General features: G+C 45.0%; 4 protein-coding genes and 1 long non-coding RNA gene across 9 annotated transcripts; 3 read left to right on the forward strand and 2 right to left on the reverse strand.

Annotated features, from left to right (window-relative positions):
- Positions 1-39,279: 39,279 nt before the first annotated feature.
- Positions 39,280-46,659, reverse strand: SETD4 (SET domain containing 4). Of its 3 annotated transcripts, XM_058859854.1 has the most exons (11): positions 46,600-46,659; positions 45,649-45,748; positions 45,110-45,205; positions 44,302-44,339; positions 43,988-44,076; positions 42,908-43,337; positions 41,871-42,045; positions 41,308-41,389; positions 40,975-41,055; positions 39,877-40,000; positions 39,280-39,609 (listed from the first exon to the last, which is right to left on the reverse strand). In XM_058859854.1, the coding sequence occupies exons 2-11, from the start codon at positions 45,716-45,718 to the stop codon at positions 39,475-39,477; spliced, it is 1,320 nt and encodes a 439-aa protein (XP_058715837.1). In that variant the 5' UTR covers positions 45,719-45,748; positions 46,600-46,659; the 3' UTR covers positions 39,280-39,474. The 3 variants fall into 3 exon arrangements, with proteins under 3 accessions (XP_058715837.1, XP_058715847.1, XP_058715857.1); XM_058859864.1 differs by lacking the exon at positions 46,600-46,659 and having other exon boundaries at positions 45,598-45,737; XM_058859874.1 differs by lacking the exons at positions 39,280-39,609; positions 39,877-40,000; positions 40,975-41,055 and adding an exon at positions 41,069-41,195.
- Positions 46,660-46,664: 5 nt separating this feature from the next.
- CBR1 (carbonyl reductase 1) lies at positions 46,665-51,961 on the forward strand. Its single transcript, XM_058859924.1, has 4 exons — positions 46,665-46,815; positions 47,891-48,210; positions 50,074-50,181; positions 50,988-51,961. Exons 2-4 carry the CDS (start codon positions 47,925-47,927, stop codon positions 51,422-51,424), a joined length of 831 nt encoding a protein of 276 aa, XP_058715907.1. The 5' UTR covers positions 46,665-46,815; positions 47,891-47,924; the 3' UTR covers positions 51,425-51,961.
- A 4,209-nt stretch (positions 51,962-56,170) lies between these two features.
- Positions 56,171-97,323, forward strand: DOP1B (DOP1 leucine zipper like protein B). 2 transcript variants are annotated; one of them, XM_058859747.1, is made up of 37 exons: positions 56,171-56,630; positions 58,956-59,130; positions 65,236-65,417; positions 65,583-65,753; positions 67,836-68,025; positions 68,554-68,652; positions 69,649-69,772; positions 70,279-70,379; positions 70,813-70,927; positions 72,748-72,868; positions 73,307-73,426; positions 73,971-74,076; positions 74,156-74,347; positions 75,437-76,121; positions 77,196-77,464; positions 77,647-77,799; positions 78,401-78,501; positions 79,943-80,133; positions 82,871-84,467; positions 84,847-84,958; positions 85,288-85,476; positions 85,654-85,779; positions 86,262-86,396; positions 86,810-86,865; positions 87,183-87,287; positions 87,369-87,435; positions 88,124-88,265; positions 88,477-88,559; positions 88,733-88,842; positions 89,521-89,667; positions 89,962-90,023; positions 90,639-90,767; positions 92,457-92,593; positions 92,884-92,939; positions 93,754-93,903; positions 94,204-94,333; positions 94,621-97,323. In XM_058859747.1, exons 2-37 carry the CDS (start codon positions 58,993-58,995, stop codon positions 94,876-94,878), a joined length of 6,849 nt encoding a protein of 2,282 aa, XP_058715730.1. In that variant the 5' UTR covers positions 56,171-56,630; positions 58,956-58,992; the 3' UTR covers positions 94,879-97,323. The 2 variants fall into 2 exon arrangements, with proteins under 2 accessions (XP_058715730.1, XP_058715732.1); XM_058859749.1 differs by having other exon boundaries at positions 58,964-59,130.
- Positions 80,052-82,006, reverse strand: LOC131590116 (uncharacterized). The gene is made up of 3 exons (XR_009279979.1): positions 80,468-82,006; positions 80,216-80,404; positions 80,052-80,170 (listed from the first exon to the last, which is right to left on the reverse strand). It is a non-coding gene; the product is annotated as an uncharacterized LOC131590116 (long non-coding RNA).
- A 3,753-nt stretch (positions 97,324-101,076) lies between the features above and the next one.
- MORC3 (MORC family CW-type zinc finger 3) lies at positions 101,077-121,378 on the forward strand. 2 transcript variants are annotated; one of them, XM_058859780.1, is made up of 17 exons: positions 101,077-101,170; positions 106,479-106,551; positions 107,796-107,928; positions 109,124-109,336; positions 109,620-109,769; positions 110,042-110,189; positions 110,277-110,408; positions 110,686-110,805; positions 111,211-111,308; positions 113,327-113,431; positions 113,539-113,661; positions 113,773-113,847; positions 114,371-114,413; positions 115,341-115,525; positions 116,001-116,835; positions 116,965-117,128; positions 119,712-121,378. In XM_058859780.1, exons 1-17 carry the CDS (start codon positions 101,132-101,134, stop codon positions 119,863-119,865), a joined length of 2,790 nt encoding a protein of 929 aa, XP_058715763.1. In that variant the 5' UTR covers positions 101,077-101,131; the 3' UTR covers positions 119,866-121,378. The 2 variants fall into 2 exon arrangements, with proteins under 2 accessions (XP_058715763.1, XP_058715764.1); XM_058859781.1 differs by lacking the exon at positions 101,077-101,170 and adding an exon at positions 101,243-101,462.
- The last annotated feature ends 1,799 nt before the right edge of the window (positions 121,379-123,177 follow it).

Below are 123,177 nucleotides of genomic sequence, written 5' to 3' on the forward strand. Positions count from 1 at the left end.
TTCCTGCTTTTATCAGCCTCCACTTTTTGGTGTTGGACAAAAAATCCTGGATTTGCTGAAATCAAAAATCACCCCCTTGTCTTTGGTGAATCTGTTGCTCTGTTTCAGGCCTTAAATTTATATTTATTTTCATTTTAAATCTGTCAGTCTGGAAGAGGAAAGTTAGTGGGAATTATGAATCCTGAGTGTTTCCTGCCTCTCCACGTGGGTGACAAAGGATGAGGGAAAAACCAATTCTGTGAAGAACTGATAGGAAAGAACTTCATGAATCCTTTCAAACCCTCTTCCAAAACTGTATAATTGGCATAAATAAGTGGAATAAATGGGATATTTTGCTCCTGAGCCTTCCCTCTTCAATACCCAGGAGGACATGGACCTTGGAAACCTTGGAAAAACCCTCTCAGTGCAACCCAATCCACCCTTCCACACACGGGAAAAGCCTTTCCCTGACAGAAAACAGTGGAAAAAGGTATTTAAAAAGTGATATTTGAGTGGGGGGAAGCAACTCTCACTTGGTAGAGAATGAGCCAGATTGCAAAAATATTCAGCTTTTACTCAGGCAATAAAATAAGAGGCCAGGACATCAGTGATGGGTAATATTAATGTGCTGTGTGAAGAAATGTTCTGGGAGACAAAAACCTTCAATTTAATGTTTTATTAAATGGTGTTGGGTTCAGAAGAGTCCTGCAAACCTGAACATTATTTCTATCTTTGAATGGAAACTGGATTTTTTTTCCAGACTCTCCTGGGATTGTGAGATCTACGTAAGGAAGAGTTTTATAGAGAGGCACGGCCTTCCTTGCACTTTGGGTAGCACAGAACACACTGCAGGAGCCCTGAAGACAGAAAACTCAATTGAAATAATAGAAATAATAGACCAAAAAAAAAAAGAGATTTGGGGTGTTTTCATGCAAAACAAGACCACAGGATGCTGCAAAATGAGTGGCAGAAAAGAAAAATAAAAGAAAGAGACCATCATCTGCATTTAATTTTATTTATTTATTTTTTTTATTGAGGAGGAAAAGTCAAAACACTTGAAAAACTGAAGGATTCCAGGCAATTTACCACAAAAACCTTTAATATGGAATCATCTATATCCAGCAAGAGAGGGTTGGGAGGTGAAATATCTTTTAAAGAAGCAGAACTATACAAAAAATTAATTTTTATTAAGGGGTCTTAAAGCTCTGAACAAGGTTGGTTTTCCAAGAGGTTTAATTTTGGGGTTGGATTTGGGAAGTTGGCATTTTCCTGTTTATAAATATCTCTGACTTTTGTTCTACTTCTGGATCTTGCATCAGCTCCCACAGGGAAGGGACTGTCCTTTTTATACCCTTTTTATATCCTTTTTATATCCTTTTTTTTATCCTTCTTAGATGTTTATTCAGCATTTAATACCCCAGAATGGGGCATTTAATATCCCAGAATCATTTAGGTTGGAAAGGGCCTCATTTAGGTTGGAAGAGATGTCAAGTTATCAAGAGATTTGGCAAAGTGATTCCCACTGATTCCCTGAGATCCTCCAGCAAACCTGGGAATAAATCCAGTGGCCTGACACCTGAAGTGCCAGTGATCCTTAAATTATCATTTTCACTCAGGAAAATAATTTTTATCTTCTCCAAATCCAACATTAACCAAGGGAACAAAGTTCAGGGAGCCTTTTTTAAAAAAGCAACAGTGAAAAAGCAGCATGGTCCTTTATGGTAAAGGGTGTGAACTCCTTCACTGCAGGGGAAAGGCTGGCAAAAATCACCACATTTGCTCTGTGTCACTTTGAAATTCTCCTCAAAACAGGCTCTAGGTTTAACATTTATCACAAATCTCCATGTTTTATTTATCTACAACTCTCAGCACATTGTTCATGGCACTACAGTCTCATTTATTAAAAAGCTTTAGGTGATAGGGTGGATAAAATTTGTACTTAAATAACATTTAATGTAGAAAAACCACTGTTTACTGCCTGAAAACTCTTCCCTCATTTTCACAACATTTCTGCTTCTCATCACTAAAATTAACAGCTCAACTTAATGACTCAAAGGAGGGATTTCAATTTGGCAAATCAGTTTGTCTTGCCCTCCACGACCACATTTTGCTAAATGTGTCCAATTATTTACATGGAAGTGGAAGAACATCATCCATGAGTGTCCTCTCAGCAGGGAATGGCCACAGGAGGGGGGTGGAATGAATAATTTCAATTTCAAAGAAGTTTTTCCTCACTGATCATCAACACCACAGCCCAGGAAGGGGGAAGGAGCACCTTGCACCAAACACCTTCAGGGAAGAGAGGAAAAAAACCTGAGCAAGGAAAGACCTTTCCCAAATCTTCCCAAAGTCAATGGGACACACATTTGAGGACTTGGACAGAAAATCAAATATCTCAGAACACTTGGAGTTGAGCTTTTAAAAAGGAAAAGTCTTTTCTTTTAGCATTATTTTCCCACTCAGGTCATAGAATAGAATCCCAGAATCCCCCAAATCATTGAGGATGGAAAAGATCTCCAAGGTTCTCGAAGCCAAGCTGTCCCTGATTCCCACCTTGTCCCCAGCCCAGAGCCCTGAGTGCCACATCCAGCCTCTTGAGCACCTCCAGGGATGGGCACTGCAAACCTCCCTGGGATTAATTATTTCAACCCCAATTGGTATTTTCACATTGAATCCCGTGTTTTCCCAGTTTTTTTACTGGTGTAAATGATTTCTCTCTCTCATCTTGAGCAGACTTACTCTGAATTTGATGCTGTTCTACTTTTAGTTTGCTGGACAGGCCATTTCATCAGTGTCCAAGTTAACCATGAAATGAATACTAAAATGGAAAATCAATGTGTTCTGACCCAAACTGGGCTGGAAACCTTGGGTTTTCAGGAACAAGAGGGAATCAAGTCAATCACCTTGCAAGCAATGAAGAGCATTGATCTCAGCCAACAGCCAGATTTCATTTTTAAAGGTTACTGAGGGCTGAAAGTGGTACTTGAGATGTCATGGATCACGTCACTGAGTTTTTGCAGGATACAAAGGTCTCCCTACCTTTATTCTCCAACATTTGGCAGCTACTTTGGAGAAAAACACCAAGGGAAAAAACTGAGGAGCCATTTTATTCCTGAGAAAAAAATCAGCCTGAAGAAGAGAAGGTTTGGAGTGACCTCATTGTGATGTTCCAGGACATGAAGGACTCATAGGGAACATGGAGAGAGACAATTCCCAACAGGCCAGGAGCCAGGGAATGGCTGCCAGTGGCAGAGGGCAGGGCTGGATCTTGGGATCTTGGGCAGGAATTGTTCCCTGGCAGGGTGGGCAGGGGCTGGGATGGAATTGCCAGAGCAGCTGGGGCTGCCCCTGGATCCCTGGCAGTGCCCAAGGCCAGGCTGGACATTGGGAGCAGCTGGGACAGTGGGAGGGGTCCCTGCCATGGCAGGGCTGGCACTGGATGGAATTTGGGGTCCCTTCCATCCCAAACTATTCCAGGATTCCATGATCCTAATTCAGATTGGAAGCATGGATGGAGGCAGAGCTGTGCAGGATTTTAAGGTGGGTGCAGCAGCCAGAGCAGAAAGTGAATTTTCCTGGCTCAGGGTCACAGATAAACTCCCAGGAAAGCTGAATTCCAGGGTGCTGCTGTGTGAAAGGAAGATGAGCATGGAGAAATCACACCCCCAGCAAGGGGAGCAGCACAGGATTTGCCATAATCCACATTCCAGACTCAGCAGCTTCTGATATCTCTGGCATCAGACAGCTCTGGACAAGGCTGTCTGATATCAATATTTATATATTGATATCTATATAATTTATATAGATAAAATTTATTATATCTTCTAAATAATATATAAATTGATATATATATTTATTTTTATGTCAATATTTCAGAGTGAGGCCCCAGAGTCCTGAGTGCTGCTCTGCTTTTCTGCCACACAAATCTCCTGAAAGGAGGTGAAAAGCCTGAAGATTCCTTGGCTACAATTAAACATGATTTGCACATCCTGAAAATCTCCTTTTTTTTACTTTTTTTTCCCCCCACAACTATTCCTATCAGGATTTTGTAAGGCCTGATTTGCTCTTACCTGTAATAAAATCTCACCATCGTGTTTCACTTTCAGGCTTGCTCATTTACAATTGGAGGAATAATAAAATGAAGAAACAATTGTCCCTCCTCCAGTCTCACAACTAAAGACACAAAAAAGGCCAAATTGGCAGTGCCCAGTTGTGGAGGTGTCCATGATCCACCACAATCCATGGAAAGGTGGCAGTGATTCTTTTTTCCTTTTGAGAGTGGCTCATCATGGCAAATTTCACACATGACTGGAATCAGCAATGTTGGGAAAAAATATTGCAGAAGAGCTGCTATAATTTAATTTATTTGTTTATCTGGGCTAGCCTTGTTCTAGGAGAACACTGGGAGTCTTCCTGGGGCCTTAACAGGGGTGTCATCTTGGCTTATTTAATCATGATTAATCCCTCAGGATTTTCAACTTCTGATTTTATATTTTTTACATCACTAAATTTAAGAGATCATCTTCTAAAATGAATTCAAGGAATTCCATCCCTGGAAGTGTCCAAGGCCAGGCTGGATGGGGTTTGGAGCAGCCTGGAACAGTGGAAGGTGCACCCATGGAAGGGTGGGACTGGATGATCTTCAAGGTCCTTTTCAACCTAAATTCTGTGATTCTTTAATTCTATATTCTCTACACTTTTGTGGTGCCACCACTGATGTTTTCCCACACTCTGCTGTTAAATTCAGCTTCTTTCTTTCAGGACACATTATGAAATCTCACTCACATCCACCAAAAAACACAACATCAGCTCTCTCTGAAATAAATGTGACTCCTTAGAATCCTACATTCATCCACTCTTTTGGGAGGGGGGAAATGCAAGGTAAGGGATGGGTGAAATGAAGGGTTTTGAGCTGAGACAAAAATTGGGGAATAATTCCCCAAACCACCTTGGAGATCAGCACAGGAGGCACCTCCCAGGAGGGCTGGAATATCTTTGTCTCTCTTCCTCTTCTGAGCACACAGAGTTTGCAAAATTCCTTCATCTCCAGCACCCCAGAGTCCCAAGGAAAACAGGAGGGAATCACACACTGAGTCCTGCTCGTGACTCCCTTCACATGGAGCCCTTCCACATCTCCAGCAGACTTTACAAAGAGAGGAAATGTTCTCCAGCAAACAGCATTTCCCACAGTTGTCTTTAATTGCTCCTGCCCTCTGGATAGGAGGTTTTATTTTTACTGTTGCCTGATTGAAGCTGTGCCTAAAAATCTCAGCCCCCAAATTGCCCAATCGAGCAAAAGCAAGCAAATGAAATCCATGCAAAAGAGGTTATTCTTGTTCTGTTATTATTTGGGTTGTTCCCACATTCCCAGAGCACACTTTCCCATTAGCAGGGTTGGGAAAACAGCTTTCTTGTGGGCCTGGTGTTATTGGTTTTGCTCCTAAATAGCAGAAAGGTGGAAGAAAGGAAAGCAGGTAAATTGACAGGCAAATCTCTGTTTGTGTCTCTGCACCAGGCAATAAATTTTACAAGCTTTAGATACCAAAGCAAAACATCTGCTCTCATTAAAGATTAATTAATGAAACAGGAAAGAAGAGACAGAGAAAGCAGAACATCCTGATTGTTCTTGGGATGCTTCCCTCAAACCTCCTGATGTTGTCCTGGCAAAGTCCTGACGTTTAAAATCCCAGCACAGGAATCTGATGTGTGCATCCACTCCCGGTTTCCCTGCAGGAATTGCTCTTCCCATTTGGTTTTCCAGAGAAAATAATTGTTCTGCTCTGCTGGGGTACCTGAATAAAATGAAAGAAACATAGAATAATGCTGAAATGCATTAAATCTGGATTTTTAACCTAATTTTCTAATGTCTCTTCATGCATTTTCATCTGCTGCTGTTTTGTAGTGGGAAAGGTCTTTCATTCCCTGTTCCTCCCTCTCATCCTGATCTGTCTCAAATGGGATCAGGATGGAGCTCCCAATTCCTCGTGATCCCCATGGGAGAAGCATTCTCCTGCTCTCCAGGAAACATCAGGGAATTTTGGTCAATTTTTGCATCCCTACCTTTGCTGAAATCAAAAATTCTGCTGCCACCAAAGCTCTTTTTTCCATATCCACAAGGGAAACATTTCCCTGGAGTTAAGGGGGCCTGGAGAGAGGAGATTTTCCAAGCAACAAAAATCAATTTCAGGTTTAAAAACCTGAGATTCATCTCCATTTCCTTCATACAGCTGAATTTCCGTTCTCATTTAAGGATCACCATCATCACTAAGATCAGGAGGAAGGAAAATGAAGAAGTTAAAAATTAGGCAAAAGGATGATTTGAGGCAGATTTATTCTTGGTAGAAAATAAACATCTTAGACTTGCAGCCAGTTCAGATGTTGTTCAGAGAGAATAAATCTCCTGATAACACCACAATTTCACTTTTTTAAAGAAGAACTTCTAAATCATAGCACTGTTTTATGAAAACTCTGTGTGTACACAGCAAATTTTCCCTTTTTTGATACAAAGTGACTGTTTATTCCCTCAATGCCTTATTTATAAAGGCCTTACAAAACAGCCATTCACCCACCAGTGACTCAGATTTTTGGGACTTTCCTGCTCTGTCTGGGAATAATGTTTATAATCCAAATGTCTCGTTAATGAAAGGCCATTTTCTGTGTGTCACTGACCTTTGTGTGCTGGAAGGAGCAGGGGAACAGTCCTGGAGCTCCTCCTTTTCTCTTGGAAACACAGGGGTGACAACAGCAGCGTTTCATTAGCAGGTGACACTGAGGGGGAATCTTTTAATCAAGATTTTTTTTTCCTGCACGTGATTTTCGAGCAACGTTTTCCAACTTAACGCTTTGCTTTCCCTGGAGTTGGATATTTTAATGAAATGGAATTGGAAATTTTAGGTTTTTTTGGGGGGAAGGAGTGGCTTTTCCCTGTTTTGACACTGCCCAAGTGTAAAAGTTAAAGGGTAAAAGTGTTAAAGTGGGAGGGTGGTGATAAATCCATGAGAGTGATGTCATCATGTGAGCAATGACATGGATGCTTAAATTAATTACCAAAAAAAAAGGAATAATGCTCTGAATTACTCAGTTTGCCTCACAGCTGAGATAGACAAAGAATTTTAGTTGTTCTTGCCTTAGATAGGGAAAAACCCTTTTTTTCTCCTCAAGGGATTGTTGTTTCTGGTGTGTGAGAAAGGTCTGATCCATGGATTTCCCATCCTTGAGGTGTCCAAGGAACACTGGACGTGGCTCTGGGCTGGGTGATGAGGTGGGGATCAGTCACAAGTTGGACTCAACGACCTTGGAGGGCTTTTCCAACCTCAGGAATTCTGGGATTCCGTGATCTGGGGGTTTGGATGGAGGTGGCTCTGAACTCAGGGAATTCCTGTGTCACCACTGCTGTGACAGGGACACTTCCAGCTGCCCCCACACTGCACTGGGATCTTCGTGGTGACTGCAAATCCTCCCTCTGCTCCTTTCATTCCTGTCCCATTCCTCCCTCCCTGCTTCTTGTGCCAGCCTCAGTAATTTCCTTTCTGGGGCTTCATTGGCTTTTCCACTCAGTGATGCCAATTTTCCTTTTCTCTTAAACATCTTGGCACTTACCCCCTCTTAAAACCTATCTGACCCCTCCTGATTTCTGCTGGAGGAAGAGACAAAAAAAATAAAGGTGACAAAACCACTGAAACCAACATCAAATATTTTGAAAGGCAAATTTTTGCAAATCATTTTCCCAACTGGAAGCTTCTCTCAACATTTCAATTCACAGAAGGACAAAGGAGGGTTGGGAATATTTCCTGGTGTCAACAACCACAGTCTCCAATCTGAACCTCCCCTTGTGCAACTTGAGGCCATTTCCTCTCATCCTTTCCCTTGGGAATAGGGACCTGATCTCCCTTCACTGCCCCCTCCTGTGAGGTTAAAAAGAATCCAATTCTTGACTTCTTTTACCTTTCACACCTGACTATGAGTCCTCCTGTCAATGCCATACATTTCTCAGGCTTGTTTTAATAATTTTTACACATCCTCTATCGTTGTTACTGAAAGTTGGGTGCAGAAGAAGAGAAACCAAGTGGCTGAAGGGTGCAAAGAGTGAAACAGAGCCCTGAAAAACACCTGCCAAACACAGATATCAAATAAAGATAAAGGTATCGAAAAAGAGAAAGGACTTGTGCTCTCTGCTTCACTTCTCATATACACTACATGTAAAATTCAGCACAGGCTATAAAGGCTTGTTTGTGCAAAATCACAGACTGGTTTGGGATGGGAGGGACCTTAAATCCCACCCATTCCCAGCCCTGCCATGGGCAGGGACACCTCCCACTGTCCCAGGAGCTCCCAATGTCCAGCCTGGCCTTGGGCACTGCCAGGGATCCAGGGGCAGCCCCAGCTGCTCTGGCAATTCCATCCCAGCCCCTGCCCACCCTGCCAGGGAACAATTCCTGCCCAAGATCCCATCCAGCCCCAGTTTAAAAACTGGCAGTTTAAAACCATTCTCTCTCTCACTCTCTGCCCCTATGAAAATCTCTCTCCCTCCTTTTTTGATCCCCTTTAGGCCCTGAAAGGGGCTCTGAGGTCTCCCCAGAGCTTTCTCCTCTCCAGGCTGACCATCCCCAGCTCTCCCAGCTCCAGGAGAATATTCCTGGAGAATAAACAGCCCCAAACCCCACTGGAGCGCTCTGGGAGCAAGAAGCCCATGGGAAAAGTTAAAAAGAACACATTTTTTCTGGCTGATCTGCTGCTGGTGGCTGAACAATGTGCACTTAAATCTTCCAGTGCTCCCGGTGTTTCCATCAGCTTTGTCCCATTGTCCATTCTCCAGTGTCATTCAGCCTTGTAACATCTGAACAAAACCAGGGCAGCAGGAGTGACACGCTGGGGCTGCTGGTGATTAACTGCCCGGGCCTTGTCACCCCAGGGAAAGCAGAGATTGAGCTCAGGGAATTTCTTTAATTAATTTTAACCTCACTGGTTTGAGATCTGCTCCACCAGTGCCTGTGGTTTGGAAGGGCAGAGCAGGGAGCCAAGGGTTGGTGTGGAGATATAAATTTATAAAATACTTCTTGGAGCCTTTCCTTATTTCTCAGGGGAGTTTCTGACACCAGCACTGATCCTTTGTGCCTCCAGCTCCCTGGGGATGAGATTCCAGCCAGGAAACAGCCAGAGAAGCACCTCAGCACTACATGGCTGCCTCAAAATAAGGCTTGGATGGCCCTGACTGGGATGGCAAAACAGAATCCTGGAATTCCTGGTGCTGGAAAAGCCCTCCCAGCCCATGGAGTCCCAGCTGTGCCCGATGCCCACCTTGTCCCCAGGGCAGAGCCCGGAGTGCCACGTCCAGCCCTTCCTTGGGCACCTCCAAAGCTCCCTGGGCAGCCCCTTCCAGTGTTTAACAACCCTTTCCATCAAGAAATTCTTTCTGAATTCTTCCCTTTTCCCTGCCATACTCATTAATGCCAATCCAGCCTTTAGACATTTACACCAAGAATAGAATTTGCCCCATGACATTTTGGAGGCCAAAAATATTCAGCGACCTCCTTGAAGATGGAAAACCAAAGGAAGTGATTATGTCCCAGTGAACCTTGTGGCTTCTCTGAAAAATAAACATTCCCACCTGCAATTTTTGCCCTAAAACCATGAGCTGGAACATCAGAAGGGGCTGCCCAGGGAGCTTTGCAGTGCCCATCCCTGGAGGTGCCCAAGGAAGGGCTGGACGTGGCACTCAGGGCTCTGGGCTGGGGACAAGGTGGGCATCGGGCACAGCTGGGACTCCATGACCTTGTAAGTCTTTTCCATCCTCAATAATTCCAGATTCTGTGAGTTCTTCTCCTTCCTTGGACCATCCTGTTTGGAAACAAGAGCCCCTCATTCCCAGGTCCCACCAGGCTGCCCAGAGGTGTCCAGAAAACAGAATTGGACCCATTTTTAAAGCCTGGTGCACATCCTTGCGCTGTACAGAGAATTTGAGGAGGTGGCTGAGCAGCAGGAGTGAGGTAAATGTGCAACACCCCCCACAGCAGCTGGGTAACGAAGGGTAATGCTCGCTAATTTGTTAATTATGGAAGTTTTGCAGCTCAATGCTTCATATTGACCAAATTGCCAGTTTGGCTCCACACAATTACTGTCTGCCTTGATAAATATCCCTTTAATTGGCCAAGCTTGCGTGAGATGAACTTTTAAATCACAGCATTTCCACACAATGCAGTGTGAAATTTCTTTCCTCTCTTTTTTTTTTTTTTTCTTGATTTCCCCTAGAAATGAGTCACAAAGAACAGTATTTAAGATATATTGCTATCTCCTTTTTAAGTGGAGTCAGAATGGCTGCACCAAAGCCGAAACGTTGCCAGCATTTGGTGCCAACACTTTGATCCATCCACATGAACTGGATATAGACATAAGAGCTTACTAAACAAACTGGACAGAGTCCCAGTGGGAACACTCAAAAATGTATTAATCAAAGTCAAGCAGCAGAGCAAATTGAACCAGTTCATTAATTATGAAAATTCTCTCACCAAGTGACATGTTGTTAACTGTGTGAGGACTTAACACGTTTGGATCCGTGGGCTTCCCTCCCTACGTGCAAAATTCAGTTAAAAATTGGAGTTGTTGGTTTTTTCTTCCCATTCTTTGGGTTTTTCTAAGCAGGAAAATGGGTAAAGTCAGTTGGATGGACACAGCACTTGCTGTAGGAAGAGACTTTGCAAAGGTCAGTGCTGAAAAGAGTCAAGGAAAAATGGGATGGTCAAGAATTTGGGGAAGAAAACTCTTGAAGGAAAGGCTGGAAAAAACTTTCAGGGTCATCCAGTCCCAGCAGCATCACCCCAAACCCTCTCCCCAGGGGCCACATCCAGATTCCTCTGCAGCACTTCCAGACACAGGGACTCCAAATTTCCCTGGGCAGCTCATCCCAAGGTGTGACCACGCTGGCAGGGAAAAATAATCTTTTAATAAAATAAAAAATAAAAAATAAAAAATAAAAAATAAATAAATAAATAAATAAATAAATAAATAAATAAAAAAAAATAAAAAATAAATAAAAAATAAAAAATAAAAAATAAAAAATAAAAATAAAAAATAAAAAATAAAAAATAAAAAATAAAAAATAAAAAAAAATAAAAAATAAAAAATAAATAAAAAAAATAAAAAATAAAAATGCAGGGAAAGGAAAGGAAAGGAAAGGAAAGGAAAGGAAAGGAAAGGAAAGGAAAGGAAAGGAAAGGAAAGGAAAGGAAAGGAAAGGAAAGGAAAGGAAAGGAAAGGAAAGGAAAGGAAAGGAAAGGAAAGGAAAGGAAAGGAAAGGAAAGGAAAGGAAAGGAAAGGAAAGGAAAATAACTATAACTATATATAAACAATAATACATTCATAATTTATTAAAATTAAATTAAATTAAATTAAATTAAATTAAAATTTATTAAAATTATCTTTTAATCTCTAATCTGAACCTAATTAGAGGATTTATCTGGTCACCTGTTGCTTCTGAGATAAAGACCAGAAACCCACAGGTGACCACAATACCAATCCACATTGTTTTTCCCTGTTCCCAGCAATAAGACAGTTGCATGCAGGTAAAAACTTGGAAAAAAAAAAAAATAATTATTGTTAAGGTGTGTTTTGCTGAATGGGGCCTCAGGCCAAATGACAAGAGACAGCCTGAGATTCCCAGCAGGGATGAAAAACTGATTTATTTTTTATTTACAGTCCCTTTAGAAAAGGGGAGCAAGGTGAGTGGGAAATATCAAGTGCTGGGAAGGAATATTGGGGTTGGGATGCTGGGATCATCTATGGATGCTGTAATTATCAGCCCTGTAATATTGAGATTTTCTCACCTCCTGGTTTTTAGCACTTCTGTAAATCACAGATTTTAGAAAAAAAGAAGAGAATGTTGTTTCAGAACTTTTTGCTTTTCTGAGTTATTTAAATAAACACATTTCTAGTGCAGGAAAGGAGAAGAAAAGCTCAATTCCAGCCTTCCAGAAGTTGGACATGAGGGATCCATTTGGGATTCCCCTGTAATCAATAAGGACAGGCAGGTCCCAGGTGGGTTCATCCTCCCAATCCCTCTCACCTCTCCTGGGATGGGATCAATCCAGGGAGGACAAAGTGCTGCCTCAGATTAAAGCCTGAACCTCTAAAACCAAAGTTTTCCAGAAGGATTTTCACCCCCAGTGAATATTCCCATTATGTAAAATATCCCTGGGTTTGACCCAAAGCATTCAGCAACATTTAAGCAAAGGATGTGGGCATTGAAACTTTGCTCCTAGAATTAATCCAAAATTACATCCATAAATTCTCTACTCCACGCTGACTAATTTTTAAAAATTGTTCTGATATTTTCCTGATTTTTTTTTTTTTTTTTTGTCTCTATCTTGAAATTGAATTTAAGGCTGACAGTTCAACATTTGGGGCAAAATTAAATTCACTTTTTTTGCACAGTGCTGTTGATTCATTATTATCCACTGAAACCCTCCATGGATTCCAAGCTGTGTCACTCATTTACTAAGTGAGGATATGGGAAATATTCCAAGAAAATTGACTTGTCCAGGAGTTAAAAACTGTTTGTCACCTGAAAGTTCAATATTAGGCGAGTTACCAAACAGGAGGCTGAGCTTTGCTTAAACATTGACTGAGATCCTGAAATTTGACTGAGATTTAAGGATTTTTTCTGGGAATAACTGAATTTTATCCCTACAGGTGTCTGGTCAGGGAAAGGAGATCATCTTTTTGCTTTCCCTAAGGAATAGTCAGGTGAAAGATGATTTTTTTTTTATATGTTCATCACCCATTATTCCTAAATCCTCCCAAAACCCACAGCATTCCTATAAAATCCCTATTTTTTTTAACAGCAGCAATCAGGAATTAAAGAGTCTGCTCAGTATATTTAATTTCTATATATTTAATATTACTATATGATATCATTAGCTATGCTATATAATATAATAAAGCATGTTATAAAATATTTATTGTATATTATATTTTAATATTAATATTTTAATTTCAATGTTAATATTTTATTAATATAAGTAATTATTTTCATCTGCTTTTACCCAGCAGTTCCCATCCTGGGAATATTGAACACGGTTTTTTTGGGAAGCCACTGAAGAGGAATCCCAGGAGGGAAAATTGACTCTCCAAGAACCTGGGGGGAAGGGGAGAATTCCCTCGGTCCCACTGCAGAGCCAGGGCAAGGTCGTGCCTAAATCCCTAAATCCTTGTTTTTTACAGGGAAAATGGGATTTTCCTCAATATATGAAGTGCTAAAAAAAATATAAAAATCAAGTTGGGAGCAACAGAAAAACCTGCTTTGCTCTGTAGAGTCCATGAATAGGGAAGGGTTTATCCTGAAATGAAGGAAATGGGGGTTGGTTTATTCGTGGAATTAATAAATTGGGTGAAATCTCTCTTTGTGGGGTTATGGAGAGAAATGTTCTTTTCTTACACCTATAAAATCCTCATTCCCACTGCTAACACAGACATGCAGCAACATCTAGTGACCACAGCAGGATAAGGCAGGAAAAATTTTGGGAATGAGCTCCTGCACACACATTTAAGACTGAGGATAAAGTGAAAAACTGGATTTTATTCCCTTGTTTCATCAATGTTTAGTTCCAGCTTAAAATTAACCCGTTCCTACAAAAAAATCCATTTGATGGATTAAAAAAAAAAATTAATTTTTTTTAAAAAAATGTTTCCCAGATCCCACACACCAAAAATGGTCAAAGAAAGGAATGTGAAATTCTTGGAAATTGTTGCTGTGTTAAATTAAAAAATCTGCATTTCACACCCTGCTTTTAAGCAGGTGTTAAACCATTGAGATATCCATGGTACAGAGTGAAACTTATTTCTGTCTTTAAGGGTTCAGAAATTAATCTAAAACCTATTTAAAACCTAGGAAATGAGATATTTTAATTAATAATTATATTTAACAATTGGCATCTACCCTGCCTGAGTGGATGAAGTTCTAATTCAGCAGAATTAATTTTTCCTTCTTTTTTTTTTTTCACTTTTAAATATTGCTTTTATTTCATGGAAAAAGCCACCGAAGGCAGAACATTTCCAGCTGCTTTTTTTAACCACTTCCATGCTCCAGCTGCTTCCCAGATGATTTTTATCAGCGACCCACGGGGCAAAATGCACAATTCCTTGGGTAAACAAATTACAGGCAAAGAGACCAAAGTGGCAAATTTGCGGCTGTGGACATCAGCAATTTCGGCTCTAAAGCCCTTGGGGGCCAATTTGGAATGTGATCCACATCCAGAAATCTTGGAAAAATTCATCCCAGCCACGACTGGATGGAAGTTTGAAGCAGAGTTGCCCTTCTTGGGTCCCACCCCATGTGTGGAACTCTGAGCTCAGGGAGGAATTCTGCAGGAATTTGTGGATTTGGGGCTTAGGGAGAGGTTTTGGTGGTGGCACTGGCAGTGTTTTCTTCATGGGGGATGATTTTAAGGGTCTTTCCCAACTTTAGTGGTTCTGTGATTCTCTGAATCAGCTGGGTTTGGGCAGGGATAACCTTTCAAGGATGGCTCTTCCAGAAGGAGCCTGGACACAGGGAGTGAGTCCTGAGGGAACAGGATTAAAATCACAAGGGGAAGGCTGAGGGAAATCAGACCAGGGATAATAAAAGCATGGATTTTCATCCCATTCCCAGCCCTGCCATGGCAGGGACACCTCCCACTGTCCCAGGAGCTCCCAATGTCCAGCCTGGCCTTGGGCACTGCCAGGGATCCAGGGGCAGCCCCAGCTGCTCTGGCAATTCCATCCCAGCCCCTGCCCACCCTGCCAGGGAACAATTCCTGCCCAAGATCCCAAGATCCAGCCCTGCCCTCTGCCACTGGCAGCCATTCCCTGGCTCCTGGCAATTCCTGCAGCCCTTGGCAATTGTCTCTCTCCAGCTTTCCTGGGGCTCCTTCAGGCCCTGCAAGGCCACCCTGAGCTCAGCCCAAAGCTTCTCCTGGCCAGGCTGAACAATGGCAGCTGTGCCAGCCTTTCCTGCCAGCAGAGCTGCTCCATCCCTCTGCTCATCCTGGTTCCAAAGCCCCTCCATCCACCGAGGGTGAAGCCCTGATATTCCCAAATGATGCTCCAAGAATCTCAGCACATGAATGTTTAACCCCATTATTTCATATTTCATGGGTCATTTTTCCCTCCCAGACCCAGGGAACAACTCATTGAATCATTATTTATCTCTTTAAATTTGGGTGACTGGAAGTTCCCATGAAAATTCAGCTGATTATTTAAAGGAGTTAATGAAAATGAATGATATTTTGGGGGTCCAGGTTCCCCCAGCCTCCAGAAATTCCTAAACATGGAAAAGGAGCTGATTTGAGGCATTTCTGTTATGATTTTGCCTGAAAATCATTCAGATCTAAAGGCTGATCTGTCTGCCAGTACAGAAGAAACTCCAATTTTGGGAGAGTGGAAAGGTTCCCCTGACCAGTTGAACTATAAAAAAGTAGGCTCAGGAAAAAAAAAAAAAAAAAGAAAGAAATTAATTAAGAATTCAGGTAAAAGAAGCATCTGAAATCTACCAATCTATTTTTGTAAACCTCTCTGTTAATCCACCTATTTCAACAATATAGCTGCCAAAAAAAAAATAAAAAGGGCATAATCCTCCACCCAGCAAAGCTAAAAATGAGTTAATTATTGTGATTTTTGAGGGCAGGAAGGTGAAACATCTCAAATTTTCCCAGCCAGATGCTTTCCTGACAACGTGAGGCTACTCCCCACCCTCACAAGCGCCGTTTTGTGACCACATGTGCCAATTTTGGTTCTTTGAAAGCCTTCAGAAGTCAGGTTCAGCACACATGAGCACAGCTGATGCCTTTGATTGAGGATATTGTTATTGCTGAACACACTTCTGTCACATTTGCTCATCTGAGAGCACCCTCCGAGGAGTTTTCTGCAGCACAGCCCTCTCCTGTTTGATTTTACACGGGTTTTGTTCTCCTGAAAGGCTTTTAGCCCTCAGGTAAGGATTAGACAACGATTTGGATGCCTTAAAAGTCAGGGGAAAATAGGCTCTGCTGTCATCCTCAGTAGGCAGAGGATTTTTTTGCCACACTGGGGGTGCTGTTTCTTCCAGCAAATGAAAAACTGAATCATTTTGGTAAACTGAGGCAGGTTTTGGAGTCTAAAACACAGAGTGTGTGCCCTTGTTTCTAATGCTGAGCTCTGAGATCCAGAAGAACACTGAATTTCATAGAACATGAAAATTTATGAGCATGTTTGCATGGTGATACATGAAAACAGCTGTTAAAGTTAGAATAGCTGAAAGTGTGAGTGTGTAGATTAGAGAGTTTTCTTAAGTCACTGGGTGAAAAAGTTAAAGTTTAAAATAGTTCAGAAAGCAGAACACAAGATGGAAGGTTTAGAATGTTGTTTCTTTTCCTTCTCTCTTCTTCATGTTCTTCTTCTTGAGGTTTTTGGGTAATAGTGAGTGATTGGATAGAAAATGTCACAGTGCAGCACTCAGCTGATGGGTCATTGGGTCATTAAGAAAAATAATTTACGTGTTTATTGTTAATTGGATAAGAATGAGTATAAAGATAAAAGAACTGAGTGGTTTGGGGCCGTTTTGTGCCTTCAAAGCCAAAGTGAGCCACAAGTGAGGCCATTCTGTACCATCAGAAGAAAATGAACCAGATTGAGGTGAATTAAACTTGTGCAGAAAGTCTGGAGAGAGCTGCCAAGTTTTGTGATAAGATCCCAAGAAACACGAGGAACAAGATCCCAACAGGCTTTGGAGTTTGTGTCCTGACCCAGAGGGCTGTGATAAACGGGACTCCCTGTGAGGGAACATCCCCAAGGAGCTCAGCTCAGAGCAGCTGAGAAATCCAGGAGTGAAAAGAAGTGCAGAAGAAGCACAGCAGCAGAATTGAGAGGGAGAAAAAAGAAACAAAAACAATTTTTAAAAAGTTACAATCAGTCCCCACTGCAGCGAGCAGGGACATCAACTCCATCAGCTACTCAGAGCTCCCTTCATCCTGACCTTAAATAATTCCAGGGATGGGGCATCCCTTCAGGATCTCTTTGGTCTGAGGAGCTCAAGGTCGTGGGCACAGAGCCTCAAAGTGTTTCCAGGACAGGAACCTCCCAGCACTCTGCCCTCTGGCCAAGCCATCACTGCCACAACACATCCAGTTGTGTTTCACAGGCTTTCCCAGCAATTTTGGCAGTGTAATTGTTCATCCCACAGATTCCCTGGGAAATGTTCCCCTCCAAGGAGAAATTCCCTCTTCTGTCAAGGTGTTTGTTCTCCCCAGGTAGGTTTATTCCTGCTGCCCAGGCTTTGGAGTTTGTGTCCTGACCCAGAGGGCTGTGATAAACGGGACTCCCCGTGAGGGAACATCCCCAAGGAGCTCAGCTCAGAGCAGCTGAGAAATCCAGGAGTGAAAAGAAGCGCAGAAGAAGCACTGCAGCAGAATCAAGAGAGAGAAAAAAGAAATAAAAAAATAATTTTAAAAAGTTATACACAGAATCTCAGATGTTGAGGAGCTGGAAGGAATTCCAGGAGGATCATGGAGTCCTCAGGGAGAGGCCCAAAGCGGGATCAGCCCCACAGCCAGGGCACTCCTGGCTCCAACCCGGCCTTCCAGCACCGAGCTGAGGGAAAACCTGACAGAAAATTCAGCTCTGAACTGGACACGAGGCACAAGGGAATTGTGCAGCTCTTGGAACAGCTCCAGAGGAGGCCAGAAATTGATCCCAGGGCTGGAGAGCTCTGGAGCCAGGCTGGGAGAGCTGGGGGTGCTCAGCTGGAGAGGAGAAGCTCCAGGGAGAGCTCAGAGCCCCTTGCAGGGCCTGAAGGGGCTCCAGGAGAGCTGGAGAGGGACTGGGGCCAAGGGCTGCAGGAATTGCCAGGAGCCAGGGAATGGCTTCAGAGTAGGATTTGATGGGATCTTGGGCAGGAATTGTTCCCTGGCAGGGTGGGCAGGGGCTGGGATGGAATTGCCAGAGCAGCTGGGGCTGCCCCTGGATCCCTGGCAGTGCCCAAGGCCAGGCTGGACATTGGGAGCTCCTGGGACAGTGGGAGGTGTCCCTGCCATGGATGGGATCCCTGAATGGGATTTATTGTCCTTTACAACCCAAACTTTTCCATGTTTTTATGATTCTGACTTTGACACCAGCCCTGGGATCTCTGCCTGGACAGAGCCAGGATTTGTGTGGAGGAAAAGCCTGGATAGGAAATGGCCCCCAGACAATTTGTACCTCAGGAACAGCAACAAGTGCAGGAGAAAAAGTTCTCTGGTTGAAATCCCTGAGGTACCAACAAATGTTAGAGATTAAATCTGTGATAAGTGGAGTTAATGCCCAGGTTTCACCAGAAGTGTGTAAAGAAGAAATTTAACTCTTTTAGGGAACCAGGTGACTAAAAAATGAAGCCCCCACTGTTGATCAAAGCATCAGCACAAAGCTAATCCTGAGGAGAAACCATCTGGCTTAAAAGCATTTGGTTTCAATATGGGAAAAAAAAGAGAACTTGGGCTACTGATCAACAGGTCTGGCTTTCCTTCTGCTGTTTTATTAGGAATTGTAGCAGAGAAAATCAGAAAAGCCAACAAAGAAAGCAGCAAGGAAGCACCAAACAGAAGCTGTGGCAGGGTGATGCAGAGAAAAAGCTGAGAGAGTGAATTTTTAACGCCAGCACTGTCAGAAAGATCTGGGATCTGTTGCAAAGATGCTTTCCTGCTTTATCCAAAGACATCAGATATTGATTCAAGCCTCTGTTTCAAACTGGAAACACCTGGTGAGGCTCAAACTTCTTCCCAAATTTGAGGCTGAAAAGGGGACAACAGGGTGTTCTCACTCACTTTTGGAAGATGCTCCGGAGCATTATTTTCCAGAGAACATTGCTTTAGGTGCTGTAATAAATAGGTAGAGCTCAGTTAGGTGACAAAAGTGGTCAGGGAGTCACCCTTGGTGCTCTAAATGAGCTCAGCAGAGCCTCAGGATGACCCATTTTTCCACCACAGTGGCCACAGTTCAATGTGTCATTGAAATTGCAAATGGAAAAAATGGAAATGTAAAAAATGTACAGGTTTTTGTTACAGTACAAACCAAAATTTGCAATGTAACAAATATTTGACTTCATTCTTTCCTCACCAAAAAGAAGGAAGAGCCCACTGTGCCAAAATCACTGGTTCTTCCCCTAACTTCAGCCACTTTTGGATGACACAACCTTGGCTTTGCTGAGTCCTTTTAGCCTGGAACAGGATAAGGATTTGTCTGGTGATGTTGCCATATTTTATGGTTAATTATGCTGTTAGTGATGATCTTCTGGATTGCTGCTGAGGGGGGAAAGAAATCTCAAAGAATTCAGCTTGGAAGGATGTGGGGAAGAAGGGGAAGTTTGAGGGAGTCCTCGCTGCACCCTTCCAGAACCTTCAGGGGGTTGCTAAAAGGAGGAAGAGGGGTTTTTTATAGGGGCAGAGAGAGACAGGACAAAGGGCAAATGTTTTTTAATGGCCTTGGACACTTCCAGGGGCAGCCCCAGCTGCTCTGGCAATTCCATCCCAGCCCCTGCCCACCCTGCCAGGGAACAATTCCTGCCCAAGATCCCAAGATCCAGCCCTGCCCTCTGCCACTGGCAGCCATTCCCTGGCTCCTGGCAATTCCTGCAGCCCTTGGCAATTGTCTCTCTCCAGCTTTCCTGGGGCTCCTTCAGGCCCTGCAAGGCCACCCTGAGCTCAGCCCAAAGCTTCTCCTGGCCAGGCTGAACAATGGCAGCTGTGCCAGCCTTTCCTGCCAGCAGAGCTGCTCCATCCCTCTGCTCATCCTGGAGCCTCCTCTGGGCTCTCTCCAGCAGCTCCAGCTGCTCCCTGGGCTGAGATGCCAGGTTTGGATGCAGCAGGAAGTGGGAATGCTCTTATTCACCTCCGTGGAGCTTTGGAAGTGTCTGCAGCTGACAGGAATTCATGGTGAATTAATATCATGCATTGGCATAGCTGAAAATTCCTGTATTTCCACAATTAACAGCCAGCACAACTCCCCTGAAATGTTTTTATCCAATCACTCTTCTGGGACACCTCTACTTCCATAGTTTTTGTGGTTTATTTTACTGCTGGGGTTTTTTTCCTGCTCTGTGACTCAAACCAATAAACTGACTCCATGCTGGTGATAAAAGCTTGGAGCTGGAGGAATCCCACTGTCCTGCTGGATCAGGGCAGCTCTGCCTCCCAGACAGAACTTATGGGAAAAGATGAAAGAAGCACATTCCCATCCTTTCTTCTTCCCTGAGGAGAAAACATCCCTGGAGCTTTGCAAGAAGTGGGTGGCAACCCTTATGAAAATCTGATTATAATGAGCTGGCAAAGCTACTATTATTGGCTGCATGAACAAGACAAGACTGACGTGTAAACAAAACTGAACATCTTGATTTTTAAACCAGGATTAAAGTCGGCTTTCAGTGTTGGCACAGAGTGCTCCAAACACCACCTCAGACATTTTTCCTTTCATTTCATTTATTAAGGCATCAAAATGAGACTTCATCATGCGAGCACGGGCTTAAGACAGCACTTAGGAACCAGCTTTGTTCAGTTCTAATCTCTTGAGCTTCTCTCCCTGCTCTGGCTGTCCTTAAGGAGATTCAGGTGTTCCCTTTCTGTGCCCTGTTTGTTTTCAACATTCAGGCTCCAAACCCATATCAAAGGTGAGATTTACTGTACCAAAACACCAGCTCAGGGTTGTTTGGGAGAGACAATGCAGGGAGTCTTTGTACACTCTGCCAGTGACACATTAACCCTAATTTGGAATTATTCCATCTATTTATTTCAGCCATCAGAAAGCTAAATTTACAGATCTCCAAGAGCTGTCACAGTTCAATTGTTGTGTATTGTTTGTCTTTCTTTATTTTGGGGTGTGCAGGATCAGGGTTTTAGCTGAGCATTCAGACCCAGCATCATAAAAATCATAAAATCACAGAATGGTTTGGGTTTAATCCGTGAAGGAAAAGAAGATATTAAGAAGTCTTTTGTGGAGAACAAATTCATCCATTTTTCATCTTGTATCCAAAAAATAAAGAGCCAAAAACATCTCAGAGCTGGAGTGGGGAGTGTGGCCCAGCTCAGTGGTGGCAAACACCTGAAAACTGATGCCTGAAAAACCTCCTTTAAAACTGAAACCTGTCCTTTTCTTTAGACCACAAACCCTGGGAGAAGGGTTACACAAATTCAGATATTGCAGGAGTAGCAACTGACATCTGGCAGGATAAATTAATTCCTCCTTTTCTTCTGAGCCTCACTTTTAAGCAGCTGGTCCTGGCCTGGAGGACAAAATCCTAAAATCCAACGAGTCCATGCATACAAAAATAAAGTTGTCAGCCTCTAAAGTGATGTGAAGAGGATGTGGGGTGAGAGGAATCTCGGAGGGAGGTTTGATTTTTATTTTTCTATTAAAAGCACAAAGCATTTTTGCCATAACTCTGTTATTTCTCACCGCGCTCGTGCGTCCTCGCTCCGAGTTTTTCCTCCCGGAATGATAAATTGCAAATAATTTTTTTTACTCCCAAGATATTCCCAAAGAAAAAAAAAAAAAAAAAACCAAACTGACATTTAAAATCTGCATGCTTAGCAGGTCATTAATTACCTCATTTAAGAGCTGACAGGTCTCATGTCAGGCTCGACACTGTTTTTCAAGCTGTCACACCCACGCTCTGCCTAAAAGCTGTGGAGTACAAGCGTCGTCATTTATAATGCAAAAAAGGGATCATTGATTATGCCCTGATTATTCATCATAATGCTTTCTTTCATGTCTACTTAATCATTGTGGTTTCTTGGAATATGCAAACCTTTCAGGCAAATCTTTCTGCGGAGCAATCCAAACAGAGCTGGCTGGGAGCTGACACCAGCTGGGCAAATAGGGCAGAAATAGGGAACAATGTAGGGCTCAAACCCCAGCTCTGCAGGAGGAAGGTGGGTTTGGGGTGGGGTCAGGGAGGAAGGACCTGTAGGATCTGCAGGGCTGAGTTCCAGTGCTGGAGAAATTCCTGGCTTGGGGTCCGTGTTTGCTGTGATGTCCTTGGGATGATGGTGACAAACCCGGCCCTGGCCACACGGGATCGGCCTGCAAGAGTGAGAGCAACAGGAAAAGAGAATTCACAGAACTCACAAAATCATTTTCATTGATGTTGGAAAAGCCCTCCCAGCCCATGGAGTCCCAGCTGTGCCCGATGCCCACCTTGTCCCCAGCCCACAGCCCTGAGTGCCACATCCAGCCCTTCCTTGGGCACCTCCAGGGATGGGCACTGCAAAGCTCCCTGGGCAGCCCCTGCCAAGGCCTGAGCTCCCTTTCCATGGGCAAATTCCTGCTGCTGTCCACCCTGAGCCTCCCCTGGCCCAGCCTGAGGCCTGAGCTCTCCTCCTGTCCCTGTTCCCTGGCAGCAGAGCTCGACCCCCCCCGGCTGTCCCCTCCTGCCAGGGACTTGTGCAGAGCCACAAGGGCCCCCTGAGCCTCCTTTTCTCTCTTCCCTCGTCCTTTTGTCTTATCTTTTGTTATCTCTAAACATAACAGCGAGGTCAGATAATGATTTCCACCGAAAAAATTCCCTTCATCACTATTAAAACGTCATTTCCAGGAAAACTGATGGAATAGCAAAGTCTATCCGTATTTGACCTCCAAAGAAAAGGGTTTTATTCCACCAAGGAGTTCAGGGCTGGTCAACACCTTCCTGGAACCCTGGGGATGCTCTGATTCTTGGGGCTGTTGTTGCTGCCAGACTGATTTGTTGAGGCTCTCGTGTTGCCTCATGACACAGCAGTGTCACTGGTGTCACAGGCCATCCCCACCACATTGGGCTCACACTGATCCCAGAGCACCAAGCCCTGAAGAAAAGCAGGAAGCTGCCTGCAAAATGAGATGTGCTGTGCTTGGAGCTCCACCTTTGTTCCTGTGGATGTGTTCTCCGGAGAAAGCTCAAACCTTAAAATATTAATCAGTGAGAGAAGCAGAGCCCCGAGGGCTGGGGTGCTCTGGGGAAGAGGCTTGAGGAGCCTGCTTTTCCCCATCTAAAAAAGGCTGTGAGGGCATCTCCAAACCCTGGCTCCAGCAGAGATGGAATTCACAGAATCACAGAGTGAAATAGGTTGGAAAAGACCTTTGAGATCATCAAGTCCAACCTGTGACCTAACCCAGCCCCTCCTCATCAAGCAAAGCACGGCACTGAGTGCCACGTCCAGGCTTCTCATGAGCACGTCCAGGGACGGTGACTCCAGCACCTCCCTGGGCAGATGATTCCACTGCCCAAGGAATTACCCAAAGAATTATCCCCAGGGGAGCTCTACTTCTCTGAAAACCTTCTTGCTTTTCACCTCTGTGAGCAGGGCTGTTTGGCAGATGGATAACAAAGCCATGTTTTGTGGGATCCTGTGGATTTTGGGATCACTGTGTGGCACAAGTCAGAGCAGGAGGCACCCAAAGCATGGGTGGCACCTTCCCTCTGGTGTGGGAGGCAAAGAGGGAGGGGGGATTTGGAGTTTTGATCTCACAGGGGTCCTTATCACCTCAGACAAGTCCAAAAATGCAGCACCTCCAAGGGTGGTAAATGACATTTAGGATTATAAAATGTTCTGAAACATCTGCTGTAACTTTCCTACAAATAATGGCAAATTTCAGAACATCTTCTTTTTCCTAAAGAGGCCTCAGCAACAGGGAGGTTCAGATTAGATTAGATTAGTTTAGATAAGAAAAAATTCCCTACCAGAGTGGTCAGGCCTTGGAATGAGTTGCCCAGGGAGGTGGTGGAGTCTCCATCTCTGGGAATGTTTAGGAGGAGTCTGGATGTGACACTTAGGGATGAGGTTTTGGTGGGACCTTGCAAAATTTGTATTCCTTCCTTGAATAAAACCTAATTATGGAGAGAAACATTCATCTACAATACATTTATTTTTCTATGGGAAACTCTACAGTCCTCAGAAGGGAGTTTTCTGGTTTTAAAAAGGAAAACTGAGACATGCAAATACTAAAAGGCTGCACAAAATCCATGGAGAAAAATCAGGGAGCTGAACAGACAGTTCTGCCTGACCAACTAAACTTCCTCCTTTGCAAAATGCAGTCTTGGGGACAAAGGGAATTGCTGAGGAGTCTCCAAAAACCTGCACCTTTCAACCCTGAAGTTCCTGAAGCAGTGTCAATGTTGAGATTAAAGCCCAGAATGGCATAAAAGTTCATAAAGGCAGAAAAAATAACGCTGATAACATTATCTGTGAGGTTAATTAATGCATAATCATTCCTGGGAAGCCTTTTCCTTTTGTTCCAGAGCGGGTTGTTTGCCAAGCAAACTCCAGGAGAGGTGTGAACCACCTACAGCAAATGTTCCTACAATGAAATGCTCAGCCCTGAGTGGGGATGTTTGCTCAGGTTTCATTTCCACCACCTGTGCTGGGTTTACCAAGCAGGCTGGGAGCTTTTCCTATCTTTTGTGCTTCCAGCTTTTGTTACCCAGCTGCCACAGCTCCTTCCCAGCTGTGGGAATCAAAATGGACCTGCCTGGTTTCTCCCTCTGCCTGAAGCTCAGGGGAAAGGAAAGGGAGCGTGGAAAGGCGGCTCCCTGTCTTTGAACTCTCACAAGCTGTGGTTTGAGAGCCAGAACAGCGATTGTGGAGCAGGGGATCCTGGAATCCCGGGATTCTGGAATCACCAAGGTGGGAAGAGCGCTCCAGGATCATCCAGTGCCACCCCAGCAGCATCACCCCAAACCCTGTCCCCAAGGGGCCACATCCAGACTCCTCTGGGACAATTCCAGCCACTCCAAACCTCCCTGGGCAGCTCATCCCAAGGCCTGACCGCTCTTCCAGGGAAATTTTCTTTCCCAATCTCCAACCTGAGCCTCCCCTGGTACCATTTGAGGCCATTTCCTCTCCTCCTTTCCCTTGGGACACGGCAGCAGAGCCTGACCCCCATCACTGCCCCTCCTGGCAGGAGTTCCTACCCATATTTTGTTTCTATTCCCTCAGAAGGGCAGTGCACCCCATTTTTATTGTCATGTTAAACGTGGTATTTACCAGAGCCCTTTCAAAACAAACACACCCTCCCTCCTGCGTCAGCCCAATCCTCTGTACCTGCTGCAATATAAAACAGGATAAAGAACTGGCTCCAGCAGATCCTGGGGTAAATAAGTGCTGGGGTTAAGGTGAGAGCTGCTCAAGTTTTCATTCGGCTCCTGGTCTTTATCTAAGAGGTAACAGGTAACCAGATTGTCTTTTAAAAGTTCAGAATGGAGATTAGAAAGAAAATTTCCCTGGAAGAGCGGTCAGGCCTTGGGATGAGCTGCCCAGGGAGGTTTGGAGTCACTGGAATTGTCCAGAGGAGTCTGGATGTGGCCCTTGGGGACAGGGTTTGGGGTGATGCTGCTGGGGCTGGGTGGTCCTAAAGGACTCTCCCACCTTGACTCCTCTGTTTTTCTGTGTGATTCTCCCAGGATAATCTCACTTGTAAACACAAATTAATCCTCATCCTGGTGAGTCAGAGATCCACCTCCCTAATCCAGGTCGGCTCCTGCTGCCCAAACACAAATCTTGCTGCCCCTCTGCAATCTCTTCAGGGGTTTCTTGCTGTCAGCTCAACACCACGACTGCACGTGTGGTCCTGATCCCATTCCCTGCCCCCAGCCTGGGATGCACAGCTCCCCACAGCTCCCTGGGAAGGAGGAGGATGTCCCATCCAGGCTGGCAGCTGCTCCATGTGCAGAGCTGAGAGCAGAGGACACGTGTGATCCTGCACTGTGTCATCAAAGATCTTATCATCAAGGAGGTTTTTGCTCTTTAGAGTGGAAGCCTGCAGTTGTCTTCAAATATTCAGGAGGTGTGGTGCCCACATTTCTGCAGAACGAGTGGAAACAGATGGAAACCTCAGCACAGGAAGAGGAGCTCTGGCCAGAGAGGCTTTTCCTCATCCTGACACATGTTCAGCGTGGTGCTCTGCAGGCTGCAAACACTGGGTGGGCCACAGGAGTGGCTGCTGCTGCTTCAAAAGTTGGTCAGGGGTTTTGTTTCTCTCAGCTCAGGCTGAAGAAGTTCAGGTTTTACAGTGCCAAGGTCAGAGCTGCTGCTAGTGAGAGCCTGAAAAGCACAGCACCTTCCCACAGACAGGACAGGTCCTGCAGAAAACGGCAACAGAGCCCTGGGAGATGTTAAAAGCAGAGAATTACAGAGTTATCAGGGTTGGAAGAGCCCTCCAGGATCATCCAGTGCCACCCCAGCCCCACCAGCACCACCCCAAACCCTGTCCCCAAGGGCCACATCCAGACTCCTCTAGGACAATTCCAGTGACTCCAAACCTCCCTGGGCAGCTCATCCCAAGGCCTGACCACTCTTCCAGGGAAATTTTCTTTCCCAATCTCCACCCTGAGCCTCCCCTGGCCCAGCCTGAGGCCTGAGCTCTCCTCCTGTCCCTGTTCCCTGGCAGCAGAGCCCGACCCCCCCGGCTGTCCCCTCCTGCCAGGGACTTGTGCAGAGCCACAAGGGCCCCCTGAGCCTCCTTTGCTCCAGGCTCAGCCTCTTTCCCAGCTCCCTCAGCCCCTCCTGGGGCTCCAGACCCTTCCCAGCTCCGTTCCCTGCCCTGGACACGCTCCAGCCCCTCCAGGGCTCTCCTGCACCAGCCACAACTGGAGCCAGCCCTGGAGGGGCCTCTCAGAGCCAGCACAGAGGGACAATCCCTGCCCTGCTCCTGCTGGACACACAATTCCTCACCCAGCCCAGGGGCCAGTGGCCTCTTGCCCACCTGGGCACCCCTGGGCTCGTGTCCAGCCCTGGTCTAATCCTGCACTGCTCAATGCCAGGTGAACATCCAGAGTGCCCAAATCTTCCAGACCTCACATTAAAACCTCTCACAGAGTGAAGATGTCCTGGAAAAGCGAAAAGACACTGAAGTGTTTGGTTTGTGATTCACACAGAGCTCCAGGGATGTGCTACATGGAAATGCAATGGAATCATGGAATGATTTAATTGGAAAAACCCTCCAAGACCATCGAGTCCAAGCAGATGGTCCAACCACTCCCCAGCACTGCCAGGCCACCACTAACCCACATCCCCAAGTGCCACAATCTGCAAGGCTTTAAATCCTCCCAGGAATGCTGATTCCACACTTCCCAGGACTGGATGATCCTTCCTCACCTGGTACACTTGAACCCTGCACAGGTTGGACCGAGGCAGTGCGAGGCTCAAGACACCATCTCCTGCAAATCCATGAGATCACCAATATCCCAAATGTCTGGGAAAGGCCCAGCATCCCAGAGCAGTGCTGCAGGATGCTCTCCCCAGGTAGATTTGCAGAAAAGTCTCAGCACACACCCCCTGTCTTATTCCTTTGATACAATTCTCTATAAATCAGTCAGAAGTGCAATAAAAATTATCCTTACAGGGAAAGAGTTGTAAAACTCCTGTCTTTAAGACATTTCTTTGGCTCTGTACCGATGTTGGGAGAATTACCCATGAGATCACCTTTGTTTTGGGCTCTCCAAGGTGCCAAAGGCAATCAGGCACTTGAAATGTTGATTTTTCTTTGGGCACACCTTTGAAAACTCCAGCTGGGTTGGTTTTATTTTTCCAAGCAGATACATCCCCCTGGGAGCAAATCTTCCAGCATGGATTTGCAGCTCCTTTTAATTCCTTAAAGTTGCTTTAATTCCTCGGCAGGAGCGTATCAGCACTGAGGTTTTCGTGGTGAGCTGGGAGAGGAGTTAACAGCGCTATCTAACCTCACTTGTTTTATCCCAACACTGCTGTGGTTTGGTCTTCAAACAAACCCAAAGATAAGGAAATATCTGCTGTGAGCCCTCTGGCACCATGGATATTTGATGGGAGCAAACAGCGCTGTGTGATGGGTGATTCAGACCTCGCTGCTGCCCCACCAAAAGTGCTCCAAAAAGGTTTTTATTCCTCCCCAAAAAGCACTGGGATGAGCTTCCCAGGGAGCAGGGGAATCACCTTCTCTGGGAGTGTTCCAGAGGGGTCTGGATGTGCCCTTGGGGACAGGGTTTGGGGTCCTGATGATGATGATGATAATGATGATGATGTTGAAGGGCTCTCCCAGCCTTGATTTTGGGATCCGCTATTCCTACAGCCATAAGAGCATCCAGAGGATCCTGTACTGGCTTTGTTCCAATTCCCACAGTGAATTCCTCATTAAAAACCTGGGAAAAGTCAACTTTTCTGATCCTATTCCCTGTTTAGCTGCCTCTCTGGCACCCCAGCTACAATCCCATATTTGATGATTTGGTTTTGCCTTAAAACAATACCAGGACGACACAAAGAGGAGAATTTTATTTCAGAGAAGTTGCAAAAGGACCCTGGGAAGAGCAGGAAAAGGCACAAACCCCATTCACGTCATGAATCACACAAATCCAAACCCAAAAACAATTGCAATATTTCTCAACTCCCTTCAGACCTGACATTTAAAGCTCACATACATTTCCTGCAAGACTTACAAGAGCTTCTTAAAAATATTCTTGGCTGCAGATAAGTGGTGAAGCACCATATCCAAGCCATGCACACCAAGAATTTTAACCTAAAAAGTCTAATTCATTAGACTTTACTCTTAAAACAAGAAATTAAATTAAGGAATAAAAAATCTGTGTAAGACACACACTGAGCCACAGTATGGAGGATTAGAAGGGAGAAATAAAACCAATCTGGAGGATTAGAAGAGAGAAATTAAACTAATCTGGAGGATTAGAAGGGAGAAATAAAACACCACTTGGTTTTGAGATGGATGATCAGGATCCTTAGGTCCTGAAATGCCACTAAAATCCACTAACCAGGTTCATGTTTTTCTTTTAAACCCTATAGGATTTTAAATTATGTGCAGTAGAAGGAGTAGGACACAGTGCCACTGTTTTTCCCCTAAAAGCTCATCATGACTAAGTCAAACTTGCAAATCCAGAAAGGATTTGCCCAAGAAATGATCCTTTAGGCTGAAATGAAAAAGGTGTGGGAAGTTGTTAAGCCTGGCCTTAAGTCACAAAGCCAGAGAGCTTAGAGCAGACTCAGGGATTTGTACAGGAAAATTCCCTCTGAGGGTGGGGAGGCCTTGGCACAGGATTCCCAGAGAAATTGTGGATGTCCCCTCCCTGGAAATGTCCAAGGCCAGGCTGGATGGGGCTTGGAGCAACCTGGGATAGTGGAAGGTGTTAGAACAAGATGATCTTTAATGTCCCTTCCAACCCAAACCATTCCACGATTCTCTTCATTCAGGCAGTGGAAATCCCACCCAGTGCCCAATTTGTGCTCCCAGACACATCACACACCTCTTGTGGGGCCAGAACTCGAAGAGGACGAGCAGGGGTGAGGAAACCATCTGGCAGCTTCCCAAAACAGAGAGAGAAACAGCAATTCCGCATGGGAACGAGGAGCATCCATCCCAACATCCAGCCAGGACAGGGACTCCAGGGAAAAGCCTAAAACAGAGAACAAAGTGATGCTTTTATTCCAGTTTGCATCCAGACCTTTGGCGCTGTCCTTGTCTCGACCCTTTTGGAAAGGGTTTCTCCTTTTGGCCTCCAGGACATCTTGAGGCAATAAAGCTCCAAGAACCAATTCCACGCTGCTGGGAAAAGCTCTTTCCTTTTGTTTTTGGCTTTATAATCCCACCAGGCACCCCCCACTGCTTGTGTTTTGGGAAAGAAGATTTCAGCTTTCCCTATCTGCGTTCTCCATGCTATTCAGGATTTTATAGGCGCCCATCGTGACCCTTTCCTACCCCATTTGTCCATTTTCCCAAACTTAAGGAAATTTCTAACTTTAATCTCAATTTCTGCAGGGATCACTTCAATCTCTGCTCTTCTCTTTACTTCTGCTGGGTTCAAGAGGTGATGCCCAAAGCAGTGGGTGTTATACAATTGATATTATATTATTATTGTTAGATTATATATTATACACACTTATATATATTATTATATAAAGACACATTATATATAAACATATATTATTATATATGAAAATATATAATTTTATTATTTTATCTCATATTTTATCTCATATATTATATATACTATGTATAATATATGTATTCTATATATAATATAGAATTATATTATATGTAATATTATATCATTGTATTAAATTGTATAATATAATATAATATAATATAATATAATATAATATAATATTGTATTATATTATATTATATTATATTATATTATATTATATTATATTATATTATATTATATTATATTATATTATATTATATTATATTATATTATATTATATTATATTATATTATATTATATTATAGTATATTTATTACTGAATATTATTTATTATATTGCATTTGCTATATGATACAATATTAATTATATAATTCCTGTCTAAAAGTATGTACATCCATGGGTAATAAAGGGCACCAAAAAATGCTCTGTTCATTCATTTTTGGCTCTTGCTGAGCCCTGAACCAGCATTTTCATCCATCAAAATCCAACTACCTCAAGGTGACACCAATACCCTGCAGGCAGCCAAATCCCCAAATTAAATTTGCCAGTGAACTTCAAAGTGGCTCAGGTGTAGAACAAATCTGTAATGGGGTAAATCCATTCCTGAAGAAAAGGCTGGGATATGGCCAGGGCATTGGGGATGGATCAGGGATGAGGATCCATGGGATGAAGCCAATGGTGTGAGGGTCAACAAGGCCGAGAGCTGGTCCTGCCCTTGGGTCACAACAACCCCCTGGAGCTCCAGGCTGGGCAGAGGGGCTGGAAAAGCTGGAAAAGCCCTGGGGGTGCCGGTGCCAGGGGCTGGACACGAGCCCAGGGGTGCCCAGGTGGGCAAGAGGCCACTGGCCCCTGGGCTGGGTGAGGAATTGTGTGTCCAGCAGGAGCAGGGCAGGGATTGTCCCTCTGTGCTGGCTCTGAGAGGCCCCTCCAGGGCTGGCTCCAGTTGTGGCTGGTGCAGGAGAGCCCTGGAGGGGCTGGAGCGTGTCCAGGGCAGGGAACGGAGCTGGGAAGGGTCTGGAGCCCCAGGAGGGGCTGAGGGAGCTGGGAAAGGGGCTCAGCCTGGAGCAAAGGAGGCTCAGGGGGCCCTTGTGGCTCTGCACAAGTCCCTGGCAGGAGGGGACAGCCGGGGGGGTCGGGCTCTGCTGCCAGGGAACAGGGACAGGAGGAGAGCTCAGGCCTCAGGCTGGGCCAGGGGAGGCTCAGGGTGGACAGCAGCAGGAATTTGCCCATGGAAAGGGAGCTCAGGCCTTGGCAGGGGCTGCCCAGGGAGCTTTGCAGTGCCCATCCCTGGAGGTGCCCAAGGAAGGGCTGGACGTGGCACTCAGGGCTCTGGGCTGGGGACAAGGTGGGGACAGGTTACAGATTGGACTCCATGGGCTGGGAGGGCTTTTCCAACATCAAGGATTGTGGGATTCCCTGATCTGCTGGATGCTCCAACACTTCCGTGGGTGCCTGGGCTTCCCTTGACTTTTCTCTGGCCATGCAGCCCTGGGCAAAGTCAGAATTAAGTGACACTCTGTGGGGTCTGACCTTCCACTCTGTCCTTTTGGTGGAAACACTTTTTAAATAAAATCCTGATCACTTCTCACCCACATCACTGAGTCCTCAGCTCCTCATGTCAGCAGAAGGGAGTAAAACAAAGGGTTCTTTGTGCATTTAACGTTCTGCTGATTGGTGACACAAATAAAGCAAAACATCCCTCAATACTCTTAATAAGATTTACAAGAAGACAACAACTGCTGGAGGGCAATCACCAGGCCCCGCAAAATTTTTGGGGAGAGAAGCCTGTCAGAGTTTGTCTTTAATTTTCCTCACAATCTCACATGGTTTTGTTCACTAACTGTGCTGTTGGCTTAGGAGTCTCTAATGTGGCATTAATTTGGGAACTGTGAAAAAGTGACAATCAACAGAGTCATGGCAGATGTGGCCCAACAGCCACCAAATAATAAAGAAAATACTCGTTGAATTCTGCATTAAGTGTTTTATTGCACCCAGTTATTCCATAGGGAGCAAAATTAACAAATCCCCTTTTCCAAGGGGTCTGAATCTGCCAGATCCGCTCAGATGGGGGTTGGTGTCTCCTGCCGTGTCCCAAGGGAGATGAAGAGAGGAAACAGCCTCAAATGGTGCCAGGAGAGGCAGATTGGAGATTGGGAAGAAAAATTCCCTGGAAGAGTGGTCAGGCCTTGGGATGAGCTGCCCAAGGAGGTTTGGAGTCGCTGTCCCCAGGAGTGTTCAGGAGGATTCTGGATGTGGCCCTTGGGGAGAGGGTTTGGGGTGATGCTGCTGGGGCTGGGGTGGCACTGGATGGTCCTGGAGGGCTCTTCCCACCCTGATGATTCCGTGCCATTCCCAAGAGCCTGGAGAAGCTTCATGGAGACCTCAGAGCCCGTTTCAGGGCCTAAAGGGGCACCAGGAGAGCTGAATTCTTCCCAGGAGAGGGATTTTGGACAAGAGATGGAGGAACAGGAGCCAGGGAATGGCTGCCAGTGGCAGAGGGCAGGGCTGGATCTTGGGATCTGGGGCAGGAATTGTTCCCTGGCAGGGTGGGCAGGGGCTGGGATGGAATTGCCAGAGCAGCTGGGGCTGCCCCTGGATCCCTGGCAGTGCCCAAGGCCAGGCTGGACATTGGGAGCACCTGGGACAGTGGGAGGTGTCCCTGCCCATGGAACTGGCTGATCCTTAAGGCTCCTTCCTTCCCAAACCATTCCATGATTCCACAGTTCCATGCCAGCTCTGCAGTCATGATCCACAGGGTTATGTAACATTCTGTCTGTCCTTACTCTGGGTGACCAAAACTCTCAGGGGCAGAGGTGCCACATCTGTACAACCACCACAAGGAAAAGCTGATTTATGGCACAGGAATCTCGGAGCAGGACGTCACTTAGCAAGGAGCCACCCAAAGAAATCCACGTTTAAATGCAAACCCAGCTGAAATGCAATAGCCACAACTATCACCGAGACAATCTGCCACTTGCCAACGAGAAAACCGCAATAAATGGCTAATAAAAACCGACCTCTGTGAAGCACAAAAAGAAAATGTACATTACTGTTATGTTGTGGTTAATTCCCAGACAATACTGCAAAATGAGGGTGAAGTGCTACTTCCTGTCACTGAAAGGCAGAGAAACCCAAACAGTGAGAATTCCTCAGGCTGAGGAATGCAGACATACATCATGTCTGCAGGAATCATAAAAAGATCAAATGCAATATTTTCTTTCAGCGCAGACAACAGCTTTGAGATTTTCCATCCAGACAGCCTTGAAAAGCGCCTCCAGCGTTTGCCAATTACTCCTGACAAAGACCATTTGGTAGTGAGTGATGTTTTAAGTGAAATAAAGCAGCGGAGAAAAGTGAACATGATGAAAGGGTTCTTTTCCTCCCTCTGAAGTGACTGGAAGTTCTGCACTCGCAGGGTTGGCTTTGCGCTTCCTGCCGGCGACAAATCCCGCGGGACGCGAGCAGGGAGGTGAAGTTTGTTTGACAGTAATAGGAAAGGAACTGGTTTTCATGTTCTTTTAAGCAGCCAGAGAGTTTCTGGCTATAAACAAAGGAGAAGTTGCTGAGACTTCTGTTCCACATCATTCCTCAGAAATTTAAGTGCGTTAATGGAGGGAATGATTCCCCAGTGTTGGAGTGGGCAGAGGCCAAAAGAGGCTGGAGCTTTCTGCCACCAACACTTGATTTATGAATCAGCTGCAACCAGTAATAACCAGAATATTCCATATTTTTTAATTATTTATTAATCATGGAGAGCTTCAAGACAGGTAAAGACAGCTCAGGCCCTCCAGTTGTGTTTAAAGAATGATTTAAATAATTCACTGTTGACTTTTCTCCTTTTAGTCAGAGGATTGGGGTCCATTTCGCTGCACATTTATATCTGAACTGTCAGGAGTGTTTCTCTCAGTCCTCGTGTCCTCTTTGCTGTCTGCTGGGCTCTTACAGCATCACAACCCTGCTGCCCCTAGAACACCAAATTAGCAGAAATTTGCCTCTTCCTCCCAAGGGGAGCAGCATCTTTTTCTAACTAACACAACCCAGCAGCAGCAGCTGCTTTGTGAATTATCCAAGGAAAGCTCCCATTTCCCCCTCCTTGACATTCAACAGTTGCATCTTGTTATTGACTTAGATCCAACTCTTGAACCAGTGGGGAAAGCTCCAGAGAATGTGGGTGCATTAAGAACATTTTTCACGCTGTTTCATTTTGCAAGGGTCTGGGGTTTCTTTGTTTCACAATCCTCTGCCCATTTTCTCTAACGAAAACATTTTATTTAGAAATTAGGAATGTTTAACCATTTGGGTTTTGGTGTTGCTTCTCCTTTTTTTTTTTTTTTTTCCTTGTTCTCCACAACTCCCTGACTGATTTTTCTAGTGGAAGATGTCCCTGCCCATGGCAGGTGTGGAACTGGATGGTCTTTAAGGACCCTTCCAACCCCAGAAATTCTGGGATTCTGGGATACACTGATAGAATAGAAATGTGGAATGGGAAATGAGAGATTTCCCACCTGGGATCTGTGTCCATCTCCATCTGTGCAAGGAGCAGTGACACACCCAGATGGACCAGTACAACAAAAAAAGCTCCAGCACTGCCAAAAAAATGTCAAAAAGTCCCTCTTGATCATTCACCAAGATCCTCTTTAGGCCAGACCACCCCCACCAAGCATCTCTGTCCTTGCAGAGCTCATCTCGTGGGAAAGACACACAAATTCCCTGAAATTCCATCTCTGTCCTTGCAGAGCTCATCTCATGGGAAAGAAACCCAAATTCCCTGAAATTCCTTGTTGGCTTCTTCTGGGCAAGCCCTGGCTGCCAGCCCGGTCAGGCTGGCACAGCCAGCAGTGGCACCAGCCTCCTGCTGAGAGTGTCCCTTGTCCCCTCAGTGCTGCCTGCTGGGGACACAAGGGCCCGGCTGCCCCTGCCAGCTCCTGCCAGAGGAGGAGGGAGCTCTGAAGCAGTACATCCAGAGCCTCTGGAATGTGTCTGCAAGGGATGTGGAGCTTGGCTGATGATTCCTCCAGCCCAACTCCGGCATCACAGAATCATGGAATGGTTTGGGAAGGAAGGGATTTAATGCTCATCCCATTCCAGCTCAAACCATGGCAGGGCCACCTCCCACTGTCCCAGGAGCTCCCAATGTCCAGCCTGGCCTTGGGCACTGCCAGGGATCCAGGGGCAGTCCCAGCTGCTCTGGCAATTCCATCCCAGCCCCTGCCCACCCTGCCAGGGAACAATTCCTGCCCAAGATCCCAAGATCCAGCCCTGCCCTCTGCCACTGGCAGCCATTCCCTGGCTCCTGGCAATTCCTGCAGCCCTTGGCAATTGTCTCTCTCCAGCTTTCCTGGGGCTCCTTCAGGCCCTGCAAGGCCACCCTGAGCTCAGCCCAAAGCTTCTCCTGGCCAGGCTGAACAATGGCAGCTGTGCCAGCCTTTCCTGCCAGCAGAGCTGCTCCATCCCTCTGCTCATCCTGGTTCCAAAGCCCCTCCATCCACCGAGGGTGAAGCCCTGATTTTCCCAAATGATGCTCCAAGAATCTCAGCACATGAATGTTTAACCCCATTATTTCTTATTTCATGGGTCGTTTTTCCCTCCCAGACCCAGGGAACAACTCATTGAATCATTATTGATTTCTTTAAGTCTGGGTGACTGGAAGTTCCCATCAAAATCCCATCCAGCCCTGCCCTCTGGCACTGGGAGCCATTCCCTGTGTCCTGTACCTCCATCCCTTGGGAATTGTCTCTCTCCAGCTTTCTTTCAGCTCCTTCAGGTTCTGGAAGGCCACAGTGAGGTCACCCTGAAGTTTCTCCTCTCCAAAATCACTGCAGTCAGAGGAAATATTTAATTCTGCTCCATCCAAGGACATTATTGAGAGGGATCTGTGCCAAGGATCCATCAGGCTCCTAATTCTGAAGGAATGAAACACAGGAGCAGACATTTCTCCCCTGCAATCCCACTAATGAAATCTCAGAGTGGAGTTCATGGAATCACAGAATCATCAAGGTTAGAAGAGACCCTCAAGATCATCCAGTCCAAGGATTTGAACTCTGTCTTGAGTGACAATTCCAAAGGGAATGATTAAACCTGAGAGAGGAACAACTCAAACAAAGTTAAAATCCAATAAAACTGAGAGAAGATAAAAGGCCACAAAACTTCAAGTTTCACTTGGAAGCAGCAGAAAGAAAATTATATTTTTAAAATATTTATCCAGATTGAGTTGTGGTGTAACATTGAAGACAATACTTTTTACTGTTAAAAATAAATTTTTAATTCATTTTGTGAGTGAGTAGGATTATAGTTGGATGTGGATCTCCTGTAATTCCTTATTTCTGCACAGTACAGCTGCATCATCTAGTGGACAGCACAGAGATTGCATTGGTTTTACATTTTATACAACTGATTTGGGATTGATGAGCTTTGGTTTTCCACACTTCACTGAGGTGTTTCCTAAACCTGAATTCTGGGGTTATTGATATCCACTAGAACATGCAGTGAAATGAGCTGGAAATGTAATTTTTTTTTTTCTTTCTATTTATGGAATGGTTTGGGTTGGAAGGGACATCACAAATTATTCCACCCTCTGCCATGGGCAGGGACATCTCCCACTATCCCAGGGTGCTCCAAATCCCATCCAGCCTGGCCTTGGACACTTCCAGGGATCCAAGGGGAAAAAAAAAGAAAGAAACTCGTCAAGTTTTGTTAGGATATTTCCCTGTGTCCCATTAAATCCATCACAGATGCTCTGAAACATCTCAGGTTCCACCCAAGTGTGGCACTTTTTGGGCACCATCATTTTTAAAAGCCCTTTCTCTGGGAATGTCATCTTGGTAATGTTTTCATGGCTTATTTAAAAGCTTGAATTACAGGTTATGAAGTTGATGCTCCCTTCTGTTGTCCCAAACCAGGCAGGCCTGAAGGCACTGAGCCGTGGTGGATGAGCTCCAGACATTTCAGGAGAAAACTCTTCACTGGGAGCCACTTTCTGCAGAAAAATCCATTCCTTTCCAAAGAAAATCCATAAATTGACATAATTCCATGAATTCCATGAATTGACATAAATTCACACAGCAAAGATTTGGTCAGGAGGTTTCATGTTTGTAATTTTTCAGTGACTTAAGTGGCTGCACTAAATCAACACCTCCCTTAAAAAATAAAAAAAAAAAAATTAAAAAGTTTATAAAAAAATTTAAAAATCAAGCTGTACTATTTCTGCCTCATACTCTTTATCACATGATAAATCTGGTGGCTCTTATTAAACAAACCCAGCGTCTTGGCTGCAGCCACTGAGTGCATTCCCACTTCAGCTCTCCTCAAATCCCAGGATCACCAAGGTGGGAAGAGCCCTTCAGGATCACCCAGTGCCACCCCAGCATCACCCCAAACCCTGTCCCCAAGGGTCACATCCACACTGTCTCTCTGAAGGTCACCTTAACTTCACCTCATCACTTTGACTTTGTAGGAACCTGACCTTTGGATGGGAGGGACCATCCTGGAGACTCCTCACAGCCCTCAAGGTGTTGAGTCTGGGAGCAGATGAATTGTGAGTTGCAGCACCCTGAATGTTTGCTGGATGTGCAGGGGCCTTTTGCTTTTCTTTCATGGGATCACCAAGGCTGGAAGAGCCCCTCAGGACCATCCAGTGCCACCCAACCCCACCAGCATCACCCCAAACCCTGTCCCCAAGGGCCACATCCAGACTCTTCTGGGACAATTCCAGTGACTCCAAACCTCCCTGGGCAGCTCATCCCAAGGCCTGACCGCTCTTCCAGGGATTTTTTTTCCCCCCAATATCAAATTAGGAATGAAATTTGAGGCTGTTCCCTCTCCTCCTTTCCCTTGGGACACGGCAGCAGAGCTGCCCCAGCTGTCCCCTCCTGGCAGGGACTTGTGCAGAGCAGTGAGGTCCCCCCTGAGCCTCCTCCACGCTGAGCCCCTTTCCCAGTTCAGCTGCTCATCCCAGGATTTGTTTTCCAGCCCCTTCCCAATTTTTTTGCCCTTCCCTGGCCACTTTCCAACCCCTCAGTGTCATTTTTTGGGTCACACTGCAGAAGCTGGAAGAGAATCCACCTCCCTGCCCCGCTGTGGACCAGGTTTGTATCAGGCAGAAGCTGAGCTCATTGCTCTGATTTGCAGTGAAATGGAATTTATACCAAGAGGGAAACCAAGCACTTTTTTTTCTTTCCCACAGTAAGATCCCAGCTCAATCCTTTCTCAGGGAACAGAGCATTGAGGAGATGCTGTTTGCAGCTCAAAGAGAGGCTGAGAGGGAGAATTTTCACTCTGAAAACTTGATTTAGTGTCCTGTAAAACAGGTGGAGAGCACTCCCAGGGCTGCTGCTTCCTCAGGCACCTCAGCTCTCAGCCCAGCTTAGGATGCCTTGTCTTGCACATAGCTCAAGTTAAATCCAAAAAGATTAAGCTTAAATTTAAGGAATAATTTTATACATACACATAAATTGCTGTGCTCTTCTTTCCTGCACTTCCAGACCCCCTTTGCTGCTCTCCCTGGAGAGTGTGGAGGAGTTCCAGGAGCACAGCTCCTATCCAAACCACCTGGAATTAACGTGGAGCCGCCAGCAAAAGCAAATGAACTTCTGTCAAACTCATATTCACCTCGCCAGACATGTTGTAGAGGAGCTGTTCTTAAAAATAACCATCCTAAGGAAAAAAAGAGAAATAAAGCAGCCAAACATCCTTATCTCCTTTAACTCTGGCAGCATTTTGTGATGAAATGATAAAATTAGAAACACAGCTGGTGTTAGAGAATGAAAAGGGGTTTATTAAAGAAGGTCAGTCGCAGGGCAGGGGCTGAGCCAGTCAGTGGCACAGAAGGAGGCAAACTGGTGAGAATTCCCTAGAAAACAGCATTCCCAAATCCAAGGGAATCTCAGGAAGCGCTTCAGAGGCAGAAAAACCCAGAATCCTTAAGGCTGGAAAGGAGTTTAAGCTCAAAATCCAACCATCACCCCATGGTCACCATCAAACCAAGTCCTCAAGTGCCACATCCACATTTTTGAACACTCCCAGGGATGGGTGACTCTTCCCTGTTCCAATGTTTTATAACCCTTTCCATGAAAAAAAAATTCCTGATATCCAATTTAAATTGATCAGGGCTTAATAGGACTGATTAGAGTGTAAAATATACTGGTAAGTGACTTAAAAACATAATTTAGGCAAATTTGAAGGTAAATTGGCCTGAAGGATGTAAGGAAATGGAGTTCCAGCTCCAGAAAGGATTTTAGAAAAATAAAACAGACAAGTCATGTAGAAAATGAAGTAATATATTTACAAAAATAAACACTCTTTAAAATAATCATAGAAAATTATCACAAGAGAATCACAATTCCAAATGAAGTTTCTGCAGTTTAAATAAGGACCCTGCCCTGAAATGCCCTTTAAAAAAATTCTCTTTTCTCCAAACCAAGGAGCTTGAGCTCTCCACTTCAGCAGAACCTTTTGTGTAAAAGTCAGCAAAGAACAAAATTATTCTGGGGGATTCTTAAATTATTCTTTGCTGCTCAGGTCCATTAAAAGAGAAATAAACTGGCAAGAATCCTTGACCAATTACAGCTGTCACAGCTCCAGAGGGCTCAAGTTGTTCCTAAATTCGAGTTGCAAAGAATCTCAGCTGATTTTTGAAGGATCTTGAGGTCTTCTGAGCGCAGCATTTCCACCAAGGCCAGGTGGGTTTTGAGGTTCTCTTTGTCCCTTTTCAACTGGGAAATCTGGAGTTGAGACAAAATGGGATAAAATGATTCAACATTCTGATTGTTCAACAGGACATGCAGAGAAAATTTGTGGAAATCTGTAAGGATTTTATTGATTATGTTAAAATAGTGGGTTTTTAAAATTCCACAAGAGAAACTTTAATAGCAAATAAAATTTAAAAAAAAAAAAGAGGGAAAGGGAAAAAAACATCAAAATTCTCACCCAGAAAATGACATTTTTCTGATGTAGAAAGGAATCTGAGCTCCCTTGTTTTTCCAAATTACCTGGAGAAGGACGTGCTGGGTCTCCTCTATTAACAACTGACAAATTTTTGCTGCTGTACCCAAAGCCTGCTGTTCATTCCTGGCTGAGGTGACATCACCAAGCAGGATCCTCCTCCAGCAGGTGCTGCAACCAAAACGTTTGAAGAGCACAGAGATATTTGCTGCACTCCCCAGCTGGATGCCAAACGTGGCTCTAACCTACCCCAGGGATTTATTTTTAGTTCTTAGATCCATTTATTCCACTCAGCAATGAATCTTCAAAGCACAAACAGCTCTGGAGAACCCTTTTCCCATTAATTTATTCCCTGATTTCATTTATTCCAAGCAAAGTGCAGGTAACCATTTTCCATCTCTGATGTTTGAGGCAGATTTGCCATTTGGAATAAATGTTCCAAGTGCACTGACAGTCCCTGGAGATTAATTTCAGCAACTTCCTTGGCCCTGGAATTCCAGCTTGTGGAAAACACATGATTCAAGGAAATCAAGCCAGGTTAAGAGCATTTAAAATTTCAACAAACCAACAGGAAAAAGGCCTGGAGCCTGAACCTTGAGGGAATTTCTGGGGCTTGAAACAGAAAGGGAAAACAAAACACAAAAGAAAATCACCAAAGCAGCAATAGAACAATGACTTTGCCTTTCTTCTTTTTACTTCTCACCTGGGGTCAATAAAACGGACACTGAACATCTAAAAATTGCCCCAGTATGTCACTCAGAGCCAGCAGAGAGCAAAGAGTGACGGGAAACAGAAAATATTGAAGGGTCTGGAAATCATCCTGGGAGAAGCAGCTGAACTGGGAAAGGGGCTCAGCCTGGAGAAAAGGAGGCTCAGGGGGGACCTCACTGCTCTGGATGAGGATGGAAGGAATGAGAGGATGAAACAGCCTCAGATTGCACCAGGGCAGGCTCAGGTTTGAGACTGGGAATGAAAATTTCCCTGGAAGTCTGGATGTGGCCCTTGGGGACAGGGTTTGGGGTGATGCTGGTGGGGTTGGGTGGCACTGGATGATCCTGAGGGGCTTTTCCAGCCTTGGTGATCCCATGAAAGAAAAGCAAAAGGCCCCTGCACATCCAGCAAACATTCAGGGTGCTGCAACTCACAATTCATCTGCTCCCAGACTCAACACCTTGAGGGCTGTGAGGAGTCTCCAGGATGGTCCCTCCCATCCAAAGGTCAGGTTCCTACAAAGTCAAAGTGATGAGGTGAAGTTAAGGTGACCTTCAGAGAGACAGTTTTCTTCCTGAGGCACATCAGCCATGAAGATCTCCAGCTCTGATAGTGGTGTTTAAAACCTCTCCATCTCCCTCAAGCAGTGAGTTTGCTAAAAAACAAATTATTTCTTTTTTATGGATTTTGATACTAGAAGCAAAATTTGACTCCCAGAAAAACTGAATAAAAAGTTCACCAGGAAACAAAAAACTCCAGATACTTACTCCAGGAAATCATGATCCTTTAGAATGGAAACTTTGGCCTTTCTCTGCTTGTCCAGTGGTGAGAAATATTTGAGGAGAGTATCTGCAGAAAAATACATTTTAAATATTTAAATAAATTGTATTTTAGAGAATCCACAATCATCAATTCTGAAATAAAATTTCAACAATATTTTTCATGTAGGATTAAGATCAAAACCTGTTAAATTCTGGTGAACTCTCCAGAATTCTCAAAAGCTATCAGCAATCTCCAGGACTGTGTCCTTGTAACAGAAATCCTGACTCAAACTGAAGTTATGAAAGTCTCCAAGCAAGTTCTCTTTGTGGAGATCTGGATTTCAATCAGTGGTGCAACCTCACACATCCAGCTGGAATCTCCATACAGATGCTGTTAATAACCACAGTTTTTAAAAATAAAATGGTAACAAAAACCACTTTCAATTTAAAAAAATTTAAATCATTAAAGTCTATGCAAGAAGGTATCAAACTCTTTTCCACTCCTTGAGAATTTACATGCTCCTTTCAAAATTGTGCCTTTCAATGCCCAGAAAATCCCTAAATCCCACCTGGTGAGACATAAACGCTGCTGTGAGGGTTATCCATGGCAACAAATCCATATTCCAGCAGCAGCCTCTGATTATCATGAGGTCCATAGCAGATAAAAACTTCCTGGTATTTTTTGCATTGTGAATTTGTCCAAATTTCATAGCTCCTCGTCTGCTCGTTAAACGCAGCCTTGACCTTCAGGGAGTAAAAAATAAAAGGTTTTTACTCTTGGTAGGGTGAAAAAGGAAACAATTGAATTTTGAAACCTTAGAGGATTAAACTTTGTGTTCAATTGTGGGGACTTCTTGGAGAGACCCTAAATCTGCAAACACAGATGTTCCATGCAGAACTGGCCTCTCCTGTGCTGCCCCAGCTCAGTGTTGGCACTCAGAGCCTGGCAGAAGGTGGAAATTCTCTCTGCACTCCCCTCAGGCTGCTCTGAGACTTCAGCCAGAGGTGAAGTAACACAAGGACCATGGAACTTGGAATTTCTGTCAGGACAAGGAATTTGTCTTGCTTTCAGGAGCAGATCAGAGGGCTGTTTACAAGTGGCTCTTCCCAAAAGCTGCTCTGGATCTCCTCCAGTCACTGTGAGCTCTCCTCATGCCTTGGCTTTGTTCCATAAACTGAAATATTTGAATTATAGAATTCAAATGTTTGGGTCCCCTGCTTAAGGGACCTTAAGCATCTTGTTCCACCCCCTGCCATGGCAGGGACACCTCCCACTGTCCCAGCTGCTCCCAATGTCCAGCCTGGCCTTGGGCACTGCCAGGGATCCAGGGGCAGCCCCAGCTGCTCTGGCAATTCCATCCCAGCCCCTGCCCACCCTCAAAGGGCAGAATTTTTTCCAAATATCCCACCTAACCCTGCCCTCTGGCAGTGGGAAGCCATTCCCTGTGTCCTGGCACTCCAGCTCCTGAGGATCTGAGACATTTTCCCCCCTGTGAGATCTCCCCCTGACCTCCCCACTCTCCTCATCCATCACATAAATGCAGATGGCATTGACAGAGTGCACATAAAAATAAAGAAATTTCCTGATCTATTTTGAGCTTCTTACCTGAACATTTGGGCTGTGGTTTAGCAAATCTAAATATGGTGCCAATGCATAAACATCTGGCTCCAGGGAGAAACATTCCCTGTGTGGATGTTTCATGTAAATTGTCCTGGTATTTATAGTGCACCAAGCCCACTCCAAAGCACTGTAATTAAAAATAGTTCCTGTGTTCTCAGCAAATAAAGGCTGCAGGGAAGAGAAGAAAGCTTTGGAAGTTCTGAACAGCTCTTGGATCATCATTTTTTGCTCCTGAGCCTTCTTTTTTAAGGGTTTGGGGAGAAGATTTACGACATCAGGTTCCAAACAAGCAGGGCAAGTGTAAGTCTTGGGTAGAACATCCAGGTAAGGCTTCCATGGAGATTTCTCCCCAGCGTGTTTCTCTGCTATCAAAAACGTGCATAGTGCCAGCAAAGGAGACACTGGGGGCTTCCATCTATTGGAAAATAAAAATAATTAAAAATAAAAAAATAAAAAATAAAAGTCCCAATGCAGCAGACCCGCAGGGGTGAGATGAGAAATGGACACAGCAGTGTTTTACCTCTCCCAGAGCTCTTTGGAAGTTATAAATAGTTTTTGTTTGAAACTTCTTTGTAGCTCATCTCCAAGTCCTTTGGCTGATTTCAAAGGGGCCATAAAAGCTGCTTTGTAATAACAATTTTGGGTTCACACCCTGGGTTGGGTTTTTTTAAGATATACAAGTATTCAATGCCCAGCCTGGGGCTTTGTTCCAAATTTTCCAAATGGTTCCAAATTTTCTAAAAGACCCTGGCTTTGCAGCCCAGTTTTATCTTCCTTCTCCTATTGAAGCTGACTCACAAATTCCCCCCAAAAAAATTCCTAATTGACATTTAGGGCCAAGCAGGCTCTGAGGCAGCTCCAGCTCCAGCCTGTGCTCTCTCTCCAGCTCTGCCAAGCTCAAAGGGGATGTTCAGTACCAAAACTTTTTCCCTCTCTGAGCATTCCACATCCCTGAAATGCTGGCACCACTCAGGATATTCAGCTGAAAGCTCCACCACCCCTTCAGAGGATTCATTACTGCTGAAAAAACCCCACTGAAGGCCATGAGTGTCACTTGTCACTTACTTCACAATGTGTCCTCCCAAGCAGCTGCTGAGGACAGTGCCCGTGGTGAGCAGACACTTCTCAGGCAATGAAATAATCAGATCTCCTGCCTTTGAGGGAGGAATGAAAAAAAATTACACACAAGGAACAGTAAAAATCAAGTGTAATGGACTCATCTAATTACTGTGGGGCCTGGTGGTTTCACATTAGGGCTGCAACAGCCTAAAAGTCAGAAATTACGTTCACAATGGAATTCTGAGCTTTGCTTGTTGCAAAAATCATTAAATGTCAAAAAAAACCTGAGGAGCTCCTGTATTAGAAACAACATCGCTCACCTGAAGAGCTTTTGTTGTCATCAATCCTCTTCCTGTCTCTGAAGAAGGAACACAGAGCAGGAGTAAATAAATGTAGATATGGAAAATCAGCAATCAGGTCAGCAAGGAAAAGCTCTAAAAGAACAGCCCCTATGTCTTACAAAACATAAATTCAATTATGGACTGCTCCAGATGTAGCTCATTTCTTTGTTCTCCCATTCTCTTTATTTTTCAGGATCTTTTCCCTGCAAATCCTGCATTTGCTGTCCAGTTCTAGCAATTATTCAGCTTTTTTTTCCTCCCACTTATAGAAATTATTAATCTTCTTTTTCTCCATTTTTAACTCAAACACATCTTTTATCACCAGCTGCAGCTCTTGGGTTCAGAGTTTTAATTAAACTTTAGCATTTCTAATCACAATATTTTTCTCTGATCCATTCTATTCTTTCTGCTCTAGTATTACAAAATGTTTTAAATATAAGCCACATAAAATAATAAAAAAGTAAGTATAAATCTTTACTTTAAACATTACTAAGTGAACCTCAGCTCTCTGCTGAACTTGCTTGGGGACAAAAAGATAAACAAGTTATAACAAGGTTAAATTTCAAAAAACTGTTTTATTAACACTTCAAATTTTGGCTTTTTCAGACCTCTATATCTACTTTTCCACATTAAATTGACTTTCCAAGAATCCTTGGAAGAGTATCAGTAACTGGTTTTTTTTTTTCCTGATGCCAGACAGGTGCATAATTCAAAATGAAAGCAGGAATCTAAAATTTTTAGAAGATTCAGATTTGTACCATCAATAAATAAATAAATAAAGCATTACCCCAGAACTCTGCTGGCCTTAAATTACTGTCTTCAAATCCTCTCTCTTTTAGCCACTTCTTAAGTTTAATGTATTCCAGCTTGTGACTGCAGTTGACTAAAAATAGAAGAAAAATTAATGCTATAAAAGAGCATTCTGTTAGACAATAAAGGAAACATAAACATTTTACTGTATAGTCAGAAAAACTGTCTTTTGGACATTTTAAAGCATACCAGAATAGCAAAAAAGACTCCCATTGAAAAAAATAAATTTGGGGTCTCTGGGCACTGGGAGGTCTCAGAAATGTGTGAGTTATTCAGCATATCCAATGAGTTTTAAAATAATGTAATATTTGCCATTAGGCAGAAAAGAGAGCTCAGAAAATTCACTGTGCTCTGCTTGGGACTATAAACAAATGCTCAGATATTTGCATATAAAAAAAGGAAACTTTTATGAATGTAATTTTCCAAGCACAAAGGCTTTTGAAAATATAAATAATAAAATGACACCTTGAGAATCAATTGGTTATTTTATTATTTAACTTCCAGGTATGATGATACCTCCATCCATAAAACTCTTCAAGTGTTTTCTTCTTCTATTTCGACCAGTCCGACCTCTGCTTTTCTTCATATTAAGCAACAGATTTTGCCTTTTTTCGACCTGAAAAAAATAAATTAAAAATAACTGATTTATAAACATTTAAAGTCACTTCCAAATTTATTTCTGTGAAGGTGGGGAGGCCCTGGCACAGAGTGCCCAGAGCAGCTGGGGCTGTCCCTGGATCCTTGGCAGTGCCCAAGGCCAGGCTGGACATTGGGAGCAGCTGGGACAGTGGGAGGTGTCCCTGCCCATGGGATGGGATTGGGATGATCTTTCATGGAATCATGGAATATCCTGATTTGGGAAAGATCCACAAGGATCACCCAGTCTCACCCTGCCCTGCCCAGACCCCCCCAACAAGCCCAGCCTGGGCATCCCTGGATGCTCCTGGAGCTCTGGCAGCCTCGGGGCCGTGCCCATTCCCTGGGGAGCCTGGGCAGTGCCAGCAGCCTCTGGGGAAAGAAGAGCCTTGCCCTGATTTCCTTCCTCTTGCCAAAACTGCCCTGAACCGAACCTCAAAGCTCAGCTTTTCCCTGCCGGGAGGGAGGGCCTCAGGGGGCCGGGATCACCCACAGGCGCTCGGGCTCCCTCAGAGGCCGGCCCTCCATCCCATTCCAATGGGCTGGAAAGACCTCAGAGATCATCGAGGCCAAATCCCATCCCATATCATCCCAGCCCACCTCCAGAACAGGGAATCCTGTGCTAACCAGACCCCCATTCCCTGCTCAAACCCCCGGGACGGGAGGGAGAGGAACGGCCCCGGCAGCGCTGCCAGAGCGGGAACTTCCTGAGGGAGCGCCCGTGCCCCGCGCACTCTCCCTGGGAGCCCCAGCCGCATCCTCCCCTGCGAGCCCAGACTGACTCCCGAGTCTCTCCCGGGCTGGAATTGCTGCCCGGTGTCCCAAACCCACCTGCTAAAAGCACACAAGGACCGACATTCCCCCGCTGTCGCCCTCCGCGAGTCCCCGCCCGCTCTCCCGCCTCTGAGGCGGGGCTGTCCCGCCATTTTAGGGGCGTCCCCATCTCTCTTCCCTGCGGTTTGGGAGCGCTTGTGCTGTGGGGAAAACTGGTCCTGTCCTCGCTGTGAGGAGCTGAGGGACGAGGGAGAGGCGTCCGCGGTGCTGCAGGTGGGTGATGGGTGTTGGGTGTCCCCTCCCGGACCCTTCACCCCCGCGTCCCCCCTGAGGGAGTTGGGGCTCATGGCGGCCCGCGGGTTCCCTCCCCGTGAGGGAGAGAGGGAGACTTGCGGTGAGGTGGGAAGGGCACTCCGGGCCCTGGGAAGTCACTTTGGAGCTTCTTGGAGTGTTCTATATACGCTGGATGCCTGCTTAAGGTTACAATTAAATTTGGAAGAAAGATGGTAATGATGCCAAAAGGGAACAAATCTAGCGTTTAGACTTGATTTCATGGGGGAAATGCAGCTTCTTTAAACGCGCTATATCTGTTAGAGAAGCAGCAAGCAGGTTTTCTGATGCTGTGTTACACAACCAACCATTGTAGTCAGCCTGTGGTCTGCTGTTTTCCCCCGAAAAGGCTGTAATTGCTCCTCCCGCCTGGCACTGGAAGACAAAGCTACTTCATCCTTTTCTTTTCATGTTTTGGGACATTAAAGATCATCCATTTCCAACCCTTGCCGTGGACAGGGATTCCTTGCACTAGACCAGGTTGCTCAGGTTTGGAACCTGAAGTTTTCAGCAAAACTTGAGCTGAACCAATTGAATATTCCCAAAAGATGGAAAGTCTTTCTGTGAGTGCAGAAGAGCTTACTCCTACAAAAAGTTAATTTAGTACTAAAGATTAATCACTGACATTTTTTAGTCAAGACATTTCTTTCTTCTTTTTACCTATCACCAGTTGGCCTTTCTTCAGAACACTTAACACCAGTTTTGTCTGTGAGTACCTCGTGCTACCTTAGGAATTTACACGGCTTGCACAGGCATGTAGTTTCACATAATCCAAGGTGGAATTTTAAATAGTATTTTAAAGAAAAAACACTTGCCCAGGGAGGCTGTGAACTCCACACTGCTGGAAACATTCAAGGCCAGCTTGGATGGGGCTTGGAGCAACCTTGAGCAGTGGAAGGTGTCCATGGCGATGAGATGATCTTTAAGGTCCCTTCCAACCCAAACCATCCCATGGTTCTAATTCCTTTCCAAACAGCTATTTTCTCTGTCTGACTGAACTTTTCTTTGCTGTTGGCAGTTCCTGTGACATTGGCTCACGTTCTGAGGGGACAATGTCCAACGTGCAGGTGGCTGTGGTGACAGGGTCCAACAAAGGGATTGGCTTGGCCATCGTGCGGGCCCTGTGCAAGCAATTCCACGGGGATGTGTACCTGACATCCCGGGATCCCGGCCGTGGCCAGGCTGCCGTGGCACAGCTCCAGCAGGAAGGGCTGCGGCCGCTTTTCCACCAGCTGGATATCGATGACCTGCAGAGCATCCGAGCACTCCGGGACTTCCTGAAGGAGAAGTATGGAGGGCTCGACGTGCTGGTGAACAACGCTGGCATCGCTTTCAAAGGTAGGAAGTGCTCTGTTGGGGTAGTCCTGTGTTCTGGAGAGGGCAGTAGGTGCATCCAACACTTCTGTGCCAGTGCTGTGCTGCGTTTTTGCTTGGGCAGACTTCTCATTTTAAAGTATGATGTGGGATCAGTGTGTCAGGGGAGGGTCACAATGGACATCAGGAGAAATTTCTTCCTGGAAGGGGCGTCCCACGGATGTTTGGAGTCCCCATCCCTGGAGGTGCCCAAGGAAGGGCTGGATGTGGCACTCAGGGCTCTGGACTGGGGACAAGGTGGGCATTGGGCACAGCTTGGCCTCAGTAGGCTGGGAGAGCTTTTCCAGCCATAATAATGGCATGATTCTGTAAACATGCTTCCCTGGGGGGCTGTGTTTGCACAACATGTTGAGGCACACAGGGCAGGTGAGCTGGGTTGGGTTAATTGCCTCAATGCCCAGGAATCCCAGCAGGGCCATGGAAGCCCATCACCATTGGGGATACCTGCCCTGTGCCTCTCAGGGATCTGTGTTTTCCCTCTTCTCCACCCCCATGCTTTGTTCTCTGTATTATCTGCTCAGAGATCCCAGCTGATAAAAAAGCACCTTTGTCCCTGGGTGGGTTTTGCTGTCTCAAACTTTCTCAGGCCATTCATTCATTCATTCACCTCTAAACCAGTTCACTCAAATCCTGTTGTGCTGAGCAAGAATTTAACCCTTTCACCTCTCAGTGGGCAGAAAGGCAGGGAAAGTGAGAGAGAAACAGCCAGTTTCAAGGTAGGAAGGATGCACTTTTGTTGTGTGTATGAAATCCAGAATCATGTTAGCTCCAGACAGAGCAAATCACAAATCTGGCTGATGGTTTTGTGGAGGGGATTGTGCTCCTGTGAACCCCTCAGGTGAGACCCCACCTGCAGAGCTGCCCCAGCCCTGGGGCCCAGCACAGGGAGCAGCTGGAGCTGCTGGAGAGAGCCCAGAGGAGGCTCCAGGATGAGCAGAGGGATGGAGCAGCTCTGCTGGCAGGAAAGGCTGGCACAGCTGCCATTGTTCAGCCTGGCCAGGAGAAGCTTTGGGGTGGCCTAACTGGGGCCTTGGCTTCACACTGAAAGAGAGTAGGGAACTTCTCTTGGAGTGGGAGTGCAGTGATGATGTCCTGAAGCTCTTTTTGCCTGTTACTTTATAGGAAAATTGCTTAAAATCAGCTGATCAGGAGGCAGCTCTTAACAGACTTGTCTGAGCCTCAGGGTGTGCTCAGGAAAGATTCCAGCAGGAGTTAAAATATCACTTCCAGATGTTTAGCCTTGACTTTCCTCAGGCTGACAACCAAGTCAGCAGTAGGTCACACAATTTAGGATGTGACAAAGGACCCTCTTGGAAATGTTGCTGTGAGCACAGAGGGTGGAACATCTGTGTAAGAACTTGCTGTGGTGCTTCTCTCACAATTTTAATTCTTGCTTCCCAGGTTGGTATTTCTACCCAAGATTGCTTTTTGCCCCACCAATTTTTTGCTGCCATCCCAGAATTAATGCTTTCCTTTCTTAGTTGTGTTGCAGTCCGTCAAAGGTTTGATTTGCCATTAAGTTTTGTTATTTTTTGTGCTTCATTTGTCCAGCAAAGTTTTTAATCCAGCAAAATCTTCCTGTATCAAGTGGCGATGGAGCTGTGGTTGTCTTCTGGATGAGCCTCTCTAGGAAGAGTTGTCTAATTATGGGTTTTTTGATCATATGCCTGTTTTCTAATTATTAAAAACAGTAATTAAAATAAACTTTTGGGGTTTGGTAACTTGCATTCAAACAGTGTTATAATTTTAATTTATTTAATTATTTTACTGTATTTTATTTTTAATTTTTATTACTTTTTCCCCTGCCTTCCTACCTCTTATGAGCAGTTCATGACACCACCCCATTTGCAGTCCAAGCTGAGGTTACACTGAAGACAAACTTTTTTGGAACCAGGAATGTTTGCACAGAATTGTTGCCTCTTATGAAGCCTTATGGTAAGTGAAACAGAAAAAGCAGAGAAAGAGTTTTGTTTGAATTTTAGCCCTTTTAAATGGGAAATCCTGTCCAGTCTCAGGCACTGCACCAACGTTTCAGAGTTTGATGTGGTGTTGTGATGTGTTTGCTGCTATAAATGAAATGCAGTCTCTCTGAATATTTAAATACATCAAGGTTTTGAAGAAAAAAAAGTCAAGTAGATGAAAAACAGGTTTTTATTTCCTGGTGAAGAAGGGAAAAACACAGTGAGTGAATTTTGGGGAGAGGTGAAACGGTGCCAAAGTTGCACTCTGGTCCTCTTGTAGCACAGTGAATGATGACTGTTAATAAAGTCATTGACAGGATTAATTTCTGTGGCTTTTAAGGTTAAATCCCCAAATTCACCACCAGAATGGCTGTGAAGCAGCAGGAAAGAGGGGAAACAGTGCAACATAATTTTGGAGATGATGAGTGATTTACTGATTCATCTGACTTGTTCCTCTTAATGAAGTTCTGGGAGATAAATCCTTAAATTTGTAAATCTCCAGGTATTATTCCTACTGTAGAAAGAAGGGGCCTGCTGATTGTGAAGTTCTTTCCTGGAGGTTTATGTGAAACTTTTGCAGGTTCACACCTTAAATTACCTCTCGTGGTATTTACTAGAAATAAGAACACTGTGCTAATCTGATTTTTCCAGGAGCTCTGTAAAACACCTAAAATATTTTACAGATATTCACCTGAGGAGTAAATCCAGAACTGGAGAGCAGCCCCACTTCAGTGTGGGCTTAAAATGTGTGAAAATAATCAGTTTTTATTCTCTTTCCAGGCCGGGTGGTGAACGTGTCCAGCATGGTGAGCAGCTCAGCCCTGGGAGGCTGCAGCCAGGAGCTCCAGCAGAAATTCCGCAGTGACACCATCACTGAGGATGAGCTGGTGCAGCTCATGACCAAGTTTGTGGAAGACACCAAGAAGAGTGTCCATGAGAAAGAGGGTTGGCCAAACACTGCCTATGGGGTGTCCAAAATCGGGGTCACTGTCTTATCCAGGATCCAAGCCCGGCTGTTGAATGAGCAAAGGAAAGGTGAGCACATCCTCCTCAACGCCTGCTGCCCTGGCTGGGTGAGGACAGACATGGCAGGTCCCAAAGCCACCAAGTCCCCAGATGAGGGGGCTGAGACCCCCGTTTATTTGGCCCTTTTGCCTTCCAGTGCTGATGCTCCTCATGGCCAATTTGTCAGTAACAAAACTGTCAAACCCTGGTGAGCTCAGGGAGGTGGGGAGGGAAAGGAGCTCATTTTCCTGATTTCACTCCTAATTCCACCATTGCCAGCCCTTTTCCCACTCCCCTGGGATGGGTCTCAGACATGGAGCTGGGATGAGGAAGCAGGTGCCTTATCTCTCATCACAGTAGGTTTTTCCAGGATCCAGAGCTGTTCTGGAGGCTGCACAGGGTTTTCTAAAGAGGATGGGGTTGTTTTAGAGCTGTTCTGATCTGTCTGGGGGGAGAGTCAAGACCAGAACCACTGTTGGACAGACATTCCTTATTATCAGAACTAAATGGAATTAGGTGAAAATAAAAATAGCACTGATGCACCATTTATAGCCAAACATAATCAGCTGGTGTTATTAATACATCAATAAATAATTACTGATTTATATTCTGGTACTGAATTACTCTGGTACTAAAAACCTATGAAGTTGGGAAAGATACTTTCATTTTTTGCAGCCAAGTTTGTGGCTGGGATTTGTGATGTCTGCACTGGATACAGAGAAAATAAACTACAGACCTGACAGAGCAAAGTGTTCTTCAATTCCTTTATTGCACAGCCAGAAGTTTCCTCAATAAAATCTGCATAAAAGTGCTCTCCACATAGCAGCAATAAGAACTGTAAGTGATGTGGAGAGCTCTACATTTGTTTAAATGCTGCTTACTGCCTTTCAGACTCTCAGAGTTGACAAATTGCCTCTTCTGAGGCTGAAGGAGCTGGAAACAATTGCCCATAAAGCTGTTGTTGGTAATGAGAAATCAATAACGGGCTTGTTAATTGTTAATCAGGAGTCAGGGAGGCAATGCTGACTGCCTTTGACATTGGCCTCCCCCAGAAAAGGTTGGGTCGGGAAGCCTTGGAATGAAATTGGGAATAAATATTGTGGGAGGTTATTAATTGCTTATCAGCACAGAACAAAGGGCTGGTTATCAATTGGTTTTTTTAAGCATACAGGAGCATTGTTTTTGTGAAGAATTACCTCATCAGTCATGCCCCAGAGCTCCTTGAAGGGAAGGCCAAAAGTTCTCAGGGTAATCTATTCTCTGGGAAGAAAAAAAACTTAGGGGCCTTGGGTTTAGGGGGAAAAAAAATAACAAAAACTGTGTAAAGTTTTGGCTGCTACACTAACTCAACCCTCCTGATGTGCCACAGAGAAAAACCAGTTTGTGTGTGCCCTTCCAGTTACTGGAATCTCAGCAAAACACAGCATGGCTCTTGGATTTAGTCAGAGCTTTGAGAGACTTTATCCAGCAGTGGGGAATCCTGCCTAATTCTTCATCCCTCAAGTGCTGCCTGAGTCACTCAGCTTCAAAAGCTGGGTGTCCATCTGCATGGCATCTCCAAACATTCCAGACACACCTTGGCCTTTGCTTTCTGCAAGGACCAGACTGGAAGAGTCCTGGCTACCTTGACCACAGCCAGGAAATACCCAGTGCTAAAATACAAATTAGTTTTTAAGTATCTTCTGGGATCTGTAAGGCTCCTGCTTAAATCTAATTCAGGATCTGCTTTGTTGGTTTGGGTTTTGTTTTTAGCTTCACCCAAATTTTACCAGCTGTTACCAAAGGAGTTAAACTCATCCTGGAGTGTTTTGTTGAGCTGGAGAACTTTGTGTTGAACCCAGGCTGGAGATGAGAAGGCTCCAGGGTGACCTCAGAGCAGCTTTTCAGTGCCTAAAGGGGAGCTGGAGAGGGATTTTCCATAGGGATATGGAGTCAGAACAAGGGGGAGTTGTAGGAGACACTTCAGGGTGGATGGTCTGAGACACGGCAGAGACCTCTATAATCGAGTTAGGTGTTAGAAGTTTATTTCAGGGTGTGGGGGAGAGAGAAGAGAGAGAGAGAGAGAGAGAGCTCTGCTATGAGCCAGCAGACAGAGCTCAAAGCAGGCTCAGAGAGAACAATACAAAGAGGGTAAAATATGAATACATGAGCTCAAGATTTAAGATTGCTAAGGGAGAGAGTGACAGAAGTGAGAGAGCCGGGGAAAAAGAGAGAGGGAGCGTAGCAAGAGAGCTAAGAGGGCTAAGAGAGCCAAGAGAGCATAGTAAGAGAGTAGCAAGAGAGACCAAGAGCGTGAACTCTCTTTTACAATTTCTTATGTAATCTATACATTGAATATTCTATTCCTTCACTAACCAATCTTTCTAAGTATACTAATACAGTAACATTTGTGTGTGACCTATAGAAATCGCTGGTTTTGCATATTTTTAGTTATTTCAGGGTCCTTCAGACCTTTCCTTATAAGGTTGGGAAGAGGGGTCTCAGCTGAGTTTTATTGGGGGACAGAATGTGTTCTGGCTACCAGATTGGTTTCTTTGAATTATTCAAACCGTGCTTTCATTTGTATTTCTTCCTTAGCCTTTCTGGCTACAGAGTCATATTTATAATCCCTTTCTAATTCTACCTTCCCAACAGGGAATGGCCTGAACTGGAAAGAGAACATGTTGGGATTGGATATTGGGAAGAAAATCTTTATGTGGGGGTGGCAAAGGTTGTCCAGAGAGGTTATAAATTCCCCATCCCTGGAAGTGTCCAAAACCAGGCTGGATGGGACTTGGAGCAGCCTGGGATAGTGGAAAGTGTCCCCACCTGTGGAAGGGGGTTGGAATTAGATGATCTTTAAGATTCCTTCCATCCCAAACCACCCTGTGACACTTCTGTGCATTTCCAATTCTTAGATCAAGCTCTCTGTTCCACAACCTTCCTCTGGGGCAGGGTGAGGAAGCAAAGCAGGAGGTGAAGGCTGGAGAGTCACAGAGGTGTTGATCAGGAACAGCTTCCCATGGGATGAACAGCAGGAAGGACAGGGGACAGATGTTTTTCCCACCTTTGCAGCTGTGGTGGGGGACTCAGGAAAGCAGAATCAGCAGCTGGAGGTGGGAACAAGAGGCAGAACATGTCAGGAGAGAGTGTGCCCCCATTCCCTCCTGCCCCTGGAAGAGGGACTGTGCCCTGGGACTCTGCACAGAACCTGCATTGTCCAACCCAAATTTATCAATTATTTATTTCCTTTCTCCTTTTTAACTGCCTCCCCCACTTCTCTCCCGGGTCTGTTGCGTGGGAATTGTTTTGTTGCTCTCAGATTCTCAGATGTGAAGTTTAAGGGTTAGGAAGGAGTGAAATAATAATGAAATCATCATGGGCTGGTCTCCTGTACAATGCTTCTACACGTGGTTTACTTTTCAGGGCATGCCACAACCACTGAAGGAGAACCATGGAATCACAGAATATCTGGGTTGGAAGGGAACTTAAAGATCATTCAGCTCCACCCCTGAGAAAATAATTGAAAAAAATCCTAAAAAATACACTGTATTTTAGAACATAAATGTTATGTCTTAAGGAACTCATTAAAAATACCAATTCTTTACTCAGGCACATGCTTAGAGGCTCTGACCAGCATTTCTGTGAATAATTCTAAAATTTAGGAATTGAAACTTGGTGGCATTGCAGTTTATAAAGGTTAAATTCCTAAAATCTAGCTAGGAAGGGGAGAGGCAGGTGGTACCAAGAAAAGAAAACAGTGTATTAACATTACACTTAATGTACTTTTTGTCCTTAATGTACATTAATATTTAATGTAACTTATCAGGGGTCATTGCTGAAACAGTATCCATCCAAATCTGAACAGTTTCTCTTCTCTCACCTTGAATAACTGAATAAATACATTTCCCTTGATTTTTTTTTTTCCCAGCATTTTCTGCCTGCATGTTAAAAGACAAAAAAAAAAAATAAAAAAGAGAGAGGGGGAAAGAGGGAAGAAAAAAAGGGGAAGGGGAAAAGGGAGGGAAGAGGGGAGGGAATGGTTAAGAAATTTAAAAAAAGGGAAGAGGAAGAGAAACTGAGGTTAAATACTGTGTTTCCACAGTAATCCTTTTTGGGCACGATCCTGTATTTTACTTCCCGAGGGTATTTTGATTATCTTTGGTTTGTTTGTTCCTTCGGTTTGCAGTCACAGGACTAAAAATCCTCCAGCACCATCGCGTTTTGCCAAGCAAACACACGGCTCCTTACATCGAACTCGAGCCCTCTATGGATGCGACATCCGACCTCTCGTGAAATCCACAAACATTTCCCAAAAACGCTTTTATTTTTCCTAAATCCAGCTGGACCAGGAGCGAAGCTGGAAGCGCTGGTGCTCCTTTACCTGCAGGGCGGCTCCCGGCAGGGCGGGGACAGGTGAGGTTGTCCTTGTTTTCCGAGCATGGGAGGCTCGGCCGTGGTGCCGACGCTTCCCGGGGCTCTCCCGGTGCATCCCGGGTCTCTCCCGGTGCATCCAGGTGCTCTCCCGGTGCACCCCGGGGCTCTCCCGGGTCTCTCCCGGCGCATCCCCGGTCTCTCCCGGGGCTCTCCCGGTGCATCCCGGGGCTCTCCCGGGTCTCTCCCGGTACCTCCCGGGTCTCTCCCGGTACCTCCCGGGTCTCTCCCGGTGCTCTCTCGGGTCTATCCCGGTGCTCTCTCGGGTCTATCCCGGTGCTCTCCCGGGTCTCTCCCGGTACCTCCCGGGTCTCTCCCGGTGCACTCTCGGGTCTCTCCCGGTGCTCTCTCGGGTCTATCTCGGTGCTCTCCCGGGTCTCTCCCGGTGCTCTCTCGGGTCTATCCCGGTGCTCTCCCGGGTCTCTCCCGGGTCTCTCTCGGGTCTCTCCCGGTGCTCTCCCGGGTCTCTCCCGGTGCGCAGCGGCCGCGGGGTGAGCGCGGAGCCGCCGTCCCCGCCCGCGCCGCCAGGGGGCGCTCAGCGCCCCGGCCCGCCCGCCGGGCTGTACCATCTCCCCGCGGGGGGGGGGGAGGCAGGTGACGCGCTGCGGGCTGTGGCGCGACGCGACAGAGGGTGACACCGGCAGAAAGGTGACAGCGACAGCGGGTGACAACGACAGCGGGTGACAACGACAGCGGGTGACAACGCCGGCGGCCTCGGCTTATAGAGACAGCTGGAGCCCTCCGGCACCGCGATGCCTCGGCGCTCCCCGCGCGGCGCTCGGTGGTGCGGTCCCGCTGTGGGCCTGGCGGCGCGGGCGGGGGCGGCGTTCCATAGGGCCGGCGTTCCATAGGGCCGGGCTTCTGTAGGGCCGGCGTTCCATAGGGCGGTGTTCCTTAGGGCTGGCTCTCCATAGGGACTGCGGGAGCCGCTCCCGCCCCGCCGCCTCCGCCCGGGCTCCCTCGCGTCGCCGCCGGCGCCCCGGGAGGTGCGGGGGCCCTGCGCAGGTACGCGGTGGCGGGGAGGGGACGGGACGGGACGGGAGGGGACCCGGCTGAGGGGGCAGCGCTGGCCCAGGACACAGTGCCAGGATCCCATAATGGCAGGGTTTGGAAAGGGGATCACCCTCCCCTGGAGCAGCGACAGGAGGGTGGCCAGGTGGGTTTGGAATGGCTCCAGACAGGAGCGTTCCCAAGGAACGGGCACGGCCCGGAGCTCCGGGGATTGGGATTGTTGGGGGATTGTGCAGGGACAGAGCTCGGACTGGATGATCCTGATGGATCTTCCCCAACTCGATATATTCCATGATTCTCCCTGGGCAGCTGTTCCAGTGCTCCGCCACCTCCATGGAAAGCTCTTCCTTATGGTGAGGTGGAATTTCTTGTTTTAATTTATGGCCATTGCTCCTCGTCCTGACCACTGAAAAGAGCCTGGCACCATCAGTGGTGGAAGCTGAATAATTATTTACATCAGGATTTACTAAGGAAATTTGTGACCTGGGATTTGGGTTACGTGCCTAAAGGTCACTGGGTTTTGTACGGTTTTTAAATTATTTTATATTATTATTTATTTTCCTGCCTTGGTGTCCGAGCACAAACAAGATCTATTTACCTTATTTAGATTATCGAATTTTATCAAACCTTGCTGACATCTCGCAGCTGAGGTGCAGGAATATCAATCCACACTAAATCACGACTTCCATCCCTGCTTTCCCGGGTAGAAATCAACTATTTACCTGTCTTTTCACTGCAAAAATCCGAATTAAATAGCTTGAGAGCTGATGTGTCCTGTCAGCAAACCAGCTGCCTGATTCTAAGTGATCCAGACAAATCTCTTCCTCATGGAATTGGCAGCAGCCCTTGGCAGAGAGCTGCTGGAAAAACTTCCCAGCTCCTGCTTTGTTCTCAGGAGCAGAAACAATCCCCTGTTTAAGATCCTTAGATGAGATGAGGGAAATAGGCTTCCATTTCTTGCCCAGTGTTTGTATCAGATTACTCCTAATTTTTGCTGACAGTATCTTGCAGCTTTTCCACTTTGTTGGGTTTTATGGGAGGATTGACTTTGTTTCTTTTTTTTTTTTTTTTTTTTGGAACAAGGAGAGCTTGATCCCAGATAAATGTTATTCCCTGATTTCACTCTCTCTGCTGTGAGAAGCACTGCAAACATCCTGATAAAGACAAAATTAAATCCTCTCTGTAGCCAAACAAACCAACCCAGTCTGGCCCTGATGGCATTGTGTGATAATTTTATTTTTTTCCATGGAGGTGGATCTGGCACAGAGTGGTTTTATTGGCAATTCCTCAGTCCTGCTCAGGGGAGTGCAAAGGTGCCTTAAACCTGCACTTAAAATCCTTTCTGTTTTTTCGTTTCATCCAGCATTTTTCTGGTTTTGAGAGTTTCCTACCAAAACCCTTCTATTGATGGAGTTAAAGTTGTTTATTACAACATATTTAATGTTTTAAAGGACATGGAGGATGGCTTGGGTTTTTGTGTCCTAACAGCAGGAGACTGAATGCAGATGCCCTTCAGAAATGTAAAATATTTTGTTACAGAGTTGTGATATCTGTATCAGTGATGCAGCAGGGATTGACCTAAGCACATTTAAACTATTCTAGAAGAATATTTTAATGTTTTCTAACAGAACTGGAGTCAGAGGTAGCAAAGGAGAGAAGGAAGGATTTTTAAGTAGGAAAAATCCAGCCATGCTTGGACTCCATTGTTCTAAACCAGGTGTATTTGAGTTTTTAACCTAAATGCCTTGCAAAACATGGGAAAATCAGGTCTGAACAGCTGATTTTGAAACATAAAAATAGATGGATATGTTTTGTTGGAATACAGGGAAGATTATAATGCATGGCTTGGCATTTTGGCACAACACCTTGGACTTGGACTTGAGCATCTGCTGCTGCCGAGTTGAGCTGCAGAGCTCTGAGAGCTCCTTCTGCTGCAGGCTGAGAGCCCTTGAGCAGGATTCCTCTGGAAAGGGAATATTTCCCATTCCATGCTCCAGGTGACCTTGCAGAGCACAGGGGATGAAGGCAACTCCAGCTCCCTGTCAGTGCTTGGAGGGAAACTCTGGAATCCTCAAATTGTGATATCCACGTGCGTGGAAGGGAAAAACACAGTCCAGAAAGAGGAAAAAGCAACTGAAAATCTTTTGGAAGAAGCAGTGGGGAGTCAAATTGTTTTGTCAGGGAATTATTTTTAGTTTTGTGTTGAAATTTTGATCTGGTGACCTGTTTATTGAGCTGTCAGTGCTTCTCCATATTTATTATCTCAGGTGTGGCAGAGCTGAAATCTGGGGGATTTTTGTAACTCTTTGCATGTTTTAGTTTACCAGGAGGTTCCACCTTGCTATGAGAAGCCAAGATGGATCCAGAAGAGCAGGATTTACTTGGAGATTACAGATACAGGAATTATTCTTCAGCCATTGAGAAAGCTTTGAGGAACTTTGAATCATCCAGTGAATGGGCAGATCTGATCTCTTCCCTTGGCAAACTCAATAAGGTACAGTGTGAGGGGAATTTTTATCTTTTTTTTTGGTGATATTTGTATTGTTATGAACTTTTCTGTCACTTCCAGCGCTTGGAAAAATTGAAAATTCACTCAAGAAAAATAATGGGAGGAGCTAAGTCAGTATTTTTTAATATAAATGTGAGAAATTCTGGTGAAACCAGCAGAGCTTTCCTGCAAATGGTATCTGCTGTCTTAATGCTGCTAGGTTAATTTAATTTTTGCATCAAAGAAACCCTCACTCTAAAGCAGCTAAAAAGCTTTTCTACAAAACAGAATGTGACAAGTTTTAGAATATTTTCTGAGTCAAAGCTTTTATTTAAAGGTCACATTGACTTGGCTGTGCCCTCCCCTTGGATTTGGGGAAATTTGAAATAGTGTTTTGGAACAGAAGTTCCACGTTTCTGCCTTTTCATTGTGAATCTGGCTCTCATCAGAGGCCTTCAAAATGTTCTTCTCAAAAGGGAAAATATGAAATAATGAGAGTGAGAGGTAGGCTTTGATCTTTTTATCTTGACCTAGATGAACACTGAACTGCTGAGCACACACCTGAGCCTTATTCAGGTACAGAATTGCCAAAATCTGTGGCAGCAGAGCAGAAACCAAAGGAAAAGCTTTCAGCTGATCTAGCAGTCCATCTGCTCCGGGGTTTTATGGATTTAATCTTTTTAGGAGCTTAAGAATTGGTGGAGTAAATCATTCCCAGTGTTCATCCCTGTCTGTTCTCTGAAAATCAGGGTGGATGTGGCAGGGGAAGGTGCCAAAAGGAAAATAAGATGTCAGTAACCATTCCCTGAACACCTGGGATTGCTTGGTCTCTGACAGCCTCAAATATAAATATCATTGTTGAGTTTTATCAGGGTTGGGGGAGGTGGTTCTGACAGAAAATCCTCATTTTTCCTGCAGTCAGTGGTGGAGGTGGGTGAGCAGGAAGGAGATCAGTGATAAAATGGTTTTTACAAACCACTCCTGGTTATATTAAAGATCCTGGGGGTCACTTGTGTGCAGGGATAGCTGAGATCAGTCACACATGAAAATGCTGAGAAAGGGAAGGACAAAACACAAGAAATCAAGAAGTTCTGAAGTTCTTTTCCAGAGCAGTGTGAAATCTGTTCTTGCCCATATGGGTGTAATATTTTTTGAGGCTTTTTCTCCTACAGGCACTGTTGAGACACAAACACTCTCTTATTTCCATAAAGCTCAGAGGTGTCACCCTCCAGGTAATCCAAGGTCTGGAAAAAGCAGGATAGGCTCTTGTTCCTTAAAAATGAGGATAAAAAATGGAGCTTGGTGAAAAGGAACAACTCTGCTGCTTCTCTGTTGCTCCTTGATATTCTTAAGATCTATTCCAGCCTCAATGATTCTACTCAGGACAGACTGGAAGTTGTTTTTGAGTTTCTCTGTAGCTTCTACAGCTCTAAATAGTATTTTCTGGTGACTTTCAGAACCAGGGAAGCAACATCTGAATGCTCAGTTTGTAGATCTGCAGAGATTTGATTTTATCATTTCAGTGAGGTGAGCTTTATGTGACTTGACATGACTTCAGCCCAGACAGCTTCACCTTGAATTGCTTTTAGACAGGCAGAGGAATAAAGGGGTTTATTTTTTTGTTTTGTGACTCATCTCTTGCTTAAAGTAGGTCAGAGGAATGTTGTCCTAAAATTGTGTGTGTTCCTCGTGGGTTTTATGGGGAGCCTGAGGAGTTACTGCACTTTTACCCGTTTTTTTGGGCTGTTTTTTTTTAGTTTCTGGGGTCAGGAGAGATGAATCTCCCCTTCAGAGTTCAAAAGCTGCAGGTAGCAGGTGAGAGCATGAGAGAATTGGCAGAATTTGCTCATTTATTTTACACCCCAAACTTTTAAGGGAAAGATTTTGGGGGTTACTTTGGATAATGTGGGTACAATAGATCATTATGGGAAATGAGAAACGTTGGAAAGTAATATTTCTAATAAGAATATAAATAGGCAGATGTAAACAGGTGGATGAAACAGGCAGTAAATATGGATTTCAGTGTTTTAAAGAGGATTCAGCTTCATTTTCAGTGAGAAATCACTTTCATATTTTGATAAAAAAGCTACTGGGGTGGAGGGATGTTGCTTTTAAACTTAAAAATAGCTGGTGATTCAGAATAGATGGATTTGTCAATGAAACAGGCGCTTTTAACATTGTTTATATATCCAAAATGCCTGTCACTGTTTTCAGAGTATAAACAAATAGAAAATATATCAAAAATGTTCGGGGAACTTCAGGCAATTAAGAGGATAAAAATGTGCTGAAGGTAGGAAAATCCAAATGCACAGTTTGCATTCATCCAGATTCCAGGCGTGTGTTTTCCATCAATTTCAACTCTGGGTGTAGGGAATTATTAATTAAATGACACAATTGGCAAAATGAAGAACTGAGGAGCAGAAAATATTGGATTTTGGTTTTGTAAGGAAACAAGGAAAGGAGTGGTTTTAAAAAATCCTTGGAATTTGTGGTGGTGAGAATTCCCAATTCCTGCACAGAATTCCCAGAGCAGCTGTGGCTGCTCCTGGATTCCTGGAAGTGCCCAAGGCCAGTGTGGATGAGCTTGGAGCAGCCTGGGACAGTGAAGGTGTCCCTGCCATGGCAAAGGTTGGAACAAAATGGTCTTTAAGGTCTTTTCCAGCCCAATCCATTCAGGAATTTTAATATTATTTGCTCTAAAAGAGCACTTTCAAACTGCTTTTTATCCTTGGATATAACACAACTCTGTAAATCCAAGTTTTAATCTTTACTCTGCAATTTCAAAGCGATTAAAAAAAAAACAAAACAGAAAATAAATCTGGGACTTTTTGGTTCTGAAGGCTTTTCTTGCCTCAGAAGCTTTGAGGTGGACCTGATCTCACCCAAATCCTTGGAGGGGAAAGGAAAACAAACCCCAAATCTCCTTGCAGCTGCACATTCATGGTTTGAACAGCAACGCTCAGTGTCCCAATCTGGCTGTTCTTGAGGTAGAGATGAGGAGGATTCTTCTGAAAAGTGATTTAATGAGTGCAGCCATTAATTAAGCACTTGCTTCATAGGAAAACTCAGACATGCAGGGTTTTATACCAGCTGCTGGCTCAGTGACAGATTTATGCTGAAGACAAATCTTATTTCTACTTTTGAGAAGTTCCTTTATTTTTTTCCCCAAACTCAATGGACAAATCCTCAGGATTGGGGATTTTTTATACCTCCCCCCCATTTTTTAAATACAACTCCAGCTGCTACTTTCCTTACAGTCAATTTTAAAATTAATTCTCCTACTTTAAAATTAATTCTGTTCATGGTATTTCTATGGAAGCTGAAGCTCTGCTTGGAATTTTTTCTTTACTTGGAAAATGAATCAGTGGAAAATAGAATCACAGGTTCTTCTTCTCCCCCTCTCCTCACAACCACTGTTGTTTAAACAAGAATTATGGTATTTCCTAATTGAAGATAATCTTAAAAAATTGGTGCTGCCTTTTCCTGGAATTCTAGTGATGGAAATAAAAATACTTACTTGATTTGCATAAAGTTTTATCATTATTTTTAACGGATTTCTAGTGCAGAAGAAATTAAACCAGGAACTGAGGAAATGCAAATCTTTTCCTGTGCCTGTGGTTTAATTTTAAGGCACAGGTGGAAAAAATAACAATTTTCCTTTTGTAGACAATTCTGTATTTTTATAGCTCAATTTCAGAGAAATTCTGAGCATCCTTAGTGTTGGAAAAACAGGTGTGGGGTGGGATCTTGAATTTATTCACCTCTACCAGCCATAGTTATCATTCCAGCATTCCTGGATCCTGATTCTTTGTTCTTTTTTTCTCTTGTGGAAGCTCAGGATATTTAAAAATCCAACTTCTCAACTTTGCCTGTCAGCTGGAGGAGATTAATTAACATTTCAAAATCTGTCTCTTACCACCTCACTCTTATTTCAGTGAGATCCCTCTGCTAATTAATGCCTTTCAAACCTTTTAAAATCCTTGGATCTGCAATTCTGGGGAAGCTGGGAAGAGCCTGAACCTTCCAGCACAGCAGCAGCAGCCAGGGCTTGCTGGGAGGGCTCTTTAGAGCCTTCTGAAATGTTGGAATGGGGTTTAAAATCCATGAATCTGCTGGGAGATCAGGAACAACTGGGAATTTTTAATAAATGGGGTATTGGGAGGGAATTCCTGGCTGGGAGGACCTGGCACAGCTCTGGATCCCTGGGAGTGTCCAAGGGTATTTTGGATGGGGTTTGGAGCACCCTGGGATAGTGGAAGGTGTCCCTGCCCATCCCTGGATCTTTAAATTCCCTTCCAAACCATTCCATGATTTTAAATGTTCAAATGGTGGCTGGGGAAGGGAGTTCATATTTCCTTCAAATCCTTAAGAAATGTTGGAGCCAAAGCAGGGATTTGCTGAGGTGCCATTATTTCTGTGCTGGAGCTGATTTTCTGTGTAGTAAACAGCAAATTTTAATTAAAAAAAAAAAAAAATTATAATTCATTAAACATTATTAATGTTTAATAAACAGCGAAATTTAATTAAAAAGGTTTCCATTTTCTGATATTTAAATTCAAATTGTTGGAATATTAAGATGGTATTTGTTCAGTCTGAGCACTGAGAGGGAAAATATTTACCACTGCTCTGCTTTTTTGTAATTAACTCCTTTTATATCTATAAATATACAGAGAGGGTGTGGGCAAATACATGCCAAGTAATATAAATAGAAAGTTTCAAAGTCCAGCTTTCCAGAAATCTTCAAAGTTCTTACAGCTCTTCAGATTTTTAATGTTGAAATAATATTCCTCGTGTAACACATGGGAGAATGGCTCAAATATAAAAGGTGTAAAAAAGGTAACTGCACAAATATGTGAAATAATATTTTCTTTTTGGATTTTGGGTTTTTTTTTTCATCCATTAAACGCAGCTCTGCCCATGCTGGGGGAGGGAAGGAAGGAAATGAAGTGGCTCTAAGTGATATCTGCCAGGATGGGGTGACATTTCTGTTTGCTGTTGTTATAAACTCTCAACCTTTTGGTTTTTTTTTTCCTTCCCCAGTAAAATTCCTGCCAGCTGCTCTTACTAAAAGCTGTGGATTTTCTCTCCTCCCCTTCCTGCTGAGGAGTGCTCAGGGTTAAGTGCCTGCTTTAGGTTTATTCCAGGAAGGGTTATTCCACTTTCTGCTGCTTTTCCAAGCAAAATAGAAGAACCTCAAGCTGAAAATAATTCCATAGGATGAGACCATGATTTAATTTTGGGAAGAGACAAGAATTTACCTGCTCCTGAAAATATCCCAAATGTTCACATGCTCTGGAACATATTTGTGTTTGCACATTAAACAAAGCCTGAAGTGCCCTTGGCTGGCAAATTTTCTTTTTGTCTCTGATTTGAAGAGAAAACTTCTTTATTTTCCTGCTGAAATGCTCTGGTGGCTCAAGGAAAGGAGTCACCTTTCCCAAGAAAGGAGGCACATTTTTAACTAAAACCTGGCCTGGCAGCAAATCTCATTGAGGTATTCCCTGTCCTAAACATCTTGAACTTGCACCTGATTGCAGCGAGCTCCTCAGCTCAGTGAATTCCACAGAGAATTCCAGATCAGAGGGTTTTGTCCCATTTAATCATCTCTGCTTTGGTTGGAAGGTTTGGTTTGGAAAGTCCACAGGTTTTCCTCATGCCTGGAGGTGTCCAAGGCTGGGTTGGGCAGAGCTTGGAGCACCCTGGGGTAGTGGAAGGTGTTGGAACAAGATGATCTTTAAGGTCCCTTCCAACCCATTCCATGATTCCATACATGAAGTGAGAATTTATGAGAGAAGATAAATCTTTAATTCTTTCTTTATTCCCTAAAAGCTGAGCTGCTTTTCTTGTCAATTCCCTTTTTCCCCTGGAGATGGGATAAGGATACCCTGTCCCAATCCTGGTTTTTGACTTCCTTTTCCTTCCTCTAAGCAGACTCAGGGCAGGCTTTTCTAAATTTCCCGTGGCTGATCCCAAATAAAAGCTCAGCTGCAGAGTTCTGCTGGAACCGAATGCAGTTAGGAGTTAAAACTCTTCTCAACATTTAATAAACAGCCATGAGATATTTGATATTTCACATTGTAACTGTTTCTTCTCCTCTCCTTTCTCCCCCAGGCTCTGCAGAGTAACCTGAAATATTCTCTGCTGCCCAGAAGATTGATCATCAGTAAAAGATTATCCCAGTGCTTGCACCCAGCCCTGCCCAGTGGGGTGCACTTAAAGGCTTTAGAAACCTATGAAATAATCTTTAAAATCATTGGCACAAAATGGCTTGCCAAGGATTTATTCTTGTACAGGTAATTGGATTTATTTATATTTTTTTCTCTAAGGCACAAAACAGCTCACCAAGGATTTATTTTTGTACAGGCAATTTGATTTTTTTTTTTTTAAGGCATAACCATCTCAAATCTATTTTAATTAACTCTTCTTTTGTCTTTTTTTTATTTTTTTTTTATTCAAAGCTCTGGTTTGTTCCCTCTGCTGGCAAATGCAGCAATGTCAGTGAGACCTGTTCTCCTTGGCTTGTATGAGAAATATTTTCTCCCTCTCCAAAAATCCCTCCTGCCTGGTCTCCAGGCCTTTGTCATTGGGCTGCTGCCTGGCTTGGAAGAAGGATCAGAAATTTATGACAGGTAATATTAATTGTTCCATATTCATTGAAGCAATAGCCAGGATTTGGATTTTCTAGGGAATTCTCAAGAAGTTTCTGTCAGATTTCTATAAATAAAAGAGCTTCTAAAAGGGGATGAATGGTGGGAACTGGAAAGATGCTGAAGTAGAAAAACCTTTTCTCCTCTATCTTCATCCCAAGAGAAGAGAAGAGGAAAAGGAGAGTTAAAAAAAAGAGAAGAGGAAAAGGAGAGTTAAAAAAAAGAGAAGAGGAAAAGGATGGTTAAAAATAAAAATGCTGAGAGAAAAGAATAAAAAATTCTAAATTTATTTTTTAATTCAAATTAAATTTAATTTTTAATACATTTAATTTAATTCAAAATTTAAACCTTTTCCCCTCTATTTTCATTCCAAAAGAAGAGGAAAAGAAGAGTTAAAAAAAGAGATGAGGAAAAGGATGGTTAAAAATAGAAATGCTGAGAGAAATAATAAAAGAAAATAAATTACGTTTTTAAATTCAATTTAATTTAGATTTTAATTTTTATTTTTTTTTAATTTAAAGCTACTCTAATTTAGCTCCTCCTAAATAATTCCCCTGACTCCCCAGACCACTGCTCTGGAGATAAATTCTATTTAAATCCTGTAACATGAGAGAGCAGCTGAATTCTTTCCAATATTTCTGTATAATCTGACAAAAACATGGAGCAGGGAGATAATGGGAACTGCAGATGAACTTCCAAGATCTGACCTCTTGTTTTACACCTTTTTTTCCCTATTTTTGATGGCATCATTTTCCTCTTTGCCTTGAACAAACAGGATCTGACAGGAGCTGACATAGATTTCATAAATCTGGGGAAATATTTATGTTGAAATTAACTTCATGAGGTTTTTTGTTAAATTTACAGGAGGGAGTTTTTCTTTTATTTACTCCTTGCAATCATTCTGTGGTAAGAATATCTCATCATGAGATGTGTTAGGTTAATTTTCAATTCTTTTTCCATGAGAAGCTCTCCACTGAGTGTTTTCAGAACCTTCAATATTGAGGACTAAAATTAATCCATCTCCTGCTGTTCCTGAAAGTGAACAAAGTGCTGAGCTTGTGCTTCAGCCTAGACACCATTTCCAGCTCTGAATTTCCCTGCCTTTGTGCACTCACACAGAAAATGGAAAAGGAAAACTGCTTGGAGGGATTTTTTTTAATAAAGAAATGGAAAAGAACATCACACTGGGAGGTGTTTCCTCTTCTGAGCTGGGCTTTTTCCTCTTCTCTCAATCTTGCATTCCTCATGTGAGGTTTGAATTCCTCCTTTATGGTAAATAACCAAATGTTATTTAGCAGGGAATGTGCTCCAGTCACGGGATTTGCAGTGGGATGGGCTGGAATTCATTTCAAGGTGTCCTGTGTGCAATTTGTTGTTTTATCTCGTGGAATCCCAGAATGGTTTGGGCTTGGAAGGGACCTTAAAGCCCAGCCCTGTCATGGCAGGGGCACCTCCCACTGTCCCAGGCTGCTCCAAGTCCTTTCCAGCCTGGCCTGGGACACTTCAGGGATCCAGAGGATTCCATCTCTTCTTTTTCTTCATCCAGTGCCTTAAAAATTAACCCTGTTGGTTTGAAAGTAGGAGTTTTTGGGATAACTTCCAGCTGTCAGACTGATAAAATTGGCTTTCAGACTTCAGCATCTGCTTAAATGACTTCCAATTTATCTTTTCACACCTCTGACAATAAACATTCTGCAGTCAGAGGTGCTGCAGTTGTTTGGCCAGAGCTTAATATTTGCAAATATTTCCTGGAGAATTTTCCAGTGTGTGAACAGAGACTTTGTTTTAGTGACAAAGAATTGAGTGGGTTTGATTATTTTTGCAAAATGAGATTCATCCATCACCAGCTGGGATAGGGGAAGGTTCCCTGCCCATAGCAGGGGGTGGAATAAGGTGATTTTTAAAGTCCCTTCCAACCCAAACCATCCCAAGATTCTGTGATAAAGGGGAATCCTGATAACACAAAGCTGCAAAACATCAAATAAACGACGTCAGCTCTATATAATTCCATTTCTGTGGTACAAAATCAGCCAGCAAAGGGGTTTTTTCTTTCTGTGTGTGCAGAACAGATGCTCTGCTGGTGAAGCTGTCCCTGCTGATGGGCCAGGAGGTGTTTTATGGAGCTCTTTGGGGCAGTGTCCTGGGCAGCCCCTCCATCAGGCTCCCTGCTTCCCTCTTCGTTGTCAGCCACATCAACAGGGAACTCTCTGGCAAACAGCAGAAATTCATGCTTGGCACTGATTATAAACTCACAGTAAGTTCATTTTTCCACCCCATAAACCCTTTCTCTGGATTAAATTAGGATGCCATGCAATTAAAAATATTTTGAGAGGAGAGACTGAAAGGTCCGTGCTCTGAAATTGCTTCATCCATTTAATTTGAAGAGCAGCTTTTCTGGTTTCAGTGTTTAATGTGCACTTCCCAAAGTGTTTGCTGCTCTGAAATTTTGTGTCTTTTTATTTTTCCAGTTAAATGGAAATCTTCTGTGGGGAGTAATTTGTGTTGAGTGATGGAATAAGTGTAAGGCTAATTAGGTTAATATCTTCATTTTGGGAGGTTTTACATCTTGTAACTCTGGGACATTCTGTGCTGTTACAAACCCAATATTAACAATTCTTTTAATAGCCACAAAAAATTTGTTTGAACTCACTTTGGGTGCGGGAGTTAAATTGTAATTATCCTCTTACTTAAACAAAATATTGTGCATAGGTAGCCAAATTTCCTTATTTTCCCTCCCATTTGATTGCAAAATCAAATAAAATATTGTGTTTTCCTTTTCCAGATAAAATCTCTGTGTGTGTCAGTGCTGGATTCCAATGTCCTTGTGCAGAGGAACACTCTGGAAGCAATCCTCTTCTTTTTCCCATTTTATACAGCTTTGGTAAGGGGATTATTATGGGATTTTCCCATGGAAGGTGTGTTCTGTGCAAGCAGCCCAGCTCCCACCTCTGTTATTGCCAAATGGCTGAATTTTGAACCTTCAAATCTGTGAATTTTGGGGTTTCTTGTGCCCCATCAGTTTGAGGAGGGCAGGAGACTGCTGCTTCTCAGATTCTTTACAGCTTCCAAGGCTGAAGAAATGATCTCACAGGAGCTTTTGGGGGATGTTTGGGATGTGCTTGAAGTATTCAGGCCTGAGCACCTCATGTGGAAAAAATACAGAGCTTATTCAAGTAGGATTTTAGAATTTAGAATTGTCCACATGAAGTCATTTCTGGTAAAGACCAGGGAAGAAAATCTTCCTTGAAACAAAAGTTGTTCCCATTGTTTCCTCACCTCCCTGTAGCACAGGCAGTGTTTAGGGTGGAGGAAGGATTTTCAAGTCTTAAGGAGAGGAGGAGCTTTGGGCTGAGCTCAGGGTGGCTTTGCAGGGCCTGAAGGAGCCCCAGGAAAGCTGGAGAGAGACAATTGCCAAGGGCTGCAGGAATTGCCAGGAGCCAGGGAATGGCTGCCAGTGGCAGAGGGCAGGGCTGGATCTTGGGATCTTGGGCAGGAATTGTTCCCTGGCAGGGTGGGCAGGGGCTGGGATGGAATTGCCAGAGCAGCTGGGGCTGCCCCTGGATCCCTGGCAGTGCCCAAGGCCAGGCTGGACATTGGGAGCTCCTGGGACAGTGGGAGGTGTCCCTGCCATGGCTGGGGTGGCACTGGATCTTTAAGATCCCTCCCATCCTGTGACTCCATGATCCCACTTTTCTCAGATCCCTTGAGATTGTGTCACATTCTTTGACATTTTTAGCATACAAACCATTTTCCTGTTGATGCTTTGTTACCTTTTCCCCGAAACATGAATATTCCCATTTCAAAAACCCAACCCATCACCAATTTGACTCCTTTCAGTGCTTACCAACAGCTGAAAAATCTTTCTTTTCCACCCTAGGACAGCAAGGAAAGCACCATCCTGCTGAGAAGGGCTGATCTGGTTTACATCCTGTCAGCAGCCACTCAGACACTGCTGAGGAGAGACATGTCCCTCAACAGGAGATTGTATGCATGGCTGCTAGGTACTGTGCAAAATCCAGGGTTTTTCAATGTTCTGGATGCTTGAGAGCAAAAAAAAATAATAAAAATTGGTGTTTAAAGTTGAAATACACTTCTTTAGCTGGAGCTACTTTAGATAAAGTGGTGTTTATTTGCTATTTATGAAGTGCCTTAGTACAATGAAACTTTTGGAAAATAGGGTTTCTCTTCAGAGGTGAATTTATTTCTCTCTGAATCCCAGGGTAACTGATAGGTGCTGGTTCCACCCACAGCTTGTTGTGAAGTGGTTCAGTGGACTAAAAGGACTAAAAGTTACTGTTTTAACCTTATTTTTCTGGAACAAATAGTGATTCCCACTGCATTTGGCCTTGGTTTTGGTTGATGTGATGTGCTGAACATCTGGATGCCCTGAGACTGGGACCTTGGGTTGTTGAAATGCCAAAGATGGAAAATGCAGTGTGAATTCAGCAGAAACTCCTCAGTGCTCTGTGCTGCTCTCTGAGCTCCTCCTGCCTCTGTTTTCTTGCAGGCTCTGATATTAAAGGTGGCACTTTTGCTCCAGACTCCACCACTTCTGAAGACCATGCTGTGTATTTCTTTGGAAAATACTCTAAAGATCTTTTGGTTGAGGTTGGTGTTCATTTTGTACAGATATATTCCAGAGAAATTCATGATCCTTTACATTTTAGCTCAAACTGTGTCCAGAATTATTCCTAATTATTGGTTTGTCCCTACCTTCCTGTTCCTGTGGTTACATTTCCATCTATCTCAAAGCCTCTGTGCTGCATTTATCCCAATATTGGATAGCTTATGGAATCTTAAGGAAACCAAAGGGAAGCATCTTGGCTGAACTACCTGAATTATTTAAAAGTGTTTCTCTGGACGAGATCAGTCCTTGAGTAGAGATGCTGGGAAGATGGAATTGATTTGTTTACCCTGGATGGAAAATTTGAGTTCATTTGTAGTCAGCCCTAAATAAAATCAAATATAGGAACACTTCAGCCCTTAATGAGATGACAATCTGTCTCTGATGGGTAACACTGTGATGTTTTTCTTTTCCTAGAGCTTGATTGTGATTCTGCACCAGAAATTCCCAGAGTCTGACCCAGAGGAACAGCACCAGGCTTATCTCAAACCCTTCCGGATCCTCATCAGCCTCCTGGACAAACCTGAAATAGGTAAAGTCTTTGTCCCAAATCTCAGTAGGACTTAACAAAACCCAGCACAGTCCTAATCCTGACTCTGTTGTGTGGGACTGTGCAGGAGGCTGCTCCTTGCAGTGGCCCTGCTCTGGAACAAATTCCCTCTCCAGGTTCCCTCTGGCTGTCCCACAGAGCCCTGCAGAGCATGGATGGAGCCCAGGGAGGGAAATGCAAATCTGTGCCCTCCTGGAGGGTCAGCACAGCCCAGGCTGGGGGTTGTGCCAACCCCAACCCTGCAGGCTGGGGACAGAGTGTCCTGAGAGCAGGAAAAGCCCTGGGGGTGCCGGTGCCAGGGGCTGGACATGAGCCCAGGGGTGCCCAGGTGGGCAAGAGGCCACTGGCCCCTGGGCTGGGTGAGGAATTGTGTGTCCAGCAGGAGCAGGGCAGGGATTGTCCCTCTGTGCTGGCTCTGAGAGGCCCCTCGAGGGCTGGCTCCAGTTGTGGCTGGTGCAGGAGAGCCCTGGAGGGGCTGGAGCGTGTCCAGGGCAGGGAACGGAGCTGGGAAGGGTCTGGAGCCCCAGGAGGGGCTGAGGGAGCTGGGAAAGGGGCTCAGCCTGGAGCAAAGGAGGCTCAGGGGGCCCTTGTGGCTCTGCACAAGTCCCTGGCAGGAGGGGACAGCCGGGGGGGTCGGGCTCTGCTGCCGTGTCCCAAGGGAAAGGAAGAGAGGAAATGGCCTCAAATGGCACCAGGGGAGGCTCAGGGTGGAGATTGGAAAAGAAAATTTCCCTGGAAGAGCGGTCAGGCCTTGGGATGAGCTGCCCAGGGAGGTTTGGAGTCACTGGAATTGTCCAGAGGAGTCTGGATGTGGGGACAGGGTTTGGGGGTGATTGTAGTGGTTTAGATTGAGGCACCCCGAGCTTTTGTGGGAAAAAATTCTCCACTTTGGGGAGCTTGGAGGCCACACACTACAGCCTCAGGCTTCTTTAAATGTCAATTAATGTCAAACCACCACAGTGATGCTGCTGGGGCTGGGGTGGCACTGGATGACCCTGCAGGGCTCTTCCCACCTTGCTGATCCTGGGATTGTGTGCCTTGAGCTGGCATCTGAGGGGCACTTAGAAAGAAACACTTCCACCCTTGTGTCAATATTCCTCCTGCTCCTTGGAGTTTATCTGCTGGAATGCTCTTCCCTCTCCCATGCCTGTCCTGCTGTGTCTGTGCAGCACCAGAAGGATGAGGTTCTGCCCATCCTTATTTCAAGGGCAAATTCACCTTTCTGCACTAAAAAATTAAACCAAACTGACTTGACAAAATTTTAAAAATGTTTTGGTTGGGAAGTGATGCTGCCAAAGAGGTTGTTTCCATTATAAATGTATTGATTAATCTGATTTAGAAAGTAAAGGAGAGACATTGCCCTACTGGATGTGTTGGTTGTCTGCCTGACAATCTGCATTAATCCAAAGTACAAATAAAGGGATAATAAATCCCTTTTAAATCAGGGATATTTAGCTCAACTGCATTATCCAGTTTAATCTTTCCAGTCAGCACACAAAGTTGGATTCCTTGAGCCTTAAGCCATTAAGACTTTCACTCCCTTTAGAAATGGATTTAACAATGCAACAATTATTTAAAGGTATCAAACATAACAAAACTTAACATAACCTAACTTTGACCTTTTCTGCTATTCTTAGTCACTTAAACTTTGATATTTTCATTTTAAAAGCGCTCATTGCAATGAGTTAAATTTAAAAATACTTTTTTTTTTTTTAATTATTCCAAGTTTAGGCCACCAAAATTATTATTTCTTCCCTTCCTCTGTAGACAACTCCTGGATTCTTTTTTCCCTTTCCTTGCAGGGCCACAGGTTGTTGGGGATCTGTTCCTGGAAGTTCTTAGAGCTTTTTATTCCTACTGCAAAGACACCCTGGGTTCTGATCTCAAACTCAGCTACAATCAAAGTGGCAACATCCTGGCAAGGTATGACAGATTCCCAACTTTGAGCTGAAACTGGTTCATTTCTTTAAAGCTAAGTGATCAAAACAAGGAGTTTAATGAAGTTTTGGGTTCTAACAAAGTGGCTTTCTGGACAGAGGATGAGATTTTTCTTTGCCTTCCCCTTTCCCCACACACAGTGAATTTCTCTTGGATTAGCAGGGAATAAAAATGAAGTTTGCTGCATGTGATGGGTGTGGAGTAACCACGGTGACATCAGGCTGCTGACAGAGCTCAGCCTTGTGATTTCCATCATCTGAAAGATGCTCCAGCTATTCCAGAATGATTTTGTCTTTGTTTTTAAAAAAAATCAACATTTTTTAGCTTGTAGATCAAGGGAAAAGAGATTTTAGAGTCCATCAGCTCACGTGATGTGAATCCTCACTGACATCTGCTTTTTTTCTCCTCTTCTTTCCCTTCCAGTGCAATCAAAGAGAACAAAAATGCTTCAGAAATTGTCAAAACAGTGAATTTGTTGATCACATCCTTAAGCACTGATTTCCTCTGGGATTACCTGACCAAATGCTTTGAAGATTGTTTCAGGTGTTTATGTTGTGCTCTCAAAAATGCCACTTCAGAGCTGTCTGTTCAGGATAATAATATTTACTGAAGCTTTTAAGGGACATCACACATGGTAGAGCCAGCCAGATCTGTAAGTTGTGTCCACAAATAATTCAGGAATGCAACCAGGTAAATAATTAGATGGAAATTTCAACCTGGGAACAAAAGAAATTCCTTTCAATTCAACAGAAGAAGGAAAAAGGGTTGGGAGGGGAAGTGGAAAGGTCTCTATAGAAGAAAAATAAAGATACTAAATGGGCTTTAAGGTCTCTCTCCAACCCTCTATTCAATGACATATCTCATTTTATCATTTTCTAACTCTTAAGAAGATTCTGCAATCTGAAAATTATCAGCTCTTCATCATACCACAGAGTTGAGGTTGTTTTGACAGGATATTTTCTCCTGCTGTGTTAGGAGCCCTTTGCCTCAGAGCTGTTCAGTATTTTGTTCCACTTTTAATGAAGCTTTTTTGCTTGTAACCAGAATTTTGCCAAACCCTTACATAAGAATGTTTCTTTCACTCCAGAAGCAAATCCACAGGGATGAGGTATCCTCTGGAAAGTGTGAGCACTCCTCCTACCATCTCAGAGCTCTGCACACTGCTGGTGTTCCTGCTGGATGTCATTCCTTTGGTAAGGCTGGGTTTATCAGTCACTGATCACTGATGGATGAGGTGGGATAATCCCTTTAAACATTCCTTATTTATTTCAGGAGCTCTACTCAGAGGTGCAGACTCAGTACCTGCCCCAGATGCTCAGTTACATGGTGCAATCTCTCCTGGAAAACATGGAAGTGTTGGGGCTGCCAGAGCTCACTCATGCCTTAAAAACCTGTTTTAAAGTGCTCAGCAAGGTGCAAATGCCCCCTTCCTACCTGGACATCGAGACAGGGAGTGGCAATGGGGTAGGTGATTTTCAACCCCTCAGATATGGGTAAAACCCTTCAAAACTCTTGGTTTAAAGGATTTTGTGACAGAATTTAAAATGCTAATTCTCCTTCAGCCTAGATGACAATTGCACCTGAAGGGAGCCACAGGAAACATGGAGAGAGACAATTTCCAAGGGATGGAGGGACAGGACACAGGGAATGGCTTTAAACTGAAAAAGAGTAGGGGTGGATGGGATACTGGGGAGGAATTCTTCCCTGGGAGGGTGGGGAGGGGCTGGGATGGAATTCCCAGAGAAGCCTCATCCTTGGCAGTGTCCAAAGCCAGCTTGGACAGGGTTTGGAGCAACCTGGGACAGTGGAAGGTGCCCATGGCAGGAGTGGCACTGGATCATTCCTAAGATCCCTTCCAACCCAAACCTATAATTCTATGAAATTTTAAAGTACAACAATAAAGATTTTTTTGAAACTTCCCTTCTTTGACTCCTTCCAGAGCATTCTGCTGCCTTGTTACTCTCACTGGGTGTTCAGTTCTGGCCTGTTTGAATTACTTGGGGCTCTGGAGGGGTTTAGTCTTGTCTCAGCCTGGGGCTATAATTCTGCCCCTGGGAAGGATGGGATCTAAATGGTTCTGGAAACAGGATGCAGTAGCTAAAAACTGGAGTTGCCAAATGCAGCCCAGCTTCACAGCTGGCTAGGTCTGCAGGGCTTTCAATTAATATTTCAGTGGAACACAATGGGGCATTGTTGGTGTGCAAAGGAGCATGCTGAGGAATGAGGAATAAATGGGATAAAAGCAGCCCCACGAGCACAGCCTGCCAAAATCTGCCAGCAGAACAAATACCTGCATTTGAGCAGAAACAGTGCAGCAGATGGAACACTGCTCTGGGGGGAAATGGGTTTTAAGGGAGCACATCCCTCTGTTTGATGAGTCAGTGTGTGAGGTTCATACAGGTCCTAGTTGGCTTTTAAAGGGAAATGAATGGAGCTGTTTATAAACAACTGGGAATCACCAACAGGAATTTCTCCTTTTTCTTTCATTGCTGTTCTCTGAGTTAAATCTCTGTTGGCAGTGTCACATTAAGCACATCCCTATTGCTGTTGCAGAGCCCAGTGCCAAAGGAAGATTTGGATATAACCCTGGAGACCAAATCTGTGCTGCAGGAGGAGGAGGAGGCTCCATTCCCTCCCCTCAAGTCAGAGGACAGTGGCATTGGCCTGAGTGCCTCCTCCCCAGAGCTGTCCCAGCACCTGGGGGTGCCCACGGTGACCCTGGAGAGAGATGATGTCTGGAAAAAAGGAGGGAGCATCCAAAAAACTCTGTATTGCATCCAGGAGCTGGTTGCCAAATTTTCCAGCAAATACATTTTCGGGATGCAGCTCCAAGAAATGAGCCCTGATGGGATTGCAGCAATAAATCTGAGTGGGAAGGAGAAAAAGGAGAATGGCTACAGGTTCCCTGAGAGTGGCAACAAGAAGAAGAGTCCCTGGGATGCCAAGCAAATCACTGTGCCTCAGGTGAAACAAATGCTCTCAGAGCTGTTCTCAGCCCGGGGCTCGCCCTTCAGGAGCAAGAATTCCACTCCTCTCCTCTCTGAGCACAGCTCTGGTCACAAAAAGGAGAAGGAGGAGGAGGAGTGGGACTTGGAGCTGGTGTTGGGACCCCTCAGAGGTGACTGCAAGGAAGCTTTCTCTGCAGCTTGTCACCTGCTGCTGGACTGCACCACATTCCCAGTTTACCTGTCCGAGGAGGAGATGGAACAGTTGTACCTCTCCCTGTTTCAGGGGCCTGGTAAGAAAAACTTCCTTTCCTGAGCATTTTTTGGATGCAAACACTGAAAGCTTGGCTATTTTCAAGACCAGAGCCAGTAAAACCCCCTTTTTTCACTCTAAATTGTGAATTAAAGCCTCACCCACCTCAGCATCTGGAGTGTGCCTGGCAGCTGAGTTTTGCCAAGTTTTTTAAATTCAAATTTGTTTGGAAAACTTCCACTTTTGGAGCTGAAAGGATAGAAATATCTCCTGGCCTGTACAGCCTTGCATGGTTCAGGATTTTCAGGATACCCATCCCTACTGTCCATGGGTTGTGTCCCCAAAAAAGGATGTTTTAGAGGAAGATGGGTGTAGGTGGAAAATTTGAGCTCTAAACCATAAAAGAGGCAAAATCATCTCTTTTCCCAAACCCTCAGGATTCAGAGGAGTTCAGTGTAACAAATAAGAATAATTTTGCATAACTGGAGGGCCTGTTCTTGGATTTCCAGTTCATTCCTTAGCTTTAGCAAGAGCTGTTATTGGCCTGAAGGTTAACTCACAAATAGCTTTGTGGGGAATGGAGAGGTGGGAAAATTGGTTTCTGTTCTCCCTCACTCCATATTCCTGCTGTCTGATGATATTCCCATCATCTCCATGGCTGAGCATGGCATGGACATGGAATTCTTCCGTTGTTCCCTTGGGAAAAGATGGCTTGGATTGATGTCAGCCACTTCAGTTATCAATTTATAAATCCTGAAATGACATAAATCCTCAGTGCTACTGGAAGAGCATCCATGGATCCTGAGCCCTCTGGAGCTGTTTGTGACAATGGCAGCTGGAAAACAAAACAGCAGCTCTGAATAATGGTTGGGAATAAACATAAAGGGGAAAGCAGAAATCCTGTAGGTATTGGGGTCCTGCAAGAGCTTTCTGCTGGGAAAACAAGGAGAGGTTGTGGCTGCCTCATCCCTGCCATTTTCAAGGTCCATTCCAACCCAAACCTTCTGTGGTTCCATGAGCTATTGATGATGGCATCTGGGCACTCATTTTGGTCCTGTGACCTTGCTGAAAGGACTTAGTTTCAAACCCTTTCTGTCCCTTCCCTTGCGAGCAGGGGGTGATGCCAGCTTCCCTCTGTGGCTGAAGTCCCTGATGACGATCTGCTGCTGTGTCAACGACTGCTACGTGCAGAACGTGTCCATCTTCACCCTGCTGGAGGTCATCAACCACTCCCAGTCCCTGGCCCTGGTGATTGAGGACAGGATGAAGAGGTACAAAGTGTCTGGCCACAACCCTTTCCTTGGCAAGCTGCAGATGGTCACCCTTCCTCCCATTGCTCCTGCAGTCCTGAAGATGATCTCAGAGAAAACAGATTTCTACCAGGTGTCCGTTTTCTTTTCCTTTTTCACTGCCCAGCTACACTGACCCTCTAATTCATAGAATCCTGGGGTTCTGAGGCAATTTGGGAATGCCTTCTGGTAACAGGAAGCCAGGAAAGAAATGTTATTATTAAAACAGTTAGTTATAAATAGAGTTTTATCTAGTTGTTTGCTCTTTTTCCCTAGAGAGTTGCCTGTGTGCTCTGGAATCAGCTGAACAAGGAGACTCGGGAGCACCACATTGCCTGTGTGGAATTGTTCTACAGACTTCACTGCCTGGCTCCCTCAGCAAATATCTGTGAGGACATCATCTGCCAGGCCCTTCTGGATCGGGATAAAGTAAGTCCTGGATGCACTGAAGCCCCTCCAGCACTGGGGAATTGTTCCAGTGCTTCCCAAATTTCCTGCTGTTCCCTTCTCCATGTCTTCATTCCCGTGGTTGCTGTGTTTTCCAAGAGTCTGACAGGCTCTGTCCATGCTTTTACAGTTCCCTGGGATTTGTTCAGCATGGGATTAGTGCTGGATTTAATCCCTGGGTACAAAATCTATCACTAGATATCAGCTGGAGTTTTTAATTCAAGCCCAAATCCTGTAGTTTTTGTTGGTATTTCCCACCCCAGCTCCACCAATATCTATAAAATCACTTTATTTTAGCTTGATTTTATAGTGTTTGGTCTCACAATAAGCTGTACTTTAAGTGAGCCAGTTATTAATTATTTTCCTTCCCTCATATAATGACAGCATAATACTTTAACAGCTTTCACTACATTTTGCACAATAAAACTTCAACCAGTCTTTGCTATTGTTTTTCTGTCCTTGCAATTTTGCAACATAAAAGTTTGCAAACCTCTTTGAAGCTTTCCACCAATAACCACTGCCTGGATACCATTTTCATCCAACTTGGAAACCTCCCCTAAATCTCCCTTTTTTCCTTGCCAAGGGGACAAGGCTGGAAGCTCTGTTCAGATTCTCTGTCATGTGGCACCTGACCAGAGAGATCCAAGGCAGCAGAGTGACTTCCCACAATCGTTCCTTTGATAGGTATTTCCACTTCCATTTCATTTTTATATTTAATTATATCATGCTTTGTTCTCTTTTCTGAAGGGGGGAGGAGTTATCTGTAGGGAGAGTAAAAAAGATGAACAAAAGGAACATTTTGCACTTCCTTGGAGTTAATCTTTGTAGGGCACTTTGTGCATGCTGTGGTTTTTTTGGGTGAAGGAAGTTGCTGCAAAAATAGAAAGAGCTTCACAAAGGAGGAGTAGCTTTTCTGGAGAGCAGATATTTTTTTATCTTGCAGCAAATTAAATTCACCTTCCAAAGAAAATGACACCAGCTCCTTGTAAAAATAAAAACCTTAGTTTAGTTTTACTTCCTATGGGATAAAATGAGATGAAAGCAAATAAAAACGGGAAAGAACTTAAGAAAGGGGAGGATTTGTGTGGCCTTGCTTGTACAATTCCTGAACTCAGTCCAGGAAAAGCTGCTTGGCCAAAGCTGTTGGGAGCAGACCTGAGCCATTGTCTGGTGCTTCCTTGAGCACGCTCTGGGTGTGTTCCCTGCCAGGATTTTATTGCTTGATTTAACTTTTTCCAGGGATTTCAGCTGTCCTTGGTGCTGGTGGTGCCTTGGAGTGGCTCCCTAGAGCAGAGGCTAGACAAGGTTAAAAGAATAAAGTGGGTGTTTATTAAAGGCCTTGGGCAGTCAGAAGCCTCCCAGAGGCTCCCCCCCAAGGTGGAAAATGTTCAGGAGTTTCTCAGACAATTCTGAGTTTGGTCCATTTCCATATCAGGGGTTAATGCTGCAATTACAGCTTCAGCTAATGAAGTCATTTACCCCCAGTTTGCTCCCCCACAATTCACTTTTGTTTGTACTTTTTGGGGCCTGAGGCTGTGGGGTGTCCTTGGATCTCAGGCCTAGAGGGATTGTTTTGTCTGACCAAAATGTGAAGACAGTGATGCCTTGAGAGGCTGCCTGGAACAGAGTTAAAGGAATAAAGGGATTTATTAAAAGGATTCACCTTGGGCAGTGCAAGAGCCTGGCTGAGGCTCCACTCAAGAAGGACCCAAGATGGACGATGGGTCAGGAGTTTTCACACTTTTATCAGTTTTGGTCCATTTCCATTTTGGGGTTAATTGTCCAATTACAGCTTCAGGTGATGCAGTCCCATCCTCCCAGACTGCTCCATCAATTCTCTGTTGTTCACACTTTTGGGGCCTGAAACTGCAACGGTGTCCTTGGTTCTGGGGCTGGAAAAGGATTGTTGTGTCTGCCTGAGCTGTGGTGAGAACTTGCTGACACTTCATATGAAGTTTACAGTTACATCCTCATGCATTCCTCAGAATCTGGAAAAGATGAATGCTAAAACTTAAGGCTTTAAGTAACTAACACTTTGAGGAGTTTAGAGTTACACACTGATACAGTACAGGATTTGAAAACTATAAAAGCTAAAACCCTAAGGCATGGCTGGTTTGTCCCTCAGGTCCCTGTTTGTGGTGCTGGACAGCCTGAACTGCTCGGACGGGGCCATCGGGGCGGCGGCTCAGGGCTGGCTGATCCGGGCGCTGTCCCTCAGCGACGTGGCGCGGATCCTGGAGCCTGTGCTGCTGCTGCTGCTGCAGCCCCGCACCCAGCGCACCTCCATCACCTTCATCAAGCACAGCAGCTCCTCAGGTATGGCTGGGGTGGGCACCTCCATCACCTTCATCACCTTCATCAAGCACAGCAGCTCCTCAGGTATGGCTGGGGTGGGCACCTCCATCACCTCCATCACCTTCATCAAGCACAGCAGCTCCTCAGGTATGGCTGGGGTGGGCACCTCCATCACCTCCATCACCTTCATCAAGCACAGCAGCTCCTCAGGTATGGCTGGGGTGGGCACCTCCATCACCTCCATCACCTTCATCAAGCACAGCAGCTCCTCAGGTATGGCTGGGGTGGGCACCTCCATCACCTCCATCACCTCCATCACCTCCATCACCTCCATCACCTCCATCACCTCCATCACCTCCATCACCTCCATTGAGCACAGCAGCTCCCCAGGTATGGCTGGGGTGTCCTTTGACGCTGGCCAAACACCAGAATCACACCTTGCCCTCCCCTGCCACAGCTGGGCAAAGGAGGGAAAAGGAAAAAAAAAATTAGTGAAGGCTTCGTGAGTGAGGTAAGGACAGGGAGAAATATTTTAAGGGCAAAATAGGCTCAAACTTAAGTTGCAAAGTGAATTTATTACTAACAGAATCAGAGGATAATGAGAAGTAAAATAAGCCCTTGAAAAACAAGTCTGCCTCCCCAGCCCTTCTCTCTTTCCCACCAGCAGCACAGGGTCACAGCACATGGGGGTTTTGGTCAGTTCATCACTGAGATTTTCTTCCACTGCCCAGGGAGAGGGATCCTTCCCCTGCTGCACCATGGGGTCCCTCCCACAGGAGACAGCTCTCTCTGAACTTCTCCAGCTTGGCTCTACTCTAACAGCAGGAGCAGCAGTCCTGACAAAACTGCTGGAATGTGAATTCACCCCATGGGCCAACAGTCCTCCCAAAACTGCTGTGCTGTGGGTCTCTCTTTCCACGGGGTGCAGTCCTCCAAGGACAGGCGGCTGCAGCCTGGAAGGAAAGGCCCTCTCTCTCCACCATGTCTCCCACTGGATCACAGCCTCCTCCAGGCATCCACTGCTCCAGCGTGGATGGATCTCTGTGGGTTGTGGGTGGATCTCAGTGTCCAGGGTGGATCCTCAGGGGCTGTGGGTAAATTTCTGCATCATCTGTGGATCTCCATGGCCTATGGGTGGATCTCTGCATCATCTGTGGATCTCTATAGCCTATGGGTGGATCTCTGCATCCCCTGTGGATCCCTAGGGGTGTGGATGGATCTCTGCATCCCCTGAAGATCCCATGGAATGAAGGGGTACAGCTGCTTCACCGTGCTCATCACCACAGCCTGTAGAGGAATCTCAGCTCCAGCACCTGGAGCCCCTCCTTCTTCCCTTACCCTGGTGTCTCCACGTTGTTTCCCTCACATGTTGTCACCTTGGGTCACAACAAACCCCCAGAGCTCCAGGCTGGGCAGAGGGGCTGGAAAAGCTGGAAAAGCCCTGGGGGTGCCGGTGCCAGGGGCTGGACACGAGCCCAGGGGTGCCCAGGTGGGCAAGAGGCCACTGGCCCCTGGGCTGGGTGAGGAATTGTGTGTCCAGCAGGAGCAGGGCAGGGATTGTCCCTCTGTGCTGGCTCTGAGAGGCCCCTCGAGGGCTGGCTCCAGTTGTGGCTGGTGCAGGAGAGCCCTGGAGGGGCTGGAGCGTGTCCAGGGCAGGGAATGGAGCTGGGAAGGGTCTGGAGCCCCAGGAGGGGCTGAGGGAGCTGGGAAAGGGGCTCAGCCTGGAGCAAAGGAGGCTCAGGGGGCCCTTGTGGCTCTGCACAAGTCCCTGGCAGGAGGGGACAGCCGGGGGGGTCGGGCTCTGCTGCCAGGGAACAGGGACAGGAGGAGAGCTCAGGCCTCAGGCTGGGCCAGGGGAGGCTCAGGGTGGACAGCAGCAGGAATTTGCCCATGGAAAGGGAGCTCAGGCCTTGGCAGGGGCTGCCCAGGGCAGTGCTGGGATCACCTTCCCTGGAATGTTGAAAACTGTGGATGTGGCACTTGGGGCCAGGGCTTAGAGGTGAACATGGGGCTGGTGCTGGGTGATGGTTTGAACTCTGATCTTGAAGGTCTCTTCCAGCTTTAACAGTTCTGTGATTTGGCCCAAATATCCAAGGTTTGTTTTTTTTCCTTGAGCAGAGCAGGAAGTGGAGAAATTTCTTTGGGAGTTTTCTATTCAGCAAGTTCCTGACACCTGTCCCGTGCCTGTTACCAGGCTGTGCTTTCAGCACCATTTTTTGGTGTCAGTTGACAAATGAATGTCCCACCATTACAGCGTCCACAGGGCTGCTGTAGAAACACAGAGCTAATCTGTTCCTTCTTTGTTCCACAGTATTTAAGCAAGGAAAATATTGGCTCTTTAATTAATTAATTAATCAATCCCTCTGTTGCCATCCTTCTCATTGCCCTCCTGATTTCCACAAATATTTAATGTTCAGGAAGCATAAAGAGAGACAATTGTCACTCCTAGGGAGTCTCAGCCTAAGAATGCTTTATGTTTTGATCCTGTTATTTTGTAGTAGGTTAGGACTGCTCTTTAAGCACTTTAAAAGAGAATTAATTCTTGCCTACAGAATAATACTTGCCTGTTTCTTTAGCCCCACTCATTACAATTAATACTGAACTGGAGCAAAGTAGCTTTATAAACTCTTTTTAAAATTATTTATTAATATAAGGCATGATGTGTTGACTAAATGACCCTTAAAGGTCCATTCCAATCCAGACTGTGATGTGATTTTATGTGTGAAACAGAAATTAAATGAAAAAAATATTTTTTCAGGCTATGTTCATGATTGGCTTTGCAAGAAAAAGGCCCCTCTGAAAGAGTCTGGCATCTCTGAGAGCAATTCTGAGGAAAACCTTCCCTTGAGCCAGTTCACTACTGTGGACAGAGAAGCAATTTGGGCAGAGGTGGAAAACGATCCAGAGACAGCGGAGCTGAAAGCGGAGCAGCCTGAAAACGCCGGATCTCCCCGGGACGCGGAGGGCGAGCAGGACAGCAGCGAGCACACCGAGTCTGCAGACACCAGCACGGGCCACGACAGCGACAACACCTCCTCCTTCTCCCCTTCCCTGGAGCTGCAGGAGGTGAGCAACGAGGACAGCGAGGCCGCAGCCGAGGGCAGAGAGGCCCCGAGCCGCGGGAATTCCCTCAGCGCCTCCCTGTCCGAGAGCTCCAGATCCAGCGCCGGGCCCCGCCTCGTGAGGGCCGACTCCGAGAGGACTCAGGCCTCGGAGTCTCTGTCCAGCGACGAGGAGGTGGACTTGGAGCTGCAGGAAATCAGCCACTGCAGGCTGCTGAAGCAGCAGAAGGAGAAGCAGGAGCTGGCAGAGGCCCTGTTCAAGCACATGCTGCTGTACTTGCAGCCCTACGACTCCCGGCGGGTGCTCTACGCCTTCTCCGTGCTGGAGGCCGTGCTCAAAACCAACCCCAAGGAATTCATCGAGGCCGTGGCCACCACCAGCATGGACACCAGCTCCACGGCGCACCTGAACCTCATCTACAACCTCTTGGCTCGCCACCAGGAAGCTCTGGTAGGGCAGAGCTTTTATGGGAAGCTGCAGCCTCAGTCTCCCACGGTGTGTCCCCACTCCCTGCTGATCGAGCTGCTCACCTACCTGTGCCTGAGCTTCCTGCGCTCCTACTACCCCTGCCGCCTGCAGCTGGGCCACAGGGACCTCCTGGCCAACAGGGACGTGCAGGTGAAGAGCGTGGAGGTGCTCATCAGGATGATGGCCCAGCTGGCCGCCACGGCCAAGGCGGCCGAGCCCAAGAGCGTGGAGTTCATCCGGGATTTGCTGGGGAGGTGCAAAGTGCAGGAGTTCGTGCTGCTCTCGCTCTCGGCCTCCATGTACGTCAGCCACAAACGCTACCGGCTGCTCGTGGCCGACGGGCCCGGCCGCGGCGCTGAGGAGGAGCTCCTCGAGGAGAACCTCATCAATTTCGGCCACGACCAGATCTGGAGCGAGCACCCGCTGCAGATTGAGCTGCTGAAGCTGCTGCAGGTGTTGATTGTCTTGGAGCACCACCTGGGCCAGAGGCCTGAGGAGCAGGAGAACCAGCCAGACCTCTCCAAGGAGTGGCAGCAGGCTGTGAACTTCCAGCAGGCCATCGGGGCCATGCAGTACGTGTACCCACATCCCATCACTTCCCAGGGGCTGTTTGTCTCTGCCGTGGTCAGGGGGCTGCAGCCTGAGTACGGCCATGGGATGCATCCTGCTTGGGTGGGCTTGGTCACCAGTTCCCTGCCCTATTTCGGGAAGTCCTTAGGCTGGACCGTGGCCCCGTTTGTGGTGCAGATCTGCAAAAACCTGGATGAGCTTGTCAAGCAGTATGAAAATGAAGCTGTGAAGGCGTCTGGCAAAACATCTGCCAGGTAAGAGCCACCGGGGAGGGATTTCTTATCCCAAAAATTCCACTTTCCACAGTGTGTAGGAACTCCCCGGGTCAGCACCGTGGCTCCCAGAGTTTGATCCTTAATTCCTGCTGCACCTGTCCCTGGAGGGAGCTGGAGACAGGATTGTTGCAGCAGCTGGAGGACAAGAGGAGCAGCAGCTGTGATATTTCCTGGCTCCCTCTGCCTTCCATCCAAGTACAAAAGCTCCCAGTTTTATGTATCCTTTCATTTTGATATTCCTGACCTGATATTCCTGATATTCTCACCAATTTTAGCTATGGAGTAAAACCAGGAATTTTTAATCGAGGAAATACCACTTGGCTTATTAACATGTTTGGGTTTTTTTCCCTTTCCAAAGCTTCACTTCTAAAAGAGAAAATGTGACTCCTGATTACCCCCTGACCCTTCTGGAAGGGCTGACAACCATCGGGCACTTCTGCCTTCTGGATCATCCCAATCCAACAAAAAAGGTACGTGGGAACCCCCTGTGACCTTCCAGGTGAATATAAACAGTGAATTGTACAAGAAAATAACCTTAGAGAGGCCTCATAGCACACCCAGACAACTGAACTGACTCAAAGGGAAAGGACTGAGCTTAATTTTTCCAGATTTGAAGCCTGAAAAGTGAATTTTAAGTCATTGTTCATGAAGATCTTGGTGATGCAAATAGGAGTCCTCTGTCCTTAACTCGTTTATTTTCCTTTGAGTTGACCATGTTTTGATGTGTTCCCTACAATTTTTAGGCTCTTGTGCATAAGAAATTATTTTAACATTGGTATTTTGGGGTTTTTTTCCCCAGTCATCCTGTTCAGCTGAACCTGCCAACCTGAGGAATGCCAGGAATGCCATCCTGGAGGAGCTGCCTCGAATTATGAACACCATGAGCCTCCTCTGGAGCGTCATAAAGAGGGAAGACTCCCAAAAAAGACCAACTGACTTCTTTGGGACAACTAAAGGCTCTTCTTCAGTCTATTTTAAAGCAACCAAAGTAGGAGCCCTTTTAAAACGCTGATTTTTTTGATCTCCTCATCCTCCCCAGTGCATTTTACATGGAGTTCTTTTATTGTTGTTTATTTTCTGTATATCCTGCGAAAAGAAATAATATTTTATAAACTAGGAGATGGTCTTTGCCTTACATTGATAATTTTTCCCCACCCCTTTACAGACACTAAGAACAAAAATATTGGACTTCCTGAACCCCTTGACAGCACAACTTGGGATCCAGCTGATGGCAGCAATTGCAGCAGTGTGGAACAGCAAAAAGCCTCACAGGAGTCACAGTAAAACCAAGGTGAAGCTAAAGAAAGGCACTCTTTTATTTCCTCTGTAAAGGCAAATGTTACATTTATACAGTCAGTTGCCTACAAACTCTGTAGATTCTTTGGGGTTTTTGAAATAGGACTGAAAAATCTGAATTCCTCTTAAAAAAAAAAACATCAGGACTACAATTAAACCTCAATAAATAATCAAATAAAACCCACATTGTGGTTTTAAATCTGAGAGTAAAAGCTGTTTTTTATTCCATACTGGATTGCAGTTGGACAATTATATTTTAAAGCCCATGAATCAGCTCAGTTTCTAGAGAAAATGAGAGCTGTGTTCTCTGGAACACAGAGAACTTCTCCTTTTCTGCTGTAGAATCCAGTTGCTTCCATCAAGTGTTGGGAGAAGATCTTCTCATGGCAAGGGCTGTGTTTGATGTAATGTAAATGATCTCTGTCATTTCCATTTAATTTTGAGGGGTGTGTCTTTGGTTTTGTTTGCTTTTGTCAGATTCTCCCAGTGGCCAGTGCATCCCAGCTGATTCTCGTGGACTTAATTTGTGCCCTGAACACACTGAAAATTGACAGCATATTAAATCTGGTCAAAGAGGTGGTCAAGAAACCAGCACAAATCAAGGGGGAAGAGGTAGGCAGGAAGATAATTCCATTTTCTTAATGTATTCCAGCCTGGATCTGTTTCCTTGTGTCTTTGAAGCATTCTTAGAAGGGTTTGCTTTTAAATGTGGGATTGTCCTTTGCTCCTGAAGAAGTTTTGGTATCCAGATTGTGTTTGATCCACAATGAGTAGATTCTTTAAAATGTATCAGGGAGATGGTGATGGGACAAGGGGAGTGGTTTTAAACTATCAGAGAGTAGGGTTAGATGGGATTTTGGGAATAAATCCTTCCCTGTGAGGGTGAGGAGGGGCTGGGATGGAATTGCCAGAGAAGCTGTGGCTGCCCCTGCATCCCTTGGAAGTATCCAAGGCCAGCTTGGATTTTATTTTTCGTTCTGATGGCAAATAATTGTCAAATTGGCAAATTTGCTTTTCTTTTCCAGAAATCTTCTCTGGTGGATATCCCAGTGCTGCAGTTCAGTTATGCTTTCATTCAGAGGTAACTCAGTCCTTCTAAAAGAGAATTTCCTGTTTGACTCAAATGAGGGAACAGCCAGTATTGCCATTTCTACTTTCCTTGGATCTCCATGTCCCAGAACACTTCTCTGCAGGAAATGTGTTGTCCCTTGGTTGTTGACACACAGACACAGAGTGCCAGGGCTGTGACACTGGAAGGGGAGGTGACACTGACAGTCAGGAAGGGCAGGACTGATCCTGAAGCTTTTAAGCCACCAAGTTCCTCTTACCTGTTGTTTTTTGTTCTTTCCTTAACTCTGCCTTCACTCAGGTGTGCTTTGGTTTTATATTTTCTTGCAGACTCCCTGTCCCAGCCCTGCAGGAGAACTTCCAGCCCTTGTTAGGGCTCCTCAGAGAGTCTGTGCAGCTGAACTTGGCTCCTCCTGGCCACTTCCTTCTCCTCAGGTACTGCATGGGACAGGAGAGGTTTCACTGAGGTTTTACACTGTGCAGTTCCTGACTGGGAGTGCTCTGCTCTGCCCACAGCACCCTGAATGACTTTGTGACAAGGACACCCACCCTGGAAAACAAAAAGGATCAGAAAGACCTGCAGGTACAGCAGCTTCAAATTCACCTTTTTGTGCCTAAACCTGGCACTGCTCATGTAAGGAAAAGTGACCTGTCCTTTGGATCTGAATTCCTGGGCTTTTGGGAATGCTTGGATGTGCATCCACAAATTTTGGCTGAACAGGGGAGACTCAAACATGACAGACAAACAGAATTTTATCCCAAATGCTTGAAATCTTTCCAAAGCTGTTTTTTTTCTGTGCACTATTAGGGTTTTTCTCAAAACTGAGCTTGTGACACGAGTGGGATGTCATGAGTTCACATCCTGTGTGTGAATATTGAAATCTCCAAGCTGTGTAGGAAAATGAATGAATCCTTGGAGCTCCCAGCTGGGTTTGGCAATGGGAATGACTCTGACCTCAGCTGTGTAAAGAAAGGAGCAGAGCAGGATTCTCCTCCTGTAGTGCCTTATTTCACCAGGACACTTTGACCACTGCTTACCTGGGTGGTTTTGGGTTGTGCTTACAGGACTTTGATGTGCCAACAGAGAAATTCCATCTCCCCTTTCTGCTTCAGAGTCTTGCCAGCAAAATGCCAGCAATGCCAGAAAATATCATTTTACAGCCTTTGCTCTGCTTTGGCTGGATGTGGTTTGGTTTCATTTCAGCTCCTCATTTCCCTGGGAATTAAAAAATACCAATTAAATACCTGATGCCACTTTGGTTACATTACAGGAGGTGACCCAAAAGATCCTGGAGGCTGTGGGGACCATTGCTGGTTCTTCCCTGGAGCAGACCAGTTGGCTGAGCAGGAACTTGGAAGTGAAAGCTCAGCCTCAGATTTTACCAGATGAATTCAACGTGGAGGATGTCAATGGTAACGTGGCTTTCCCTGACTCCTGCTGCCCCCTCTCCTCTGCTGAAGGCAGTGAAGAGCACGAGGGCTCTGGTGATGTGTGCTTTGCATGATTTTATATTTTAGTGTAACACCAGTTTGTAAATAAATGATCTGGTTGGGCAGCAAGTTGGGAATCAGCAACGTTTAAACCTGTCTGAAAGAGAAAACTCGATTATTTTGCCTCTTTTAGATACATCAGTGGCACCATCTTCAATGGTTTCTGCCTCTGCTCCTTCAATCTACAGCGTCCAAGCCCTTTCTCTCCTTGCAGAGGTCAGTGGGGCCTCTCATCCCTGGGGTTATTGGGGTCATTAAGCTGAGGAGGATTTTCCTGACAGATTAAACAGGAGTGCAGATCTTTTGGGGGCTATTCCATTGTTCCAGCCTGAAACATGGCAGGCTTTCCCCTTTTCCAGCAGTGAAGGGTTCTCCTGTGCATTGTGCAGGTTCTGGCCTCGCTGCTGGACGTGGTGTACCGCAGTGATGAGAAGGAGAAGGCCGTGCCCCTCATCTCCCGCCTGCTCTATTTTGTTTTCCCCTACCTGCGGAACCACAGGTGAGTCTCTCTCTGCTCCTGGCATTTTTCCCTGTCTGATCTTTTGGATTTTTGTATTCCTTTGTTTGTCCATTCTCTGTTCCCATTTGAATGGGTTTGAGCTGTGTTTGAGCAGTGTTTCCCCAGGAGCTGAACCCATTGTTGTGTCAGCTCTGTGACAGCACTTTCTCCTCAGCTGTGGGGATTCCCTCACCTGGGATTTTGGGTTTTACTCAAATCTCCCCTTTCTGTGCCCATCTGGGAATGGGGATGGGGCAGCTGAGCATGGGCAAGTCCCAGGCTCCACCAGGAAGCAGGAAAAGCATCATCTCTCCCTATCCCCTTCCTAGTTTGTCTCACAAATGTGGGAGAAATGGATGATATCCAGTGGAGACACAGGGCTTGGAATCCTGGAATGGTTTGGGTTGGAAAGGCACTTAAATCCCATCCAGAGTCACCCCTGCCATGGCAGGGACACCTCCCACTGTCCCAGCTGCTCCCAATGTCCAGCCTGGCCTTGGGCACTGCCAGGGATCCAGGGGCAGCCCCAGCTGCTCTGGCAATTCCATCCCAGCCCCTGCCCACCCTGCCAGGGAACAATTCCTTCCTAAAGGAATTCAAACCAATCCTTTTGTGAGTTGGAATCTATTATTGAACTTTAAAAAAGCCCATACTGATCATTTTTGTCCTCTCTCCCAGTGCCTACAACATTCCCAGTTTCCGTGCTGGTGCTCAGCTGCTCAGCTCCCTGAGTGGATACGCCTACACCAAGAGAGCCTGGAAAAAAGAAGTCCTGGAATTGTACATGGATCCATCTTTTTTCCAGATGGACACTTCCTGCACTCAGTAAGACATGGAATTGCAGCACTCCAAGGGCTGAAATTGTGTTCTGAATTTGCAAGGAAGGGCTTTAAAGGAGAAGAGTAACATTGGGAAGAAAATTCCATTTAGTGTCTTCTTATGGAATGGGATTATGTTAAAAATGAGTCTCTCCACTAATTCTGCTCCAGACAAGAGTCTGCACACAAATCCTGCCTGGAAACTGTTTCCTTGTATGAAAAGTTTGACCCAGATAATTTCTGAGGTGAAACCACACCACAACTTTCCCTGGATATCTAATTCCCTCTTTCTCTCCTGCAGCTGGAGATCCATCATTGATCATCTCCTCACACATGAGAAAACCATGTTTAAGGATTTGATGAGTAAGTATCAGCTGCTGATCATTTATTTCTACCTCAATTTGAAATCTATTTGTATTTGGGCCATTTGGGTGCATTTTTATTACACTGATTTATCCATAAAGTGTGGACTGTACATAATAAACCATTTTATTAGCTTCATTCCCAGCTAGAGCTGAGTTAAATCTGGATTTTGGTCACATCTAAAACACACCAGAGGAGGTTTTGCTGTAGAGGTGCTTCTGTTGGGCTCCCACATTCACATTTTGCTCTAATTTTGAGTTGTGCAAGTGAGAATTTGGCAAACTCTGCAGGTGTCTGCCATGAGCAGCGCAGCAAACCTTCCATCAATGTGCTGACGTCTAATCCAGGCTTGAGGAGAGCGTGGAAGAACAAATCCTGGGGAAAAGGGTGGGACAGGACCCCTTAAATTGACCTCAAGCAGCTTTAGTCTCTTTTCCAGCCTTTCTAAAAGAATAATTGAACAGTTACAACACCAGACAAATTTTCTTTCGCAAGACAAATTCCCGCTCGGCGAGGCAGAGAGTTTTTTATCGTTGAGGGTTTCAGGGGTTCTCTGCAGCCCCCAAGGCAGGCAGTTGTGGTGGATGGGGTGGATGATTGTGCTGTGTGTTGCAGCCATGCAGAGCAGTGCCCTGAAGCTGTACCCCAGCTTTGAGCAGAAGGCCATGCTGCTGAAGCGCCAGGCCTTCGCCGTCTTCAGCGGGGAGATCGACCAGTACCACCTGTACCTGCCCCTGATCCAAGGTGAGGCTCCATCCCCGCCCTTCCCTTCAGCTGGAACACAAATCCCTTTGTTCCAGAGCAGCTGGGGCTGCCCCTGCCTCCCTGGAAGTGTCCAAAGCCAGCTTGGATGTGTAACTTTTCTTTAAAAAATCCATTTTCTGTTTCTCTGATTCTGCTTCATTTCTTTTGCATTTTTCTTTTTCTTCCTGGATTTCTCAGCTGCCTTTGGACTGAATTTTTTTGGGATCCTCCCTCGTGGGGAGCCCTGCTTATCTCAGTTCTTATGATTTGAAGAAAACTCTTGAGCTCGTTAGAATCTCGTTTCTTGTGTTTATTAAGAGGTCATTACAAAACTTGACAGGTTTTTCTAGGCTGGCTACACAAGGTTAATTCTTTGTAATCTGTAAATCTTTGTAATTCTTTCTTCTGATGGTGCAAACAAGGCTTTGTGGCTCACCTTGTGTCTGATGCACAAAATGGCCCCAAAGTATGCAGTTCTTTTATTTTTATATTTATTTTTACTCAATTAACAATAGACACGTATATTATTTTTCTTAATGACCCAATGACCCATCACCTGTGTGCTGCACTGTGGCATTTTCTGTCCAATCACTCACTATTACCCAAAAACCTTCAGGAGAAGAACATGAGGAAGTAAGAAAAAGGACAAGAGACAACACCCTAAACCCTCCATCTTGTCTCTTGTTCTCTAAACTGACATTTTTACCCAGTGATTTAAGAAAATTTTCTAATCTACACACTCACACTTTTAGCTTTTCTATCTAACTTTAACATTTGTTCTCATGTATCACCATGAAAACATGCTCACAAATTTCATGTTACATGAAATTCAGTGTTTTTCTGGATCTTATAACTAAGTATCAGAAACAAGGGCACACTATCTCAGATTCCAACAGGATGGGGCTTGGAGCAGCCTGGTCCCAGCCCACTGACCTGGCTGATCTTCACTGTCCCTCCCAAGCCAAACCATTCCATGACATAAATTCTGTAGGAAAGCAAAGTCACCTCTTTTCCAACAAATGCTTCTGTTTTTTTTTTTTAATTTTGAACAAAATTTATGAATCTCTCAATTACAACAGATAAATTATCTCAGCCAGGAAAGACAGGAATCTTGGTTTCAAGGCCTTTGCTCTGGAAATGTGGTTATTTCACAGCAACCTGTTGTTGTTCTCTTTAAATTCCACTTTTGATCACATTTTGTGCCCTATAAACCCACTCAGGCTACATCTGAATTACAATTTTGTTAATACAATGTGAGGAATTCAGCCCAAAATCGATGATGAAGTAAAAATTGTGTTTTGCCACCTTCTGCAAGGTGGAGAGGGACCTTTCACAGGGGCTGGAGCGACAGGACAAGGGAAATGGCCTTAAACTGAACAAGGCAGGGCTGGATCTTGGGATCTTGGGCAGGAATTGTTCCCTGGCAGGGTGGGCAGGGGCTGGGATGGAATTGCCAGAGCAGCTGGGGCTGCCCCTGGATCCCTGGCAGTGCCCAAGGCCAGGCTGGACATTGGGAGCAGCTGGGACAGTGGGAGGTGTCCCTGCCATGGCAGGGGCGGCTCTGGGTGGACTTTGAGACCCTCCCATCCCAAACCATTCCATGATTCCACACTTTAATTCCCGAAACAACACAAATTCAGGAAAATGCCATTTTTATTTTGCTTTTTCCCTTTTTTATGCTCCCTCCAGAACGCCTGACTGAGAACCTCCGTGTGGGCCAGACTTCTCTGGTGGCTGCCCAGATGTTTCTCTTCTTCAGAGTTCTTTTGCTGAGGATTTCCCCACAACATCTCACCTCCTTGTGGCCCATCATGGTCACAGAACTGGTAAAAAAGCAGTTCTGAACTTAGATTTGAAAAAAAAATCAGCCTGTGGTTTTTCCCTTTTTCCTCTCCCCTAAAAATGTTTCCACAGTTTTACATTCATCTGATTGTTTGTGGGGGAAAAAGTTAAATTATCATTAGGAAATTCCTTTTGGATTAATTCTGGTGGTGTTAATGGAATCTCTTGCCTGAATTATTAATTTGTTACGAGTCATGAAGGTTCCTTTTCATCACTTTTAGTTGGGATTGAGTTGAATGAACATTTCAGCATCTCCATAATTATTTCTTTAAAGATCCAGACATTTCTACAGCTGGAGGAAGATTTAACTGAGGAAGAGGAACCAGCAAAGTAAGAGTTGCCATTTGAGAGATTTCATTAAAATTAATTAATTTAATTAACTCTCTGGGATAGGGAGGAGAGTTTGAGAGATTTCCTTGAAATTAATTAATTGTTTCTCTGGGATATGGAGGAGCCAACAGTGATATTGCACTTTTATATTTCTATAAAATACTAATAAAATATAATTTATAATTTATAATGTAAATTAAAAATAATATAAATAATATATTAATAATATAAATAAACATATAAATAATATATAACATAAATACATTGATATAAATATAACTAATATAATTAAATATAAAGAATATAAAATACATATAAACATATAATATATTAAATTAATATAATTTAAAATATAAAATACTAATAAATCATAATTTAGTTATTTAAAATTTAAAGTACTAATAAATCATAATTCAGCATTTTTTCCAGCAGTGGTGATATGCTTGAAAATATAAGTATTCATTATTAGTTGTGTACAAAAATAGAGTTAAATGCTAAGTTGGCACTTGAATATTTTAATGTGGTGCTATTTTTGGGTGTATTTTAGATTATTTTGCTCCTATCAAAACAAAATGAAAACACTCGAACAAGAGTTCCTTTGTGTAAATGTGAGGGTTCCTCTTGTGCTGACTGAAAAACTTTGGGTGGGTTAGAGACTGGGGGACTTTTAAAAAAAATAATTATTTATTATTAAACTAAATATTATTTATTATTAAATTTAAATTATTTTTAATAACTTTCATTTTTAATTACTTAAATAATTTTTTTTAAAAAATTTAAATAAATGGGACTTTTTTTTTTAATTTAAACACAGGAACAACAGCAAAATCAGCAAAGCCAAAGGCTCTGGGGATGGCAGTGGGGCTGAGATCCAGCCCAGCGAGCTGTGCCTGTACCTGGCAGCCTGCAAATTCCTGGACACTGCTCTTTCCTTCCCCCCTGACAGGATGCAGCTCTTCCAAATGTGAGTCCCAGATAAATGGAATTTGGAGGAATTATTTGGTCTTGTTGTAGGAGGATTTCACCATCCTCTTCAGGGGATTCCTTAACTTGGAAAATGGGGAGAGGAGAAAGGTGGGGATTGTTTTCCATCTGCACACGCTTGGGAATGTTTTGGAGCTGGTTGTATTTAAATATTGACAAATAATAGCAAAAGAGAACATTTATGACAGATTTTTATAGAAACAACCAGTGCTGCACTGAACTAGGCATGATCCAAACAAAGGATTTTCATCTTTTTAAGCAATCAATCCATTTATTCCAGGTACAAATGGGCCTTTGTGCCAGAGGTGGACACAGAATCATCTCCTGCCACCTCTCACCTGGTGGAAAACCACCAGGAATGCCAACCACACATCGTGAGGATCATGGATCTGCTCAAGATGAAATATGGGGTAAAAAAACTTTTCCTCTTTTTCTTTAATCCATCAATCTACTTTTCCAAACACAAGATTTTAAGTTACTCAAGGGATTTTTAGATATTCCCTGTGAGGAAGAGGAAAAGGCTGCCCAGAGCAGCTGTGGCTGCCTCTGGATCCTGGGAATGTCCAAGGACAAGTTGGACAGGGCTTGGAGCAGCCTGGGACAGTGGAAGAGCTCATGGATGAGCTGGATGATCTTTAAGGTCCTTTCCAACTTTTACCTTTAGTAAATCCCAGCCTTTTTTTTCCTTAACTTTCAGGAGCCAAAGCACCCCGAGGGAATTCCCAGGAATCCCAAATTCCCCCTGCTGACGCTGCACTCTGTGTCCAGCATCACCCAGCTGATGCCTTTCTTCCAGACTCTGTGCTGGGCATTCACAGCCCGTGGCAGTGACTCCCAAAATTCCCAGCCCTCTGCAGCTGCTTCCATGGATTCTCTTGGCAGCAACAGCATCAGGATCCTGCAGCAGCTGGAGGACAGCGTGGAATGTGATTTCCTGGAAAATATGGAAAGTTGAGCCTCTCCTGGGACACTCCTGCTGGATCAACAGCAAACACAGGGAAAGCTTGGCTGAAATTCCTTCTTTTGCCCCCAAGATTTCCAGCTACATTTTGGGATTTCTCCCTGCTGTTGCAGAATGCTCTTCAAATTATTCAGGAGCTGGTGGTGAAAAGCAGCAATGTCCAGTTCCTGTGGTGGGAAAAAAGAGCAGTTTGGTGGGAATTTCTCTGAGTTCCTGTGTGTTATTTGTTTTCCATGGGAAGGATTAAAGACATTTTGTAAATAAGGGAAGAATATTTTGGACTTGGTGGAAGCAGCAGCTGCTCTGGGACTTCTCCAGTACTTGAAAGTGATTTTGGAGCTGTGTCCTGAAGGAAAATTGAAGGAAAATCCAATATTGCATGTCAGTGTACAATCAGTTTGCAGTGAGTCGTTTCCTGAGGTGAAAGCCCCTTAATTTGGCCTAAATTGATCAAATTCTGAACAAATCCCCCAAATTCCTCACAGATGGATTTCCTAAGTCTCAGCATTGTACAAAGAGCTGCAGCTTTGCCCTGGCTGTAATTTCAGCTCTGTGCTAGAACAGAATCTTCAGGCTTAGCAATTCCTAATGAATCAGAAATGTGCATAAAACACAAACCTGTGCAGGAACACTTCATAATTAGCATTACTTGAATGGGGTTTGATTTTAATTAATTGATTAAAATATTTAAATTCTTATTTTTTAAATTAAAAACTTCCATTCTTTCAGTGACTCAGGTGGCTGCAGCTTCTGAAATGCAACTAAATGAAGATAATGCTGTAAAAATAGAAACTGCTTAACTAAAATGAAAATAATATCTTTTTTTTTTTTTTTTAAGAACATTTTTTGTACAAAAGAATGTATTTGGTCATTCCTGGATGGTGAGAGAGGTAGGGGGATCATCCCAGTGCTTTTCCTAAATTAAAAAGGGAAAATTAAAATGGGAAATGTTTGGTTGGGAGTGAGGGGTTTCTTTTTCTCAAGCTCCCATAACAAACACACGAGGATTTTCTGCAGTGGGATTTAGGTACAGATGGATGAGATTTTTCATCTTGGGTTTATAAATTAAAATAATGGAACATCCTTTCCTCTCCTACTGGAATACTGTAAAAAAATTATACAATAGGATTGTGCTAAACTTCTTTAAATCCTTTGCATTTTCACAGTGGAGGAAAGTGGTGGGTTGAGGTGTGGTCATTGAGAATGTGAATTATTTCTGTTAATATAATTTATTAATGGTCTCTAATGCTGTTGGAATGAGCACAAGTGAAAAGTTACCCTTTGAAAGTGTTACTTGAATATTGGAGCAGGCCACTTTTAAAATGTTGGTGTTCATTTTCTACCTATCTTCAATAATTTTTATGGATAAGCTGAACACTCAGGATGGTTTGGTACTTTTATTTTCCGTTTCCTGCTGGTTGAATTCCATACTTGGATATTTCCCTTAAAATGCTGATAAAGGAGAGTAGGATTTGATGGGATCTTGGGCAGGAATTGTTCCCTGGCAGGGTGGGCAGGGGCTGGGATGGAATTGCCAGAGCAGCTGGGGCTGCCCCTGGATCCCTGGCAGTGCCCAAGGCCAGGCTGGACATTGGGAGCACCTGGGACAGTGGGAGGTGTCCCTGCCATGGCAGGGGGGCACTGGATGGGCTTTAGTGTCCCTCCCAACCTAAAACATTCCAAGATTCTGTTATTCCATGATTCTATCAAATGGCTGCTAAAATCTAAGACAACTTTTTGCCATTAAGCTGCTTTCAGTGGCCTCAAACATTTAAGGGACTTGCAGAATCCTTCCACTTCAGAAGAAAAAGTTCTTTAATGTTTAATATCCAAGCAGACCTTTAATAACTATAAAGAACGTGAAAAAGGAAGAAAGGGCTTTAACTAAAAGTCCTGCCCGAGAGGTGGAGGGGCACAGGTCCATGGGCCCAAAGGGGAATATTTTATTCCTTTCTTCCATAACTTTATTACTTTTCCATGTGGGACTAACTGTGGTTGTTTTCTCCCTATGCTCCTACTGATGAATCCACCAGGGAAGCAGAGCAGGGCTGTCCTGCTCTAAGCTGCTCCTACCAAAGCAGAACAACCTCATTGCCCATGAATCTGGAAATGTTTTTGCCTGGAACTCCAGACATTCTCTCCTTTTCCAGGAGAGGGAATGCTTTTGCTTTGCTGTGTTTTTGCTTTTCAGTCTAACCAAGCTCAGCGTTATCTTTTGGATACTTCAGCTCCGATACAGCAGAGCCACAGTGCACAGAGAGAGGCTTTGAAATATTCCAAAGGATTCCGTTTTCCTGAAAGAAAAAATTAGGAGGTAAACTGCTGAAGAGCAGCAGGACTGGAAGTGTAGAGCATTAAGTGATGGTTGTGTATCCCATACCGTACATGAATGTAATTCTTCTAATAATATTAAATGTTATTTTGCAATGCCTTTTCAAATGCAGTTCTTATTTTTCAACCTGCTCACTCACCAACTTTAATTTTTATCTGACTCTGGAGAAGTTCCCAAACTCAATCATGGAATAATTGAGGTTGGAAAAGATCTCCAAGGTCACCAGGTCCCAGCTGTGCCCGATGCCCACCTTGTCCCCAGCCCAGAGCCCTGAGTGCCACCTCCAGGTGACACCTCCAGGGATGGGCACTGCAAAGCTCCCTGGGCAGCCCCTGCCAAGGTCTGAGCTCCCTTTCCAGGAGGAAATTCCTGCTGAAAAATCCCATTTCAGGATGAGGGCTGTGATGTGATCACTGCTGGCCCCTGCCTTGGGAGAGGCTGTGCTTGCTGCTGCCTCTCTTCCCCTCTCATGCCACGGCCCTGCTGCTCTGCTTCCTGTATCCCTGGTTTTACACCCCTGGAATTCCCACACTGAGATCCCTGTCCCTGCTTGGGACAAGCTTTGGGGAGTTGTGTCTGGAACATGGAACATGATGCTGCTGGAGAGATCATGGATTGACCCTGGGTGCAGGGAGAGGCTTCCCAGGAAATCAGGAGCTGCTGCTGCCGCACGACTCCAGCCTGAACGTTTTCACATATCCACGGGAATGCCCTGGAAGTGCTGCTTTTCATGCAGAGGGAAGAAAACTCTCCTGTGCCACGAGCTTTAACAGCTCAGGCTGGAGGAGTGGGGTTTAAAGGACTGTGGGAAAGCTGCTGCTCACATTTCACCCTTCCCTGTATCCAGGGCCTCCCCTGGAACGTTGTGAGGGATTGTGGATGTGCCAAACACCGCTGGCTGTGGAGCCATCCCAGGGCTGCTGGTGAGGATACTGTGAGAAGGAACAGGATGTGGCTGGGGAAGGGGCCAGCAGGAGCTGGGGCAGCAATTTCTGGGACAAATGTCCTTGTTCTGGCACAGGGATGAGATCAGGGAGTGCCAGACAAAACTCCCAGATGCTCCTCCAGGGTCATCCTGCTCTCTCCAGGAGCCAGCCTTGGCTGCTGCTGATGCATGCACAAAGACTCTCCAACTAATTAAAGTTACAAAGTGATACGTTAATTACAACACCGGGAGTAATCTCCCACAGGCACGTGCAAAATCCATGGGGCTCCTGCCCTCTTTTTATCCACAAAAATCTTACATATTCATGGAATTATTCAATACATTTATACATGTGCATTATCTAACCCCACCTACCCCACTTTGCGTTAAAATGAGTTCAAAATCTTTTCATGTTCGTGCAGTTCCTTCCTCCAGATGGGTTGGTGGGTTTCAAAATGGGTTGGTAGTCTCCTAAGATGAAGTCAGGGATGTCTTCCTCACGTTAAATGTTTTATCTTTGTCCTGCTGGAAGGCTCTCTGGTCACAGCCCACGCTCCCCATCCTGGTTCTGGCTGCTTTTGGGCCCAGGCGTGGTCACGGTTCTTTCATCTTGACAATACCTCATCCTCCCATCCTGACACAACAAAGTCAAGCAAATGATTTATTGTCTTAGCTCTCACTAGCTCCACCTTCTAATAATTAACTCTTCTAAATCCTTCATCATTATATATATTGCTTCTCTCCCCTAGCTAGGCTCTTAACCCTTTCATTCTTTTAGACCCTTGATTCACTGGGGTCAAAGAAGAGAATCCCAGAATCACCGAGGTGGGAAAAGACCTTTAGGCTCTGTCAAGATGCAGTTATTAAAGTTATGAAAACTGCCTCTGCCTGAATCAAGGTGCAAACGAGACCACAGTGGAAATAGGATGGGTTTTATTTGACAGTAAATATGAGAGAAAATAAAGAGATGGAGAATAGGTGGTGGGGAAAGGACAGCAAGAGAGTGACAGGGACGGAATAAAGAAATACCACCGCTCCAGGGATCCCAACCATGTTCTGCTGATCCTCTCCAGCTGCTCCTGGTGGTGATGGTCCCACAGAAGCACAGAATCCCATGGGTTATTATAGCTCGGGCCAGGTGGGAATGTCCAGGGCTGTCTCTTGCAGCAGACACCAGATCTGTTGGATCCCGTGCAGGGCTTCAGGAATGACTCTGGGGGACACTTTGGGGGGGTCTTTGATGGGTTCTGACACCCCCTGAGGTGTCCCTCTTGTGAATGTCCTGTGGATGTGGCCTGTGGGGTTGGGGCAAGGCAGGATGGGTGTTCAGTGCCTCTGAGCAGAGCTTGCACCCAAAACCTCTGCTCCTCGTTTTGGGGCGAGGCTGTGGAAAGCTGGCCACTGTGGGCTCAGGTCTCCACACCCCAAACCCAGCCAGGGAAGGATCTCTGCTGCATTTGGCTCTTTTGTGGAGGCTTTCCTCTCCCTCAGTCCTGTTTGTTTCTCCCTAGGCTGTGATGATTGAACAACAGCGTTTCTAGGGGTTTAACTTCCAGCCAAAGTCCCAGGCAGGTATCTCCAGGGCAGCTTCTGTGGTTGTAGCTTCTTTATACTCTTTTTGTTATAATGGGCAAAACTCTTTCATAGCAGTGTTCAAGGCATGAATCATTCCAGTCCCTGAAATGATGAAAAATCTTTTGTCACATCCAACCATGGCCCCAGCACCACCATCATGTTCGCCATCAAACCCCATCATCAAGTGCCACACCCTCAAGCTTTTTGAACGTTTCCAGGGATGGGACTGCATGACAATCCTTGGCGTCCTGTTCCAATGTTTTACCACACTTTCCAGGAAGAAATGTTTCCAAATATCCACCCTGAGCCTCCCCTGGCCCAGCCTGAGGCCTGAGCTCTCCTCCTGTCCCTGTTCCCTGGCAGCAGAGCCCGACCCCCCCGGCTGTCCCCTCCTGCCAGGGACTTGTGCAGAGCCACAAGGGCCCCCTGAGCCTCCTTTGCTCCAGGCTGAGCCCCTTTCCCAGCTCCCTCAGCCCCTCCTGGGGCTCCAGACCCTTCCCAGCTCCATTCCCTGCCCTGAGCACCTGGAATCAGCAGGAATGGAGAAGGAGAAAGTGCGCTGGAGAGCCAGACAGCAACACTCTGAGTGCCTGGAGAGCAGGAATGCTGTGGGAAAGTGCCCCAGTGGGAAAAGCCCTGGGGGTGCTGGTGCCAGGGGCTGGACACGAGCCCAGGGGTGCCCAGGTGGGCAAGAGGCCACTGGCCCCTGGGCTGGGTGAGGAATTGTGTGTCCAGCAGGAGCAGGGCAGGGATTGTCCCTCTGTGCTGGCTCTGAGAGGCCCCTCCAGGGCTGGCTCCAGTTGTGGCTGGTGCAGGAGAGCCCTGGAGGGGCTGGAGCGTGTCCAGGGCAGGGAACGGAGCTGGGAAGGGTCTGGAGCCCCAGGAGGGGCTGAGGGAGCTGGGAAAGGGGCTCAGCCTGGAGCAAAGGAGGCTCAGGGGGCCCTTGTGTCTCTGCACAAGTCCCTGGCAGGAGGGGACAGCCGGGGGGGTCGGGCTCTGCTGCCAGGGAACAGGGACAGGAGGAGAGCTCAGGCCTCAGGCTGGGCCAGGGGAGGCTCAGGGTGGACAGCAGCAGGAATTTGCCCATGGAAAGGGAGCTCAGGCCTTGGGAGGGAGGTTTGGAGTGCCCATCCCTGGAGGTGCCCAAGGAAGGGCTGGACGTGGCACTTGGGCAGGGTGACAAGGTGGGGATCGGGCACAGACCGCACGGTCCAATTTCGAAGCCCTTTTCCACCAGGAGCGATCCCCTCACCCCGTCCCGCCTCCGTCCCCTCACAGCCCCCTCAGCCCCGGCCCCGCCCACAGCGGAGGGGGCGTGGCCTCGCGCCAAGCCCCGCCCCCCCGCGCGCGCCCGGTGCCGGAAGCGCGAAAGGGCCGCGGGGAGGCGGAAGCGCGCGCGGGGCCGCGGCCCGAAGATGGCGGCGAAAACACAGGGCGGGATCCGCCTGAGCGCGGTGAGTCTGAGGGGGCGGCGGGGCCGCGGCCGCCCGGGGGAACGGACCCGCGGGACCGCCTCGTTCCGACCTGCTGCCATGGGCAGGGACACCTTCCGCCATATCCCAGGCTGCTCGGAGCCCCGTCCAAGCTGGCCTTGGACACTTCCAGGGTCACTCCCTCAGCGAGGGCGGGGAGCGCCGCCTCGTCTTTCCGGGGGGACGTGAGGCCGGGGGCTCTCCCGCCCTTATCCCGCCTCACGTCCTGGAAAATGAACTTCTCTCGGTCCGGCCGGGCTGTGCCGAGGGGAAGGTGAGGGTTTGGGGTGGGCTCGGGATTTCCCAGCCTCTGGTCAGCGCCGTGACCTCTAATTGCCAACTTGTAACTTCAAACCTTAACTACTTTTATTGCGAGCGGCCTAATTACATTTTAACCCTAATTGCATCTGAGGGGGTTGAGTGTTCACGCAGTTAAACGCTGCTGTGTTGTGCTTTTCAGTCGCAGTACTGTTGCTGAGCTGTTGTGGCAATCGGTCGTTTATTTGTGGTGATATAAATCAAGTTAAAGCTGTTTTTTCAGGTGAAACAGGGGGGTTTTTTTCCAAGTCAGTGCCCCTAAACCTCACCTAGAGCTACACCTGGCTCATCACCTTGTTTATAAACTAGTGGAAAGAAGCAGAAGTGCTGCGATGAGTCAAAATATTTCAAATATGTCAAATATTTGAGTGAAAAAGGTGGTTTTGGATTTGCTCAGCACTGCTGGAATTACGGAATTATTTAGGATGGGAAAGACCTCTGAGGTCATTGAATCCAACCTCTGTCTGGAATTTTATCGCCTAATATCGATTTATGTTACCCTAATAGCAATTTCTGTTACCTTAATATGAATTTATATTACCCTAATAAAAGTTGCCTTGATTCTAGAGATGAGCCTTAAATACTGTCTCCCTGAAGTTCCAAAATTGCATTTTGATTTTGATTTCAGGCCTTTAATTCTTGCAAGTGTTTGAGATCTGCAGATTGTGTGATATTTTATTGCAGCAGGATTGTCTTGCTTCTTTAGATAAAGATTTGGCTTTATTATTACTTTTTGGACGTGCTATTGGTCTTCTTGAGAGGTAAAAGTGTCAAAAATCAGCCTTTGCACCTGGCAGTTCAGCGTTTAAAATCGTTCTCAGGTTTAAATCACTTTGCCAAGCTGAACTCTGAGAGGCACAAACAAAACAAGTTGTACTTGGTAACTTTCTGAATTATTTTTAGGCTGCTCTTTGGTTTTGTCTCTTGCAGGCACAACTGAGAGTTTGCATTCAGTGGCTTTCCAGTGAAAGCTGTGGGTTTTGTAAGGTTTTTCTTGGTTTTGGTTTGGTTTTTTTTGAGTTTTGTTTTGCTCAGGTGAAGCAGCTGATGCAGTTTTGACCAGGTTTGTAAAAGGGTTTGTAATGCAGAGCCTTGGGAGGAGAGCTGATGCTCCCAGTTCTTTGAGAATATAAAGTATTTCCGTGGATTCAGAGGCTCTGGGAGGGCCTGGGAACTCATTCCCACGCTGGAATTTATCTCCTCCTGTTGCTCTGGCAATATTTTTGTCCAGCTGAGCAATGATGCAGCTCGGGGAAGCGATCCAGGTTAATATTTTAAGAGTGGTTTTTAATTTGTATCAGTCCCTTGATGTGGTTCATTGCACAGTCGTGGACCTGGGATTGTGTAGCTGGGAGGAGAAATTTCAGGAGGTTTCAGCCGGAATTTGCCCATGGAAAGGGAGCTCAGGCCTTGGCAGGGGCTGCCCAGGGAGCTTTGCAGTGCCCATCCCTGGAGGTGCCCAAGGAAGGGCTGGACGTGGCACTCAGGGCTCTGCCCTGGGGACAAGGTGGGCATCGGGCACAGCTGGGACTCCGTGGGCTGGGAGGGCTTTTCCAGCACCAGGAATTCCATGAAAATGTCAGTGTTGTTCCCAAGAAGTTGTTTAATAAATGCAGGATAAACTGGGTTTTTCACTCAAATGCATTAATTACTGTAATGATGGTGGGTAACACAACAAAAATTTATTATGTGCAAGCAATAAGTTCCTAAGATAAGGAAACCCCTAAACTCTGCAGGGGTTTGGGATTTGTGCACACCTTAGGATCTGCTAGGGATGGGACAGTTCAGGTTTGCTTGGAAAAGTGAAATTCCTGAAGCTGCCTGTCATTTTTGAGAGATAAACTGTTTTATTCTTCAATATTTGCTGGTGCAGGAGATGCTGTTCTCAGGACAGTTTAGTTTCAGATATGCCCAGCTGGAAGAAGTGGAAGGTTTGGGTTGTATTTGGCTGCACTTGGTCTCGGCAGAAAAAATGAAATTACAAAACAAAACCCACTTAGTAACGAAATATGTTTGGCTGAGGGAGCAAAGCAGCTGGATTGGCAAAGGGAGTGTTCAGCTCTTACTGAACCTCAATTAATTATGAGCTAATTAAAGTGGTGCATTGATGAATGAAGTGTAAAGGGACAAACTGACTTAAATATTTCCTGATGAGTTCATTAGGAATTAGGGAGTTGCTGGATTGCTCTGGTGGAAACTACAAAACTGATGGCCTTAAACCACTGTTCTCCTGGTCTTGAATCTGGTTTTGTGCCCCTGTTTCAATGCCTGGCATGAGGAAGGCCAGGCTGGATGGGGCTTGGAGCATCCTGCTCTTGGTGGGAAGTGTCCCTGGGTGGTCTTTAAGGTCCCTTCCAACCCGGACCAGTGTGGAATTCTGTGCTCAGGTGATGCTGTCTGCTCTGAGGTAACTTTTCCATGAATTCCTTGTAGCATACTTGCTCACCTTTTGCTGAGGGATGGGAGATAGGAGAGCCAAGACCCCATTTGTTCCAGTTCCCATCTTCCAGCCCTTCCTATACCTGTTGCAATTCCCAGCCCTGTGAGCCTTCCAGCCTTGCTGAAAGCCTCCCCCAAGCAGTGATCCAGAGACTATCAGCATGATTCCTGTGATGTTGTTCTCAGAATTCCCAGTGGTTCACAGCAGTGAAATGACGGGTGGAGCTGTTGTGTTACACAGGCAAGGATTGATTTCTGTGCACACAGAATGATTTGGTTCACAAGCAAAGAAAAGGACGTTTATTGGTGATAATAGCACTGTGGGTGGCACTGAGGTTTTTTCTGTCCTTCCTCAGCATTGTCTGATGGTCAGGGGAGGTGCTTCTTCCTTCTCAGAAGGAATTTTCTTCCTGGAAAGGGAGCTCAGGCCTTGGCAGGGGCTGCCCAGGGAGCTTTGCAGTGCCCATCCCTGGAGGTGCCCAAGGAAGGGCTGGACGTGGCACTCAGGGCTCTGGGCTGGGGACAAGGTGAGCATCGGGCACAGCTGGGACTCCATGGGCTGGGAGGGCTTTTCCAGCCTCAGGAATTCCATGAGATTCCCAAATGTGAGTTGGTGCCTCTGTCAGAACCACAGTTTTCATGCCAAGTCCGTATTGCTGAGATAGCAGGGGATCCATCAGGGAATCCAGCAATGAATCCATCAGGGAATCCAGCAATGAATCCATCAGGGAATCCAGCAATGAATCCATCAGGGAATCCAGCAATGAATCCATCAGGGAATCCAGCACTTTCAGCCTCCTGTGTGGCTGGAGCTGTTCAGTGTTTCAGCAGGGAGCTGAGCAGATGCTAAATCCCTGAATGTGCATCCCTGTGGTGGGTTGGGATTTTTAAATACGGTTTTCTTTCTGCCAGGGAGGGATTTCAGGTGGGGAAAAACCCCACCAGTTGTTTCTGGTGGATTTTGATCCCGAAGCTTAGAAAAGAAAGGAGCAGATGCTGCCAGCTCTGTGGAAGTGAAGAGAATCACCCAGGGCTCTGAGGATCCCCTGAGTTCCTGTGCAGCAGAGGGAGAAATCCAAAGATCCTTTTACCCACGTGCCGTGGCACATGTGAGGTTTCCATTAATAGCCCAGAGGAATTTTCTTCTGGATTCAAAATTACTTGGAAGTGTTGGGAACACCCTGCCTTAGCCTGTCTCCATGCACCAGATTTTTTAAACCTGGAGCTCTGAAGCACAGATGGCAGCGAGGAGCGTGGTGTCTGTTCCCAGTGGTGCTCCATGGAGAAATGCAAGGATTAAGTTGCAGTTGGAAGTGTGTCATGTGCTGCTGTGACCTGAGGCTCGAGGTGACGGCTCTTGGCACTTTCTGTTGCTCTGAACCAGGGCTGCTGCTTCTGCCTGTGCCTTTCTCCTGCTCTGGTGCCTGGCTTGTGCTCTAGGATTTGCTTTTAGCATCATTCCTTTTCACCTTGGAGCTTTGAAGTGGCTGCTTGCTTTTATTTGCACTTTTATTGACACTTTTATTTATGCTTCATACCTTTGTAAAAGCGCTTGTCAACGAGTAACTGTAAAAATTACACATTATGGATATGTACACAGTATTTTAAAACATCCCTCAGATTTCCTCTGTATAATAATGTGGATTTTATTTTGTTTTTTGTATAACTCAGTAGTACAAGGGCTGTTTTCAGGGTTATGTGTTCATAGGTGCTGCTTTTTCTGCCATCACCACAGCTCTGGCAGGGGGCTTTGAGCAAATCTGTGCAGGGGTTTGTGTTAAAGGCTCTGTAGGAGTGTAACCATGGATTTCCTCAAGGATAATGCACACACAAGTATCGGTTGCAGCAGTTAAAATTTCTCCAAATGTTGCGTGGACAGCTCCTTAACTTAAGTGGATATTTAGTTTTGGTTTTCTACGTCTTGAAGTGAAGAAATGTGAGCCTAGGCTGGGGTTGCTTTGTCACTGACATCTCCAAGTTACATCCCATAAAGAGGTGCTTTATTTTTATATTTTCATCTCATTCTGGCAGTGGCTGTACCTTGGGCACATCAAATGTGTGAGATCCAATTGCTAAAAGCACAAAGCACTCTTTGAGAGGGTCTGAGAGGGGATTTAGGTCACTGTGGGAACACAGTGACCCACAGAGGGTATTGGGTGCTGCTCACTCTTCACATGCAGTTTGGATCCTCTTGGTTTAAGATGTGAGTTTTTCACATCTGAGAGTTCTGTGACTGGGTTTGGACCACAGCTTTGGTGTTTTCTGTAACCTCTGGCATTAGATAGCAATAGTTTCATATATTTTTATAAAGACTGTTAGGATGACAACCCATGCTCAGAATAAGCTGCGACTGTGCTGAATTTCCTCTTCTAGGGCTGTATTAATGTTCCCTGCCAATACCCAGAAATCAATTCAATTCCAGCCTTTTGGTAGTGTTGTCCAAAGCAGCTTCATGGAATCCTCCTTTTATTTAACAGTCTGGTTTCTGCCTTGGAGAGCACAAACTAATGCCCCTGCTTGTGCTTTATTCCAGCTGTGCCCAAAGTTTTTGCACACCAACTCCACCAGTCACACCTGGCCCTTCAGTGCAATTGCAGAACTCATAGGTAGGTGACCAATAGCTTGGAGTAATTCTTATTTATTGTTACAAAACCTTTTTCCATCAGCTTGGGGAAGACCTGGATGAACATCCTCAGTGTTCTGCTCCTCAGTGTTTTGTCCTGTTACCTGCATTACCTGGGGTTTGTGCATTTGTTGATTGGCTCCTGTTGAACATCTTGCCTTTGATTTTGAGCAAAGTTAATTGGCTCAAAATTAATTTGATTTTGAGTAAAGTTAATTTGCCATCTCCAGTGTTCCTCTTTTCCACAGTCAGGGAATGAGGAGCTGGTTCCTCAAAATAAAGGTGTGGCTTGGGACCCCAGCCAAGCTGATTGAGCACTTTGTTGCTGCCAAAGAGAGCAGCTCCTCTGGTTTCACATCTTCTCCCTGCCCCTCCCTGCCCCAGAAAATTAACCTAACAGAACAAATCGGGGATTTTTCAGCTCGATAAGGTCAAAGCTGTCCCAAAGGAGGAAACCAGAGCCCTGTGGCTGTGGAAAGGCCTGGCTGTTTTGGGAGTACAATCTGTTAAATCATCTTGGCTCTTTTCACAGTCCAAATACTTCCAAACTTTCACTTGTACCTGTATGTCCTCTTTTTGTGATGCTGAAATACATTTTATGAAATATTTCACTGTGATGCAATTTGGATTTAAAGTTTCTAGGAAGGAACCTGCCAAGCCGTAGTTCCTTTTATTTGCTTTATTGGCTGTTTTCTGTCTCTCAGCTGAACCTGCAGACCAGGCAGTGAGGCAGAGGTGCCATCACATCCCACCCTTCCTCCCCTTCCCAAATCCTAGGGGATGAGAGGAAGAGATGGAAGAAAGTGGTGTTTGTTGGGGCAGCTTTGATGCCAGAAGGGCTTTGTGGAGCCCCAATTTCTCTTTCCTCGTGTTTGACTCTTTCACATCCTGTAAACAGAAAGTTTAAAAGCATTTTGCAGCTCCCCTCTGTAAGGGCTGGGAGAAATTAAACGTTGCACCAGCTGCTCTGCAGGCAGCAGAAGTGAAACTGGAACCTTGGCTGGGTCTCATTTTCTGTTCTCCTGTGAGCTGCTCACTTCCAGCTACATTTTTGGTCTCTGTGTTGCTGCCATTGATAATCTGGGGGATTTTGCATTGGTTTGGGTGAGGTTCTGGGTTGGATGCAGCTGTTCCATCCTAACACTCTGATTTACTTTAAAATGTGTTTGCACTTAGTTAAATTTTTGTTTTCTAGTCTCCCACGCTGTTTGCTTTCCTTGCCCTCAGATAATGCCTATGATCCAGATGTGAGTGCCAAACAGATCTGGATCGACAAAACCGTCATCAACGACAACATCTGCCTGACGTTCACGGATAACGGGAATGGCATGAACTCGGAGAAACTGCACAAAATGCTCAGGTGGGCAACCTCTTCCCCTGTCTTGTACAAATTCCAGCTCTGCTTCTGTTATTGCTCAGTTTATTTCTGTTTCTCCTACGTAATTCACTGATTTTGCTCATAAATTCGGCATTTCTGAAGATCCTGAATGTCCAGGTGAGACTCCAGAGTGGGCAGATGCTACTAAAGCTTCCCTGTAACTTTGTCAGGGAACTTTTACCTCATCATTTCCTTTTGTCCTTTCTCTCATACTTCCCCTTATGCTGTGGAAACTCTCTATAGTCCTGCTGGTGGTGATAAGGACAACTCAAATATTTTATTTTTACTATCATAATATTATTAATTGTTTTAGTTTAAATTAGTGAGAGAGAGAAAAAAGGAGATTCAGCTCAAAACCGTTGGAATATCAATAATAGAATGTATTGTAGAAAAAGAAATTAATTTTCTGTTTTTTAAATAATTTTCTATTTATCTTCAAATATTCTGTAGGCTTGGAACTGATTTTTCTCTTATTTCTACAGAAGCAAAAAGCTTTCTGTGCCATTTCTCTTAGTGTAAAAATTTGCTCTGCCTGCAGATTTAAATTTGAGCAAGCTTGTATTCAAACTCTTATTTTTCTGTTAGATACCATAATTAATATGGTATTAATATTAACATAACTAATATTAATATTATAATAATTATTAATTATTATATTGTTTTATTATATTAATTATTATATTATTATATTTTGTTATATCATTAATATTATTAATATTAACATAATTAATATTAATTATTCTTAAATTCCATATGAAGTTCCCTGTTTTACTTGAAGAGCGATATGAATATGGAAAACTTGTGGATCAAACATTTTCTAGGAAGGGAAGAAGACAACAAGACAGGCTTAGGGGCTTTTATTAATATTTATTGTGAAACTACAGGAAAACCATCAGAATCCCCTAAGAATGATTTTTTTCACCTAATTCCAGACTTGATATTTCTATTCCATATTTAAAAGCTGGCAGCAGATTTTCCCATGTTTTTGCTGTGTGGTTTTAGCAGCGTTTTAATCTAAAATCCAGATTTTAGGATTTAATTGTTCAGGAGTCCCTGACCTCTAAAACGAGAGGGTTGGGTTAAGTAATTTGCCAAGTCCTACACTTGCACCCTCTTGAACCCTCAAGTTTTCCAGGGATTTTTTTTTTGCAGCCTCCTCACGTTTTCCATGTTGCAGCTTCGGCTTCAGCGAGAAGTCGGTGATGAACGGCCGCGTTCCCGTGGGGTTGTACGGGAACGGCTTCAAGTCGGGATCCATGCGCCTGGGCAAGGACGCCATCGTCTTCACCAAGAATGGGGACACCATGAGCGTGGGGCTGCTGTCCCAGACTTTCCTGGAAGTCACCAAAGCAGAGCATGTCATGGTTCCCATCGTGACATTCACCAACCAACATATCCTTTCAGCATTCCCGGTGAAGAGTTGTGGGTACATCCCAAGTTCGGGGGGTAATGTCACCCAAAGGAAATCCTTGGCTGCTTTTATGGATGTTTATATCAAAATTCTCTCCTTGGAGAGGAGTCATAAGCCAAAAAAAATTCTGGGAGATGCTGTAATTGGTTAAAACCTTTAAGTTTGAGATGTGGGATGAGAAGCTGGGAAGTGAGTCCAGAAATTTCTTCATTTTTTTAAAATCTTTACTCCATTCCAAGTCCCTCTCCTTAACACAGCGCCCACGGCAGATCAGTGATCCTGCAGAATCCAAGAACAGCCTCAAGGCCATCCTGACACATTCCTTGTTCTCTACTGAGGAGAAATTACTGGCTGAGCTGGATGCCATCATAGGGAAAAAAGGCACCAGGATTATCATTTGGAATCTTAGGAAGTATGATAAATCCAGTCTCTTACCTCTCATTTATTTCACATTTTCTTTCAGTGTATGCAAACATAGAAGGATTTGGGGGTTCTCTGTGTGTGGAATAGCTGGAACAAGTTGTGTGCAGTTAAAAAAACGGGAAGCTGGACTCAAATGTGAAGTTCAGCAAATCTCTGAGGAATTCCCCTTTTTTTCCTTATTTCCTGGCTCCAGCACAACACCTCCTCTTGTATTTGCTTTTTTCCCTTTTAATTAATACATTTTCCTTTCTTCATTCTTAGAGATAAAAACGACAAACCAGAATTTGACTTTGACAAGGATAAATACGACATCAGAATTCCAGAAGACTTGGATGAAACAGGCAAAAGAGGCTACAAAAAACAGGAGAGACTGGACCAGATTGTTCCAGAAAGTGATTACTCACTACGAGTACGTCTTGGATTTTGAAAATTTGGTTTGATTTTTGAAGTTGGAGGGTGTAAATGTGTCAATTTTAATATAATGTGTGTTTTATAGGCTTACTGCAGTATTTTGTACCTGAAGCCAACCATGCAGATCATCTTGAGAGGACAGAAAGTGAAAACACAGCTGGTTTCCAAAAGTTTGGCCTTCATCGAGAGGGATATTTACAGACCCAAATTTCTCAATGTATCTTTTAATATTTCCATTGCAGAACTGAATAGTGTGACTGGATTTTGATGCGATTATATTGATGAATTTGGGGTTATTTTTGGTGGTTTTTTGTTTATTTCTGATTTTTTGTTTTTTGTTTGGTTTGGTTTGGTTTGGTTTTTTTTTGGTTGTTAAGTCATACTGAAGGAATTATCTCAATACAAGAAAAGAAAGCTCTAAGACCCACTCAGAATAACTCTTATTTTTTGTATTCATGAGATTCACCCTGTTTTTCCTTAATATCTGCTCAAAGGCCAAAACAGTCAGAATTACTTTTGGATTTAACTGCAGAAACAAAGATCATTATGGGATAATGATGTACCACAAAAACAGACTCATCAAAGCTTATGAAAGAGTTGGCTGTCAGTTAAAGGTAAGAAATTGAGGCTTCAAAATATTTTAACGTCTTGACAAATTCAATTAAAACACTAATTTTAAAAAAGCATACGGATGGAAAACAAGATATTGGTGTGTACTTAATAAAATCAGCTCTTTTGCTGTATGCAGCAGTTAAAAATTGTATTAAATTGTTTGGTTTTGAGGCTGTTTGATACAAAAATATGAATCTGAGCATATCTTCCAGAGCAAAAATAGGGATGGAACAGAGGATTTGTTATTTGGGGGGTTTATATAAAGATCCTCTCCTTGGAGAGGAGTCAGAAGCCAGAAAATCCTTTTTACCCAATGTACATACAGTTAATAATTACCTTTAGCAAACTCTTGCAATATTGGCATGGATTTTGTGTTGGTTTTCCTGATAAACTTTAATTCCCTGCAGGCAAACAATATGGGAGTGGGTGTTGTTGGAATTATTGAATGCAACTTCCTAAAACCAACTCACAACAAACAAGATTTTGACTACACTAATGAATACAGGTATTTTTATCTGCATTTTCTATCCCATATTACCATTTCCTGGGAAATACTTGATAAAGCTGCTTCTTTTAATAGGAAAAATAAAAGTTTCTGGTGTTCTGGCCAAACCTGGTTTAAATGCAAACAGCTCCTTTTAGACCTTTTTTTTTTTGATCTCTTTCCTTATTATAAATATTTTCCCACAATATCCACACCAGCCTTGTTCCCATGTTTTTCCATGGGTGTTCTTTTGTGGCTGTTCAGGAGGAGGCATTTCCCATGTGCCCAACAGTGCTTTTAATGTGGATTTTAATGTGGAAATTTTGGGCATGGATTGCGAATGTTGGGGATCCTGAACCATTTTCTGTGTGTGGCACCAACAGTTCCCTTGGCAGAGGGGCAGGAATTGGGAATGCCCTTGGCAGGCACAGTGAGCAGGGAATGTTTTCCACTTGTTGGGGTTTTTTTGAACACTTCACATGAAAGGGGGGTTTCCTCAATCCCTTGGGTTTGATTTGTTTATCAGCATCTCAGATATTCCAGGACCTTTGTGCCCAACCAGCCTGTCCTTTAATATAATGAAATCAATATCCAAACATGTGAGGAGAATCAGAGGATCATTAAGGTTGGAAAAGACCTCCAAACCTTTGAGTGCCACATCCACTTGTTCCTGGACATAACTTTGGGGTGGAGGTGTGAGTTAATCTTACAATTCAGTTTTAATGAGCCAAGTTCATCTGAGGAGAGGCATTTCACCCCAGCTGCTGCTTCAGCAGCAAAACAGCTTCGCCTCTCTTGGCTGCTCTGTGTTCTGTCAGCTCCTGGTCCCATGGAGTTCCTGTTCCTGCAGGGATTCTGGCAGGACCTGGCTGTGGTGTCTCCACTCTGCTGTGCTGTTCATCACCCAGGAACAGATTCCCCATGCCAGCTGTATTCCATCCAGGAAGCAGCAACTGCATTTCACCTCTGATTTCAGTACAGTTACAACTTCCCCACATTTGGAATGTGGGTGGGCACAGTGATGGCACACTTGAAAGATCTTCTGTGAAGGTTTTTCTGCCAGGAGTGCTCCAGGCTTCACAAGATGTTTTTGTTTTGGGCTGGAAAGCTGTGAGCCTGATGGAAAGGTGCCCTTCTTCCCTCCCCAGGAAAGGACCCATCCCTGCTCACTGCTGATTTCTGCCCTTGTGGTGCCCCTGGCTCAGCAATCCCTGCCTGGGGTTCAGAGGTGACCTGGATCCCAGCTCTGGGTGACACGAGTTCACTGCACAAACATCTGTGCTGGTTCAAGGCCCTGGGCGGTGTCAGGTGCTGAGCCAGGCCAGGGAGGGCTGGGCCTGGTTACTCATCCCCTGGATTGCTCAGAGGTGAATTCCACAGGCTGACAGGGGGCTGTCCTCACCTCCAGCTCACCTGGGAGCTTTGTTGTTGTTCCTCACCTCTCCCTCCTGGGTGTGCCAGCTCTGGGAGTCCCTGAGCTGCACTGAGAGCCCCGAGCAGGAAACAAAACTGAAAATCACCCTGGGTGAGACTGACCCACTCCTTTTGTCAGAGTGCAGACTTGGTATCACATCAAAGTGATCAAATGTTGTAAAGTTGGACATCAGCTGAGAGTAGCCATGAACCTGCACTTGGGATGTACAGGAACAGCCAGAACCAGGGTGAGGTGCTGGATTGGTTTTGTGCTTTCTTTAATTCTCTGGTTGAGGCTGAACTGCTGAAGCCCCTCCAGGGTTTGCTCTGTTCATCAACAGCACTCTTGATTTCAGTCTTTGTGCCCTGACTTGTATTCCCAGGAATTCTTTTGCTGACAAACGTGATTTCAGACAATCTCTCATTTCTCCAGGTTTCTAAATTAAAAAAAAACTTTTTATAAAAAAAAAAAGGAAAAGCTTTTAGAAAAGTTTTTTTCCCCACTCTCATGCAATTAAAAATATTAAAGTGGTTCATGCACTTATTCTGTCACTGGAGTTTATAAAGGTTCTTTCTGTGCTAGAACTGGATTATTCAAGGTGATCTTTAAATTCTTTTCTTTGTAGACTCACGATAGCAGCTCTGGGAGAAAAGCTCAACGATTACTGGAACGAGATGAAAACCAAGAAAAACGAGGAATATCCCTTAGCTCTGCCTGTCGAGGAGATCCAGTGAGTCCCACTGTGACAGCAGAGAACTGCACACGCTGCCACTGGTTTATCTGATAGGAGACCACTCTCTGACGTGCAGATCCTGAGTTATTCTGGTTTTTCCCCAGGAAACAGCCTGACCAGACGTGGGTGCAGTGTGACGCGTGCCTCAAGTGGCGGAAGCTCCCGGACGGAATCGAGCACTTGCCGGAGAAGTGGTACTGCTCCCTCAACCCTGACCCGCAATTCCGGTAAGGACACGGCCCAGGGACACTTCCTAGGACTTGTTGCTCACCTGGGAGCAGCAGGGGTGTTCAGCTCCTTCTGTTGTGGGTTTTTTCCTGTACCTTTCCTTCCCTCAGGAACTGTAACGTGCCAGAAGAACCGGAGGATGACGATTTAATACACCCCACGTATGAGAAAACCTACAAGAAAAAGTGAGTTCTGGAGACTTTTACAAGGCTCTCAACACTAAAAGTTACCAAGGAGAGCTGTGCAGCAGTTGGGATGAAAGTCCAGATCCCAGAGGGATGATGTTCCATAGGATTTGGCAGTGTGGGAATAGTCAAGGTTTCAAGGTCCACATTGAAGTATATTGTAAAGATCAATACATTTATTTAGGAATAAAAAGGTTCTTAGCTAAAGTGTATGGCAAAAACTGCTATGGGTAATTGTGATGCTGCCTCACATTCTGGTAGTGGGAGTTTGGGGTTGTATTAAATAAATATTTAAATTTAATAAATAATCTAGAGGGAACTTGTTGGAAGTTAAGCTAACTTCAGACAAGCTTTCAGCTTCCTGAGGAAATTTTCATTCAGTAGACAAGAATACTTGGATTATTGTATCTAGTTGAGATAAGGATTACTGTGCTTGCTTTTAGATCTTAGATTTAGTTTTTATAATGATTGAACAGTTTGAATCTAAGCTCTTGATTTCTGTTTTTTCCTTGCTGCTGTGCAGGGACAGGGAGAAACTGAAGAGGCGACTGGAGTACAGCCACCAGGTAACTCCAGAAGCTGGCAGGAGCCTGTCTGCTTTAACATCCAATTCTACTCTGATGGCTCTGCAGGATTTGCTCACAATGGGGAAACCCAAAATCTCCTTTCTTTGCTGCCCAGTGATGGAAAAACCACCATTTCTTTCTCCTTAGGAAGGAATTTGAGAGGGACAAAGGTGTCTGGCCAAAACTAGGAGAGATGTCAGTCACTCATGGCTGTTTTATGGCAGGACACCCATTTTTTGATAGGGGATTTGTTGGAGAGAGATGTGATGAGGATATGGAAGTAAAGATGCCCTTGGAAGTAGGGATAGACAGAGGTGGAACAGCTACACTTGTGCAAGGAAACACTCAAATTCAGATTAAATCCACATGCAGATGAAGGTGTTTGCTGGGAATGTCTGGATTGTAACTCAGAATCAAATTTGCTAAGTGGGATTTAGTTTCAGTTGCATTCGAAGTCAGTTTCTGACCTAAGATCACTTCCTTTCTGGAGAAGAGATGCTGCATGTGCTGTTTGAACCTATTTATTTCATTTTATTGTTTCTCTGCTGTTACATCTCCCCCAGTACAAAAACAATTTCTAAAAGGGAAATAATTACTCATTTTTGGGCCAACTGGGTGAATCCTGAGCAGCTTTCCAGGGATGTCTGTCCTGGAGTTTGTGTCTGATGGGCAAACTCCAGACAGAGACACAGCTTGGGAAAAGCTCTTGTCTGGGATTCTGCATAGCACTTTAAAATGAAAAACTGGGATTTGCAGTAGTCTAGCCAGCCTTTCTCATCCCAAAATCCTGAGCCTGGGTTCGAGGAGGTACTTGGATATGGGAATGTCAGAATTTTAGGTGTTGGTATATAAGGAACTGCTTAAATCTATCCTGAAGAATCTACTAATATCTGTTTATTTCCATTCTTGACTTACATTGTCTTATAGATCAATAATGAAATATTTTTAAAAACATCTGTTTCTTCAAGTAAAGACTTCAAAACATTCTCAACTCCAAATGCAAAGGAAGCTCTTCCAAGGTTACTTTTACCAAAATCATCAGATGCTTCTGTTAGAAGATCTCTGCCTATTTTAATCAAAGTTTCTTCCCCTCATTTGGATGCTGATAGCAGGTGAGTGGACCTGTTCAAAGGAGATTCCTGTTTATTTCTAAAATTAATAACTTAATGAAAACGATGCTGTTGGGAGCAGCTTCAGCTGCTGAAATTCCTGTGGGAATTCTGGGGGCATGGGAAGCTCCAGGTTAAAGGGACCTGGCGACTTTAAGTACAAAAGTGAATGCAGGAAAATGACAAAAGGAGCATTTTTAGTGATTTATAGACTTTGTGTTCTCTACACTCCACAGGCTGTTTTCCTGAAACTCTGTGGGGATGTTCCTGGGAATACTGAATGTGTTTCAGAATAATGTGGAGTGTGTGGATGGCAGGCATTTGTTTTTACAGGAATTTACTCTGGCTACACAAATTACAAGCCCATGCAGGAGATTTTCTGGAGTGGTAATTTTTGGAAACACTGCACGTGGTTGGAAACAAATGATTTGACAGCTTTTAAGCAATAAACTGATAATTTTAATATTTTCCTCCTCAGTCTCAAAAGGAGGACGCAGAGCTGTGTGACACCTGTGTCCCTAAAGACACCTCGGCTCAGTGACAAAGCATTCAGCAACCACGAGGAGGAGGATGATGATGATGAAGATGTCATCATTTTAGAGGAGAGCAGCACTCCAAAGCCTTCAGCAGATGCTGATGTTGCTGTGGTAAAAACAGAATGTATCAATTTGGATCAGGAGGAGAAGCAGAAGGAAAACTCTCCAGTGGGGGAACCTTGCAGTGCAACCACTTCAGAGGGAAAAAGTGAACAGCTGAGCTCAGCAACACAGACAGAGCTCCCAAACCTGGTGGTGAAAAAGGAAGAGGTGGAAGAGATCCCAGTCCAGATTCCTGCAGCAGGGATGGAAGAGGAACAGCACAAGGTCAATGGTGCTCCTGAGACATCTGTAGAGATGGAAAATGAACTGAAAATTCAGCTGCAGTTATTGAGCAGAGAAAAAGAAATCTACCAAAGCAAATGCGAAGCGTTAACCAAACAAGTGGAAGCACTGGAACAGCAGCTTTTGGAGATGAATAATAAATATGTAAAAAAGGAAATGTGCCATCAGGCAACAGAGACAGTTCCCTCCTTTGGAGAAGGAAACGCTGACGGGAGGAGCCTGGCAGAGGTGACAGCTCTGTATGAGCAGGCCCTGGGGGAAATAGCAACGCTCAGGGAGCAGTGCAGCACCCTGCAGAACCTAAAGACTGAGTGCAGCAAATGTGCTGATGGCGAGAGCAAGAGTGAGGTGGATGAGATGGCAGTGCAGCTGGATGATGTTTTCAGGCAGCTGGACAAGTGCACCATCGAGAGAGACAGGTACAAGAGCGAGGTACGTCTGCTAAAACACTCCCATTGCTTAAATGATCTCTGTTTTTTCCTCCCTGTTTCATAGAATTTGTACTACACAATGTCTTGAATAGTTTTTACAGCTTGGTTTTTTTTTTCTTTTGATTGGCAGATTGAAGTCTTAGAAGTGGAGAAGAATCAAATGGCCTGTCAGTGTGAGGAGCTCAAGGCAGAGCTGGCTCAGTTAAAAGCTTCAATCCCTCAGGCTGTAGCACGTGCAAATGATTCTACCACCAGTAATGTAGAAGACTCTGTAAATTTTTCTGATGGAGAAAGGTATCAGTTTTGTTCTTTCTAGATGTTATTTCAAGATTTTTGCTTGTTGGTTGTTGTTATTTGCAATGTTTTGATGAAGGTTATGTCTGATAATTGTATAATAAAATGTGATGCTCAGAATTCTTTTCTACTGCCTTTTGTGACTCCTAACTAATGTTGTTTTTTTTTTTTATCAAGTGTTGTTTGTGATTTATGATTTGTTTGTGTGAGCAGGATTGTCCACTGCACAACAGAATGGCAAACTGATACTTCTTAAAATGTCCAAAATGGTGTATAATTTCTAAACACAGCTTGCAATGCAAGGAGAGAAAAGGGAGGCAAGAAAGAGGGTGATTATTATTTTCTGCTGTGTAATGAACTTCACTTTCAGGGTCTGTTTCTCTGTTTTCAACCAACTGAAGAGTATGGATTTGAAACTTTCCTATAAGAACTCCTAGCTGCAGGCAAATCCTGTGGAATCAGGGTCCAGGGTGTGTCTTGGAATTCAACAAGGGTTGAAATTTCCAGCTGGAGAGCTTGGAGCTCTTGGGAAGTGGGAAAAGCACACACACACCAGAAAACCCCGAGCAGGTGGAAGCAGAGTGAGCTGAGTCTCCCCCCAGGGCAGAATCCAAGGGGAGAAGCATCACCTGTGATAAAATGGGACTTAATTAAGAGACCAATTCAGCAAATTGATCCCTGGGACCAGAAGAGAGGCATTTCAGAGGGAGCTGAGGGCCTTGTGGCATCTCCAAAAGTTAACATTCCTGGAAAAAAGCAGTTTTTATGCCCATATTTAGGACAGCCAGAGCTCCATCCTGGCACTGCAGCCTCAATCCCAGGGAAAACATGGAGTAAATCTACCTGGAAGCACCTGCAGCCCCATGAGAGTCAAAAGGGGAGTAAGGACAACCAGCATGGGGTGTCTGAGGGCAAATTGGGGATCAGCAGCAAGGCCAGGAGTGAAAAAGGCTTTTGCACCTCAAGTCCTGTGTCCAGTTTAAAAGGACATTTAAAAGTGTGCCACTTTAAAAGGACATTGAGGGGCTGGAGTGTGGCCAGGGAAGGGAGCAGAGCTGGGAAGGGGCTGGAAAACACAACCTGGGAGGAGCAGCTGAGGGAGCTGGGAAAGGGGCCCAGCCTGGAGAAAAGGAAACTCAGGGGGGTCTCACTGCTCCCCACAACTCCCTGACAGCAGGGGCAGGGAAAAAATGAGAGGAAATGGCCTCAAATGGCACCAGGGGAGGCTCAGGGTGGAGATTGGGAAAGGAAATTTCCCTGGAAGAGCGGTCAGGCCTTGGGATGAGCTGCCCAGGGAGGTTTGGAGTTGCTGTGCCTGGGAGTGTTCAGGAGGAGTCTGGATGTGACCCTCAGGGATGTCATTTTGGGGTGATTGTTGGACTGGATAGTCCCAAAGGTCTCTTCCACTTCTGGGGATTCTGGCATTCATGACCTGGGTGACCGAATTCCTGATGCCATCAAATTGGAGGGAACTCAGGAGGGCAGAGCTGCTGCTGAGGGACTTTGCCAAATTGGACAAATGGGCTGAAAAAAAAAAAACAAACCTCTGAAAATTCCACAACGACACCTGTGAATTCCAGAACTGGAGCCAGCTCCTGGCACAGCAGCTGCAGGAAGGTGCCCGTGGTGCTGGGGGGTGGCAGCGCAATGTGAGCCCGCAGTGCACTCTGCTGGTGGCACAAACCAGCTCCTACTGGGCTGGACTGGGGAGCCCAAGCAGGGAGTGCTGGATCTGCCTCTGGACACCCTGGCAGAGGGTGGCAGGGAGTGGAGAATGAGCTGGATAATTTCCAGAGACCCCTTTCAGTCTTAAAAAAGAAATTGACCCACGTTAAAAATTATCTGTCAGCATTAAATTTTATTTTTCCTTATAGCTCTGACTTGTGTTTACTAAAAGAATTAGCAAGTAAATGCAGGACTTGGAAGTAACTTCCCTCACAAGTTGATGGAGATATGGCAGCACTGGGAGAACTGGTGATGGAGATGATAAAGGATCTGAGAGTAGAAGGAAATGGGCCACAGAAGGGATGGCTCATGGCAAAACAATTTGATCAGGAAGAGGACACAGCAAGGACATCCAGGAAAGAAACCAAAAAAAGGGAGGCACAGCATTTTCCCTGGGCTACAACTCTTATATCCTATTTATATTTTAAAGCCTTTGGACAAACTCCTCTTTCTTGCCTTCTCCTCTCTTCTTCTCTCCTTTTGTTCCTGTGGGTTGTGGTAGTTTGGATTTCTAAAGGGATAAAAATACCAGGGCTTAATATTGCTTTGAGAAATACAGGTGGCATGGGGTAAAGGATTGTACCCATGCTTATTCTGAAATATTTCTGAGGGGAATTCAGTTTAGTATTGGTTTGAAATTGAAGGAATATTCCCCTTCAAGCTGAAAAACTGAAGAGAAGCTTGGAAAGACCGGTAGATTTAGAAATAATCTTGATGCAGCTTTACCTGCACCCCTGTTTTTTGTTGGTTTATGGGAGTCATGGAGCACCTCCAGTCTGGATTATCAATCCAGCTTTGTTAGGTGAACTTTGAGCAGAGAATTCCATCTCCATTTAATCCTGTCCCATCTCTCCCTAGCCTGAAGCTCCGCTCTCTCCGAGTGAACGTGGGACAACTCCTGGCCACCATCATGCCCGACCTGGACCTGCAGCAAGTGAACTACGACGTCGACGTGGTGGATGAAATCCTAGGGCAAGTGGTAGAACAAATGCATGAAATCAGCAGCACTTAAAATCTCCATGTTTCCAGCAGAGTTTTATTGCTCTTCCATTATAACCTGTAGGTTTCCAGACTGTAAATAGGGCTGCTTCACTTTATATATTTGACATAGGTGGATCTCTCAGTGTAAATATTCCACATTTAGCTGTTCACTTCCTCCTCAAGGAACACTGTCGATACTGACCCACCCTCAAGTACTTAATTAAGGATTTTGCTTTGGAAATGTATTTGTAATTAAATTTGCAGATATTTTTACTATTAGGAATCTTAATACTTTTCTACAGACACCTTTTGGTTGACTTTGGATCTTATATAAGCATTAATACCTGTGAGTATTTCCTCTTCTAAAGTAGTGAAATATCTTAAAAATGAAAAAAAAAAAAAGAAAAAAAAAAAAAAAGAAAAGAACTTCCTTGATTTCCTTCCCAGAGTTGTTGTATCCCACAGTGTTGTTCCATTGCTCCCAGCAGTGTTCTGTGTTGCATTCTGTTACATAGAGATGTAAGTAGTAGGTGAGAATTTGGACAATATTTGGGGAATATTTGTGTGGTACTACCAAAAGAAGGCTTCTTTCAAGGGTTTTATCCTGAAAACTGGGGATGGGCCAGTTGGATGGAAGCACTTGGAGAAGGAGGGATGTTTCTTTGTCTGTGGTGTAAACTACAAGGTGAGCTAGAGCTGAAAATGTTCAGCTTCAACAGCTTTGGACAGTTTTTATTATAGGCAAGAAAAGGGAATTTCTCTTTTTCACATCTCCCCTTTTAGAGTTGTGTGCTCTAAATCTTCTCATTTTTCCATGGTCATGGGAAAGCCTGGAAGCAACGGTACCAAGAGAAATTCCCAGCCAGCTGCAGGATTTCTTTCCAAGTCATTGGGAATGACAAACTGGGTGGCAAAGACAGCAAATCCATCTTTTCCTCTGGTGGGATTGGTCACCCAGGGAGCTATCCAGAAAAATGGGTCTTGCTTTTAAATAAAAAAAAATAAATTTAAAAAAATCATGAATTAGTTTTCAATGTGTTAATTCTTAGGAAGTATCTTTTTTTTTTTTTTTAAATAAAGCCAATATTGTTGGTTTTTTGCACTGCTACTGTCCTGAGTTAATCCCTTGGTGTCCCTTTTAGTTGTAGTTCAGCGGAATTCTTTCCATGGACAGTATTTCAATGGAAGATCTCTCTCTATGCCAATAACAGGAATGCACTACTGTTGTACTTTATAAAAGAGAAATTGAATGTTTGATTTGGGAAGAGGTGGCTGTAATATAACTACGTATGACTTTTGCAAAGTTTATATTTCCCATTTCTTGGTGTGTAGCTTTTCCATTTCTTAATCATTATTTATTACGTTTCATCAGACTGTAGCTGAATTTCTTGTAGACAACTGGCAAAATAGAGCACATGTCTATATTAAAAATGGCAAATTTACAATGTACATTTACACTTTGGACAACGGTGGACTTATGGAAATGGTTTCTATTTACTTGTTAAAATGTATTTTTTGTAAAAAATAAAAAGCTAAAAATCGGAGTTTGCAGGATCCCAACTTGTGTTTGTCTCTAAATAAACCCTGTGCAGAGTGGCTGAAGTGTTGGGTGTTACAAGAAAGCCTGGTTTTGTTGGACTGGGCACATCAGTATGGAAATGGTGTGGGAATGTCCTGGATATGGAAAAAGCAGCGCCATTATAATCCAGGGAGTGTTCATGGAACTGAGCTGAATTTCAGGAAGTTCTGCTGTTGATTCCTGGCTGAGCTTCCCTGCCTTCAGAAGTTCACTGAGCACGTGAACTTGCACCATCCTGGTTTCCTAAGGCAGTTCCTCCTGCCATGGAACTCCTCAGGACTTTTGTAAAAATAATTTTAAAATTCCCTACTCTGTACACATCCTTCTCCCTCAGCTGGAAAGAGATGGATAAGGAAGGGCTGGGATTGCATCCAGAGGTTTGTGGATCAGGGTATGGGGAGCAGGATTGGGAGTCACTGGGGTGTGGGGACTGGGATTAGGATTGATGGAGATGGATGAGGACTGGATCTGTCAGGATTTAATTCAGTAAATGGTCTCAAACACTGCCAAAGGAGGGAGATCCTGCAGGATAACTCACCTAAGACAGGCACAATTGGCAAACAGGAAGGGGAAAGGTTTGGAATGAGCACAGCACAGGACAAGATTCCAATGTGCAGACAGTGGGAAAAGCGCAGATGCAACACCAGGAAGGTGCCAGGCAGATCTGGGTGACCTGTTCGGGCAAAAATTCCCACCATGGCAAACTGGGGGAAAAGGAAGCAACTGTTTCTGTGCAGGCCATCCCAGACTGTGAAGGGAAGGGCAGCTGGAGCTCAGCCCTCTGTGGGGACAGGCTGCCAGCCCTGCCATGGCTGTCCTGCCCGGGGATCTCCAGGGACACTCACACCTGGGGCACAGGTGGGCAGCACAGGAGACAGGGCCACAGCCCCACAGCCCATCCTGGGATTCTCCTGCAGCCCAACACCCCCATGCTCAGGGTGTCATTGTCCCCCAGCAGGGTGGCACAGGAGGGCACGGCCCCTGTGTCCCCGAGCTGGGGGCTCCTGCCATGGAGCACAGCACAAGGCTGGGAAGGATCCCTTGGGCTGTCCAAAGGAGAAGATTCCAGAATTCAAGGGTTGTCCAGAGAGTAGGAGGACAGTGGCAGTGAGCTGTGCCACAGGGATGACAATGAAGAGTTCTCCCATGGGAATAGAAAGGCTGAGAGAATTGGCATTGTTCAGCCTGGAGAAGGTTTTAGGGTGACCTAATTGTGGTCTTGCAGTATCTGAAGGGAGGTGATATGAAAGATGGAGAGAGACAAATTTCCAAAGGATGGAGTGACAGGACAAGGGGGAACGGTTTCAAACTTAGAGAGTAAATTTACATTGAATACTAGGATGAAATTCTTCCCTGGGATGGAATTCTTGGAGAAGCTTTGGCTGCTCCTGGAAGTGTCCAAGAGCAGCTTGAACAGGGCTTGGAGCAGCCTGGGACAGTGGAAGGTGTCCCTGCCATGGCAGGGGGTGGAATGAAGCGAGCTTTAAGGTCCCTTTCATGATTCTGTGATATAAAATTAATCTTCCTTTGTTCTCTGCTGCTCCCTTGCCTGCTGTGTGAGGCCGTGTTTGGCCTGGGGAGCTCTCAGAGCACCATTTTGGGCTTCAACCTCTGCCCAGAGGCTCCTCTTCCTGTGGGCAGGAGTGAAAGAAAAAGCAGTTTTCTCACTATGTTAAGTATTATTATTATTATTATTATTATTATTATTATTATTATTGTTGTTGTTGTTGTTGTTGTTGTTGTTGTTACTACTACTATTATTAC

The sequence above is a fragment of the Poecile atricapillus genome, chromosome 1 (assembly GCF_030490865.1).
Source record: "Poecile atricapillus isolate bPoeAtr1 chromosome 1, bPoeAtr1.hap1, whole genome shotgun sequence".
Lineage (NCBI taxonomy): Eukaryota > Metazoa > Chordata > Aves > Passeriformes > Paridae > Poecile > Poecile atricapillus.

Coding starts and splice junctions, on each gene's coding strand:
- SETD4 (XM_058859854.1), bottom strand. CDS start 45,718: ATGAAGAAAAGCAGAGGTCGGACTGGTCGAAATAGAAGAAGAAAACAC. Junction 41,390..41,870: donor CAGCGTTTATGTCTCACCAG/GTGGGATTTAGG, acceptor ATTTTTCTGCAG/ATACTCTCCTCAAATATTTC. Junction 39,610..39,876: donor CCCAGCACGTCCTTCTCCAG/GTAATTTGGAAA, acceptor TCTCAACTCCAG/ATTTCCCAGTTGAAAAGGGA.
- CBR1 (XM_058859924.1), top strand. CDS start 47,925: ATGTCCAACGTGCAGGTGGCTGTGGTGACAGGGTCCAACAAAGGGATT. Junction 48,211..50,073: donor CGCTGGCATCGCTTTCAAAG/GTAGGAAGTGCT, acceptor TCTTATGAGCAG/TTCATGACACCACCCCATTT. Junction 50,182..50,987: donor GCCTCTTATGAAGCCTTATG/GTAAGTGAAACA, acceptor TTCTCTTTCCAG/GCCGGGTGGTGAACGTGTCC.
- DOP1B (XM_058859747.1), top strand. CDS start 58,993: ATGGATCCAGAAGAGCAGGATTTACTTGGAGATTACAGATACAGGAAT. Junction 76,122..77,195: donor CTCCCTGTTTCAGGGGCCTG/GTAAGAAAAACT, acceptor CCTTGCGAGCAG/GGGGTGATGCCAGCTTCCCT. Junction 85,477..85,653: donor TCTATTTTAAAGCAACCAAA/GTAGGAGCCCTT, acceptor ACCCCTTTACAG/ACACTAAGAACAAAAATATT.
- MORC3 (XM_058859780.1), top strand. CDS start 101,132: ATGGCGGCGAAAACACAGGGCGGGATCCGCCTGAGCGCG. Junction 113,848..114,370: donor GAGAAAACCTACAAGAAAAA/GTGAGTTCTGGA, acceptor GCTGCTGTGCAG/GGACAGGGAGAAACTGAAGA. Junction 115,526..116,000: donor CATTTGGATGCTGATAGCAG/GTGAGTGGACCT, acceptor TTTCCTCCTCAG/TCTCAAAAGGAGGACGCAGA.